Source organism: Amborella trichopoda, chromosome 6 (assembly GCF_054954075.1).
Source record: "Amborella trichopoda isolate Santa Cruz 75 chromosome 6, AtrichopodaSantaCruz75HAP2 v2.0, whole genome shotgun sequence".
Classification (NCBI taxonomy): Eukaryota; Viridiplantae; Streptophyta; class Magnoliopsida; order Amborellales; family Amborellaceae; genus Amborella; species Amborella trichopoda.
Window position 1 is genome coordinate 25,815,258 of NC_142341.1, and position 144,179 is coordinate 25,959,436.

General features: G+C 40.7%; 2 protein-coding genes and 1 long non-coding RNA gene across 55 annotated transcripts; 2 read left to right on the forward strand and 1 right to left on the reverse strand.

Annotated features, from left to right (window-relative positions):
• Nucleotides 1-4,582: 4,582 nt before the first annotated feature.
• LOC18440105 (FAD/NAD(P)-binding oxidoreductase family protein) lies at nucleotides 4,583-100,044 on the forward strand. 50 transcript variants are annotated; one of them, XR_016058147.1, is made up of 18 exons: nucleotides 4,583-4,880; nucleotides 31,611-31,736; nucleotides 41,073-41,132; nucleotides 42,206-42,319; nucleotides 42,420-42,507; nucleotides 66,551-66,696; nucleotides 66,803-66,904; nucleotides 83,641-83,800; nucleotides 85,985-86,056; nucleotides 86,132-86,231; nucleotides 91,133-91,215; nucleotides 97,499-97,576; nucleotides 97,676-97,794; nucleotides 97,961-98,011; nucleotides 98,089-98,145; nucleotides 98,250-98,291; nucleotides 99,289-99,410; nucleotides 99,524-100,044. XR_016058147.1 is itself a non-coding variant. In XM_088870340.1 (18 exons), the coding sequence occupies exons 8-17, from the start codon at nucleotides 66,848-66,850 to the stop codon at nucleotides 99,370-99,372; spliced, it is 684 nt and encodes a 227-aa protein (XP_088726466.1). In that variant the 5' UTR covers nucleotides 4,583-4,649; nucleotides 4,759-4,880; nucleotides 31,611-31,736; nucleotides 41,073-41,132; nucleotides 42,206-42,319; nucleotides 42,420-42,539; nucleotides 66,551-66,696; nucleotides 66,803-66,847; the 3' UTR covers nucleotides 99,373-99,410; nucleotides 99,524-100,044. The 50 variants fall into 50 exon arrangements, 19 of the variants coding, with proteins under 19 accessions (XP_088726466.1, XP_088726455.1, XP_088726463.1 ...); XR_016058148.1 differs by having other exon boundaries at nucleotides 97,696-97,794; XR_016058153.1 differs by having other exon boundaries at nucleotides 97,499-97,571.
• Nucleotides 18,030-19,663, forward strand: LOC148781677 (uncharacterized). The gene has a single exon (XM_088868906.1). The coding sequence runs from the start codon at nucleotides 18,340-18,342 to the stop codon at nucleotides 19,450-19,452; it is 1,113 nt and encodes a 370-aa protein (XP_088725032.1). The 5' UTR covers nucleotides 18,030-18,339; the 3' UTR covers nucleotides 19,453-19,663.
• Nucleotides 100,045-125,371: 25,327 nt separating the features above from the next.
• On the reverse strand, nucleotides 125,372-127,174 carry LOC110007772 (uncharacterized). 4 transcript variants are annotated; one of them, XR_016058163.1, is made up of 3 exons: nucleotides 127,114-127,174; nucleotides 126,627-126,711; nucleotides 125,372-125,729 (listed from the first exon to the last, which is right to left on the reverse strand). It is a non-coding gene; the product is annotated as an uncharacterized LOC110007772 (long non-coding RNA). The 4 variants fall into 4 exon arrangements; XR_016058161.1 differs by lacking the exon at nucleotides 127,114-127,174 and adding an exon at nucleotides 126,903-127,061; XR_016058162.1 differs by lacking the exon at nucleotides 127,114-127,174 and adding an exon at nucleotides 126,878-127,006.
• Nucleotides 127,175-144,179: the final 17,005 nt, after the last annotated feature.

The window sequence follows — 144,179 nt, forward strand, 5'->3', positions numbered from 1 at the left end:
CTCTCTCTCTCTTTCCTGGACATGACCCTCAATCTCAAAGCTCAACTCCCAATTTTATTAATCAAAATGAAAGTCCATTACATTGGGGTATAACGTGATATTTATAGACTTGGGCCCAAAACATGGGTGGATGCCCCAAATCTAACATAATTGATGATAATTATAGTTTATTTGAATTAAAATAAAATCTAAAAATGGAGAAAAAATTATTGTTTTGCCCCTGCCCAACAATATATAAAATTCCAAAATAGTCCCTACAGTACCCATGGAACGTGTGCAATTTTTCTAAGCCGATTAGGGGTCTCTCCTACATCTGTTTGACCAAAAGATGATTACTTTCTCATTGGGTTTGACATGACAATCAATTTGGTACCAACTTCGAGCCACAGATCGTGTTTTTACGCCACGATCATGCAACTTGATTAGAAACTTATAATCGATAATGTACTCGTTTCTTGATATATTTCTTTGATTTCTTTACTGAATTGCACTGAGCATGCCGTCATGATCACGTTGCAACAAACGTGGCTCGATTTCATGCTCGAACGAAGATTTTACCATCTTGGGTTTTTGGCCGGAACGTGGATCCGGCAGCCAGAATTTTGTAGAAAATTCAATAACTTCATACACTAAATCTAACTGTTCATCACAAGCAGGATTCGAACCAGACATAGCCTTGGACATTACGCACATAATGCAGTTAGTTTCGTGTCGATCGAGTACGCGAGTGTCGTGATATGATCACTTGAGTGGGTTGTGCTACTACTGATTTTCCTACAACCTTGATCACGAATTGTCATCTTTTCTCTAGATTTTCTCTCTGATCGGATATCGTCACGGGACGTGTCACATATCAAAACTTTTGTCTTAACGAGGCGAACACGCTCGCAAATTTTAAGTGCGACCCGACTTGTAACGAAGGAGATATGAGTCCCCAAAGTTGTTGTTCGTGACTGTGAAAACCAGCCTCCTTCAATGGAGATTGGTGCAGGGAGGGTACACGGGCGAATCCAATAGCGGTGGTCTTACAGACATTTTACGCACCAAAAATAGTGTTCCAGTTATAGGGTCCGTTTCAAGGTGCTAGAGATCGATTTTTCCAAAACTATTTTCTTTGTTTGCACTGCTTTAGACATGTCAGATTGCGATGCAATTTGGTAGGTAGCATTTTGAAGTGCTTAGGAATATTTTCGCCTGTTTTGGGAAAATTATGAGACTGTCAGGATTCTACTGTAAATCAGGGCTTTATTGACCAGCTTCTCTTTTATTTCGCATCGGGGACCCAAGGTATTGAAAAATGTCTTCAAATAATAGTAACACTATATGTTGGGTTTGGTGATAGTTAAATCACCATACCCGTATTTTCTTCTAAATATTAAGGCATTATGGGAAATAGAAAATTGACTTTCTTGGGAAGCAAGAAAGTGATATCTTTACAAGAGAATGAAGGAGGACATAATACCAATCTTTTGAGGGTCACCCTTTTGGGGGTTATGGGAATGGATCTCCAATATGGAGATGGGTCTCCAAGAGAGAGAGACATGACCTATGAGAGAGGGGCGGTATTCTCATAAGTTTTGGGTTGGTTAACTTCCAATACTAGATAGAGAAAATTTTTATGTTGCTCTCGAGGTTATCTTTTCAGTAACGTTATTGCGTGGGAAAGATGATGTTGATTGACAATGTTGCTCGGTCGGGAGAGCGAGTTTAGAAAGGAAGATCGGTGATGGTCTTTTACCGATGTTTAGAGATATGTATTATCTCTTGTAACACAAAACTATAATCTTCATTGTGATAGTGGATTTCTAGTTGATGAGGCTGTGGATGTAGCCCTATGGGGTGAACCACGTAAATCTTGTATTGTTGTGGTGTGCCTTTTTTGTGTTTGCTTTATTTCTCACACTCGATTTATAGTTGTATTCATCTACTTTGCATTTAGCTAATCATATACACGATCTTGGGTGAGATTCTGGTGTTTGGGATTCCCGATTCCGCAAACTAGGGGTTCCCGAGAACCCTACACTATAAACGTAACAAATTGTACTACTCTAAGTAGTAATTTACTTAAGATTAATATAAAAAGTATATTTTATTGAAAATCTTCTGATTTCTCTTTAGAGTTTTTAAATCATGTGCAAAGTATGCAATAAAATTAAACTAAATTAAGCAGGTAGCACATCATAGTGTCAATAAGACTAATTAAAAATAAACCTACAATATAGTCTAGCAAGACTACACAATAAAGAACTTCTATTTTTCAACTTCCAGACAATCCAGCACATGTGCTCCATATAAACTTTATAATGAAACAATGTATTTATTTTAAATAAATTCTACAGTCATGTTAACTTCTTTAAAATAAATTTCATACAAGTTGAGTTGGTAGCTCAATATAGTACAGCCACAAAAATAACACATTACATTGCTCTAAGCAGTAGTTCACTTAGTATTAATATTTTTTTAAAATTAATTTGACACAAGTTAATTGTGTAGCACAAGATAATGGCACCACAAAAATTACATAATGCATTTTTTTAAACAATAGTTACTTGAAATTAATAAAATAAAACCACATTTTAATAAAAATATATAGCAAGTAGATAACCTCTACACTGTTGGGTAACTACATTGACGCAAGATGGTCAAAAGTTACTTTAAAATACCTTCATGCAAAGAAACGTATTTTTAATAACACGTCCAACCCATAAAAATTTATTAATTTATTATGAAGAAGAGCACATAGAGATAGAAAAGATGTGTTTAGAGCAAGGTTTGAAAATTCGACGATTCGGATCGAGAATCGTCAATGAGATCCAATTCTCTTCATATATCGTGAAACAGGGGAGCCCCCAAATCCGGTTCTGACTCGAACAGAAAATTCTACCACATACCGGCCAATCTGTCGGGCTAGATCCGGTTCCGAACCGAAGTGAGTCTAGATGAGGAGGCCACTTTTAGGTGGCACTTTCGAAATTTATTGTAAATCAAAGGGCAGCTGCCGAATTTTTTAATTTCAAAATGGCCAATTTTAGGTGGCCTCCAACACGCATATTAATGAGGGACACCTCTATGCGTGCCCCACAATGCAGCCACACGTACGGGTAGGGATTTAGTATGTCCTTCTATGAAGGCTTTGCCTTCTCAAATATTTGAAGTGAGCCTAAATGAGGCGTCTACAGCGTGACTAAATGGGGCACGGACGACTAAATACAGGGATTAAATGGGGATCTTATAAATAAGGTGATTAAATGGGGGATTTATGGGTGATTAAGTAGGGTAGATGGAATAATAAATTTTGAGGTAAATATATGGGTCATTACATAGTGTGGGTGGGAGAATAAATTTTGCAGTAAATATTGAAATATAGATCGTTTGTCCCAAAAATGTTTTGAGTTTTGAGGTAAAACAACTCATGCAAGCATGAATTTATTTATTTACTTTTTATTTTTATTAAAACATGATTACAAATTCATATTTTGAGCCATAAGTATATTACATTTTATTTATATTTAAATTACATAATGTATTATCTTTTTATAGTTGTACATAAGATTATTTTTGATTTAGATAATATTATAAGACAATTTAAATTTATTCTTATTTGTACAATAGAATAACTATAAAATATAAAATAATGATTCTAATTTTAGTATATAATTCTATAGTTGGTTAGGTTGTGATAATTTAGGATGAGTAAAGAGAATTAACAAATGTTTAATGTGATACTAATTTCACTTTATAAGGGGTATTATTATTTTTTAATCTTATAATATGGAAGTGTTTTTTAGTATTTTTTAAATCATATATAATATCATAATATTATATTATAAATGATTATGATACAAACTTTCAGATAGGGAAACATCATCTTAATATTCTTGTGTTTTTGTAAAATAATAAAGGTAAATAATATAACCACCCAAAACTTTATTTGAAACTCAAAAAACAATATTTTTAGGAATTTTTTTTGTGATTTTTATAAATTTTTAAAGCTAAAACCATCAATCCGGGTCACTGATCCACCGATTCGACACGGTTTTTGAAGTGGTCGATCCGGTTCACCAATCCATTTTCTTAAACCTTGATTTAGAGAGAGAAAAAGAGATAAAATGATATTGTAAAGAGAGGTGAGTTAGAAAGAGAAAGGCATGGTTAGATATAAAGGAATCATCAAGATATCAATACATGATTAGAGAAATTACCTAACAAAGATTGGATTCAAATCACATGTAATGGTCTAACAACCAATAATTTGAATATCAATTTACGCTTTATAAAACGTATTTCCCTGATGGATTGGAGCAAATGTGGATTCTAGCTTTCTTATTAATCTAATGAAATTTTTTTACTACATGTGACTGAGGCTTTCACTTAGTTAAACTTTTGACATTAGACAATAATCCGAATATTCATTCGAGCTAATAATTGTCTGGGTACTTTAGTCGGAGTATATGACCTTTTAGCCTTTGTTAGGCCGGGCCGTAATCGATACGGTCCTAGCCTTTGGATTCGACACCGGAGCCTTTTAGCCTTTGTTAATCCCCTAAATAAAGGCAGGGTACATACGCACATTTCGAACGCCAGGGACGAGGGGACCGGGGGAACGGGAAAACAGTGAGGCGTAAGAAGCGAACTCTGAAAAAATGGCGGTCAGAACCTTGCCATTTTTGGCGTTTCCTAAATTTACAAGAAACTCATCTTTTCCAGACACTGTTAAACTCCGCGGACGTCCACTTTCCTCTAAATCTGGATTTTCAGGTCTCGTCTCTCAAAATAAATTTGGGGACGCCGATAAAATTGGTGGAGATTCAGGGTTTCTCAGATGGATAAAGAGAAGAAGACGGTTCAGTGATGCCTCATTCATTTGCTGCGCTCAAGAGGTTTTATTCTCTCCATTCTCTGCCATTTATACTTCATATTTCTTGGACAGAGAGCTTCTTTCTTCCCCCTTTCCTTTCTCTGTTTTATTTAACTTGGCAATGGCTACCTCCAATTACAACTACACTTTGAAAGAAAAGATTTTCCCATTGATTCCGAGTGTCTTGTCATTGGTTTAAGTGTGTATACAGTTTGCAGGGTTTTGCAACCAAACTATAGCCGTTGCCATTCCGTCCCTCTCCTAGGACAATGTCCCTCTCCTAGGACAATGGCTATAGTTTGTATACACTTTGCTTTTTCTTTCCGAAAGCGTTAAATTGGCGATGGCTACCTCCAATTACAACTACAATTTGCAGGGTTTTGCCTTTGCGTTTTTGGAATAGATTTAGTCCTTTCTTCTTCAGGTGAATTATCAAGTTTTATCTGTAAAAATACATGACCATGAATTTTTCCATGTATGTATGGTCAATGATCTCTGCCTATGTGCATTTGCCCACACAGGCCACTAAAAATTGTGATTTCTACGAGGCTATTTGTTGTAAATGGTTTGAATCTATTCTCAAGCTTATAGTCGATTTTGAGGGTCATATCGTAATGTGTCTATCTCTCCTCCTGAAAACTGGTATCATGGTTGCTCGACGCCTTGAGCTATAGTTTTGTGGCAACTATATTTACAGGCTCTTAGTGTGGTTTGCTTTTTACATGAAAATGGCCATATTAGATGATCGGGTTTCATGTTGGTAAAATGTGATTGGATGGGTTTGGATGTGTTAACACGTATGGCTATGAGGCCTCATGTGATTTAGCCTACAATTATGGGCGTGGAGGAATCTCATTATCCATAATTATCTCCAACGTTTATATGGCCCAACGTTCATATGGATGCATTGGATGAATATCCCTGAGATCAAGGAAGACTTTTCCCAGAGATCCGTTGGAGAAATATAACTGTTAGCCCTTCTTCTTCCTATAAAAATGGGAAGCCAGAGAGAGGAAGATACAACAAGAAAAAGGTGTACACTTCTCTCTCTCTCTAAAAGTAAAGAGATCTAAAATCCGGGCTATGTGATCACCAGCCTCACGGCATCCCTCCTCTCTGATCTCGGGTTTGGTCTCATCCACGCTCCATCAATTTTTTACTAACACTGGTATCAGAGCAGTCTAGGTTCCATCTTCCCTTTATCGTTTATTCTTTTATTTAATGATGGAGCTTATATGATTTGTTGTTCTACATGTACATCTTACAATCTATGCCCAATTTTTTTTTTTGTATAAATCATGCTCCAGTATATCACCCGCTGCTATCTTATCTTGGTTCACAGTGTTAATGAAAGGATAAGTATCGTGCCCTCCCTTTGTGTTAATCAATTCCAAATCACTTCTATCGCAATTGTGCATACTCATCATATAGCTTGTTATAGGAACATGTCTGTTACCTTCACCTTTAATCTGTTTTCGCTGATCCCTCCGACCCGTTTTGTGCGAGCACTCATCCCTCTCACACAACTCACCGCAGAGTTGCCTTTTCCCAATACGTGTGCAGCCGTCTAATGTTCGGTGAAATCTCATCTGAATTCAATATTGCGTCCAATTCAATTCTGCAATTCAAAAAACCCATATTTTAGAATTGCTGAAAGGAAAAAGTTTATATAAGGATGCTACCTTATAATGTAGAAATGCGGATGCCCCTCAAAAATCCATTGAAAAAGTTAGTTTTAATGTTGAAAAACCCTTTGACTAATCATCTCGACCTCGAGAGATATGACTATGAAAAATAAAAAGATTTTAAGTCTCAGAAATAGTGCATTTTACAACATTTTATCTACACCGTCCATTTTCAAGATTTTCATATGTTTATAGGTGTATTTGATTTTAACCATTTTTGAAATTTAAAATTTTATAATTAGATATAAAAATAGATTTTGAGACAATCCTAAGAACATTTTTACCTAAAAAATATATACCATGATAAAATTTGAAGGTGCACCTTACCTCTACACCTACGGATGCATCCGTATGCCAACTGCACCTTGCTGAAAACCATATTTCCACTTGTAATTTTGCTCCATCAATTTTTTGCTGAAAATCGTTGCTTTTGTTTTTGGTTTTACTGATCAGCTCATGTTTATCTCAAAGAGTAGAGCTTTGGGTTGTTGGGTTACTCTTGTTTTTTTTTATTTCGAAAGGTTGAGTCTTGTTTACTCTTCCAATTTTTTTTTGGCGGCATTTTTTTATTTTATTCTTTTACAGAGATTTTTTGAGAGAGAAGAAAAGAGGTGCACTTTTGTCCATAGAGAGAGAGGAGAGAGAAAAAAAATGAAAAAAAGTGCACTGTGTCCAATACGTGAAAACTGGACTTGAAATGCAAGCCTTGGCCCATTCCACGTCTTCAAATAATTCCTCAGCATCTCTCCCTCCGTTTGCTTTCTCTCTAAGGACGGCTGCTGATTGCCCCAATTACGGAGGAGACATTTGTTCCTCCATTCACTCTCTCTCTCTCTAAGAATGGTTGCGGATTTCCTTAAAGGCAACCGAGACATTTGCAATTCTCTCCTTCGTTTTTTTTTTCTAAACACCTCCGAATCGCTTTCTCTCTCTAATATTTTTTTTTTCACAAAAAAATAAATAAATATTTGGTTATTTTTTTTTGGTGGGCAATTTGGTGGGTATTAATTTTATTGTACCATCTATTTACTTCTCTATTTTTATATTCCTCACACGTACTTGATGTTGCTCATGCACCCCAAATAAATAAAAATACAAGGGAATTTAAATTATGTTTGATAATTGTAGTGCTTACTCATTGATTTGAAGCTTGTCTATTTCATCAAATTTTTTTTAAGGCATCACTTAATAACTGATAGTATTTATGAAATAATTGCATCTCTCTCTGTACATGCATTGACCACATAACAAATATTTTGGTGGCTTATTTAGCTTCTTTAGAACTTAGAAAGTATTAGGTTGCTCACACATAACTTTGCAAATGACCAGTAGAATTGTAATGGCTGAACTTTCTATAGTTGAAAAATTGAATGGAAACAATTTTGGCATGTGGAAGAGAAAGATGGAATATCTCCTCATCCAAGATAGAATAATATATGTACTAAGAGAAGATCCATGAGTGGTTGGTGATAAACCAGTTGAAGAAGAAAAGAAAAAGTTAGAAATATTTTTAGAAGATGACCTCATAGCAAAAACTTCTATGTTAACTTCTATGTAAGATGACCTTATTAAGATTTTCGAACATTATGAAACATCTAAGAAAATGTTGGAGGCAATAAAAACTAAATATGACTTAACCTCTGAAACGAACCTCCAATGCTATTAGAGCAATATAACTCATTTAAAATGAAGGAGGGAACATGTAAACAAGATGCTTGTTATGGCTAAGGACTTAGCCATTGCTGGGAATGAAGTCCCCGAGCGCATGCAAGTTTCCACTATCTTAAATAGCCTTCCAACTTCATTAAGTAAGGTAACAATTACACTTGGGTAGAATTTAAAATCTCTTACATTAGGAGACCTACCTATGCAACTAGCCTTAGAGCAGGAATACATGAACAAAGATAAAAAGAGTGAGCTCATGTTTGCTCAAGGATCTCCCAAATTTAGCCAATCTAAGCATAACAATCAGAAATTTCAAGGGAAGCTTAATAAGAGTAACAATAGGTTAAAAAAACAGAGGAATTAAGCCTTACAACCAAGAAACTAAACAAGGACCGCCACAATGCTTCTTATGTGGTCAGCTTGGTCACTTCAAGAACCTCTGCCTACAGAATAGAAACCCGCAAAATTCAAAGAGTAGTAGAAATGGAAGCAAGAGGGGTGAAGTTGTCTGTGTGGTTTCTGAGTGCCTGATGGCAGACCACGACATCAAAGGATGGTGGGTAGATTCAGGCTCTAATCGGCATATTGCAACTACAAAAGGCCTCTTTGAGGACTTCAAAAAATAAAAGTTGGGGAGAAATGCATCTACATGGGAAACAACGCCTATTCTGACGTATTAGGTGTAAGAACTTGTAGGTTTTATGTAGGGACAATCGACCTTGTATTAACTGATGTATATTTTGTTCTTTGTATGAGACGAAATATTGTATCAGTCCCCTTGTTCATTAGAAAGGGCTTTGAAGTCCACTTCTGATCATTGACAGTATCAATCGGAAAGCGTGGACAAATTTATGTTTGGGGATACTTGGTTGATGACCACAACTTAATCTTTCTTCATGTAAATGAGAAAGCTGATAATAAAATTTCAACTTATTCTGGTCATGTTGATTGTGTAATGGTTATTGATGCATATACTTGGCATCTTAGGCTTGGCCACAAAGGAAAAGACAAAATAAATAGGTTAATAAAGAAAAGTCTTATTCCAAATCTAAATAATGTAGAATTTCCAACCTGTCATCACTGTTTTTCAGGAAAAATGACTAGGAAATCATTCAATAAAGGGGAGAGAGCTAATGAGTTATTCAATGTGGCCCACTCAGACATTTGTGGACCCCTCAACGTTAAAACAGAGGGATGTCATACTTCATCACTTTTATTGATGATTTTTCTAGATTTGGATATGTTTATCTAATCTACCATAAATCAGAAGCTTTAGAAAAATTTAAAATATATCAAAAGGAAGTAGAAAACCAATTGGGTAGGAACATCAAAGTTCTTAGAACTGATAGGGGACACCCAAAACTTTAAATACTTATTGTCAAGAATATGGTATTAAAAGACATACCACTATGCCTTATACGCGTCAACAAAATGGAAGAGCTGGAAGGCGTAATAGAACTCTCTTAGAAATGACTAGATCCATGATGGCTCATGCGAATCTACCCAAGACCTTTTGGGGAGAAGCAATAAGCACATGCATGTATTCTTAATAGGGTTCCAACTAAGGCAATAGACTCTACCCCTTATGAACTATGGACAGGTAAAAAACCTGATCTATCCAACTTAAAGAAGTGGGGTCGACTGCCTATTTTCTAATTCCATATCAACATAGAAATAAGTTAGAAAACAAAACTTTAATTTGTAATTTTGTAGGATACCCTGAAGGATCAAAGAGATATCAATTTTATCATAAAGATAAGAGACTCATTGAAAGCAGAGATGCTGAGTTCTTAGAAGATTTTATTGAAGAAAACATACCTGTAGTGGATAATGATAATCCGCTTAATATCATAAATGACTTAGAACCTCTACTTATAGTGGATATGGATAGCCCTGATCAACATGATGATATTGAAGTACCCACACACCCAATGTTAAGCGGTCAAAAGAGGTTTAGAGCTCCTCCATCATACCTTGATGATTTCTATGTCTATATGAATGAGGAGATAAATAATTTTATTGACCTAGATGAAACCCTTTTGACTTCAAGAATCTCTAGAATGGTTTAATGCCATGAGAGAAGAATTAGATTCTATTGAAAAAATAAGGTTTGGGATCTATGTGATTTGCCATCAGATAGGAAACTTATAGGTTCTAAATGGGTACCCAAAGACAGGGAGTCGACTATGTTAGTAGCAATTTAAAGCTAGGTTAGTAGCAAAGTGTTTTACCCAAAGAAAGGGAGTCGACTATGTCGACAATTATTCTCAGTTGCAACGTTTATTTCCATTAGAATAATTTTGGCAATCGTTGCATACTATGTCGACAATTATTCCCAATTACCAAATGGATGTAAAGACTGCATTCTTGAATGGTGAATTGAAGGAAACCATCTACATGAAACAATCTGAGAGCTTCATAATTAAAGGCCAAAAAAATAAAGTATACAAATTAAATAAGTCTTTTTATGGTTTAAAACAATCTTCAAGACAATGGTACTTAACATTTTATGATGCCATCCTACAGATGGGATATGAAGTAAATAGGTTGGACCATTGTGTGTATATCTTGAAGAGTGGGAGTGAATTCACTATACTCTCATTATATGTAGATGACATCCTAATAGCTGGAAATGACTTAGAAATGATTGATAAGACTAAGTCATGGCTTTCTTCTCGGTTTTCGATGAAAGATATGGGAGAAGCTTCTTATATCCTAGGCATAAAAATAACTAGAGACAAAATAAAAAATATTGTGCTTGAGGTAAGAGAAATATCTTGACTCTGTTCTCCAAAGATTTCAAATGGAAAATTGTAAACCATTGTCTACTCTTGATGAAAAGGGAATAAAGTTGTCTAGGAAGGATAGCCCATTAGAAGGACAAGAAAAGCCTAACGTTCCTACGCACAAGCTATTGGTAGCTTGGTATATGCAGTAAGATGTACAAGACCAGATTTGAGTTATGCTGTAGGACTTGTTAGTAGATATCAAAGTAAGACATAACTCATTGGAAAGCAGTAAAAAGAATTCTAAGGCACATAAAGGGAACAAAGCATCTAAAATTGTGTTTTCAAGCAGATAAACTTGAATTTATAGGATATTCAGGTGTAGATTTTGCTGGGGATAAGGACGATAGTAAGTCCACCTCAAGGCATGTTTTCCTCTTTGGTGAGGCAGCTATTTCTTGGTCTAGCAAGAAACAAGGGTTTATAGCTAGATACACACAGGAAGCAAAATACATTGCATGTAGCACTGCTTGTACTTTTGCCGTCTGGATAGAGCGCTTCATAGATGACTTGAAGCTGCAAATAATTGACGAACCGATTCAAATATTTTGTGATAATCAAGCTGCAAGTAAATTAATTCAAAATGAGCAAATAGCTCCAAAGAAGACATATAAATGTCCAGTACCACTATATTCAGGATGTAGTTGAGAAAGGTGAAGTAACTGTTAGTTACTTGCCGCCATCAAATATGATCGCTGATCCATTAACAAAAGGTCTAAGTGTTGAACTACTGTCTAAACACACTAGCTTAATGGGACTTAAAAATGTTTAAGTCAGTCAGTTGTCATGAGTGACAAATTCGCATTAGCGTGTAAATCCTCATGATGGACATTTGTCATGTGAGGCATATCTGCAAAAGCATGAAAAAAACCTCATGACAAGATATTTCCTTAAAGGTCATACTCAAAAGTGGGAGTATGCATGTGACTTATTATGTTCGGCCGTCATAGCCAAGTAGGAGATGCTAACACATATGGCTATGAGGCCTCACATTCTACAATTGTGGATTTGGAAGAATCTCATTATCCATAATTATCTCCAACGTTCGTATGACCCAACGTTCATATAGATGCGTTGGATGAATATCCTTAAGATCAGGGAAGACCTTTTCTCAGAGACCCGTTGGAGAAATATAACTGTTAGTCTTTTTTCTCCCTATAAAAATGGGAAGCTAGAGAGAGAAAGACAACAAGAAAAAGGTGTACAGTTCTCCTCTCTCTCTCTAAAAGTGAAGGGATCTAAAATCCGGGCTCTGCGATCACCAGCCTCACGGTATCCCTCCTCTATGATCTCGGGTTTGGTCTCATCCACGCTTCATCAATTTTTTACTAACAGGATGTTCCTTGGATGTTTCTTATTTAGAGCTCCATTCCTCTCAGTTATGTGACCCGCCTAGAGTTATGGCCTGAGGAACACATTAACATGCCCATTTAAGTCTGGCAGCCATATCTTTAGTTTACTTTAGGATTTCCATGATGCCTTCTTTAGAGATCTATCTATAGAAAATGAGACTTCGACTTGTTATCAACAAGTTTTGAACAATCTCAAATTCAAAGATAATGTGGGTACATGATGTACTTTACCAATTAGATAATGAACAGTCTTTTGTTTCGTGTAACTTTAGAGCACAAGTATGTTACCTTGAGGGATGAACAATGTTTCAAAAAGTGGACCGCCTAGGGCCTAGGCGGCCGCCTAGGCGGTCCAAAAGGCCTGGGTGCATCGCCCAGCCCTAAGCACCCAAATTAGGCGGGTATCCTCGGGTGCCCTCTTGAACCCGCCTAGGGCCTGCGCTACTCCTAGGGGCAGAAATGTCGCTCGTTGAGGCCATTTTTGGTCATTTTGGATCATTGTTTTTAATATTAAAGGTGCAAAATTGTGGGTTTTAGGGTTTCAAATGAACTTAAAACCCATTAGAGGCTATTTTAGAGAGAGAAAAATCCAAAAACAAAAAATATTTTTTATTGGGCCGCTCAGGTTCTAGGCGACCTTTTGGGCTCCCGCCTAGGCGTTGGGCGGCCTGGACCCCCCTGATCACCTAGGTACCGCCTAACGCTTTTTGAAACACTGGGGATGAAATAAGAAATAATACATGTGTGAGGTCGAACTATTGTAGACTTGTTACACTCCTTTCACATAATTCAATCTTATCGAATATATATATCCAAAATAGGGTAAGGTGAGAAATGTTACTTGAGAACCCACTATAGTTGTTGGAAATGTTTGTGATTCCGAATCCTTTTTGGAATCGCGTGTATCAGAAGTTTCAGAATCTAGGAATCACTGTTCGTATAATTCAGATTTGAGAAAAATGATTCTCACTATTTTGGAATCGCAATTAAAAAAATTAAGAATTGTGTTTCCTATTTGCAAGAATCGATGTCCCTTCATGTTGGAATCGCGTTTCATACCTATATGGAATCACACATGACCCCACTTGTTTTGGTGGTTGCTGTAATCGTGATTCGATTAGATTGGAATCGTAATTCCTAAAAATTTGGAATCATGAATCCTAAAATTTTCGAATCGTTGTTCCCATCAACTTGGAATCAACATTTTTACAATTCCGGAATCATGATTCTCTCCATATTGGAATCAAGATTCTCCCCTTACTAAAATTGCGAACCAATTCCCTCCAGTATATGAGAGAAGTATTCAGAAAATATATAAATTTACCCATTACAACAAGATTGAATTTTGGTCTGTATATACTTAGTCCAAGAATTCAAGTACTAATGTCAACCTTTATGATATCTTTGTGGACACTCCCATACAATGGACTCGGTCTACTGATAACCTTATTATGCCTACAAGGTCTGAAGCTAGTCTACGACATACAAGGAGTGGGAACAAGGGCGAGCTCCCTTTATCTCCGTTCCTTGAATTATAAAATAAGTACATGACATAGTAATTCTTCTTTGTTAAATGTAGTTTTGAGTCTTTTGACTTTTGAAAATTGAGTTATTCAATTTTTAGTCAATTTTTCTGATATTTAATGATTTATTTAACCTAAAACACTACAAAGGCACTTCGCTCATATCCTTATTATCTTCTTATTCTACTTAAAGAAAAACACTATTCTTGAAGAAATGACTGTGCCGATCATATGTTAAACATTATTACATTTGTAGTTTAATACTACCTACACCATTTACCAAACATTATTAAATTTGAAGTAACATTTTTTTTAGTATTATTATTCTTGGTAAGACTTCTTAAAAAGTAACATGGAATGAAGCATGAAATTAGTAAATAAGAAAATACAAAATTTAAATATTAACCATATTTTAAATTTTGATTTTATTGCCGTGCAACAACTTCAAATTCTCTCATGCTCTTATACATGTCGTGCTCACTCATGATTGAGCACTCATCGGAGGGTTTCTGCTCTCCTTATGCTCACATTACTTTCATGTTACACATTATTTAGTTGAACACTTGAAATTTCTATTCTCACATTACTTTCATGTTATATTATTTAGTTGAAGACTTGAAGTTCCTATTATCGTATTAGTTTCATGTTATATTGTTTAGTTCAAGAATTGAAACTCATATTCTCACATTACTTTCATGTTATATTATTTAGTTGAACACTTGAAGTTCTTATTTTCACCTTACTTTCATGTTATATTATTTAGTTGAAGACTTGAAGTTCCTATTCTCACATTACTTTTATGTTATATTATTTAGTTGAAGACTTGTAGTTCCTATTCTCGCATTACTTTCATGTTATATTAATTAGTTCAAGAATTGAAGTTCCTATTCTCACGTTACTTTCATGTTATATTATTTAGTTCAAGACTTGAAATAAAGATTGAACGCATTTAACATGGGAAACAAGATGCAACTTTTAGAAATATTAAAACTATTGAAGTTTAGTTTGAACACATTTAATGAGGGAGACGAAATGTAACCCATTACAATTAAAAAAACTTGTTAGTGTTAAGTAAAATTTGAGAAAATTTAATTTTTAGAAAACATATTATTATTTTTATTTCAAAAAACACTATTAAAATTCGTCAATCTCCTCGACTGTGTTCGCATGGTCATATCGAATAGTCATGTGCATGGGATAAGAGTGAATTTATGTTAGAGGATTGTTGTGCAGCAAGGAATCGCATTGTTTTGTAGCAAGGAATAACAATGTCTACGATATAGAAACTTGATTCCAAACAACATGGATTCGCAATTCCAAAAAAATTGGAATCAACGTTTCTCACAAGCAGAATCACATTCTTGTGTAGCTAAGAATCATAAAGTCCTCGATATAGAATCTTGATTCTGGCAATCCAGGAATCGAGATTCCTAAACCAGGTGGAATCGCGTTCCGCAAAAAATGGAAACGTGATTCCTTTCTTTTAGAATTGACTTTCGTCAGGAGAAACGCTCAATCGAGATTCTGAAACGGAATTGCTACCCTCATAGACGATTCGGGTAACTATAGAACCCACTTATAGGTTATAGCCAATGCATGAGCTAATTATGAAAGTGTGTCAGGAATAGCAAACAGGAAGCTTGTTGTTGTAGTTGTGGAAATAGAGGAACTCTCTTTTGATCTAGAATCATTAGTGGTTGGTGAATGAGGAATTGGTTCTATCGCTACAGCTCATTGAGCTCCACCACACAGGACCAGCCGCATGCCTGTGGACAATATCAATAGATATGGGTATTGTGGCCAGGTGTTTCTGTGATAAAAAAACAGCACATGTTCTGACACTACACTGTGGTGTGACCTATCTTCTTGCATTTTTGACACTACATCTTTGTTGCAATCATACCTTTGATGGTACTGCCTATATTGAAACATAAAACAAGCTTACAGCTTGCCTAAGCTGAGCTGAAATGCGTAGCTCCTAACCTAGGAGAGGGACAGAGTGTCATCAAGCTTTGGTAACGGTTTCGGGAAGAAAAAGCAAATAAATCTGCATGTAGCCTCATAAAGAGAAATGGAAGAGTTCATGGTCATGCATGTAAGGGTGCTATCTTGACTGCATCATTGGGGTAACCATGTACCATAGTATTATTCGCACTTCACACTCCAAATATATAAAACAAAGCAACAGCCACGTGACAGTGATAGGTCTTCATCATGTCTTGTTCCAATTGATAAAGGTAGGCTGCTTTCATATCCTTTCTATGATGAACCCACTGTTCTTTTTCTCTTGGTTTATGCCTACCTTAGGTTCGACATTTTTTAGCAGCCAAGTAATGATGCAATTGTCTATTCTAAGCCATCTTCATGATCCCAAAGTTCCATTCCCCATGATGTAAGTAAATGGACAATAGAGAATGATTTCTGGGATACAATTTAACTAAAATTAGTGGATTTACGTGCGTTGCATGTAGATATGAAAAATAACTAAATTTTTGAAGACCAAAATGATTTTAGGTGGAAGATGATGTTGTTTACATGATGCACTCATGAAATAATCGGAAACTCTTAAACATATAAAGGGTGAGGGGAATTAAAACTTAAACAACAAAACCAGGAAAAATTAGGTTTTTATTATAAAGAATTCAAAAATTGATCATACGATAATTTTAAAGCATGAAAATTTGATGGTAAAGTTCAGTTAAAAAATCTCTTTTGGTAACAGCCAAGTGAGTTATGAATGAAACTTGAAGGCATTAAAATTTCAAGAAAACCAGTTATCTATTCTATTATTGTAATTAGAAGGGAGATCCTAAAATATTGGTAAAAGAAAATAGAATTAACATAATTTTTACCAATTTTTCAATGTACGTAATTAAGAACTAAAAAGTAAGACATAAAACACTTTTAAAGCATAAAATTTTGAATTAAAATTATAAATTTTTAAAAGTTTTAAAAATAAATAAAGTCGGTTTACTTTTTGTAGTCAGAACAACACATTTATTTTAAAATGTTTGGAAATTTGTAATTAAAAATTAAATCCTAGTCATGTATGTTTTAGAGCAAAAAATTACTCTCTGAATAGGCCAAATCGACAATCCAGTCAAAAAATTAAAAAATAAAAAATAAAAAAGGGGGTAGTTATCCATATGAAATATGCTTATTTGATGATTTATTGTTCAAATAATCCAAAAGATATGTCAAACATGGGTAATTAGGTATTATTTTAGAGAGAATACGACTGATTCTTGATTATGGGAGGGAATCAGCTTAGTGACTTAATCTGATCTGGATTGGCAATTTCTAAAACCATATTTTTTAGTCGCATATGTGACTATTAAACATTTGCGTATACATTGTTAGAATTAAACATTATTTTAGTATGATAAAATATGCATGACAATCTTATAAAATATTATCGATTGTTATGTATATGTACACATGACTATTGTATTGCATATATAATATTTCTACTACATATATAATAAATCTACTACATATATAATGAAGGTTGTGGTTTGTATAAGGTTGCAACTTTAACCAATTAAATTAAGGCCTACCTCCAAATTTTATCATAAATATATTTTTGGTGTAAAAAGTTTTTGGGATGGCTTCGAATTTAGATAAAATCTTAAACTCCAAAAATGGTTTTGGATCGAGTAGATCTATAAACACTTGAAAATCTTGAAAATGGACATTCTAGATAATTTGTCGCAAAATACGATATCAAAATCTTTTTTAACTTTCATAGTAAGATGATCAGTTAGAGGGTTTTCCAACATCAGAACAATATTGTATGATGGATTATTGAGGTTCACCTTAATTATACATTTTAAGGTTTCAATCTTATATAAGCCTTTTCTTATAATAAAATATTACTGGTATGATATATTATATGGCACTATATTACTAGAATATAATAGTGTAACATCATTACTATAGCATTGTAATTTAGTACATGGTATGTCTCCTCCGCGCTCTCTACCCCCCTTCTCTCGCCCTCCTCCCCCTCCTCTCCCAGATGTTGGAATGATATCTACAACCTCTACCCCAAACCCTTTTTGCCCTCTCCACCTCTCCTTCCTCCTTCCCGATCCTTGCTCTACCTCTCATCTCCCCTCCCGTATCTCTTTTAACCCCAGCCGATTTCTGCCCCCCTCAACTCCTCCCTGCCACTGCAACGACAATGGAAACCTCCACCTGCACTTGCCGCAAGGTTTCCCTTCCTCCCCTTCTGCATGTCCATCCCTCCCGATGAGACTAAGAAGTCTAAACCCAAGTTCCTTACGGCCCTTATCGATTCGTTCCAGCTTGAGCGCCATAACATTAGAGGGATTGAAAGAGCTGCTCAAAAACATTGGGGGGAACCAAACATTACTTGCAGTCGCCTTGCAAAAGGCCAAATACTATTCTCCTTTCCCTTTTCGGATTTTGCCCAAATCGCTCTGAAGAACTCTAATACCTTCACTTTCCATGGAGCCCACTGTCTCCTTAGGGCCTGGTCATCCACAGAGGGGTCAATTAGGAATCAAAGGGTGTGGATGTCTTTCAGCCACATCCCTTCTTAACCTCAAAAACTTGCAGATTGAAGTTGACGACCTTTATTTTCCTATCCCAACTTCTTGGTCTCAGGCCTCTTCTCCTTCCCCTCACTTCCTCCACCAAGTTGCCCCAACAAAAGTTCAGGATGCTGAGTCTGCTTCTTGGACCTTGGTATCCATGAAGGCACAGCTGAGAAGAAGACGTCGAAGGCCTCCAGACCTGTTTACCACCGGTGCCCGCCACAATGACCTCCAGCCCCTTCCGCCTTCGGCTCAGTCGTTTCAGTTGTCGCCTCTTTCTCACCCGCCGAGTGGTGACCCGAACCCTGCTGGCCCGTCCACTGTTGCCTCTCCTCTTTCTCGCCAACCCGGAAAGGAGGCCCGGAGCAAACTTCTTCCTCTTTCCCTTCCTCCTGGCCCACTTTCGGACCCATGCCCTTCTTTCTCGAAACCTCTCTCCCCCTCTCTTGTCCCGTCAACTCCTGTCCACCTGCCGTCTCCCTCTCCTTCCCAAGTCCACGTGTCGCCAGCGGCCTCTACCTACCCACCGACGCTGCCTGTCCTCACTTGCACAGAGCCGACTTCTTCTGACCACTTGTCCCCCACGCTTCTTTCTGTTCCTCCTCGGTTGTCTCTCGCCCACCTGTTGCCGACCTCGCCTCCCTCGATCATCGCTCCTTGCCACCTGTCACCAGAGCTGTCTTCGCCACCCGCCCCCTCTGGCGAAATGTCTCCTCCCTCCGCTTTCCCTCCCCTCGATCCTCTACTCAACCCTCATCTGTCTCTTGGCATGTTCAACAAGGAACCCGAAGACTCCTGCCTCCTATCCTTTTTCTTGAGTCAGGAAATAAGGGCTCATCATCTCCCCTGCCTTCTTGTTCTCCTACTTCCCTGGTCTTGCCCCACCTTTTCCCTCTGCTCTCCATCTCCTACCTTCCTTTTGGCCTCTCTGACATCCTTGCCGACTCTCTCAGCCTTGAGCAGCCCGCTGGCATTCCTCACCTTCTCTCTATTGACAAAAACCGCCTCCCCCAAGGCATCGTGACCACCCAGACTTGGGACTTTGCCCCCTGGATACTGACTACATTTCGTCAATGTTACCCTGTACCTTTCCTACACCTCTCATCTGGTTCGCTTTACCAGGGTTAATTCCCTCCATTTCACTTGGCCCTCTTCCCACCCCGCACTTCTCGCTACCCTCTCCTCTGTTTAGACCTTCCACTATCTCACCTATCTACCCTCTTCCCTTTCGTTCCTCCCCCCCCCCCCCCCTCCCCCTCTTTCAGCTCTCAGCAAACCCCCTAGCCTACAGCTGGCCCTCTGCATCCCCTTCCCTATACCAGGAGCCCCCCCTGGACCTGGATCTGTCGTCTGTTGCCCAACCACCTCCCTACTCTTCGTCCAGTCCGGGACCTCTTTCTTCTACCCTAACCCCTGTGTCTGAGCCTCTCCCTACACCCCCCTCTCTCGCCGAGCCTATGCCTCCACCTGAGCCCCTCCCTCCCTTACCCCCTGATCTTTACCCCCCCTTCAACCATGAAGGTTCTCCAGATGTTGATCTTCCGGAAGACCTTTGACAACCTTCAAATCCCCCCCCCCCCCGCACCTGCCCTTTGCCCAGGGGAGGGGGAGGTAGAAGGAGCAAAGGATTGTACGATCGACGATAAGATGAAGGAAATGTATAGAATCATGGGCTTCCAACACGACGGACCAGAAGGACCGATGCACAAGTTTCTTATCGCTGATGCGCATAGCAGGATCAAGGCGAGTCCCAAAGCACAAAGAGAACTCCTCAGCCTTTTTTCTACTCCCTCTTTTCAGGACAAGCCTCTTTGGGATCTCCATTCTATTACATTCACTTCTTGCCCCAGGAGGTCTTCCAGGTTGGCCTCCTTCCCCCTTTCCTTCTCTATTCCATGAAGCTTATCAATGGAATATTAGGGGATTGGGTCAATAGTCCAAAAAGAGTGTTGTCAAAGACCTTTCTCTCAAACACTCTCCCACCGTCCTAGCCCTTGTTCAAACCAAACTGCCAGAGCCCTCCGTGCAGCTCATTCGCCAAATTTGGGGCAAGAAGCCTACTTAGTGGGTAGCCCTACCGGCGAATGGAGCTTCTGGGGGTATCTGGGTTGTCTGGAATTTGTTGGAACACACCCTCGTCTCCTCTCATTTGGGTGACTACTCTGTGACCATTCTCCTTTCGTGCATCTCTGATGCTTCCCCGTGGAAATTCACGGCTGTCTATGGGCCCAACTCTTCCTCGCTTAGACACAGATTTGGTTTGAACTGGACCATATCGCATCTCTCCCACAACCTTCGTGGGTTTTGGGGGGAGACTTCAATATTACAAGACGGTCCTATGAGCGGAACTCTTCTACCTCCATAACCTAGGGCATGAGGGATTTCACAGATTTCATCTCCTGAAATGAACTCATCGATCCCCCTCTTAAAGGCAGTCGTTTTACTTGGTCCAACCATTCTCCAACTCCCTCCCTCTCAAAACTGGACCGTTTTCTCTTTTCTACTAATTGGGAGGAATCTTTTTCGGGTTCTCTCGCCTTGGCTTTACGAAAACCTACCTCTAACCATTGCCCCATTCACCAATGCAGTTCACAGAGGGCCTAAACCCTTCAGGTTCGAACTAGCTTGGCTTGAAGAGGCATCCCTTCTAACTTTGTACCCACGTGGTGGGCCTCTTTCTCACCTCAGGTTAGGGGTAGAGCAGGTTACAAACTTCAAACTAAAATTCAGTCTCTCAAAGCCTCCTTCAAAACCTGGCGTAAATCCTTGCCTAGCAACTTTTCCCAAACCAGATCTCTACTTCTTGACACTATCCAACACTTGGACAAAATAGAAGAAACCAGGGCTTTGGACACCTCGGAACTTAACCTCAGAACCCAAACCAAACTTGACTACCTGTCCACCCTGAAAAAAGAAGAGATCTACTGGTTTCAGAGCTCTAGGATAAAGTGGTTAAAAGTGGGAGACCTAAACACCAGTTTCTTCCACCGAATAGCCAATTGTCCCAGAAGGGAAAACACCATCTCGTTGTTCAAAGTTAACAACTATTTGACTCAACTAGCAGAAATTGAGTAGGCCATTCTTGAGTTCTTTCAAACCCTTTTCATTGCCCCTACTGGTCCTAGGCCGAGAATGGCTGACCTAGACTTCTTGCTCCTCTTAGAAGATTTAGCTGCCTCGATAGAGCAACCCTTCTCTGAGACTGAAATCTTACAAGCCATCAAAGCCCTTGCTATAGATAAAGCCCCTGGCCCAGATGGCTTCCTGATTGCACCCTTCAAAACTTTCTGGAGCACTTTTCGTTCTGACTTCTTGGATTTCTTCGAGGAGTTTTTCCATAGGGGAATCATCCATAAAGCCATTAATGCCGCCTTCATCGCCTTGGTTTCTAAGGTCGAAGGGGCTGAGGAAATCAAGGACTTTAGACCTATTAACCTCCTGAACTCAACCTACAAAATTTTGGCTAAGGTCCTTGCCTCTAGACTTTAACTTGTCCTCCACACATTGATCTCGTCATCCCAATCTGCTTTCATTCCAGATAGACTAATTCTGGATGGGGTCCTAGTGGCCAATGAGTGTTTCCATTCAAGACATATAGCCAAGAAACCAGGCTTAATCTTTAAAATATAGATTGGGAGAAAGCCTATGACCACGTTGACTGGTCCATCTTGGAACAAGCCATGGTGAGAATGGGGTTTAGGGAACGTTGGAGCAGTTGGATGAGAGGTTGTTACTCTTACCCACATCTTTCCATTCTCATCAATGGGTCACCTAAAGGTTACTTCCCAGCACATAGGGGACTCCGTCAGGGGGATCCTCTCTCCCCCTTCCTCTTTGCCATTGCTGTGGAAGTTTTCTCCAGATCCCTTTCCCGCCTTTACCTATCTGGCTTTCTCTCTGGCTTCAAAACTAATAATCAGGGCCCAACGGTGTCACATCTGCAATACGCAGATGACACCCTGGTCTTCCTTGATGCCTCCAGGACGGAAATCGACACGCTCAAACTCTTTCTTCTGTGCTTTTAGAAAGCCACAGGGTTCAAAGTGAATATGAAGAAATCCAAAATGATGGGGGTTGCCATGTCATGCTGAGGTCGATACCCTCATCCCAGATTGGGAATGTAAAGTGGAAGACCTCCCTTCCACTAACCTGAGCCTTCCCCTGGGTTTGGGGAAACCTATAAAGAGACTTTGGTCTCTGACTCTGGACAAAGTAGAGAGACGCTTTGCCACTTGGAAAGGCAGATACCTTTCTCCAGCAGGAAGAGCAACTTTGATCAAAGCTACTTTGCCAAACTCCCCTGTATTTATATCACTTTTCCAGATGCCGGCACAAGTGGCAGCACATAGAGCAACTTATGTGGAACCTCCTTTGGTCGGGCCAGGCTGAGAAGACCAAATTCCACCTTGTAGCTTGGGATACTGTCTGTCTACCTTGAAAGCAAGGGGGCTTAGGTATCCGGTCACTTAGAAACAAAATATTGCCTTCCTTAGCAAATGGTGGTGGCGCTTAGCCTCTCAACCGGATTCTCTTTGGGCACAGGTGTTATGCTCCAAGTACAAAATACTGGACGGAACGTGGGTACCAGAAAGGATACAAAAACATAAGGCGTTAGGGGTGTGGTTGTCTCTAGCCTCTTCACTGCCACAGTTTAGAAGGCACATAAGATTTCGTGCCAGAGAAGGACTTAGGGTCAAGTTTTGGACCGATCTTTGGCTTGGCACATCTCCTTTGTGCAAGGCCTTCTCAACCCTCTTCTCTCTCACCTTCTCTCTCACCTCCAACATTAACTCTACTATTGCTGAGGAGATGCCTCTCTCGGGTGGACGGAGATTATGGTGCCCCTCTTTTCGTAGAAATCTCTCAGATGGCGAAAGTGCTCTGTTCCAACAACTTTTGTGTGCGCTCTCCTCGCACTTCCTCCCTCTTTCAGGGAGTGATACTATTGTCTAGAGCCTCTCCCCCCCCCCTTAGGCACCTTTACTGTAACTTCTTCTACAAAAGTCTAACCCAACCCCCAACCTTTCCTCTCAACCCTACCTCCATCTTGTCTAAAGTCTGGTCCACCATTGCCCCCCCAAAGATTCAGTTCTTTAATTGGTTTGCCTGCTCTCAAAGAGCCCTCACTGTTGATCAACTACAAAAAAGTGGCCTTTCCATCCCCAACAGATGTTCCCTATGCATGTGCGAGGAGGAACCCAGCCCCCACCTTTTCATTCATTGTGAATTTCCCCTCAACTCTGGTCTCAACTGCTCCTACTTTTTGGTTTCCAATGGGTTACTCCACCCACGGTTAAGGCTCTGATTTCTTTCAACTTCGAACAGTGGCCCTTGGCTGGAAAATCCTTATGGAAGGCAACAATGGCTGCTACCATTTGGACTTTATGGCTAGAAAGGAACAACAGAATTTTCAATGGGGTTCAACTACAACCACCAGCTCTCTTCCAGTAGGTTATCTCACTGGCCACTTTCTGGGCGTTAAATCACAAGACTTTCATGGGTATTTCTAGAAATACCTTCCTCTCTCATTGGGATAAATGTCCTCACCACAGACCCTCTAAACCCATAAGAGCTAGCAATTGGCAACCATCATCAGAGGGTAGCATCAAGCTCAATTTTGATGGCTGCTCTCTCTGTAATCCCATCCCTTCAGGCGCAGGGGGTGTTTTCAGAGATTGCCAACGAAATGTCCTCTTCACTTTCTCTGCATTCTTTGGGAACTATGACTCCCAATATGCAGAAGCTATGACTTTACTTTTGGGCATGAGACACCTCAATCCTTCCTAGGGCACTTTTCTGATTGTGGAAGGAGACTCCCTGAACACCATTTCTTGGGCAAGAGGCCTTTTCCGATCCACCTTGGCAATTGTCACCTATTTTTTATGAAATTACCCATATCTGCAGGGGTACGAGTGTCTTATGGAGGCACATCTGGAGGACGTCCAACGTTCTCGCAGATCTTTTGGCGAAGGAGGGAGCAAGCGGCGAAATCGACAACCAGGCCAGGTCCAACTCCTTTTTTGTTGAGGACCTTAGCTGCACTACTTAGCTCTCATCTTACGAGCAAGTGACAGCTCCGTTCCTATTTTTGTAAATCTAACTGTATCTGTTGTAATTTTGGGCGTTCTTATAAGCCTATCTGACCATGGATGACTAAATGTATTTTTTACTGAATGTCACCCTACGAGGGTGCTTTCAGATGCACACCTCTTGTAAAATTTTTCTATCTTAGTAATACAACGTTAACAGTTCTAAAAAAAAAAAAAAACAAAACTATAATATTATATTATGAAATCTTACAATTTATTTTATATAAATAATAATCTAATAGTAATATTACATTATTACACATGTTAGACAGTTAAATATTTTTACCTTTGTGACTGTTGTTAGATATTATTGTTATAGATTTTAAATACAATTTAATATTTTAATAAGAATATATTGATATTTCTAGTATTTATAATAGTGAGATACCTAGATATAAATATTTGATAACTAGAAATAGTACATTTTGTGGCTTGGGAACTTGTGTGTACCTCAAAGCATCAAGGTGGACTGAGTATCCGCAGCCTTAAGACTCATAAACTTGGTTCTGCTAGGGCAGTGGTGTTGGCATGATACCCCCAATGCGGCGGCTCTTTGGAGCATTGTTCTTAGGGATAAATATGCTACAAAATCCTTTTCTTGGTTCCCCCATAGAAGAGTCACCTCTAGGTCCTCGGGCTTCTATTGAGGCATCTCGCCTCTTTCTTTCCAATAATAGGTGTAAGGTCAACGATGGTAATAGGGTTTCTTTTTGGCCTGACCGTTGGGTTGGGGATTGTCCCCTTAAGGGCTGATGGCATCTAACTTTTTCCAACCCAAACTTGCCAGCATCTTGTGTGACCTAAGCTTTTGACCAACCTGTATTGGGGAACACAACCGTTTGTAGACCCCTAAAGGATACTAAAACTAGGGACGCTTTTGATCTTCATGACCTTCTTTTGAATTTCTACACAAACACCACTACAGTGGACTTCCCATTCATGAACCTTCACTGTTGCCCTCTATAAGGCCTTTACAACCTCTTTTGCTAATGGCCCCATTGTAAACCCTCTTTGGATTGCTCCCTTGCCTCCTAGAGTTCAGGCATTTGGATGGTTGGATGATTTACCATTCGAAACTGAAATCTAACCGTAGATCAACTCCAAAAGAGAGGATTTCCATTGGCAAACACTGTCATCGGCTTGGTTCAAACCTCCCTATCCCGAAGTGGGACCTTTTCCTCTAGAGAGTTACCATTTTGGCCACTTTATGGCATATTTGGAAGGAGAGAAATTCTAAGACATTCAAAAGTATACATAGGCAGATGTCCTTTGTCGTGGATCAGAACTATCTTCTAGGCTTTCAACTGTAAGCTTCTCAGGCACTTTGGGAGGTCGACTTCATAACCAACTGGGAGGACATTCTCAACTATAGGCTCATCAAGTAGTCCCAGTCCTCCTTATGGTTGTCCCCCACATGTGACTACATTGAACTCAACTTCGATGGCTTCTCCCTGGGTAACCCCGGACCTGTGGCTTTGGGGGGGGTATCTTCAGAGAGGTGGATGTTAATATTCTTTTCACTTTTGGTGGCCCCCTTGGTTATGGTGATTCTTCTTGGGCCAAGGCTTAGGCACTTCTGTAAGGACTCTCCAGTTTTGACACGTCTTACGGCCAAAACCATGTTGTGAAGGGAGACTAAAAAAATGTTATCTTGTGGGCTCAAATGACAATATTCATCCACGACAACTTTTGCATATTTTTAACAGGATATTCTACATTTTTGGGTATCTTTGAGTTGGCTTTCGTCATATCTAGATGGAGGGCAATATGGCAGGAGATGGTCTAGCTAGGGAGGCCGCTGTTATTAGTGTTATCCCACCACTCAGTGAGAATTTTTTGGCATTTCTTTCTTTCTCGCTCCCTCTCCTTTACCTTGCTATCTCTTCTTCTTTCTCTCTTTCTCTCTTTCTCTCTCTTCCTCCCTCCACCCTCCTATGAAAGCTTTTCAATGTTTTTCAGTATAATCTCTCTATCTCTCCTCCACTCTTCCTCCTTGCCTCACATTTGTTGTCTCCTCTTCCTATAATCTCTTTCTCTCTCCTCTTGCTTTCGCTTTCTACTTCTGACTATGCTTCTCCACTTCTCCCCTTCTTTCTCACTTCTTCATCTCTCCCTATCTTTTATTGGTTATGGACCCATTTTTTGTTGTTTTTGGGAGAGCTGCACCTGGTATGTGGGATGCCACCCAGGGTTTGCTGAGCACCTGGCCCGTGGGTGGCTACACACCTGATTTTTTTATCTCCTCAGGTGCCAAGCGCTCGACATGTGGGTGGCCGAACCGTTTTTTTTGGGTTCTTTTTCTTGCCTTTTCATTGTTTTGTGCAGGTCACCCATTGCGTGGGCTGCCTCAAACTCATGCCTCGTGAGAATTTTGGACACTTCACACACACACACACACACACACACACACATAGATATATATATGTATGTATATATATAGTAATATATTATATGATATAAATTCTAAATTTATAACTTGAAATATTTGAAACATTTAGCATAGCCATGTACTGACCAAGTTTTATACGTATAATCTCCAAGGTTGGAAAATACTTGATGTTTAGTGGTGTCTAAATCTCCATAAATTTTTAGTTGTTTTATTGAAAGCCTCCTAAAATGTCTCAATCTCCATAAAATTTCTCTATCCATATCTCTTCCCCTTTTATTTTTTAGTAAAGTTAACTTATTGTATTGCTAAGAGAAATTAGATTACAGATGTGTGGTACTCTGAGAGAGCCCTCTATGCGATGCTCTCGGTAAATAATAGGTCATCAGACCTTATACAAAAAATGGGCTTATATAGCTGCACGATTACAAAGGATTAACAGTAGGGTCACAAAAAATTGGGCTTATATAGCTGCGTGGTTACAAAGGATTTACAGTAGGTTCACCAAAAATTGGGCTTATAAAATTACCCAATTACAATGAGATGTTCTACGTTGTGTACCCTCTGTGGTCCACAGTAAAAAAGGAGATGGGCCGCGCATGGTCTTCTTCTTGGGTCCTAGCCCTGTCTTTCGCCAGAAGATCGGCAAACTCGTTGGACATCCTCCAGATATGCTTCCATTGGACGACCATATCCCTGCAAATGTAAGAAATTTCATCAAAAATCGAAGCTAGGTACCATGGAGGTGGTGTCGTTCTGGTTGCCCAGGAGATAATATTGTGTGCATCTCCGTCCACTAACAAGTGTGGCCCTCAAGAATGGTTGAAGCTTTTCAGACCTAACAACAGAGCCATGGCTTCTGCGTATTGAGAATCTTTATGGCCTAAATGCTCATAATAGGTGAAGAGAATATTGCGATGATGGTCTCTAAAGACACCTTCGACTCCTGCAGGGCCGGGGTTCCTCAGAGAGCAACCATCGAAATTGAGCTTGATGGTGCCCTCTGGAGGTGGAAGCCAGTTGTTTGGTCTTTGCACCTTTCGTGGTTGGTGGTAGAGTATATTTTCCCATTGGCTGAGAAAGGTGTTCGCTCCCCTTGGGAATCTATTTACTTCTTTTTTATTCAAAAACCTCCAAAATCTCTGAATCTCAATAAAAATCTATATCCATATCTCTTCCCCATGGGAGTCCATTTACCTTATATAGTTCCCTAAACACTATCTATTAGAAGGTCAGCTGCCATACGTTCTCTTCTAGCAATATGTTCCCTTTTTATTCTTGCGACACATGTCCGCTCCTTAACTGTGGCTTAATAATGTAGTATAGATACTGAATTGGTCTCACTCCTAAATTAGGTTCCCTTTTGACACGTCCAAAAAAAGGCATGGATCTTGAGAGAAAACTGGTATTCACATGAGCACCATATGGGCATAAAAGATACATAAAGATTGGCGATTATCTCCTTTTTTCTTTCAGAAACCTCATATGAACTCTATCCGAGCCCAAGTTTTCACAAATGGCTTTCCTCGTAAGGGCAGCATGCCAATTCTCCAAAGTGCATCTTGAAGGAAGGCACTAAAAGGTTTTTACATGTTTACTTGTTCCCTGATGGAAATTTGAAATCTAATAATCCCAAATTTTTAGTCAAACCTTGTTGTATTTATGCCAATAAATGGTTTCACCTCTCTTTGAGATGTTTTACACATGAATCTTGCATGAGTTTGAATTTTCCTGCCTAAAATTATAATTGAGTATTTGACTATTCAGATTGGACCGTTATTAACGTCAGTGGGCTTGTCTCTTCCTTTGATTAGAAGCCCTAAGGTTTTAGGATTTGATGGCTTCATCACGTCAACCATGTAAATTGGTGGCTGCACATGCAGTACTCCACATTTTTAAATACGTAGATGCATGGAACTACGTTGATATTTTAGTTATCCATTCTCTCAAATTGCATAGAATTAACCATATTGGGTTTCATTGGGTAGGTTGCAAAAATCTAGCTTGGCTTTGATAACTTGTCAAATTTACAAAACTAAGCATCATCATAATCATCATTATCATCATAGCCTTTTCCCAATTAATTGGGGTCGGCTACACGAATTCTGGTCTGTCATTTTGCTCCATTATGGTCCATACCCTCAATGAGGTCATGAGTCCTTGTATCTTTTCTTACTACTTCCAATCATGTCCTTTTGTTCCTATCTCTTGCCCTTTTTGAGCCTTCTACTTGAACTAACTCGTACCTTCTAATAGATTCTGTATTGGGTCTGTGCCACAAATGGCCAGCCCACCTAAGTCTACTCTCTCTCATCATATCGCCTATTGGTGCGACACCTAAATTTTTGCGAATGGATTCATTTTGAATTCTATTCCTTCTTGTCTTGCCACTCATCCATCTCAATATCCTCATCTTTGTTACACTCATTTTATGGGTCTATTGTTTTTTGAGTGCCCAATATTCCGCCCCATTGAGGCTTGTTTCCACCTTTGAGCATAATTTTTTCCTCTACAACACTCCTCCACAAGTTCGCTTCAAACTCATATTTCGGGTGGCCAACTCAATGGCTGACTGTCTGGCAAAAGTAGGAGCTTCACGGGGCACAGGTACAGTGATTTCCCCTTGAATCTATTATGTTCTTCTCTCCCTTCTTTTTGCTCTCTATCTTCCTCTTCTACCTTCGCCATTTTCCCTGCTCTAGTCTCGATTCCTACCTTTCTTGTCCATTTTTCAAACTTTTTCTCTTGTTTAGCTGTCTTTTCGCATTCCCCCTCTCCCCCCTTCTTCTTCTCACTTTTTCTCTTTTCTTGATTTTGTTGCTGTGGAGCCTCTCTATTACTTCTCACCCCTTCTCTTCTCTTGCTTTCTCTATCTCTTTCTACTTTCTTTCCCCTCATCTCAGTCTCTCTGTATTCTCAACTTCATAAACTCCTATCTCTCTTCTTTTTCTCCTTCATCTGTCTGTGTACTGCATGCTCTTTCCTCATCCATCTGTCACTCTGATGAAACGCTAAATTGATGTTGCTGATGACTGCTGCCCTCAAATCTATACGACCCCCCTCTTCCCTTCGCATCTTTCTTGGCGTTCATCTCTGCTGTGCTGATCTGATGTTGCTAAGGATCGATGTCTCTCAAGATCAGGTGACAACGCACATAAAACTCACAGCTTATAGACCCAATTGCCAACAACTATTCGCTCAACAATATACGGACTCTCCTTCCACTTTACCCACCATCAGCCCACAGCTCTCTGGTCTAGTTCCAAGCAAGTCAACAAACACCCCCCCCCCCCCCCGCCAGCTCACCTTTGGGTCTACTTTTGGTTTTTACGTTTTCTACATACCTTGTAGAAGACTTTATCTTAAGTTTACTACTCCCTTTCCCTTCTTTTGCCCTCCCCTCCCTAGTCTGAATCTTCTTTGTCAACCATTTTGGCATCATTTGTTTTTCCTATATTTTTTTGTAGTCTGAGCACCCAACTTGTGGGATGTCGTCCGTAGATTAATCCTTTTGTAATTCCTTTACCATTTATACAAACTTAACAATTCTAAAAACTACCATTCTTCCCCATGGAGCAAAGCTGGTCTCACAACTTATAGAACTTACCCTTCAGCTTCATTGGTATGCGCTTCATTGTTATGCGGCGATCACATAAAATTCTGGTTGCACATCTTCATTTTGCCCACCCAGCTCTAATTCTGTGTGCGACATCTTCCTCAATCTCTCCATTTTTCTAGATTATCGACCCAAGATATTGAAATGCGGTCTTTTTGGTATTTCCTAGCTGTCAATTTTTACTTCCTTGTCTCTACGTCTATTATTACTAAACTTGCATTCCATAGCTGTTTTAGTTCGACGAAGTTTAAAACCTTTAGATTCTACAGCATCCTTCCAAAGTTCTAACTTTGTGTTGCAGGTCTCATCAATCAAAACTATGTCATTTGTGAACAACATGCACCTGAAATACCTATATTTTTAGTTTTATGTGACAGATTAAATCCCCTAGTGTCATGGGTAAAAATGACTGGAGTACTCCATGTGTGTAGTGTAGTGAACATGCCAAAACTATTCCTGATAGAACGCGTTCGTACAAGTGTACAATAACCGCAAAAAAAAAAGGAAAATCTTTCAGTTAGTAGGTGGTGGTTTTTTATCGACATTCGTGTGTAACTATTTATTTAAGTACTAACTCATAACTTGCCTTATTGTGAGAGAGAATTTTCCATACATGCTGTCAACTTGGCAAATGGGATGTCCACATGTTGCTTAGAGAGGATCCATGCATGTCACCATATGCTAATGACTTTCTAGGACTACTTTTGCCCTATTCTGCTTAAGGCTTTGGAGTAATTTGGACATTTCAATACTTTGAATGAGTATAGGTCTATCATGATGTAAACAGATCTTGTTGCGTACTCAGATAATGCCATTTTTGCTTCATTAAAATTCAGGTATATTTTTTCGTCAATTTGGTCCTATGGTTGTGACTGCAGAGTATTTATAGTATGATGAATATGATGCTTCTCTACCAACTTCTGTGGAATGTCTGTCCTAAGTTTTCCTAAGTTTGGAGATAAGTGCAGCTTCAAGTTGCTTCTCTTGATAATGACGTATATTTAGGACAAAATTATGTATTTCTAATGTTTTACTTATATCCTGTGTATCTTTTGGTTTGGCATTTTCATTCCACAGTTTGCTTGTTGTAGGTGTCCGAGCAATTATTGGTGGTTGTTGGAGGTGGTGCAGCTGGAATTTTTGCCGCAATTAGAGCAAAGGGTGTAGCCCCTTATTTGCGTGTACTGGTTTTTGAGAAAGGAAAGTTTCTATCAAAGGTCGGTCTATAAATATTGCACTCCTGGACATGAATTTGATATGATCATCTATGTGTCTTGGGAACTTGAGCACATAGAGTTGTAGAGTACTATCTGAATGTTGTTTCCATGCTTTATGACTATTTTACTTGAGTCTGCTTATCGTGAAAGAAAGGATTCTAGTACATGCATCTACTTACTGTGAAGATAACTTGAGTTTGATACGATCTTCTATGGGTCCTGGGAACTTCAGCAGACAGAGTTGTAGGATGTTCTGTGAATATTGTTGCCATTGTTTATTACTATTGTACTTCAGCCTAATTATTGTTAGAGTAAGTATTCTAGTACATGAATCCCCTTATTGTGAAGGAAATGAATTTGGTACCTTGTCCGGCATATATTAATGCATTTGTCAGAAGTATCAGAGAACGGATGCTTACACTATCATTGATTCGTTAAGGGTTCAAGCTCACTTCTGAGAGAGAGAGAGAGAGAGAGAGAGAGAGAGAGAGAGAGAGAGAGAGAGAGATCATTGATCCCTTAGTGGTTCAACATCAGATATATATGTTGCATGTATGTATATTTATATACATTTCTTTATGGGTTATACTAAGGTGCTCACACTATAGAGCATTTTAGAATTGTTCTCAACAAATTTTGTACTCTTATATAGTCTTCTTTTGTACATGGAGCATCTGTTTAGTAAGGGTATTTTTTATCATTAGGGTGTGACATCACCTACATGGAGCACAATGTCATACACCATGTGGATGATGTCATACCCGTCCTAATGACCACAAATATCCTTATTAAAAAAATGTTGTATTATAAAAGAAGGGTATATAAGTGTCCAAAATTTGTTGAGTACAATTATAAAATGCTCTATAGTGTGAGTACCCTACATAACCTTCTATTTATTATATAATATATGTATTTATGTATATTTATAGGAGATCGATGGTGTCTGCTGGCTCGCATACAAGGGCCTTGTACTTCAGACGGTTGACATTACAAATGGGGGTATCGATGCTGGAGATAAGTTCTAAAAGTTTCTTTCCCTCTCCCATACCTCTCTCTCTCACTGCTTCCCTATCTTCGCTCCTTTTCCTCCACCATTCTTCCCTGCCCCATCTACCCCCTCCCTTCTCTCTCTCTCTCTCTCATTTTTCTCTGACTCGCACAGTAAACTCGCCACCCTCTTTCATTCTCACTTCACCCATAGCAAAACCCTGCCCCAGCCCCTCTCTCCCATTCTCTCTCTCCTCTCTCTCTCTCTCTACCACAAAACCAGAGCATCACCTGAGAAGTCTGTACCAGCTCCCTTTATTTCCGATTCTCTCCTCTCTCTCTAACGCAACCAAAACATAGCAACATCAGCTGAGAAGTGTGCCCCTGCCCCCTTTTCTCCAACTCTCTCTCTCTTTAACACAAAACCAGAGCCACATCAGTTGAGATGTGCATACTAGCTTCCTTTGCCCATAACACAAAATCATATCAACATCAGTTTGAGAAGTGCGCCCCAGCCCCCCCTCTCTCTCTAATACAACTAAAACCATAGCAACATCAACCTCTGAAGCACTGAAATTGTGTATTTCTAGAGAGAGAAAATGGAGAAGGTTTTGAGAGATTTGGAGGAAGCTCTTCCATCCTGGCTTGCAACTTTCATGGCTGTCTTCTCAGAGGTTTCACAGGCCTTCATTGATATAACTAGAGAATTTAGGAGCGGTGTCTTGATTTGATTTGTAAGGTTCCTTGTGTAGAGGAGGGAGTGAGGCGGGCTTCTATTTAGAGGATCCTCGTTTGAGAGAGAGAGAGAGAGAGTTGGGCTTCTGCTTAGCAGACCTCTTCTCAGAGAGAGAGAGAGAGAGTTGAGCTTTCGCTTAGCAGACCTCTTTATAGAAAGAGAGGGGGGGAGAGAGAGAGAGTTGTGCTTGGGTCCTCTGTCTAGAGAGAGAAGAAAATACCCCCAAAATTTTTCGAGGGTATTTTGATCAATTTATTTCATGTAAAATATTTTTTGATATTTTTCCAAAATTCACCTATTTTTGATGTACACACGCTTCAAATTTCAAGTGATTTGGATTTGTATAAAAAAAATTAAAATTAAAACACTACCAGACATCCGTGATCGTTAGATCGGCCTAGATTCAATCTGGGCCGTTGGGCTCATTTTTTCCCGTGAGCTAGTGGGTTTACCCTTGCATTTTCCTATATATATATATAGGAAAACTTTAAAAAACGGCTATAGGCGAAATTGAATAGTGCTTTGCTTTGCTACATGGCGGTTTTGCCTTAAAAACCGTCATGAATCTACGCAAGCTGTGGCGGTTGCCCGGTTTACCACAACAGACATAGTAGGTATGTTGCGGTCCATGTTGTTCGAAAAAAAATCTGACGGCACCCAGCCTAAGGGCAAAAACACCGTTCATTTTCGCCCATAGGTGTTGCGTAGTGGCTTCCATATATATATATAGAAAAACCTAAAGAACGCTGATAGGCGAAATGCTACAGTGTTACGCCACTACCACGGACTTGCTATGTTTGTGGTGGTTTTTCGAACGGACCCACAACGGACGGCGTTCTGCTTGAATTTTTTACCACCATCACCATGGACATGCTAGGTCCGTGTCGGTCAAAAATGCACGCCGTTCGATATTTTCAGATGGTAATGAGCCTATGAGCGAAAATATTTTTCATTTTCACCCATAGGCGTTGCGTAGTCTCTAATATATATATATATATATATATATATATGAGTAATGATTCTATAGGACCCTCCCCCACCCATGTGTGTAGGACCCCAAAGGATCACAATTAAAGTTGGCATGAATCTCTAGAAAAGTTATCACATGGGTGTGGGATTTGAATTTTCTATAGATCCGTGCCAAATTTAATAGTGATCCTTTGGGGTCCTACACATATGGGTGGGGGAGGGTCCTATAGGATCATTGCTCTCTCTGTCTGTCTCTCTCTCTCTCTCTCTCTCTATATATATATATATATATATATATATAGGGATGAGCTTAGCCCACTAGTTCATACGAGAGATATGCACCCAACAACTGGGATTGACCGTCATGTAATGGACGTGCAAGATTTGCTAACTTTTGAAATTGTTTTAAGCCTCCCTCCCCATACATTAAATGCTTCCCATGCATTTAATGCCATGACATTCTTTCTCCTCATGTTACCCTCCTCTCTCTCTCGCCCCTCACGATTACCCGTAACCTCTCTCTCTCTCTCTTGCCAAAAAAGTTCAAAACCTCTCTCTCTCTACATTTTCGTAAATACAAGCTCTCCTTTTCTCTCGCTAACTCAACCTCTTTCTCTCTCTCCATTACAGTAAACGCAAGCTCACCCTTTGTCTATCTCTCTATCTTAGAACACCTCTCTCTATCCATCACAATACCCAAAACCATTCACGTCTCTCTAACTCAGAACCTCTCTTCTCTCCATTACCGAAAACCATTAATGTCCACCAAAACCAGAGCACCACAACACACAAACACTCCCTTTCTCTCTCTCTAATTCAAAATTTCTCTCTCCATTACCGTAAATGCAAGCTCTCCCTTTCTTTCTCTATCTCAGAACCTCTTTCTCTCTCTCCATTATAGTAAACACAAGCTCTCCCGTTCTCTCTCTCTCTAACTCTGAACCCCTCTCTCTCTCCATTACAGTAAATACTCAAAACTATTCATGTCTCTCTCTCTCCATTAGTAGAGAAACCCCCCCTTCTTTCCATTGTTTCTCTCTCTCCATTATCGCAACACCACCCTCAAACCAGAACACCCCTTTCTTGCTCCATTGCAAAATGAGAAGATATTAGGGTTTGCAGCTTGCAGAGCAAGAGAAAAGCACGCTAATTGCCAGAGTTGAGCTGTATCTCTCCCTCTCGATCGCTATTTTCGTTGTGCCCTTTTTCTCTCTCCATTTTTCCCCAAACCAGGTACTCTCACTCTCTCCATTTCCAAGTTTTATTTTTGTAATTTGTTTTTGTGAAAAATTCCAAAATGCTCTGTAATTATTATTTTTACAGTAAAGATTAAGGAAAAATATTGATCATACTGTATTAGTTCCTGTGGTAGGTGTTTCTTTCTACTTGTTGTGTTTAATCTTTATCGGGTGAGTTGGGTATTTCGGGGCATTTATAGTGGGTGTTTTGGGGACTTTATTTGGTATGAAATCCAGTTTTTTGGGGCATCATTTGGTGTATTTTTAAGGCTTCTTGTTGCAATATTCTCTGTTATTTGGGTGATTTTGTTGGTTAGTGTTTTCGGCTTTATTTTGCACGAATTTTCTCTCTCTCTCTCTCTCTCTCTCTGTCTCCCTTTGTTCTTGTGCTTCAAGTACATTGAAGGGGACAAACTGAAGGTTAGGTTTAAAATTTTGTGCAATTTGGTTCCTTGTGTGATCAAGTGATTAATTTTTCATTTATTAGCAAAATTGAATTTAAATAATTCAAAATAATATACAGGGTTATGGGTTTTATATTACTTTCGGTGGTGTGTTAGTTGCTTGATTTATTTTATCCCGGTGATTGAAGAAACTAAAATGTGTTCATTTATAATGGCTTTGTGAGTTGAGAGCTGATTCTTACAATGGTTTATTAATGTATTCATCTACGTTTTCTTCTTGTTATTTTCTTCGGTTATTGAAAAAAAATTGAAACAAATAAAAGAGGATATCAATAAATTTTCGGTATTTACTAATGTCACTGAAATGATTGTTAGTGTTTTTTACTCAAAAAAGATTTGCGTACTAGAAATAGGTAGCATTTACAATATAGCAAAAATAATCCAATGTTGAACATCCAACCCCAACCTATTCCCTCCATTGATTTGTTGAAATGGTTGTGATGAAGTTCTTCATATTTCCGTTGTGACTTCTTTATAGAATGGATCTCGACAACCAATTCCCTCTATTGATTTGTAAATGCAAACCAGGATGTGGTCGGATGTACGTGTTTATATCAAAGATACCAGATAGCTACAATAGGCATTTCTATAAATGCTTTGACTGGAAGGTATGTGACATTCATTCATTGACATAATGTAGAAGTATATTGGTGTTCAATTGTAAGCATATACTTAACATACTTTTATGTTATCGTGTTAACCACTAGAATGATACTGGATGCGGCTACCTAGCATGGTGTGATGAGATCCTATGTCAAGATAGGAGGCCTGTTGTTTGAAAGTCCGTGTCTCAGAGGTCAGATGCTTGTTTTGCTGATGGAGTAGCTGCAACTGTATCTGAAAAAGAGAAGTACAAAGCTGTTGCTATGGTCCTTGAGAAAGCAGTCGTTGTAAAAGTTACTCTCATAAGTATAGTTGTTTTATTTATGATGTTGATGTCTGTCTATTACAGTAAATACAAGCTCTCCCTTTCTCATATGTACCCATTCCTTTTATAAGAAAAAGGAAGGCAAACATCAACATCATAAAAGTAGATGTTGATCGACTCTCCTTTTATGATGTTTACTGTACTGGACATATATCAACATCATAAATAAACAACTACATATATGATAGTAACTTTTACAACGACTGCTTTCTCAGGGGCCATAGCAACAACTTTGCGCTTCTCTTTTTTAGACAGAGCTGCGTCTACTAAATCAGCAAATCAAGCATCTGGCCTTTGAGACACGAACTTTCTTACCACAGGCTTCCTATCTTGAGCTAGGATCTCATCACACCATGCTAGGTAGCCCATTTAGTGTCATTCTAGTGGTTAACACGATAAGATAATAGTGTGCTAGGTATATGCTTACAAATGAACACCAATATGCTTTTAGATTTTGTTAATGAGTGAATATCACATACCTTCCGGTCAAAACATTTATAGAAAGGCCTATTGTAGTTATCTGGTGTCTTAGATATAAACACACGCATCCGACTACTTCCTGGTTTGCGTTTACAAATCAATGGAGGGAATTGGTTGTCAAGATCTATTCTATAAAGAGGTCACAATGGAAATATGAAGAACTTCATCGCAACTGTTTCAACAAATCAATCGAGGGAATAGGATGGGTTGGATGTTCAACATTGGATTATTTTTTCCTTTGCAATAGATGCTACATATTTCTAGTATGAAAATCTTTTTTGAGTAAGAAACCCTAACAATCATTTCTGTGACATCAGTAAATACTGAAAATTTATTGATATCCTCTTATATTTGTTTCAAATGTTTTTCAAAAGCCAAAGGAAATAACAAGTAAAAAAGGTAGATGAATACATTAATAAACCATTGTAAGAATCAACTCTCAATTCACAAAGCCATTATAAATGAACACATTGTACTTTCTTCAATCACCGGGATAAAAATAAATAAATCAACTAACACGCCACTAAAAGTCATATAAAACCCATAACTTGTATATTGTTTTGAATTCTTTAAATTCAATTTTGCTAATAACTGAAAAATTAATCACTTGATCACACGAGGAACCAAACTGCACAAAATTTTCAACCTAACCTTAAGTTCTCCCCTTCCATGTACTTGCAAAACAAGCACACGGGGAGACTGAGAGAGAGAGAGAGAGAGAGAGAGAGAGAGAGAGAGAGAGAGAGAGAGAGAGGATATTCGTATAAAATAAAGCCAAAAACTCTGGCCAACAAAATCCCCCAAATACCAGAGAATATCGCAACAAAAACCCCTAAAAAATACACCAAATGATGCCCCAAAAAATCGGACTTCATACCAAATAAAGTTTATCAACTATAAATGCCCCGAAATACCCAACTCACCGGATAATAGATTAAACACAAGAAGTAGAAAGAAACACTTACCACATGAACTAATACAGTATGATCAATATATTTCCCTAATCTTTATTGTAACAATAATAATTACAGAGCATTTCAGAATTTTTCACAAAAAAAACTTGGAAATGGAGAGAGAAAGTACTTGGGAAAAATGGAGAGAGAAAGGGGGCACAATGAAAATAGTGACGTACAGGTAAAGATACAGCTCAACGCTGGCGATCAGCGTGCTTTTCCCTTGCTTTGCAAGCTGCAAACCCTAATATCTTCTCATTTTGGAATGGAGAGAGAGAGGGGTGTTCTGGATTGGGGGTGGTATTATGGTAATAGAGAGAGAGAAATAATGGAGAGAAGGGGTGGTTCTTTGCTAATGGAGAGAGCGAGAGACGTGAATGGTTTTGAGTATTTACTATAATGGAGAGAGAGGGGTTCAAAGTTAGAGAGAGAGAGAGGGAGAGCTTGTGTTTAATGTAATGGAGAGAGAGAGGTTTTGAGTTAGAAAGAGAAAGGGAGAGCTTGCATTTACGGTAATGGAGAGAGAGAGATTCTGAGTTAGAGAGAGAAAGGGAGAGCTTGTGTGTTGTGGTGCTCTGGTTTTGGTGGACGTGAATGGTTTTTGGTAATGGAGAGAGAGAAGTTTTGACTTAGCGAGACGTGAATGGTTTTGGGTATTGTGATGGATAGAGAGAGGTATTCTGAGTCAGAGAGAGAGACAAAGGGTGAGCTTGCATTTATTGTAATAGAGAGAGAAGTTCTGAGTTAGAGAAAGGGAGAGCTTGTATTTACGGTAATGTGGAGAGAGAGAGGTTCTGAGCTTTTGTTTGGCAAGTAAGAGAGACAGAGAAAGGTTAGGGGTAATCGTGAGGGGAAAGAGAGAGAGGAGGGTAACGTGGGGAGAAGGAATGTCCGGGCATTAAATGTATGGGAAGCATTTAATGCATAGGGAGGGAGGTTTAAAACGATTTCAAATGTGGGCAAATCTTGGGCGTCCATTACATCACAGTCAATCTCAGCTGTTGGGCGCATATCTTTCATATGAGCTATTGGGCTATGCTCATCCTTTCCCATATATATATATATATATATATATATATATATATATATATATATATATATATATATATATATATATATATATATATATATATATATATATATATATATATATATGAAAGACACTATGCAACACCTATAGGCAAAATGCTACAGTGATTTCGCTTATAGGCTCTCGTCGTCTGTTTTTCGGGGCAGCATGGATTTTTCGAATGCCACGAACCTAGCATATCCGTGGCGGTAACATGTCTTTCGCGGTAAAAAAACACGTGGAAACCACCACGGACCACACGCCGCCCCTTGTAGTTCCATTTGAAATACCACCATTGAGATAGCAATTCTGTAGGCATTTTTTAGGTTTTTCATATATATATATGAAAAAAGTTTATATAGAGCCGAGGCTTTAAACAATCAAATTAGAGCCCACCTCAAAAATTTCACTAGAAGAAGTTGTTTTGATGCCCAAATATCCTCAAATTGATCATCTCGATATCAAGATGCATGGACATGAGGAAAAAATGGATTTCAAGTTTTGGAAATAGTGCATCTTGTGATGCATTTTTGGACCGTTAATTTTCAAGATTTTCAGGTTTTCATAAATCTGCTCTATTTACACTATTTTTGAAGCTTTAAATTTTATAATTAAAGATGAAAATATATTTTAAGGCTATCACAAATATTTTCAGTATTGAAACCACATTTCTCGACACTATTTGAGGGTGCGCTTTACTTTGTTTGTTTAGAGCCTTGGCTCTATACAAACCACACCCTCTATCTATATATATATATATATATATATATGTAAGAGTGTCATTGGCTAGACACAAACTTCCAAAGAAAATTTTTTTGGACTTTGTGACTTACCCCAAGGCATACAATTTGACATCTAACGAGTGAGAATGATTGTGTCCTCCATGTACAAAAGATAAATGGTATATATATATATATATATCGAGAGAGAGAGATGTAGCAAAAATAGGAATTGTTGGGAGAGTTTACAATGCAATTTACAATTTGCTTAGGCATTTCAATGGTAAGGATCAACTTATATTAAGGCAAACTTTATCCATATCAGTTGGAGTTTAATATGTTTTTCTAATTGGAAGTGATTGATTGATAATCAAATGAGAATGTGATTGCTGCAGATTTCTTGTGCATTATGGGGACTTAATGGGATAGTGGATTGAACTCCGAAATGACTATTTGGGACTGTCATGTGCTCTACTGTAGCTTCTTTTTTTCTAAATTTAGCTTATTGGTCATTTAACTTTAGGCTTACCATGAGGTGAGGACTTTAAACTTTTCCTTAACCCATCCCAAGCTTGGAGAAAGGAGGTGGGGTGCGTTAGGTAGCAGCCAGCATAAAACTTTGCTACATCTTATCTTGAATCCTGAACCTAATTTAATGGAGGAACTAGATTCATATAGCCGACCCCAAGTAATTGGGATAAGGCTTGGATGAAAATGATGATGAACTTTAGGCTTACTATGAACTTATGCTTATTGTAAATTCAAGTTCATCTAATTGTATGTATTATTGCAGGTAAAAATATCTGGGGGAGGGAGATGCAATGTGACGCATGGGCATTGTGTTGACACTATGGTGAGAAATAATTGATGTCGAGACCATCAAACCTTAAAGTGTCCTATAAGTTATGTATTCAACTCTCTATATGTAGTTGATAGTTGAAACATATTGATGTCTGCCAATGGTTGATATTGATGTCTTTATGCATGTAGGTTGCTTCTGCATCTACTTTGAGAATCATATCATTCTCTTCTTGATTTTTTCTCGAGTTTGTTCTTGGTGGTTACCATAAAAAATAATCATGGAACATGCTTTTGGTGCATATTAGCTAGAAAATCATTATTTGTAGTAAATTGATTGCATGCCAAAGTATAGCTTTTCGTAGTGTCATTCTTGATTCAATTGCAAAGATGCACTGTCATTCTTGATTCAATGCATAGCTAACTTACTCCAATTTACTTCTGCTAGGTCCTCATACTGTATTTTTCAAACCTAATTGCCAAATGATTATGAAGGCTAGAATTTGTTTAGGTGATTTTGCCTTGTGTAATATTCTTTTCTTGCTTAACACACGTACTCTTCCTATGACAATGTTGCTGGTTGGTGCTAGCCAATCAAACATCCCTGGTTGAGGTGGCTAAACATAGGTAAATGTGATTTATGAGATACATTGTTTTGCATCCTGAATCAAATGTATGCATCTACAGTATCTGATTCATGAAATCGTGTATCCGTAGCATTAGGAAATTACTCAAAACTAAGTTTAGTAATCTCTAGTGGATTTCTGTTAGAGATGCTCCTTCCCCTGGAAATTTAGTGGGTCCTACAAGACATTGTATCATTTCTTAATCTAGGACATCGATATTGTTAAGGTGGAATGAAGCTCCTATTTTTTCTAATATTAACATTCACATTGTTGTTGATATGGATAAAGTGCAATCTGTGTTGACATGTTTACATTTTATAATTTGTATATGGAGTTCTGTGAGTAGTTACTGCTTGAATCTCACTGTCTTACCCTTTTCTTTGGTATATATTAAAGCCTTTCAATGGTATGCTTTGCGTTGAGTTTGTTTGAGCATTTCATGGTTACTGGAATCACATTTCTTATTTTGCTTCCCCAATTTGAAATTATTTAAGTAATGCAGGTTTTGGCTGAAAATTATCCACGAGGGAATAAGGAATTACAGGGGTCCTTCTTTAAGATGCATGGCCCGCTAGATACTATTTCTTGGTTTTCTGATCGTGGCATAGAGCTCAAGGTTACTTGAAGATGTCCTATGGTTGCATTTTTTGTTTCAGTTTCATTATCTGTGCTTTGATGGGTTGTTTGACTGTGGTATGTGACATTTCTTCATTTAGACAGAGGATGATGGCCGTGTTTTTCCTGTAACCAATAGCTCATCTACAATAGTTGACTGCCTTCTTCTGGAAGCAAGAAAAAAAGGAGGTATTATTTTGCTTCAGTAAAGTTAGCTGCAGGTAATTTTTGTAAAACTATTTGAAATTTTTCATTTTAAGAATCATCCTGAAGTCCAATTTATTCCCTGTTCTAGAAGAAATGACTCCCCTACTATTATAGGCGTGGCTGGAAAAATTGTATCTTATGATAAAGAACTTGCCCTTGAAACATGTAGATTTCTCATCTCTTGTAAATTTGTTAGCCACAAACAATTCGTAATTTATTGTTGCATTATGATGTTACTTTTGAAACATAGAAGTAAAATCATTCAGCATCCTTAGGCACTTTGAATGTTTTTGGTAAGTTCTTAGGCAGTTTTATTAATTTGCTTCTTTTTGATAAATGTTTTCTTTAAAATCTTTCTTTAAGTATAATATTTTTGTGAAATAAAGAAAAAACGTATAAAACTTGAGGTAGTTAAAAATGAGATAAAACTAGTGCCAAAGATGGTCCAGCTTGCACTCTCTTTCCTACATCCATCTAATCCATTCCTATCTAAGGTGTGTTGATTTGGTGAGCCTTCTATTTTTTTCATGATCATGGATGTACTCCCCATTATTCATGTCTTTTCATTCCTAGATTCTTGTTCTCTCTCTCTCTCTCTCTCTCTCTCTCTCTTATAGGCTGGCAGCTCAGCCATAGTATTGGAGTGATGCTATGAAAAAAGGGTTGTAAACTCTTCATTAATGGGATGTAGTTTTTCTTCCTTGCAATAACTATAATCACTTAATATTTTTCTTTTTACCATGTCATTATATTCAATTGCATGATTGTACAATGCAAATATATATAATTAATAGAGTGGCATACACTCCCCAAGTTAGATAAAGGGAAGGTTTCATGCACTTGTTTCTCTTATTTTCTTTCTTTTCTCTCGTTAAGCTTTTCTATCACAAAAGCAAATCAGATTGCCTATGGTCAACCTATAGAACTTTGTTCTTCCCATCCAATCTCTTTGGATCGATGGCACACCTTCTATACAACAAATTCCTTTCTTCTACTAGGTTCTAAAAAGTTCGCATATAATGTGATGACCCTAAATTTTTGGGACTGAAATAATAATAATAAAAAATAATAATAAAACAATAAAAAAATAAAAAATAAAACACCTATTTAAAAGAATAAGTTTGAGTGATGGTTCATTGTAATATGAATGCGCCATGGGACCACCCTAAATTTTCTTTTTTACGTTTATTTTGAATAAGTTAAAATAATTAAATACACAATGATGTGTCATTATGAGGTGATATTATGAGGTGATAATATGTAATGAGGTGACATGATAGGGTTGTGAGGTGTCATGAAGTGGCATTAGGGTGGTGATGTGTCATGAGGACGCACATATACAAGTGATAAATAAACAAAAGGTAAGACATATTTGAACATGTGTCACAAGGAGAAGTGTTCTCCCTCAGTTTAAAAGGGCCCTCTCTCATGAGCGAATCATTAAGCTCATCAAAATTTTTCCATCTATCTCTCTCTACGTAAGAACTCTTTCTCTCTCTTATAATATACCTTTTTTTATTATTAACTCTCTCATAATGTTAGAATTATTGACAATTATTATTTTTCTCTCTCATCATGTTAGTATTATTAACAATTAATTTCTCTTTCATAATGTTCCAATTATTAACATTTATTTTCTCTTTTTCTCATAATGTTAAGTATTATTAACAATTAATTACTCTCTCATAATGTTAGAATTATTGACAATTATTTTTCTCTCTCATCATGTTAGTAGTAATTAACAATTAATTACTCTCTCATAATGTTAGAATTATTGACAATTATTTTTTTCTCTCTCATGTTAGTATTATTAACAATTAATTTCTCTCTCATAATGTTGGAATTATTGACAATTATTTTTTTCTCTCATCATGTTAGTATTATTAAAAATTAATTTCTCTCTCATAATGTTAGAATTATTAACAATTATTTTCTCTTTATCTCATAATATTAAGTATGATTAATAATTAATTACTCTCTCATAATGTTAGAGTTATTGACAATTATTTTCTCTCTCATCATGTTAGTATTATTAACAATTAATCTCTCTCACAGTTAACTTTTATCAAAAAAAAAAAAAAGAAAAAAAAAATCTCTCATAATGATATTAACAATTAAATTCTCTCTCTTGATGTTAGAATTATTAACAATTATTTCCTCTCTCATAATATTAGTATGATAGTAAGATAATATGTTCATAATAATAGCCTCATTATTTTCATAAAAATAATACTCATAAAATTAATATTCTTCTCTCGCTTCAAACTTTACGCAGTAGAAAAAAATTTAGGAGTTAATTGTTAATATACTAACATGATGAGAGAGAAAAAATTTACAAATTCTTGTCGCCTTTGTAAATTTTTGTTCTAGTAAAATTGTATATATGTAGACCTTCATGTTAATATAAGTTGTGAATAGACCTTGTACAAATTTTAATATTTCTGAATGGAAAAAAAGTCTAATTTAACATGACTTCAAACTTCTTCTAGGCTACTCCTGCTGTACCTTCGAACAGTAAGGTTGCAATTACTCTGGGAAGAGTTCATAATAGTTTGATGAGTTTAGCTACTCAGTAAGTGATCATCATAGTCCTTAAAATCATAGTTGGAAAATGTAATATTTTCTAAAAGAAGTGTTGAAACAATATGAGGAAGAGTATACATGGAGAACTATTCTAAACATAATCCAAAACATTTCATATGTATATTGAAATAATATGAGGAAGTGCATATTTAAATCTTTTAACAGACAATTGCAAATTCCAAAATATTTCACAAAGTACCATATTGGCGTCCCAAGTAGGTCACCTATATACCCCACCAGCGTCTTGGATGTGTCCACTTAATCCTTGCAAGTCCACTTATATCTCACTGACATACCGGATGAGTCCACTTAATCCCTACTGGTATACTAGATAGATCCACTGGTATACTTAAAAGTATCTTTGAAACTCTTTAAACATCAGGTATGGTATATTCAAAATATTCTTGAAATCATTAATATGAATTCACATGAAGCATTTTATAGCAATCGTTTTCACTGATATTTCTATAAATAACCTGCAAACATTTTTGGCAATAATTTCATAAAGGTAGTAGTTCTAAGAGGCATTCTTGAAATTTAACATGATCGACAGTCTATTAATAACATAAGAGCTCTTTATGAAAATCTAGTGTCAAATATTAAATTTTCAACTATCTATAATTCTTAATAATAGATAGAAACATTACAATTTTATTGACTGCAGAGATACAAATTTTCAAATAATCATGTTACAAGAACACGTAAAACTCATAGCGTCTAAAATTCATAGACAGGAATACAAATTTTCAAATAATTGTTTTATAGGAAAATAAGGTTACTCATAAAATTTACAGTATCTAAAATTCATAATGATAGATGGAAATATTACAATTAAATGCAGAAGTTACCAGTTTATATAACTATTTTACAAGAAAATGAGATCACTTACTTTTATATGTCACGAGATGGGTATGGCTATTGTCGTCAGAGCAAGATTGGGATTAATGACGTTCAACTAAAGGTATGGAAAAAAGAGACCAAATGAGTTTATATAGGGAGAAGGAGAAAACAAAATATGTTCATTTATAAGAAAGAGAAATATTATAAGAATAATTTTATTTTATTATAATAGTAATATTATAAGAGTGAATGAAATTTGTTGAAGAGAGAAAAATATTAATTTTATGAGAGTATTATTTTTATGAAAATAATGAAGCTATTATTATGAACATATTATCTTACTATCGTACTAATATTATGAGAGAGAAAATAATTGTTAATAATTCTAACATTATGAGAGAGAATTTAATTGTTAATATTACTAACATTATGAGAGAGATTAATTGTTAATAATACTAACATGATGAGAGAGAGAAAAAATAATTGTCAATAATTCTAACATTATGAGAGAGTTAATAAAAAAATGATGCAGAACACTTCTCCTTATGACACATGTTCAAATATGTGTCATACCTTTTGTTTATTTAGCACTTGTATATGTTCCAACTCATGACACATCACCACCTTAATGCCACTTCATGACACCTCACCACCCTATAATGTCACCTCATTATATATTATCACCTCATAATGACACATCATTTTGTATTTAATTATTTCCACCTATTCAAAATAAACGTAAAAAGGAAAATTTGGGGTGGTCCCATGGTGCATTCATATTACAATGAACTATCACTCAAAACTATTCTTTTAAATAGGTGTTATATATATGGGTGTGGTTTCCATATAGTTGCAACCTTAAACAATCCATTTAAGGTGCACCTTCAAATTTTATCATAACATATAATTTTGATGTAAAATATTCTTAAGATTATCTCAAAATCTATTTTCAAATCTAATTATAAAATTTTAAACTCCAAAAATGATTAAAATCAAGTAGATCTATAAACATATGAACATCTTGAAAATGGATGGTCTAGATTATGTGTTGTAAGATACACTATGTTTGGGACTCAATCCTTTTTTTCTTCATTGTCATGCATCTTGATGTCGAGATGATCAATTAGGGGGTTTTCCAACATTAAAAGAACATTTACCGAAGGATTTTTGAGGTGCATCCGTAGTTCTACATTTTAAGGTTGCAACCTTATATACACTTTTCCCTATATATATATATATTATTGTTTTTTATTATTAAATTATTATTATTATTATTATTATTATTATTATTATTATTATTATTATTATTATTATTATTATTATTATTATTTCAGTCTCAAAAATTTAAGGTCATCATATAAGGCATTCTTGGTTGCAGGCACTTTTTCCCATCTGGATTTCTCATCCAAAGCTGATTTGAAGTACTCTCAATGCCTCACACAACTGCAATTTGCATGCCTCACCTTCCTTTCCTTTCTCTCACCAAAATCCACTAGGAAGAATGCATACCTCTTTGTATTCGGTGAAGAAAACAATCAGGGAGCTGCAGGTTGAAGGCCCTCGTCCTCTCTCTACTTGGGTCTCTCTAACAAGGAAGTGGAACAAAACCCAATACATTGTCTCTCAAGTCTCAACCATACCCCTCTCTTTTCTCTCTTTCTTCTTCACCAGATAAAACACCAACACCCTCCTAGAAGTCTTGTATCCCTCTCTTTTTCTCTTTGGAAACCTCGTGAAAACAAAGCCTTTGGGCTTGCACATGATGTCCTAAGAGAACCTAATAGAAAACCATATCTCTCATTCAGGATTGGTATACCATAGAGAAGTCTGGGTGTAAGGTAGATATAAATGGAACTTGCATTCTAATTCTAATGGGAGATTCATAATATCAAGACTAATCTTATCCATCCATCCCTTTACCTGCCATTAAGACCAATGGTGGATAATGCACCATTATTCCCTAAGAGGAATGCTGGTTTGAACACTCTTTTAGCTCTTGTGGGAGTTCAGATGGGTCTTCCATCAGGTTTCTAGCTTTAGTTGGATTCCTGATAACTGATTCCCACTAGAAAAAAATTAATTCGCCTTAGTATTTATGGTGAAAATTTGATAGATCTTCCGATGAAGATCTCTCGAATTTTAACACCTTAAACTAATTAAAAATATGTAAATAAAGTGGTAGAGAAAGTGGGACAGATCAAATTCAGATTGGAGGCTAGAAATGCTCGAAAACGAGCAGATCTACTCTCAGATCTGTGGCAGAGCTAGCATGATCCAGAGCATTAAAATACGATTTTTAAGACAAGTTAACAGATAAAAAATAAATAAAAGAAGCAAAACAGTAAAAAGAAGAGAGGAAGAAATAATACCAAAAAGGGCCGGATGGCCCAGGATTCCCGAGCCTTCGAGGGCTCGCCTGTATCAGAACCTGTCCTCTTTGTCTCTCTGATTCGGATGTTGACCAGCAGATCTCTGGTGTAAAGGATTAGATCTAGAGTTGTGCCCTAATTCTAGTTTTGATCTAGGGTTTTTGTGTCTTAGGTCAAGGTTTTCGTAGTCTTGGGGGTTAGGACTTCAGGAGGATAGGGTTTCTATCTTCTCTAGGGTTTTCAATCTAGAGATTTTTCTAAAGCTGTTGGTTTTTTTTCAGGGTCTGGAGGAGAATTTCGTTGGTTTTCTGAAGGTTTTGTGATCTCTAGAGGTTGAATATGAATGCTGAGATTTTCTCTAATTTTTGGGATTTTCCTAAATTTTTAGGAATTTTCTATGGGTTTTTCCTATTTTTTAAATTTTTTCATAATTTCGGGAATTTCTAATTTATTTTTGTCTCTTTTTCTCTGTCTTTTTGGGTTAGAGAGAGGGGGAATTTATAAGATTCAATTGGTGATTTTTCTTAAATTTTTTGGAGTTTTTTCGGATTTTTTTAGATTTATCTTAAAGTTTTAGCCTTTTCTAATTAAAGAAAATGCGTTGACTACATCATCAGATGCGTTGACTGTATCATCAGCCCGCGTCTGGGCCTGTCGAGCCCGTTACAGCCCGGCTGGTGGCCAGGTTGTTGGGTCTCACAGGGGCTTAATTGTCATTTGTTATATCTTTTTGTCCGTTAGGCCGATTCAGACGATTCTTGGACCGTTGGAAAGCTTTTGGGCTCTACATCAAATTCGGATAGGATTTGGGTAGGTTTGGGGTAATTAAATTGGGTCTACTTGAATAATGTGGTCCTAAGGGTTCAGAAAACCATAGAATTTGCCAGATTTAAAATGGGATGTCTACAGTTGCCCCTCTTTGATACTCCCTGTCCTTCGAGGGACAGGTGAGTGGCAAAAAAATAGACACTTTGGCGTTCCCTGTCCTTTGAGGTGCAAGTGAACGTTAAAGATAAAGCAGACATTTTAAATTTCTTCCTGAGGTCACGTGGTCAGAGGGCACACTATCCTTCCAAGTCATTGCGCTCACCCACCTAGAGCAGTTTTCCTCTTAGGGTTTTTGGCGTGAGATGTCGGTGAGTTACACAAGTTTAAAACTCGAGTTGAATTTTCTAGCCATGCCACTTAACTTCAGGGTTTTTATAGTTTGAATTTTTAACCCTGACATTTTTTTTGATCTCCTCAGGGTTTCCTAAGGATGTCTATAGGAAAAGGCTTTCTATAGGAAGAGACTTGTCTTGCCGAATCCAAAGTGAGAGACGAGGCAGCAACGCGGCAATCGCGGTAACGCGGTAATCATCATATACAGGTGTTCAAGGGGAAGATTTGAAATAGAACCCAGAGCAAGGACAGGTTACGATTTTAACAAAGAAATTAAAGTTTTTTTGGAAAACACAACACGTGAAATTTTGAAAAGAGAAAAATATTTCAAAAAACAAGGTTGGTTAGCAGTTTTAACTCTTGCAACTATATAGCCCTCTAAGAAGTTTAGCGTCATGCAGTGATGGACCATACACCCGACCCTTTTACGTCAATTTCGGGATAGACAAAATCCATCGAGCAGGGTGGCTGTGATACACCCGACTTTTTTACGTCATACGAGGTTAGACGGTACCTGTCTCAGCTTTTTTATGTCGCACAAGTTTGACGCTTTTCCATCGAACAGGGTGGTTGTGACCTGGATACACCCGACCTTTCACATCATACGGGGATAGACAGTACCGGCCTTGGCTCGTTTACATTGCAGGAGTTTAGTGTTTTTCCATTGAAACAGGGTGGTTGTGCCCTGGATACACTCGACCTTTCACATCATATGGGGATAGACGGTATCTGCCTTAGTTCTTTTACATCACACGAGTTTGACGTTTTTCCATTGAAACAGGGTGGTTGTGCCCTAGATATACTCGACCTTTCACGTCATACAGGAATAGACGGTACCTGTCTTGGCTCTTTTACGTGGCACGAATTTGATGTATTTCCATTAAAGAGGGTGGTTGTGCCTTGAATACACCCGACCTGTCATACAGGAATAGACGGTACCTGTCTCGGCTTTTTTACGTCGCACGAGTTCGACGTCTTTCTATTAAACAGGGTGGTTGTGCCTTGAATACCGACCTTTCACGTCATACGGGGATAGACGGTACCTGCTTCGGCTCTTTTACGTCGCATGAGTTCGACGTCTTTCCATTGAAACAGAGTGGTTGTGCCCTGAATACACCCGACCTTTCACATCATAGGGGGGGAGATGATATCTGCCTCAGCACTTTTACGTCGCACGAGTTTGACGTCATTCCTGTCTCACACAAGTTTCACGTTTTTCCTGTCTCAGCTCTTTAATGTCGTACAAGTTTGACGTTTTTCCTGTCTCAACTCTTTAACGTCGCATGAGTTTGACGTTTTTTTCCTGTCTCGGCTCTATTAATGTCGTACGAGTTTGACGTTTTTTTTCTGTCTCGACTCTTTAACGTCGCACGAGTTTGACGCTTATCCTGTCTCGGTTCTTTTATATCGCTCGAGTTTGATGTTTATCCTGTCTAGGCTCTTTTACGTCGCACGAGTTTGACGTTTTTCTGAATTGGACTTTAGAACATGATACGCACGCACGGGGATGAGCTTGCGTCATTTTGCCTCCAGAGATTCAGTCGAGAGAAAAACGCTCCCAGACTAGCCAATATCATCATTGGTGAGGTTCGCTCATCTCCGATATGTGGTAGTTGGTAGTTATACTCATACAACCATTGAGTGCCTGACTATTTTCAAACCTTCATAACAGGCGTAGGAAGTTGGCTTCGAGAATGTGGCTAGATCGACTAACAGTTTAACCTCTTGTAATGATGGAGGAAGTCCTTTCTAAAAAGGTTTTGGAAATGGAGGGTTTTAACAATCACATTGGAAAAGCGCTTTTAAAAGGGACGGGCCTTATAGTTTTGCCACTTGTGGCCCTTTTGGTGGTCATTTTCTTTATTATATTTTACCCAAAGATGATGAAAGGATTTCCTTGTGGGATCGTGAGAACTAAAAGTCTTGAAGCTCTCCTTTTACTTTTGGAGCTTTCATCTTGTGCTTCGCGGGTCCATGAAGAGTTATCTGGATTCTTGCTGAGCTTCCATCTTGGAGAGGTCTCGATGTTCTTATAGGATTCGTCGAAGTCACTTCGGTTTTCCATTCATATCACCTGTAGGGTTTAGGAGGAGTCTTCATCCTCAGGTTCTGCATATGCCGTATTGTCGAAACTTGCAAGTACTTGTTTGTATTAAAGTGTTTTTGAATCGAAAGCTCCTCCTTGGAGATTTTTTATTTATTTATTTTTTTATTTACTTTCTCTTTTATTTTTTATTTTTTTATTTTTTGTGATGCCTTTTCAAGTTTTCACCATTCTTTTGGACCCATTACGGGTAGTAGTTTCTGAGATACATCGCATTGATGGGGTCGTTGAGCTCGCACTCCTCCTGAATCTTGATCTTGTAAGAGTTGCCTGCGTGCACTCGGGTGACCACGAATGACCCCTCCCAATTAGGTTTGAACTTGCCTAACGGGTGTGGGTTTGCAGGAGTGTGGAAGATTTTTTTGAGTACCATGTCCCCTTCACTTAATTGTCGAGGAACAACTTTACTTTGGTATGCCCTCTCGATTCTATGTTGGTAAGCAATAATATTTTGTGTTGCTCGTAGTTGTCTTCAATCCAAATTAACGAGGGCATCGATTCGTGTTTCGATCTTTTGTTTCTCATTTAAATCTTTATGAATAAGCAGTCGGAGAGACGGTATCTCAACTTCAATGGGTAACACTGCTTCCATACCATACACCAATGAGTATGGGGTTATGCCAGTAGGAGTCTTCTCAGTTGTCAGGTAGGCCCATAGCCCGTCATTTAGCTTTTCGTGCCAATTTTTGCCACCTTCTATTATTCTGTCTATAATTTTGAGAAGTCCTCTATTTGTAGCTTTTGCTTGTCCATTTCCTTCAGGGTAGTAAGGTATGGAGAGTTTTTGTGTTATCCCAAGCTTTTTGCACGCCTTAGAGACCTTTTCATTTTTGAGATTGGATCCACTGTTAGTAATAATTGACTCAGGAACACCAAACCTGAATACAATAGTGTTCTTTATGAAACGGGCAACATGTTGTCCCTCAATTTTAACGAATGATGCGGCATCTACCCGTTTGGTGAAGTACTCTGCAGCCGTTAATATAAAAAGGTGGTCGTTTGAGACTTTCGGTGAGATCGTTCCGATGATATCAAGACCCGACATTGCCAAAGGCCATGCAGGCAGTGTTGAGTTGAGTGGTACAGACGGTGCATAGATGAGGTCTTCATAAAGCTGACATTTGGGACACCACTTTATGAACTTCCAACAATCTTCAGCCATAGTGGTTCAGTAATAGCCTTGGCGCCTGATTTTTTGAGGTAAGGCAGCTGTGCCAGAATGACCTCCTTCGGCAGCTGTGCCAGAATGACCTCCTTCATTGTGTAACTTTGTCAGTACTTGGTCGATTTCTGGCTGATCAAGGCATCGTAGAATGATGCCATTGAAGGACTTTTTGAACAAGAGATCACCTTTTATTAAGAATCCCTTAGAAAACCTTCGAAGGGCTTCTTTATCCTTTTTGGTGGCTCTTTCATAGTATAACCCATCTTTCAGCAAGGACAGAACATCGTGTAACCATGGTTTTGCCTTAACTAGCGCATCTGAAGCCATGAGAGACACTTCCTCAGCATTCTCATTTTCTTGCTCTATTCTTCTTCGATCCTTGGTGGGGACGGATCATGTTTGTTCCTGATATAGAATGATAGCGTGGTGATTTCTGGAGGAATATCAACCATTGAAGCAAGGGTCGCAAGGGCGTCGGTGAACCGATTATTTTCCTTAGTTACATGCTGAAAGGTGATTTTCTTGAAATATGGGATCATCTTTCACCTTTTTTTGATAGGGCTTGAGCTTTTCTTCTTTCACCTTCCAAATCCCTTGAACTTGGTTTATGACGAGTAAGGAGTCACTAATCACTTGTATTTATTGGATTTTCATTCCCATGGCATTCTCGAGCCTGGTTATCAAGGCTCATATTCAGCAATGTTATTGGTACATGGGAAATTTAATTTGATGGCTATTGGCATTAAAATCTTCTCAGGTGAGCATAGTATGACTCCAATACCTGACCCGTATTCATTCTTTGCACCATTGAAGTATAACTCTCAAATTGATTCTTCGATTGTGAAGAGGTTCTCTTTAGGGAGATCCATGTTGACGGGAGTGTTATCTGGCAGTGCGTGTTCAGCTAAGTGGTCAGCAATGGCTTGTCATTTGATCGAGTTTTGACTAACATATTCGATCTCGAACTCGTTCAATAGCATTCTCCATTTTGCCAAACGTCCATTAAGGACTGGTCTCTACAACAGGTACTTGAGTGGGTCTATTTGTGAGATGAGCTTGACTGAATGAGATAAGACAGTGTCTTAACTTTTGCATGGCATACACAAGTGTCAAGCAATGCTTCTCCACATTTGTGTATCTTGTCTCATAGTCCACCGTAATCTTGCTGACGTAGTATATCGCAATGTTTTAAAATGCGGTCGCATCACGCGGGATTCTCTTGCATCCGCATCGCAAATTGGCGCATATGCGTTTTTGACAGATGCGGCCGCATATGCATCGCATCAGGCCGCATCCGCATCCTAGCCGCATCGCCTGCATTGCGCCGCATCTGTTTTCCGCGGAAAAAATTATCGATTTTACTCCTCGGGGAGGGGCAAAATGGTCTTCGTGAACTTCCAAAGTTTAGGGAAACTGTTTGGAGGGTTATTATACCCCCTAAACGAAGATTTCCAGCCACTTTTGTAGTTTTTTTTGTATCAAATTGAGGGAAAAAAAAAATTTGTCCAAATATTTTTTTTCATCCAAATCTTTGATTTGGCGGTTGTTTGATACTTGGATATTCATTTGATGCCTTTGATTGTTGATTTGGGGATCTTAAAGTGAATTTGTGATAAGAAATTGGGGATTTTAGAGGCCGTGAAGAAGTCCAGCGCTACTTCACAGAGTCGGTAACTTTTTATTCCTTCTTGTACAATAGTACTGTTATACTTATTTTTGAGCAATGTCTTCTTCCCAATCTCCTAGTAACAATGATCCGGCTTGAAAATTTGCTAAACTAAAAAATCCGAAAGACAGAAATAGTGTGATATGCTTGCTCGGTGGAAATACTTACATGGGTGGTATTTTTCGACAAAAAAGGCATTTAGCTAGAATTTCTGGGAATGTAAGAGCATGCCCACAAGCTACAGATGATCTAAAAAAGGAGATTAAAGAATATTTGGATAGATTGAAAAAAGATAAAGAGAAAAAGAAAAGAAAAGAAAGGAATTGCTTGATGATATGCAATTATTTGATGATGATGATGATATGTCTGAAGTTGCTATGAGGCAAAAGGATACTCATACTCCAACCTCAAGAGAGGGATATAAATATTGGTGGTAGTGTTGAGAGAAGAACACCTCTCTAAGGGGCCAATGAATTCTTTTTTCACCCCTAGCCCCGAAATTGTGGTTCAGGAGAGAAAGAAAAAAACAAAAACCACAATTGAAAATAAATATAAGATAAAACAAAGGAAGTCGGTATGTAAGTGGATTGCAAAGTGGATTTACATGGCCGACATTCCTTTTAATACTACAACTCTGGATAGGTTTGCATGTATGGTCCAGGCAATTGGGCAATATGTCTCGGGACTAATTCCTCCTTCACTACATGAGGTTAGGAAGCCTTTGTTGAAGGATGTTGTATTTGATGTGAATAAAATTTTGATTTCTCAGAGAGAAGGGTGGGAGAAATATGGGGCCACTATTATGTGTGATGGTTGGTCTGATGGGAAATCAAGGGTATTCATTAATTTTTTGGTTAACATCCCAATAGGTTCTTTTTTTTTTAAGTCTATTGATGCATTTGACAAGTCACATGATGATACATACTTATGTAGCTTGATGGATGAGATTGTCGATTTTGGTTGGGAGCAAAATGTGGTACAAATTATCACTGAAAATGGTGCCAACTATGCTGCAGCTGGGCATTTCTTGACTTTGAAAAGGAAGCATATGTTTTGGACTCGTTGCGCAGCTCACTGTGTTAATCTTATGCTTAAGGAAATGGCTACAACATCTTTATTTAGTGGGGTGATTTCAAGAGCTATGTTTGTTGTTGGATTTATTTACAATCACACCATAGTCCTAAGCATGATGACGTCTTTTACAAAGAAGAGAGAATTAGTGAGACCGGGTAACACTAGATTTGCCACGTCATTTCTCACTCTTCGAAGCCTAGTCAAGCAAAAAAGTGCCTTAGACCATTTTGCTTCAAAGCAATGGAGTCAAAGCAAATGGTCAAAGCATAAGGATGGGAGAAAGGCTGAAAAAATTATTCTAAATGCATCTTTTTTGAGTCAAATAATTCTTGCATTAGAGGTGGCTCACCCTTTAGTGAGAGTGCTTCGACTGGTCGATGGTGAGGTGAAGCTTGTCATGGGCTAGATACATGAGGCAATGACTAGGGTAAGAATTAAAATAAGTGATGTTTTAAAGGATGATGAAGATATACGCATGGCTATGCTTGAAATTATGGATAGGAGATGGGATACCCGGTTTCACTGGCACCTCCATTCAGCTGGTTATTTTCTAAACCTATCCCTTCACTGCAAGCACCCATCCATTGAGTCAGATCGTGTAATAAATGGTGGGTTCTTAAATGTGCTGGAGACGTTGGTGCCAGATAAAGATATCCAGGATGAGATCCAGAGCCATGAATTGATTAAGTTCAAGTTAGCCTCGAAAAACCTGGGGAGAGATATTGCCACTCGAAATAGGGACACTACAGATCCAGGAAAAGGCCAAAAGCCCAAAAATAATCTTACTTGTCTCTTACTTTATGTATAATTCCATTGTTTATTTTATACCCTTAATTTTTAACTATATTCTAAATTATAAAATATTATACAGCTGCATGGTGGGCATTATATGGAAGTGAGACACCAAATCTACGTCTCGCTATTCAAGTGTTGAATCTCACATGTAGCTCATCTGGTTGTGAGCATGTAAGTCCTTTACTCCTTATTTCTTGAATTTCAATTTTCTAATCTAAAATCTAATTTATCTGATTTCAAATTTTTACCACAGCTTTATACAAAAAAAAGAAATAGGTTGGAGCAGAAAAAATTGAATGATTTGGTTTATGTGCGATATAACGAGGGGTTTAGGGAGAGATATGAAAATCACACGAAGCTCAACCCTATTCAATTATATGAAGCTGATGGTGATTCCATAAGTGAATGGACCATGGATCCAAGACAAGAGCGTGTGTTTGAGGGTGAGAATCTTATATGGCTTGATGTCGGGTTAGCAACAAGGGCTAATGAAGAAGATCGAACTAACACTAGAGCACAAAGGAGTAGAGGAGCTGCTGGGTCTTGTTGCACTCGCACATTAGCTTCAGAGGTCGAGGAGGAAGCTGACTCAGAGGAGACCGATGAAGAAGAATACATGGAGGCCATCGAGGATGATATTGATGATGCGCATGACTACTCTCAAGATGACTTGTCAAATTGATATTTGAAAAAATGAAGTTCAAATTTCAAAATTGACTCTTAAAATGGATAATTGTATTAAATTATTAACTATTAAGTTATTAACTCTTCTTGAGCTTGACTTTTGATTTGTATTTTGTAATATCATTATGTTGTGCTTATGGTTGTACTTATGGTTTGATGGTTGTGCTTATGGTGCAAATTTGTGCTTATGGTTGTTAATTGTTGAATGCTTTATGAAGTTGGTTTCAAGTTTCTAGTTTCTATGAGGGGATAGTGGATAGTGGATAACTGGATACAGAATCTCCGACAACTAATAGTTTTGAAGTTAATCATTAAATTAAAATGCTTACTATCACATATATCATCTTCATATTTTTTTTCTATGCACTAACTTGTTTTTTAGATTTTTTAGAGTTTTTTTACATTTATTGACCTCATCATCGCGATGCACCCCCATCCGAGCCGCATCGCCGCATCGGCCCCCCATCGCATCTGGGCCGCATCCTGCATTTTAAAACAGTGGTGTATCGTTTGTTCTATTCCATTGTCATCGTATTGTCCTAACATTGCCCCCATGGTCTTGTCTCTCGCTGACATGTATAGGAACAGGGGTTTGTCTAGACTAGGAGGACTAAGGATGGGAGGTTTGGTGAGGTAGTCCTTGATTTGATCAAACGTTTCTTGACACTCATTATCCCATATGAATGGGGTATCTTTCTTGAGTAGTCTATTAAACGCCACGCACTTGTCTGCTAGTTGTGAGATGAAATGCCTTATGGCTTGTATGCGACCTTGCAGCCCACAAATTTCTCTGATTTTCTGGGGAGAGGGCATTTCAGTGATGGCTCGTATTTTGGACGAGTCCACCTCAATGCCTCTTTGGCTTACTACAGAGCCTAGTAATTTGTCGGATTCAACCCCAAAGGCACATTTTTGCGAATTGAGTTTGAGTTGATGTTTCCAGAGTCTTTCGAAAATGGTTCTCAGGTTGGTGAGATGATCAGGCTTGGTCTTCGACTTGACCAGAATGTCCTCGACATAGTCTTTCATGATGGTGTACATTAAGTCGTGGAAGATGCTAGTCATTGCCCGCTGATAAGTTGCCCCTGCATTTTTGAGGCCGAAGGGCATGACTTTGTAATAGTAAGTACCCTATTGCGTTATGAACGAAGCCTTGGTCAGGTCTTCTTTTGCCATAAAGATTTGGTTGTAACCTGTGAAGCCGTCCATGAATGACAACATCTCGTGCCCCGCAGTATTGTCGACTAGGGCATCTATGTTTGGTAATGGAAAATTGTCCTTTGAGCATGCCTTGTTGAGGTCTCTATAGTCAACACACACTCGGATCCTCCCGTCTTTCTTGGGTACGACCACTATGATGGCCAACCATTCTGAGTAATCGACGGGGGTAATGATGAGCTTCGCTTTGAGCAGGTTGTCGATTTCTTCTTTAATTTTGAGCTTAAGGTAGGTCTTCTGACATTGGAGTTTCTGCCTTACAGGCTTGACCCCTTCATTGATGTTGCACCAATGTGGGCTCTAGCCCTTGTATATTATCGTATGACCAGGCGAAGACATCGCGATATTCCTTGAGAAAGGAAATCATATTTTCCTGCTCCTCAGGAGATAGGGAGGTTCCAATCTTGATTAACGTTGGGTCCTTTTCAGTTCCTAGGTTTATGTCGATTGTCTCTTCGATGATAGCCATTGGGCAACCATCAAACCTCTTTTTGAATTGCTCAACATGGGAAGTGAGTTCATCAGGTTGAGGGATTTCTTTTGACTCTTGGCTCTCTTGATCTTCATCTTGGTCATCCAATTCGTCATCTTGAGTATTGTGCACCGTTATCGGGCTATTTTGAGTGTTCGCCGTTTTTGAAAGTTCCTTTTCATTATTATCAGTTTTATTATGTTTTGATTTTTCAATGGTTTTTGAAATAACACAAGTGGTATCCCTTATGGAACTTGCGGGAGAAATGTTAGGGACTGGACGCGCAGGGTGGTTAGATGGCCACCCTGCGCTTATCTATTTTTTGGCACCGGGACATGAAGGTGCCGCTGGTATGCTTTCAGCGATTCTCGAGATAGGAGAGTGATCGACCAATTCCATTCCTAGGTTTGAATCGGTGGATGAGCACGCTTGGCTGTGTTAGAGCTGATTGTGCATACCTTAAAATCCAAGTCAGCAAAAAGGTCTTCAATTCCCAGTTTTTGTGTGTGCTGAGATGTGGAAGAAGAGTTATTTGTCGCTGGGGATTCAAGGATCACCTTAGGCAGTTTTGAAATACGAGCATCGAGAGGATCGAGGCTTTGAATACCTCCAGATACAAAGCCCGGATAGCTTGAAGGCTTCATCTAGCTTTGCAATAAGGTGAGCGAACACCCGAGACCTCTTTGATCTCTGTTTTCAGTTTTGGCTTCCAATGATTAAAAAATTGCCTCCGTTATGCCTTGCCCTTGACTACTCAAGCCTTGGACTGGTTGGAAGCCTTGGGAGAAGAGCATGTGCCAAGCTTTGAGGGGCTCGAAACCGTATCTATGTTGACATTGGATAATGTCATCCATCGATGTAGAAGTTTGCAAAATTTGAGGAACAGGGTTGCCGTCCTCTAGGTGTAAGGTGGTACAATCGGCTTGCTCGAAGGAAGCGAGCGGGATTTCTCCGAGCTTGACTCTTACAGCTAGCTTCTCGTTATGTATACTAGGATTGAGAAAAGTAGGGGGTTTAACACATCTTTGTAGCGCTGTTTTTAGTTAGACATCCCGAGTTTTGGTGGAGTGTTGAGGCGACCACTAGGTTTTCATGCAGCCACGGTCTTCCTAACAGCATGTTGAAATAAGGTTTTATCTTCGAGACAAAACTTTATCACTTGGACGGTAGGGCCGATCTTGAGTGTGAGAGGCAGTATGCCTTCAACTTATCTTTTGGTTCCGTCGTATGCAGCGATAGTTCACATGGCTTGAAGTCATCCGGGCCTTTACCTATCTGCTTCACTGTTTTCATAAGGCATATGTTTAAGGATGCCCCATTATCAACATGCACTCTTCGTATCTCATATCCTTGCATGAAGTCAGTGATGTGCAGAGGTTGGACGTGAAATCGATTGAAGCTGGCTGGAATATCATCGTTTGTGAACACGATTGGTGTTGGTGCCATCAGCTGGTTGATCATTCCGCACAACTCATCTGGCTGTGTGTTTCTTGGAATGTGTCTTGGCAAGGACCTTCTCGATCTGAGCACTTTGTGTTGGTGAATTGGCGAGTAGCTCCAAGATGGAGATTTCAGCCTGAATTTTCTCGAGATGAGCTGGTAGATCGTAGGTGGTTGCAGATCCTTGAATTTTTGTGTTTGGCTCGTAATCTACGACCCTCGTTGGTTGTTTGGTTTTTTAGGTATTTCCCATTCTTTCATCGAGAGTATCGGTCATCAATTGAATGGATTTGAACACTCGGCCTCTTCAGGTTAAGGAGTCGACCTCGCCAGTCTGAAGCTCGATAGGGTTAGCCCTAGCAAGAGTAATGGGAGACTTTGGGGTGTTGGCCCCTTGTTTGGAAGATGACCCCTTTTCATTGGTCCTGACCATCTCAATCTCTAGTGTGTCATCTTTGTCATATCGGTCCCATTTGGGAAGGTTATCGAGGTTTGGACATGAAGGGCTTCCTCTTAATCTTCTTCGGGTTCTTGAAAGTGATGATCACAAGCTAATATGAACTAACTGGGATACTCTTCTTCGTCTCCACACTCAATCATGTGAATGACAACATTCTCTTTCGAGTTGTCTTGCGCTTCTTGTTTTTCGGCCGTTGTGAGCATATTTTTAGAGAGAGGATTTGTGAAGATACCCATCTTTTGATTAGGCTCTTCGACAGGTTGATTTCTAGGTACGACAATGATCTCCCCCCTATTGATTAACCCTTGAATCACCTATTTCAAATATATGCAGTTTTGAGTATCATGAGCATGGTTTTGATGCCATTTGCACCACCTACCCTTATCCGTGACTTGAAATGGTGGTTCTGATGGTGGTGGGAGATAAACCATATTCTTAGCTAAGAGTAATTCCAACACTTTTTCTGATGGGTCTTTGAGAAGGGTGAAATTATCCTCTCACCTTTAGTTATTATTTTGAGCGTTGGCTCTAGGCCGACCACTTCGGTTTTGATTCTGATTGTTGCTGTGAGCAACTGGACCTTGGGCCAATCCGTTAACGACGATCTCATTAACCTGATCGGAAGCAGTCCCCTTGTTTTTGTTCTTATTTTGGGGAGCTGTTATCGACTTGTTGTCGGGCTTGGTGCTGAGGAGTGTCCCTCTGGCTCTTTCATGTCACGCCACCCGCTCGATCATGGAGTCGAAAGAGCGGGGGATAAGACCTTGACTGAAGGTCCTGTACTCGAGAGCAGCATTCTCTAAGGCTATGGAGATCTTGGCTGGGTCTGTAAGTGGACATTCTATGACCCGCATTGTCGCCTCACGGAATCGACTGATGAAATCCTCAAAGGAATCTCTTGGGTTTTGTTTTGTTGCATTGAGTTCGCCCAGGGAGAGAGGTCTTGGTGTCGACCCGCGGTAGTGAGGGATGAATAGGTTGCGCATTTCGTCTGGAGTGATGTGTGATCGAGTGGACAATGTTCTCCGATGCCAATTCAGGGCCTCAGCAGTCAATGTTTGTGAAAAGATGGCCTTCATTTGGTTGGGCCTATCCCGCAAAGCTCGAGCGGAGAGGAGGAACGCGTTGACGTGAGTATCTGGATCGTTTCCCATTGAACCTGTTTTTAAATTCTGGGACGACAAATCCCTGGGGAAGGTCTTCCATGCCTCTAAGGGTCTCATGAGCATAGGCCTTTGCGGGTAGAATTTCATGCATGCCCATTCTTACAAGCATATCCTGCATTGCTTTTAAGGAGTCTTCTTGTTGAGTATTTGGCATGGCAGTGGGCCCACTGGTTGGTGGGTTCCCAAGCGTAGACTGATAAGTTGAAATTTGGGGTATATGTTGGCCTGCATGGGCTTGAGATTGATGAGCCGCAGTCACCAGGGCGGTTTGATACATTGGTGCCTGAGGGGTGTACTGACCTATAGGTGTCGCCACCTGTTGCGAAAATTGCACGGTTTGTTGGGTCGGATGAACCAGAGGGACCGATTGAAGAATCGGCTGACTCGGCTGTTCTAAGGGTTGACCTATACCGCTAACTTGGTTTGGGATCGACCCGTAAGCTGAGGCATGAACAGTGTAACCTAGGTCAACTAGACTTTTGAGGGCAGCTTGGACGCCTATCTCTCTTAAGGGTCGGTTTGAGTGGACACCTCTGCTTCGTACGCTGTTCAGGACATCATGAGCTATACTATGGTGGCTCGAGGTTGGGTTAGATCCCCTAGACCTAGGTGGGTCTTGGTTTTGAGATCGCTGCACCATAGAGTTATCTTGGTTCGACTTCTACTTTGGTTGCCTAAAATCCCCTGTAGGACGATGCCTAGCCGGACTCCCTGACTATTCAAGGTTGTTCGGGCGGAGCCGGCTCTCTGGGCCACACAGATCTCAGGATTAGGAGTGGATGCTTGGGACTCTGCCTCTAATTGAAGACTTGGGCGTTGGATAATGGATTGTCTTGAGGTCCGTCGATAACTCGAAGGGATTGCAGCATATTGGTCTCTAGGCTTGGGCAGATTAGGCTTAGAGTAGGCCGTGGAGCAGTCATCTTGGTCGCCTTGAGTGACTGACATGGTGATTGCTTTTGGCTGGGTTCTAAAATCTAGACTTAGGTAAGATTTGAACTCGACGACTTAGGGCAAACCTAGCCCGAGACTAAGGGTAAAAACCTTAGCTACGACCTAAGCTAAGACTAGATGGAATCTAGACTTACTAGACTCAATGGATTTTGGTTAAGACCCTGAACTAGGGTAAGCCTAGTCTAGCTCTAGAGGCAACTCTTAAGCGTAGACCTATGTTAGAGCTTAGACTAAGATCTAGACTAGATGGTGTACGAGTCTCGGCTCAGACTAAGAGTGGGTGTAGGTTTGGAGGGGTAAGCAACCCTAATGTATTTTTTTTTAATTTTAAATTTTTTGATCTTTTTAATTTTGATGAAACACAGTTAACCTAAGCATGGTGAAAGCACGGAAAATATGATTTCAGTCAAAATTAACAAACTAAAATAAAATAAAAAGGGCAGAAACATAACAGATCTATGTGAAGCAAAATCTTTTTTTTTTATATTTTTAAAAATTTTATTTTAGGTAAAAAATTCGTCAATATGGAGCCAAAAGTCCTTGGAATGGTTCTGTGGGCTCCCAAAATTTTGTGGTACACTTGCAGTTGGGTGACACCACCCGTGTCGCCTAGGCGGCATTACTGGTGTGCTGGTTGGGCGACACAGCTGGTGTCGTCCAAAAGAAATTATTATTATTTTTTATTTTTTTTATATTTTTATCTTGTTAATCTTGATGAAATAAGACTACTCTAAACTTGGAAGAAGCAGGAAATAAAAATATTTATAATGAAATAAATTAAAAAAAAGTAAAACTGAAAAGCCCAGATTGAACGAAAAAATATTTTTTTTGTATTTTTTTAAAATTTTATTTTGATTTGAATTTTTTTGTGCAGTCACAAAAGTGGCCCTAGAGCAGATCCACAAAGTCCCAGAGGTTTCTTAGACCTTTGAATTTGGGCGACACTGCGAGTGTAACTCCGAAAAAGCAGGTTTTCGGAGCACCAAAACCCTGAATTCTGGTCATAGCCGACCTTTGGGATCTTTTGTGACTGAAAGCAGTGAAAAATAGTGAATAAAAATCGTATTTTGAAGCTTGAATCAAGCTTGAAATAGCCCCACGGTGGGCGCTAAACTGTTTACGATGAAAATCTGACAGATCTTCCGATGAAAATCTCTCGACTTTTAACACCTTATACTAATTAAAAAGATGTAAATAAAGTGGTAGAGAAAGTGGGACAAATCGAATTCAGATCTGAGGCCAGATTTGCCTGGAAACGAGCTGATCTGCTCTCAGATCTGTGGTAGAGCCAGCATGATCCAGAGCATTAAAATACGATTTTTAAGAGGAGTTAACATATCAAAATAAATTAAAGAAGCACAACAGTAAAATGAAGAGAGGAATATATAATACCAAATCGGGTCGGATGGCTCGGGATTCTCGAGCTTTCGAGGGCTCGCCTGTATCAGAACCGGTCCTCTTTGCCTCTCTGATTCGGTTTTTGACCAGCAGATCTCTGGTGTAAATGGTTAGCTCTAGGGTTGTTGTGCCCTAATTCTAGTTTTGATTTAGGGTTTTTGAGCCCTAGGTATAGGTTTTCTCAGTCTTGGGGGGTTAGGACTTTAGGAGGCTTGGGTTTCTATCTTCTCTAGGGTTTTCAATTTAGAGATTTTTCTAAAGCTGTCGGTCTTTTCTCTTGGTCTGGAAGAGAATTTCCTTAGTTTTCTAAGGGTTTTGTGATCTCCAGAGGTTGAATATGAATCTTGAGATTTTCTCTAATTTTTTGGGATTTTTCCTAAATTTTTAGGAAATTTCTAAGGGTTTTTCTTATTTTTGGTATTTTTTGGTAATTTTCCTAATTTTGGGAATTTCTAGGGTTATTTTTGGTATCTTTTTCTCTCTCCTTTTGAGTTAGGGGGAGGGGGCAATTGGTGATTTTTCCTAAATGTTTTGGAGTTTTTTCAAAAGTTTTTGGATTATCTAATTAAAGAAAACGTGTTTACTGCATCATCAGATGCGTTGACTGCATCATCGGCCCACGTCTGGGCCTGTTGGGCCTGTTACAGCCCGGCCCGCAGCCCGCCAGTTGGGTCTCACACGGACTAAATTATCATTTGTTATATCTTTTTATCCGTATGTCAGATTCAGACGATTCTTAGACCGTTGGAAAGCTCTTGGACTCTACTTCAAATTGAGATAAGATTTGGGTAGTTTTGGGGTAATTAAATTGGGTTTACTAGGATAATGTGGTTTTAAGGGTTCAGAAACCATAGAATTTGCCAGATTTAAAATGGGGTGTCTATACTTAGATCTAACTTCTAAGTGACAACCTATGTTTGATTATTCAAATTTCGTAATCAACCAGATATCTTCTAACGAAATCTGTTAACTACCTAGGAAATCTTGGAGAGATTATTTCCTGGACACCAAATTGGAGAGATTCATGTGACAACAAAAGCAAGGCCCATCAGGCACAGTTCTTTGACTTTGACTCCCATGTAGCCCCATGGCTAGTGGGGTCCACGTGGTCGAAAAGTGAAAACATGTGGTAACTTGTCTATAAAAGTTGGCCCCAAACATTCAACTATCCAATTTAGGACTAGTGGCACAAATATTTTATTCCAAAATTGCCCCTGTTTTAGAGTACATTCTTTTATTCCAAAAGTTCCTTCTTTCAAAAACAAAATCATAACATAACATGTGGGTAGTTCAATAGAGATTAAAACTTTTTTTAGAAGCCCTTTGAAAAGCCTCTTTAAAAACCATAGAAGAGTGTGCTAGCATTGAAACTAGATCCTACTACCAGGTTCTCCATGACTACCCTCTGACCATATCTAGACCTTGAACCAACCCAACGAATCCATGACTATGCAAACAGCACATGATTGACCTATCAGAGCTGGCCAAGGCATTGAAGTGCCACAATCAACAAAAAGCTGTAAATTCCAAGTGCTTTCTCCAAGGACAAGTTTAGAGTCTGGTCCACCTGCCAACTACTGCACAAAAGTTCCAGATTTCCCCCTTGCACAAGGAGTCTTTCTCAGGCATGTGCATGCTAATGATCCATCACCAGACCAAAAAAAGGTGACCAGCAGCATACATGCAGTGTAGGATGCCTTTTTGAGGCTTTCAGGCACTTGTTCTCATCAGCTACCATCCTAGCACAGAGTAACCTATTTCATCTGCTGGCCAAATAACATCAACCACCAGGTGCTGCCGAACTCGACAAGATACCCCATAAACACTCTCCAGCAATGCTTATTAGAGAGTCTAAGCCTTTCTGGCCCAGGGTGTGGGCCCATTTATCTAGCTAAGGCCTAATCACACACCAATGCGAGAGTGAGGGAGCCCACTATGTTCTAGATCGAGGCATTTCCAACTAGCTCTAATGGCTTGTCTCATTCAAGTAGTGCCTACTCGTTCCTGGTGCATGTCACATCCAAGTGCAGGTTGTCTATGCTAATGGTCTTTTGCTTTCAAGTACAGTTGGTTCACGTGTCCTGTTTCATCCATGTGAGTTCAAAGCTCCCACTAGAACTTAGAACATTTTAAAGCATAAAAGCTTGAGTAAAATGCACTCTCATGGCCTCTTTCATTCATGGAGGGAGTACTCATCACTCTAATGGTCTCGTTTGCCCAAGTAGAGCCACATTCCCAGTGAGTACAAATCACACGAGTACCTGGACATAGGGGAATATATGAGAGCTTTGATCCAAAAACCAAGTGGCAAGGCCATTAAAGGCCACAGATCCCAACATGTTACATGTGGCTACAGTTTATGATAGGTTCATCATTTCTCTTCCTAACTATCTGCTTGCCTTTGTCGCTAATATAATCAATATTTATCCGTGGCTCCTTAATTTCAGATATTGATGATGGAATTTTACTTTGTCAGTTTTGTTACAAACAGGCAAAGTTGTGACTAGTGCATCCCGTGCTGTCAATGGGAAATTTGTTCTCAAGATTGAGAAATTTAGTGTTGATTTGGTTGAAGCAGTTGAAGCAGATTACTTGTTGATAGCCACTGGCAGTAGTCGTCAGGTTCGTCTAATTGTAGCTTTAGTTATCATACTTGTGCTTATATTGAGTTTTTTGTAAGGGAATTGTTCATCAGTCTCTCTCTGTTTTGGCTGTAATTGCTCGACAGGGTCACAGTCTTGCAGTTCAACTTGGACATTCGATTGTAGAACCAATGCCGAGCTTATTCACGTTCAAAATCAATGATACGCATTTGCTAGAATTATCTGGGGTATGTATTATCCATGATTTTTTCTTTGTTCTTTATGTTCAATTCTAGCACATATTATGTAAATATTTGTCAAATAGTCTTAACAATGTCCAAGTTTTGTGTGATGCTGCATCCTTTGTAAGGATAAGTGTAGCCGTTCCATAAGTGTAAGGTTAACTGTTGGATTGAAATTTCAACTATAATTTAAAATCTACTCAGAGATCCAGGCAGTTAGGACTTGCTTTTCCTTTGGTTTGGTGGATTCTAGCTACTTGTTTTGTGCATGTTTTTAACATCTTAAGATCAAATAGAAGTATTTAAGACGTTCTGAATATTTTTTCAGACATAAGAATGTGGGTCATGTGAAACTAAGTGGTGAAGATCTTTACTGGTTATATATTCACAGTAGTAGTATTCTTCTATTCACATGAAACTACTGGAAAGTTGAGTAAGCAACTGATAAGAAAATAAGATTGTGATTGGTTAGTACAAAGTAGCCAACATCAATTTCAGTGGTTTAACGTTGGATTGACCTCCTGACATTGTTTTTGTTTCAGTAGCTTTGGAAAAGGTGAAGTACCAATATTTTTACAACATATTGACAAACTTATTGATGGATTTAAATTATACCCCCAATTCTCAACACAGTAATCTTATACCTGTCATCAATGCAGATGCATTCACCCTCTAGTAGGATCCCAAAGTTGTAATAACCAATATCATGTGTTGTTTCATGATATTGCTCTGTTTTCCTGTGTAAAGATCTGCTGCATGTCTCTCTCTCTCTCTCTCTCTCTCTCTCTTCCCCTCCCCCCTCTCACTCGCTCGCATTAGCAAGTTTTGCTTTTATCACCTTCTATTCCTGGAAACCAATTCAACTCTGTTGTTTACTCATGACTATCCAGTGTTCTTTAATAATTATGATGTTCTAGATGTATACAACACAAAATCAAATATGAATTTCCAAATACAAATCAGTTAGTATATTGTTCATAAAAGAAACTCAAATGTACATCGACTCATGCAGCATCATATATGTGTGTTGGGTTTTGTAGCCTTTAAAGGCTTCGCCTTTTGTATTATTTTGTGTAATAAAAGAGAGACACCACAGTTTTTGGGGGCTTGAGTTTGTCTATGTGGGATGATGCTCTAAGGAAGAAAGATGCTTTAGAGTAGGGACTATGGATGAAAGAGCCCAAAAGAGCAGGAGGGCATGAGCACCATTGGACTCATGCTGGATTTGGCCTTCTACGTCTGGGCTTGTGTCAGTCAAAAGACATAAGGCCTGCGCTCCAGGTGGATAAGAGGCCCCGTACACCTCGACTGTTAGGGTTAGTGGGTTGTCCCTTGTCCAGTCGGAGTTAGCCCACTAGTTAAGAGTTTAGCCAAGGTTAAAGGATATTTGTGGAGGGTTGAAGGCTTGTGAGGATAACAACCAAATTCTTGACATTACCGCTGATGCAAGACAAAATTATTCTAATTTTTAATTTGTTTAATTTCAATAGATGTATTTTTTTTAATTTTAGCGTTAAGATCCATTTTTAAGGTTTTTTTTTCTAGGGATTCTAGGGTTTCTTATGTTTTTCATTTTTATTTATTGTTCACAGGTCCTGTTCATGTACAGTACATGGGTACTGTTCATACTGGTAGATTTATTTACACCCTTGTCCTGAAATTTCGGCAGAGCCTCCCCTTATCCGGGGTCAGTTTCAGTACAAATATTTCCCAAACACTCCTAGTCCCAATTAAATTACTGTAGGAATTATATTTGGTTTTAAAGGTTATACAGGATGACATAAACACTCCTAGTCCCAATTAAATTTCTGTAGGAATTAGATTTGATTTTAGCGGTTATACAAAGTGATAAAGGATGTCCAAGATCTAGAGGCATGAGAGGAGCTCGCTTTCTTCGAAGTGTTGATCACCCCCTCCCGGTACAGTTATGAGATGCAATAGAGTCCTGGTGAACACACCCCCAGAATACAGCTAGATTAAAATCTTCGTGAGTCTTTGAGTTGCATTCTCAGAGAACTCACATAAAAAAAACCAGCAAAAGGGTCTTCCAATCGGTATTATAAGCACAAAATTTTGATTGGGAATAACATTGTAGATTAAAATATCAAATATCTATCGATATGTTAGGAAACACAGAGACATGGGCCATTGTATTTCCTTTACCATAAGAAGGTACTTAATTCTTGTGTCCAACAAAGCTTGAATCACAAGAGAAGATGGTATCACTCCATTAATATAGGACTGATAAAAGTTCACTGATAATTGTGCGAGAGAGCATAAAGTTGATTTGAGAGAGAGAGAGATAGAGAGAGGGAAAGAGAGAACTATGGGAAAGACGTCGAGTTCAAAAAAGTCTTTTCAAAATGTGTGTATGGTTTTATATATCCTGAGATGAAAGAAACACACATAATATATGTGTTATGATAGGAATGAGTAAAGTGTCTTATGATTCCATCTCACGAGGTAGACAAATGTGTAAGACTCTTAAGAAGCATGTCATGCTTCATGAGAGAGAAATGCATGTCATGCTTCATGAGACACCTCATGCTTCATGAGAGAGAAAAGCATGTCATGCTTCATGAGACACCTCATGCTTCATGAGAGAGAAAAGCATGTCATGCTTCATGAGACACCTCATGCTTCATGAGAGAGAAAAGCATGTCATGCTTCATGAGACACCTCATGCTTCATGAGAGAGAAAAGAAAGGTGATAAAAAAGAAAAAAATCCAAAAACATGGTGGTCCTCCATGACCACAAATAATGAAGTGGTCCCTCAATAAAAAATAATAAAAAGATATTTATTTTGAAACAGCAAAATAATTAAAACAACAAACCCCCACTTGTTTCAAAACAAATAGGACATACTCAAAACATAACAGAAAGGAAAAATGGGGTGTTTTATAGACTTGAACTTTTCACATAGTGTTATGTAGAATGCTTGTCAGGACAGTGAGTGGAGGAACCTGATGAGCCTCCTACATACCACACATTTTCTTTCAAAAAGCTGTAATTTTTTAAAAGGCTTCCGCATTTAAGGCTTTGCACCCTTACTGTTTGTCATGAGCGCTTTAGGGAATGCCCAGTTGCTATAGGGAGTGGTCTCCACGTATACACCCATAGAGGTGAGTCCATGGAGGATGTTATGGAGTGAAACATTCGAGCCTAGGCGTTAAATCATCTAGGAAAATCGAATCATTAAGAGCAATGCTCAACCTCTCCACTCAATGCAGTAATTGTAACATATACCAGGGATGAAGCAGAAATTTATAAATTTCTATTAAATAAAATTCTTGGTACAAACATACGTCAGATATCATATGAATGACTTGTTTCTCCCTTTAAACTTTAGACTTGTGACCTCCTTGTCCTTAGGTAGGGTTCCTATCACTTTGTGGCATAATACAAATAGGCTTCAATCCGATACCTCTAGCTGTCTTCCAGACTTGGTCCCTTGCAAGGCCTTTGGTTAGTGGATTCGCCAGTTTATGGTTAAAGTAAACATGAAGTACTGATATTACTCCATCTTCCAGTAAAAGTCTCGACTGATTGTGCCTTAAACGAATATATTTGGATTTTCCAGGATAAATCTTCCTTTTACCCTGGTATACTGCTGCTTCCTAGTCACATCATATTGACAATGCAAGCATGGGCCCTGAAGTAAGTGGTACATCTACCAATAAGTTCCTTAGCTACTCAACCTCTTTGCTGGCGACTTCCAAGGCTATTAGCTCCGATTCGATGCAAGTTTGCTTCTTGGAACCCCAAGCAATCACCATAGGCGAAGATCCATCTGCTAGTAAACATGGATTCATCAGAATCTGTAATCCAGTTTGCATAGCCATATCCTTCTAATACAATGGGCTCACCTACATAATGTAGGCCATAGTCTATGGTACCTTTGAGATATATCAAGACCCTATAGACCTCATACGATTGCTCTTGGTCTGGGTTACTAGTATATTTGCGCAGCTAACCCACGACAAAGGCGATATTAAGCTATTACATGGCATTGCATAATTTAGACATCCATTGACTATTGCATAGTCCAATTGGGAAATAGGGGCATCACGGTTCTTTCTGAGTTTAATATGAGCATCAAATGGGGTTGAAATTGGTTTACAATCGAAGTGATTAAACCTTTCTGGGTCAAAACATACTCAGTCAGTGTCCTCACTATTTTAACTCCAAGTATCACATCAGGTTGCCCCATGTCCTTCATATTAAATTCAGAAGACAACGGTTTCTTAGTCTCCTCAAGGCATGCAGTATTGCTGCCTAGTATGAGCATATATCATCTTCATATAGGCAAATAATAACTATCGCACCATCACAAACCTTGGCGTATACACACGTATCAACATCATTGATCTGAAATTTGTGTGATAAAAACAATTCTATTAAATTTTTCATTCCATTGTTTGGGTGCTTGCTTCAAACCATACAGGGATTTCACGAGTTTATAGACCTTGTGCTCTTGTCCCTTAAGGACAAATCCCTCTGGTTGTTCAATATAAATTTCTTCATGTAGTTCACCATGTAGAAAAGTTGTTTTGAAATCCATCTGGTGAATCTCTAGATGGTATATCAAAGCCAAGGTATTGAGTACTCGAATGGTAGCTATAAATGCAATAGGTTTATAGTTGTCAAAGAAATTGATACCTTCTTTTTGTTTAAATCCTTTTGCAACCAATCTTGCTTTATATTTCTCAATAAGACCATCCACCTTAGTTTTCTTTTTGAAAATCCATTTACTGCCTAAAGGCTTAGCACCAGGAGGTAAATCCATATTGAAGTGTCATTTTCTAATCTAGATTCCATCTCATCATTGGATGCCTCCCTCCAAAAGGGAGTGTCACATGGGGACATGACATCTTGGTAACTTTAAATCTTCTAAAAGATACATCTGCAAATCAGGGCTGAAATCTGAGGGTTTCCTGATTTTATTACTTCTCTTGGGATCTAAATCCTCAAGGTTCTCATGCTTAACAATTTTACGTTTATCATGTTGCTCCTCATATTCATTAACCCGCTCACCAACAAATGTGTGGTCAAAAAATTACGTATCCCTAAACTCTATAATTACATTAAATTCTAGGTCAAAAAATATGAATGCTTTGCCATTTTCAACATATCCAACAAAACCACATTTTATAGATCTAGGTGCACGTTTGGGCCTCGTATGGTCGGGGAGACTAACCAAGGCTGTACAGCTCCAAACCTCAAGGAATCCTGATGGTGTAGCATTAGATTTTGAATATGGTATTCGGTTTAAAATGTAACAAGCTTACATTAAAGCTTCTCCTCATAAATCAGCAGGTAGGTTTGAACTGATGAGCATGGCATTGACCTTATCCTTAAGGGTGCATTTTTTCATCTAAGCTAAACCGTTTTGTTGTGGTATGTATGGGGCAGTAACCTGGTGAATTATTCCATTTTCTTCTCAATATTTAGTGAAGTTGGTGGAACAGTATTCACCACCTCTTTAGGAAAGGGTTTTCTTGTGATCTTTGACCATACACATACATCACACATAATATATTTTAAATTCGCGCACTTAGGAATTTGGTCTAACATATTTATTTTTCTTAATGCATGATAATTAACATGACCTAATCTAATATTCCATAAAGAAAAGCAATCGAGCATATACACAAAAGATGATGTACCTATTTCATTATAAATATTGAGTTTCAACATGCCTTTAGAGGAGTACACCATTCCTATAAAGACATCATTATTTGACTAGAGAAACTTGTCGGACTCAAAGACAAGTTTGAAATGCCTCTTATTTAGAAGGTTTGCAGACACCAGGTTTCTCCGGAGTTCAGGGGCATGATACACATTCAAAAGGGTGAGGACTCTACTAGACGTGAATTGTATTTCAACCGTCCTTTTACCAAGTACCTTAGAGGGGGAAGAATTTCTCATATAGGATATTGTCCTCCCCCACCAGTTCATAAGTCCTTAACACAATTCTGTCATTACAGACTTGTCTGAATCATTCTACAGTCCACCCACCATTCTGTAGTGCCCCCTACTGCATTGACTTTGGAGATATGGCAACAAATTTTTCTTCGACCAAATTGGCTTTTGTAGAGTCCACCCACCATTTTGTAGTGCCACCCACCATTCTCGTTCGAATTTTGTAGAATTTCTGCATATGGCTGGCTTTGCCGCTAACATAGTATACCATGGGTTTCTTACTCTTATCCGGAGCTGTCTTTGCTTTTAGAGCTTTGGTTTCTTTCTTTTTTTCTTTCCTTTCTTCAATCTTGATTCCTTTTTCAGTCCTCAGCTTTTGCCTTTCTGGACCTTCAACTGTGTGAGCTCTAGCGACCATATGAGATTTGTACTCTTTTGACATCTCGGTGTCTTGGCTCCTCTTCGATTCTCAAATGGGTCACAATATGTTTGAGGCTCAAGTCTTCTGACTTATGCATCAGTGTTTTTTTGTAATCTTTCCCGAAGGGCAGCAACTTACCGATTATTGCCCCGACATAGGATGACTGCTTTTTCAGACCTCGGCTTTTTCTTTTTCGGATCTTCAACTGTGTAGGCTCTAGCGCCTGTATGCTCTAGCGACCATCTGAGATTTGTACTCTTTGACAGGTTGGAGTCCTGTTTCCTCTTCAATTCTTAAGTAGGTCATCAATTGTTCGAGACTGAAGTCTTCTAACGTATGCATTGGCGTGTTTTTGTAGTCCTTCTAGGAGGGGGGCAACTTATCGATTATTGCCCCGACATAGAATCACTCATCAAGTTCAATACCATTTGATGCTTATTCATTGGCTATAGTCTGAAAATCATGGATTTGAGCCAATACCAATTTCTCTTCTGTAATTTTAAAATTTAAGTATCTACTAATTAGATACTTATTTCTATGAACGTCTTCCTGTCTATATTTGGTATAAAAAAGCTATGCTCCGTGGCTTTCTAGAAGCATAACTATTTTTTTACCATTCACACTGCTGATCAGGCTACTTGAGTCTGGAAGTACTAAACTATTATGAACTTGCAAGGGATTAGCTGCTGACTAAAAATATTAATGTGGAATTGTTAGCTTAATACTTTAGAATAAATATCCCAACACTCCTAGTCCCAATTAAATACTACGAAACATTTTAAAGTGTTAGTATAGACTTTTGAAGTGTTAAAGGGAAACGTCTGGTTACCCTCAGAATTATTTTGAAAGTCCAATCTAAAGTAGGACTAGGAGGCAACAATCGTTACTATTTTAGAAGTAAAATAGCCACGATTAAGCACAAAATCTTAATACTTCAAAATACTAGCCATGTGTGCAGGAGATGACCATCTGGATACTCATATTCTGTGATTGACTATTAATCGTGACTATATACCAAAACCGGAGTTTGATTTTCCAAATCTTTGAGAAGTTTAAAAAAAAGAGGTCAGTTTTTTGTGCGAATCGCATGCGTTGAGTTGAGCGCGTGCGGTGCGCATGTGCACAAAACTTCGTACGGAGCGCAATTGGGGGCACTTCTTGCTCACGTGTTTGGGGGAACGTGGGGAAAATAATGGGGTGCACAATTTTTCACAAGCCGCCACAATTGTACGCAAAAAATTCGGCACGGTTTTCATGCGTATCGCTCGTGTTGAGTTGAGTGTGCGCCGTGCGTATGTAGACTAAACTTTGTACGGAGGGCCATTTGGTGGCACTTCTTGGGCATTTGTTTGGGGATAACTGGGAAAAAAAGTAGGGTGCGCAAATGTGCACAAGACGACACAATTGCATGCAATAAAAGGGCATGGCTTTCACCTGAATCGCACACGTTGAGTTGAGCGCGCACAATTGTTCACAAGCCGACACAATTGCACGCAAGAAAAGGGTACGGTTAACGTACGAATCGCACGCGTTGCGTTGAGCGCGTGAGGTATGAATGTCAACTAAACTTCGTACGGAGGGCAATTTGGTGGCACTTCTTGTGCACGTGTTTGTGGGAACATGGGGCAAATAATAGGGTGCACAATTCTGCATAAGCCGCCACAATTGCGAGAAAAGAAACGACACAGTTTTCGCGCGAGTCGCACGCGTTGAGTTGAGTCTGTGCAGTGCGCATGTGCATTAAACTTCGTATGGAAAGCAATTGGGTGGCACTTCTTGTACAAGTGTTAGGGGGAATGTGGGGCAAATAGTCGGGTGCACAATTTTTCACAAGCCGCCAAAATTGCATGCAAAAAAACAACACGGTTTTCGCTCGAATCACATGTGTTAAGTTAAGCGCGCGCGGTGCGCATGTGCACTAAACTTCGTACGTAGGGTAATTTGGTGGAACTTCTTGCACACGTGTTTGGGGGAACATGAGGGAAATAGCAAGGTGCAAAATTGTGCACAAGTCGACACAATTGCGTGCAAAAAAACAGCACGGTTTTCGCAAGAATCGCATGCGTTGAGTTGAGCACGAGCGGTGCACATGTGCGCTAAATTTCGTACGGAGGCAAATTTGGTGGTACTTCTTGTGCATGTGTTTTGAAGAATGTGAGGCAAATAGTGTACAATTGTGCACAAGCCGCCACAATTGCACGTAAAAAAACGGCACAGTTTTCCTGCAAATTGCACGCGTTGAGTTGAGCACGCACGGTGCGCATGTGCACTAAACTTCGTACGGAGGGAAATTGGGTGGCACTTCTTTCGCACGTGTTTCGGGGAACATGGGGCAAATATTAGGGTGTACAATTCTGCACAAGCAGCAACAATTGCGTGCAAAAAAACGACAGGATTTTCACGTGAATTTCACGCATTGAGTGGAGCGCGCACAGTGCGCATGTGCACTAAACTTCGTATGGAGGACAATTTGGTGGCACTTGTTGCGCACATGTTTGGGTGAATGTAGGGCAAATCGTAGGGTGCACAATTGTGCACAAGCCGCCACAATTGCACGCAAAAAACGGCACGATTCACGCGAATCGCACTCGTTGAGTTGAGTACGCGCGGTGCGCATGTGCACCAAACTTCCTATGGAGGCCAATTTGGTGGCACTTGTTAGGGGGAACATGGGGCAAATAGTACGGTGCACAATTGCGCATGAGCCGCCACAATTGCACAAAAACAAACGGCACGGTTTTTGCACAAATCACAAGCGTTGAGTTGAGCGCGCGCGGTGCGCATGTGCACTAAACTTGGTATGAAGGGAAATTGGGTGGCACTTCTTGCGCACGTGTTTTGGGGAACGTGGGGCAAATAGTAGGGTGCGCAATTCTCTACAAGCCTTCACAAATTCGTGCAAAAAAATGACATGATTTTCGTACGAATCGCATGTGTTGAGTTGAGCGCGCATGTGCACTAAACTTCGCATGGAGGGCAATTTGGTGGCACTTTTTGCGCGGATACTTGGGAAAAAATGTAGGGTGCACAATTGTGCACAAGCCGACATAATTGGACGAAAAACAAAAGCACGGTTTTCGTAAGAATCGCATGGGTTGAGTTGAGAGGGTGAGGTACGAATGTCAACTAAACTTCGTACGGAGGGCAATTTGGTGGCACTTATTGCTCACGTGTTTGGGGGAACATGAAGCAAATAGTAGGGTGCATAATTCTGCACAAGCCGCCACAATTGTGCGCAAAAAAACGGCGTGGTTTTCTCTCGAATCGCACGCGTTCAGTTGGGCACGTGCAGTGCGCATGTGCATTATACTTCGTATGGAGGGCAATTGGGTCGCACTTCTTGTGCACGTGTTCTGGGGAACGTGGGACAAATAGTTGGGTGCACAATTTTTCACAAGCCGCCAAAGTTGCACGCAAAAAAACAGCACGGTTTTCGCTTGAATCGCACATGTTAAACTGAGCTCGCGCGGTGTGCATGTGCACTAAACTTCGTACAAAGGGTAATTTGGTGGAATTTCTTGCGCACGTGTTGGGGGAACATGAGGGAAATAGTAAGGTTCAAAATTGTGCACAAGCTGACACAATTGCGCGCAAAAAATTGCACGGTTTTCGCACGAATCGCATGCGTTGAGTTGAGCGTGCGCATGTGCGTTAAACTTCATACGGAGGGAAATTTGGTAGCACTTCTTGGGCACATGTTTTGGGGAATGTGTGGCAAATAGTCGGGTGCACAATTGTGCACAAGTTTCCACAATTGCACGCAAAAAAAAGGCACGATTTTCGTACAAATCGCATGCGTTGAGTTGAGCACGTGCGGTGCGTATGTGCACTAAACTTCGTATGGAGGGAAATTGGGTGGCATTTTTTTCGCACGTGTTTGGGGGAATGTGGGACAAATAGTAGGGTGTACAATTCTGCATTAGCCGCAACAATTGCACGCAAACAAACGTCACGGTTTTCATGTGAATCGCACACGTTGAGTTGAGCGCGCAGTGTGCATGTGCACTAAACTACGTTCAGAGGAAAAATTTGTTGCACTTCTTGCGCACATGTTTGGGGGAATGTGGGGCAAATAGTGGGATGCACAATTATATACAAGCCCCCGTAATTGCGCACAAAAAAACGGCACGGTTTACGGACGAATCGCATGCGTTGAGTTGAGCACACGCGGTTTGCAAGTGCACTAAACTTCGTACGGAGGGCAATTTTGTTGCACTACTTACGCATGTGTTTGGGGGAACGTGGGGCAAATAGTAGGGTGCACAATTGTGCACTAGCCGCCACAATTGCGCATAAAAAAACAGCAAGGTTTTGGTGCAAATCGCACGCTTTGAGTTGAGCACGAGCGCTGTGCAAGTACACTAAACTTCGTACAGAAGGCAATGTTTTTGCAATTCTTGTGCACATGTTTGGGGGAACATGGGGTAATTACCAGGGTGCACAATTGTGCACAAGCCGCCACAATTGCACGCAAAAAAATGGCATGATTTTAGATCGAATCGCACGCATTGAGTTGAGCGCGTGCGGTGCGCATGTGCACTAAACTTCGTACAGAGGGCAATTTCGTGGCAGTTCTTGCGCATGTGTTGGAGGGAATATGGGTCAAATAGTAGGGTGCACAATTATGCACAAGCTGCCACAATTGCTCACAAAAAAACGGTTCACACGAATCGCACGTGTTGAGTTGAGCGCGTGCGGCGAGCATGTGCACTAAACTTTGGACGAAGGGCAATTTCGTTGCATTTCTTGCTCACGTGTTTGGAGAAACATGGGGCAAATAGTAGAGTGCACAATTGCGCTGCAAATGCATGCAAAAAAATGGCACAGTATTCGCGCGAATAGCACGCGTTGAGTTGAGACCGCGCGGTGCGCATGTCCACTAAACTTCTTACGGAGGGCAATTTGTTGGCACTTCTTGCACCCGGGTTTGAGGTAACATGGGGCAAATAGTAGGGTGTACACTTGTGCACTAGCTGTCGCAATAACGCGTAAAAAAACGGCACGGTTTTCAGGCGAATCGCCCGCGTTGATTTGAGCGCGCATGGTGCGCATGTGCACTAAATACAGAGGGCAATTTGGTGGCACTTCCTGGGCACGTGTTTGGGGGAAAGGGGGTCAAATCGTAGGGTGCACAATTCTGCACAATCCACCACAATCGCCCGCATTGAGTTGTGTGCACGTGATGCACAGGTGCTCTAAATTTCATACCGAAAGTAATTTGGTGACTCTTCTTGCACCCCTGTTTGGGGAACGTTGGGCAAATAGTAGGGTGCAAAATTATGCACGAGCCAGCACAATTGCGCGAAAAAAAGCAAGTTTTTCACGTGAATCGCATGAGTTGAGTTGAGCGCACACGATTCGCATGTGCACTAAACTTTGTACGGAGGGCAATTTGTTAACACTACTTGCACACGTGTTTGGGGAAATGTAGGGCAAATAGTAGGGTGCACAATTGTGCATTAGCCGCAACAATTGCGTGTAAAAAAACGGCACGGTTTGGGCGCGAATCACACGCGTTGAGTTGAGCGCGGGAGCAGCGTAAGTACACTAAACTTCGTACGGAGGGCAATGTTTTGGAAATTCTTGCGCAAGTGTTTGGGGGAACATGGGGCAAATAATAGGGTGCACAATTGTGCGCAAAAAAAAGGCGTTTTCACGAGAATCGCATGCGTTGAGTTGAGCACGCGTTGAGTTGAGCGTGCAGTGCGCATTTGCACTAAACTTCGTACGGAGGGCAATTTGGTGGCACTTCTTACGAACGTGCTTGGGGGAACATGGGGCAAATAGTAGGGTGCACAATTGTGCACATGCTGCAACAATTGCGCGTAAAAAAAAAACAACTATTTTTGCGAGAATCACACGAGTTGAGTTCAGAGCGCACGGTGCGCATGTACAATAAACTTTATACGGAGGGGAATTTGGTGGCACTTCTTGCTCACGTGTATGGGGGAATGATGAGCACATCGTAGGGTTCACAATTTGGTAGCACTTTTTGCGCACTTGTTTGGGGGAACATGGGGCAAATAGTAGGGTATGCAATTGTGCGCATGCCGCCCCAGTTGCGCACAAAAAAACGGCACTGCTTTCGCACGAATCGCAAGTTTTGAGTTGAGCTCACGAGGTGTGCATGTGCAATGAACTTTGTACGGAGGGCAATTTGGTGGCACTTCTTTCGCACATATTTGCAGGAACATGGGGCAAATAGTAGAGTGCTCAATTGTGCACAAGACGCCACAATTGCGTGTAAAAAAATGGCACGGTTTTCGCTCAAATCGCACGCATTGAGTTGAGCGTGTGCGGTGGGCATGTGCACTAAACTTCGTACGGAGGGCAATTTGGTGTCACTTCTTGCGCACGTGTTACGGAAAACATGGGGCAAATAGTAGGTTGCACAATTCAGCACAAGCCGCTGCAATTGCGTGCAAAAAAATAGCATGATTTTGGCACGAATCACACGTGTTGAGTTGAACGCGCACGGTGCGCTTGTGCATTAAACTTTGTACAGAGGGTAATTTGGTGGTACTTCATACACATGTTTTTGGGGGAACCTGGGACAAATAATAGAGTGCACAAACCGCCACAATTGCACGCAAAAAAACGTCAGGTTTTCACGCGAATCACACGCGTTGAGTTGAGCGCGTGAGGTTCGGTTGTGCACTAAACTTTGTACGGAGAGCAATTTGGTGGCACTTCTTACACACGTGTTAAGGGGAACGTGGGCAAGTAGTAGGGTGCACAATTCTGCCCAAGCCGCCACAATTGTGCACAAAAAAACGGTACGATTTTCGTGCGAATCGCAAGCATTGAGATTTGCGTGCACGGTGGGCATGTGCACTAAACTTCGTACGGGGGGAAATTTGGTGAAACTTCTTGCGCACGTGTTTGTGGGACATAGGGCAAATAGTAGAGTGCACAATTGAGCACAAGTCGCCACAATTGCATGTAAAATAATGGCACGGTTTTCGATCGATCGCACGCATTGAGTTGAGCGCGTTCGGTGCAATAAACTTCGTACGGAGGGCAATTTGGTGGCACTTCGTGGACACGTGTTTGGGGTGAACATGGGGCAAATAGTAGGATGCACAATTGTTTATAGGCCACCACAAATTGCATGTAAAAGAACGACACGGTTTTCGTGTGAATGGCACGTGTTGAGTTGAGCGGGTGCGGTGCACATGTGCACTAAACTTCATACGGAGGGAAATTTGGTGGCACTTATTTCTCACGTGTTTCGGGGAATGATGGGAAAATAGTAAGGTGCACAATTGTGCACAAGTCGCCGCAATTGCACGCAAGAAAACGACACGGTTTTCGTGCGAATCGCACACGTTCAATTGTACGCACGCGGTGCGCATGTGCACTAAATGTCGTACGGAGGGAAATTAGGTGGCACTTCTTTCGCTTTTTTTGGGGGGAACGTGGGGCAAATAGTAGGGTGCACATTGTGCAATAGCCGCAACAATTGAGAGCAACAAAACAGTATGGTTTTCCCAAAAATCGCACACGTTGAGTGTTGCACGTGCGGTGCGCAAGTGCATTAAACTTAGTATGGAGGGAAATTTGGTGGAACTTCTTGCGCACGTGTTCGGGCGAACGTGGGACAAATAGTAGGGTGTACAATTGGGCACGAACCGCCGCAATTGCGTGCAAATAAAAGGCACGGTTTCGTGCGAATCGCACGTGTTGAGTTGAGCACGCGCGGTTCGCATGTGCAGTAAACTTCGTATGGAGGTCAATTTGGTGGCACTTCTTGCATACATGTTTGGGGGTACCTGGGGCAAATTGAAGGGTGCACAATTGTGCACAAGCCACCACAATTGTGCACAAATAAACGACATGGTTTTCACGCGCATCGCACGCGTTTAGTTGAGCACGTGCAGTGCGCATGTTCACTAAACTTCGAACGGAGGGCAATTTAGTGGCATTTCTTGTGCACGTGTTTGCAGGAACGCGGGGAAAATAGTGCAGTGCACAATTGTGTACAAGCCGCAATAATTGCGCGCAAAAAAATGGCACGTTTTTCGCTCGAATCGCACGTGTTGAGTTGAGCCCACGCGATGCGCATGTGCCCTAAACTTTGTACGGAGGGCAATTTTGGTGGCACTTCTTGTGCTCGTGTTTGGGGGAACATGGGGCAGACAGTAGGGAACACGTTGAGTTGAGCACGCGCGGTTCGTATGTGCACTAAACTTTGTATGGATGGCAATTTGGTGGCACTTCTTGTGCGCGTGTTTGGGGGAACGTTTGGCAAATTTTAAGGTGCACAATTGTGCATAAGCCGCCACAATTGCGTGTAAAAAAAAGGACGATTTTCGTGAGAATCGCACAAATTGAATTGAGCGCGCGCGGAGCGCATGTGCTCTAAACTTTGTACGGAGGGCAATTTGGTGGCACTTTTTGCGCACGTGTTTGGGGGAACATGGGGCAAATAGTAGGGTGTACAATTGTGCACAAGCCGCCACAATTGCGGGCAAACAAATGGCAAAATTTTCGCACGAATCGCACGCATTGAGTTGAGCACGCACGGTGTGCATGTGCGCTAAACTTTGTACAGAGGGAAATTTGGTGGCACTTCTTATGCAAATGTTTGGGGGAATGTGGGGTAAATAGTAGGGTGCACAATTATGCACAAGCCTTCACAATTGTGCGCAAAAAAACGTCATGGTTTTCGCTCGAATCGCACTAGTTTAGTTATGCGCGTGCGGTGCGCATGTGCACCAAACTTCGTATGGAGAGCAATTTGGTGGAACTTCTTACGCACGTGTTAGGGGGAACGTGGGGCCAATAGTACGGTGCACAATTCTGCACAAGCCGCCGCAATTGCGCGGGAAAAAACGACATGGTTCTGCCTCAAATCACACGCGTTGTGTTCAGTGCGCGCGGTGCGCATGTGCACTAAACTTCGTACAGAGGGCAGTTTGGTGGCACTTCTTGCGAATGTGTTTGGGAGAACCTGGGACAAACAGTTGGGTGCACAACTTTGCACAAGCCGCCACAATTGCGTGCAAAAAAACGGCACAGTTTTCGAGCGAATCGCACCCGTTGAGTTTAGCGCGTGTAGTGCATGTGCACTAATTTTCGTACCGAGGGCAATTTGGTGGCACTTCTTTTGCACGTGTTTAGGGGAATGTTGGGCAAATAGTACGGTGCACAATTGTGCACAAGCAGCCGCAATTGCGTGCAAAAAAATGGCATGATTTTCGCGTGAATCGCACGCATTGAGTTGTGCGCGTGCGATATGGATGTGCACTAAACATCGTGTGGAGGGAAATTTGGTGGCACTTCTCATGCACATGTTTGGGGAACATGGCTCAAATAGGTGGGTGGACAAATGTGCACTAGCCGCCACAATTGCGCGTAAAAAAATGACACGATTTTTGTGCGAATCGCAGGCGTTGAGTTAAGCACGAGCGGTGCGCATGTGCACTAAACTTCATACGAAAGGGCAATTTGGTGGCACTTCTAGCGCACGTGTTTAGGGGAATGTGGGGCAAATAGTAGGGTGCACAATTGTGGACAAGCCGACACAATTGTGCGCAAAAAAAACGGCACGGTTTTCGCGTGAATTGCACGCGTTGAGTTGAGCTCGCGCAGTATGCATGCACTAAACTTCGTACGGAGGGCAAATTGGTGGCACTTCTTGTGCATGTGTTTGGGGGAACCTAGTACAAGCATTAGGGTGCACAATTGTGCAAAAGCCGCCACAATTGCGCGCAAAAAAACGGCACGGTTTTCGCGTGAATCGTGTGTCATGCTTGTTTTCTTTTGTGTTTTTTGTTGTGTGATTTTGATGTATGTTTTCATGCTACAGCACTAGTAAACTCAATGTGTCTGTGTCTGCAATAAAACTGGTGAGAATAACTTTCAAAATTACATACCAGGCATGTATCACTTTGCTTCTCACAATGTGGACATACACCCATGGACACCAAATGTACATGAACTCTTCTACTTATTCGTTCACATGCATCAACCTTTGCATGTCAATGTCCACATAGATTGATTTATTTGCTGGTGTGCACATGTTCATGTTTGTTATTCAACTTTGAACTTAGTTAATCTTCTTCTGCATGTATTCTTTGTTTATCTGAGTATTTGTTGTCATGCAATAATTGATGTGCTCATCTTCTGACTTATGGGTATTGGGCATATACTATAGAGGGTATTTGTTTTACTTAGAGAGCCATTTAGGTCATCTCGACTATCTTTACATGTCCCAGTAACTCTTCGTTAAATATCTGAGTTCTTTGTTTTTTTTTTTTTTTTTTTTTTTTTTTTTTTTTTTTTTTTTTCAGGATTTGGGTTGGGGGAGGTTGCACATGATTTTAGGCATGATTGCTAAATGAGCTTTTTTATGTTTGATATTTTATTTGGAGAAAACTTGGAATATTTTTGCAGCTTTGCGGATTTGTCAAGTTATTCCTTGTGATTGATTTGGGTTTATTGGATATACCAAGGAAGCATCTATAGATGCAGGAGCAGGAGTAGGGAAGTTAGGGATATTTCAAGTTCTGGTGGGAGATTCATCGTTTTACACTGTAGAATGTTTACATGCAATGTAAGTCTTATGATTCTTTCTAACTCCAAAGTATTGATGCAGTTGTTGATATGACCCAAGGTGTACAGGCAATCATAATGTTTTGGATTTTTCTGTATGATTGATTATGCATTGTATGTTATATAGAATTCAGCATTTCCTCCCCCATCTTTGTGCTGTGTTTTTCCTCCCTCTTTGCTCCTCTTACACTAGATTTATGGTGTTCTTGATCCAATATGGTCAATGCTAATGGAGCGATATTGATATGGTGAATTGTATGGAGCTAAGTTGTTGGTTTTGGACAAAGTAGGGGACATCTATTGAGTAATTTCTTGGTTTGATTGTTTCTGTTCTTTTTTTTTTCATTCGAGGGCATAGTTTGCCCTATATAAAGCTATTTATGGATTGTGACAGTTTTGGGATTCTTTACCCCACTGTCTGACTTCTACTTAGCTTTTCTTCAGTATCTCTTTTCCCCAAATATTTTGGCCATTAGAGAGGCCTTCTTTGATGGATTTCTTCTCAACCAGTCCATCTCATCCTTATTAGAATCCATTTTCAATTGGACATGGTTTCTATGCGGGCATGCCAACCTGCCTGCATGAAACAATTAACCTTTTCAATTTTGTGGAGAATTATGGTGCTTTTTTGTTGGAGTGTAGAGAGGTGCAAAGTTGGGAATTGTTTGATCACAAAGAAATGGTTGTGAGAAGGTAGAAGATCATTATTGGAGACTAGCATTGCTCGGATGGATTCTTCATTAGAATCAATCGGAGATGACATACATGATCTTATGTGCATAGTGCAACTACTGTAGAAAACGAATATATAATACATGTGCAATAGACAAGACTATCCTTGCTCCTCCTTGAAATGATGCAGCTGAATCTAAGGGCATGAGTCTGTTGACAATAAACAAATGGCTATACTACGTTTACAGGTTCAATCAGTGGCAAGAAACTGATGGCAATACTTACCTTAAAAGTGACAATAAGGGACAAGGCTAATGCACTAATCTGATTGTAGCTTTTCATAAATATATCAACTAGCAGATTCTTGGAGGGGAGAGGTACGGGATATATTATGGGCTTCATTTGAAGTGACGATTGACTTTAATGTGTTTTGTGCAGTCATGAAGCATTGGATTGCAAGTGATCAAATGCCACTGATGATATTAACAGGCGAATATTTGAGGGGCAGAAAATGAAACTGTGTCACAAAACACGTATTCGTAATGATACCAAAACTACATCCCACACCCACTAACACATTGAAATAAACAAGGTACCCTTCAAATGGTTATTAATGAAGAAGCATTACTCTTGCTTGCACAAAACTGTTGAATTTATGATGGTGACCAACACTTTTGTTGATCTAAAGTTTGTGGTTTTTTTTTGTTTTCTGTGGAAACGTTATCATCATCATTGTCGAAGCCTTTTTCCAACTAATTGGGGTTGGCTATACAAATCCTTGTCCGCCATTCTGCTCTATTAAGGGCCATACCCTCAATGAGGCCATAAGTCCCTATATCTTTTCTCACTACTTTCAACCATGTACTTTTAGGCCAATCCCTTGTCCTTTTTGAGCCTTGCACGTGAACTAACTCGCACCTACTAATAGGGCTGTATTGGGTATGTGCCACACATGGCCAGCCCACCTAAGTCTATTATCTCTCATCTTTTTGCCTATTGGTACCAACGTAAATTTTTCCGAATGTATTCATTTCAATATCTATCCCTTCTTGTCTTGCCACTTATCCATCTGAGCGTCCTCATCTCCGCCACACTCATTCTATAGGTGTATTCTTATTTGACCGCCCAACATTTCGCCCCATCGAGCAAAGCTGGTCTCACATCTATCCTATTTGTCTTCAACTTCATTGGTATGCGGCGATCATATAGAATTCCAATTGCACATCTCTACTTCGCCGATCTAGCTCTAATTCTATGTGCGACATCTTCCCCAATCTCTCCATTTTCATGGATTATCGATCCAAGATAGTGAAAGTGCGCTCCTTTTAGTTTCTTAGAAAAATTATATATATTTGAAAAGTTGAGTTTTATTGAATGCCTTCAATTAAAATGTGAGGTTTTCAATTTGTCACCTTTTCAAAGTAATGTGTCCATGTACTTAAATATTTTGGGCAGATGTTTTTGGTTCCTTCGGCACAGATTGTGATATTTCTTTACAACTTTTCTCATTTAGGTAAGCTTCCCAAATGTTAAAGCAAAGCTAGTAATGCCTAATACCAGCAAGATTATACCTCAATTGACACAGGTATGCTACTCTTGGTCTGCATTGCTTCGTAGCTTAAGATATAGGTTTTAAAGTACTGTACTTGGATCTTGGTAGGTTGGTCCCATGCTTGTGACTCATTGGGGGCTTAGTGGTCCAGTGATCCTTCAATTATCTGCTTGGGGTGCTCGCGAGCTGTTCAGATCAAATTATACAGGCATGCAGTGCTCTTCAACTATATGTAGTGTACCTAAATAACTTGCAATGTGTATGATTCAATGGTTGAAACAAAACTATTCCTTTTCACTTAACTATGAAATCGTTGCCTGACCAGTTTAAAACATGTATTTTTTGTCTTGGTAGGTAATATTCTTTGTTTCCTTACATTGAGGATTTGGAAACCTGAATTTGTTTTTCTGTTTTATCTCATAAAAGTTGAATAAAATGATTAAAGAAAGAAACCTAAATTTTTTTCATTAGTTTCATTTGATGAACATAAAACTAATGAATAAAGAAAAGGAATTTGACACACGTGTTTTCCTCCATGTGTACGTGTTCTTTCATGAAGCCAGGAACTATGCATTAGGATTTGAAATATAGTAGTTTGTATGCTGAAATTTTGAAATTCTTTCGCATACATGCATGCCACATTTTTTTAATGGTATATGTTTAATGGTATATGTTTAGAGAAAAGATTTGTAGTGAAATAACAAATATGGATAAAACATGCAAGGTTTCAAAAAATGCTAGGTGGCCGCTAGGTGCTTAGCCTGGCGCCCAACGCCTAGTACCCAGGGGGTCGGCCTAGCGCCTAGCGCCCAGCACCCAGACGGGCGCTCAGAACCTTAGGCGCCCTGTAGTATAAATTCTTAAAAAAATATACATATATGTGTTGTCCAAACGCACATCTATGCTAAGTGTGTCAATTTTGTAATTTACTGCATTTAAAAATATTGTAACATACTTTTTATATACAAACATATGACATTTACATTTAAAAATATTGTAACATACTTTTTATGTACAAACATATGACATTTAACTTTAGGGGTTTGCAAATAACCCCCATAACCTATTTAACCTTTTTTTTGCGGTCAAAACTCCCCCCTTTTCCCATTTGGGCATATTTAAAAATAAAAAAAAGGCCCACATCCCTGGGCACCCGCCCAGTTACATGTGCCCAGAATGTGGCGCCCGCCCAGGTACATGTGCCCAGAATGTGGCGCCCAGGTCTAGGCGTGCGGTTAGAGGTGTCTTGGGTACCTAGGTAGGCACCGGGCGGACCAATTTTTGAAATCTTGATAACTTAAGAAAAGCACGGAACTACAACTGACTAGCGACCATAAAAACGTATACCAGGTCGAGGCGTGCTGTCAGAGGTGTCTTGGGCACTTAGGCGGGCGTCTAGGTGCCAGGCGGACCCTTTTTTGAAACCTTGATAACTTGAGAAAAGCACGGAACTACAACTGACTAGCGACCACAAAAACATGCACCGTGGATAAAATTTAAACAAGGGAGATACGGAGGGAATATATAGTTAACCTTGACCAATGCAAATTTGAAGGCTACATGACACACTCCTTATTAGCCCACTTCAAAAGCACTAGTGTACCTTTGATATCTACCTAACACCTTTATAATAAAGCTTTCCCCTTCTCTAAATCATGGGGCTGATTTCGTCTCTCACCTCCTTTACAATATACACACACCCTTGACATGGTACATCCAAAATACAACTGTAGCATGTAAACTTTTGAATCAAAGACTCAACCTTCGTCTTGTCAAGCATATCCAAGTCATTCTCATGTTGTAATCAACATATATAATGAAGCATTTAATGGATTATAAGATAAAGTAGGAGAGTTCAAGGCATAATCCTCTGCTGTGAAGTGCTTCAGGCAAGGCTTTATATTACACACAAATGGGAATTGATAAAGCAACGCTAGTAATGCCAAATACCAACAAGATTATACCTCAATTGACACAGGTATGCTACTCTTGGTCTGCATTGCTTCGTAGCTTAATTTATACGTTTTAAAGTACTGTACTTGGATCTTGGAAGATTGGTCCCATGCTTGTGACTAATTGGGGGATTAGTGGATCCTGCGATTATCTGCTTGGGGTGCTCGTGAGCTGTTCAGATCAATTATACATGCTTGCAGTGCTCTTCAACTATATGTAGTGTACCTAAATAACTTGCAATGTGCATGTGTGACTCAATGGTTGAAAAAAACTATTCCTTTTCACTTATGTTGCCTGACCAGTTTAAAACATGTATTTTTTGTCTTGGTCGGTAATATTCTTTGTTTCCTTACATTGAGGATTTGGAAACCTGAATTTGTTTTTCTATTTTATCTCATAAAAGTTGAATAAAATGATTAAAGAAAGAAACCTAAATTTGTTTCATTAGTGTCTTTTGATGAACATAAAACTAATGAATAAAGAAAAAGAATTTGACACATGGGTTTCCTCCATGAAACCCTAATTTCTCGTGGGTATAAGTTTCAAATATATGTGTATATGTTCCTTCATGAAGCCAGGAATTATGTGTTAGGATTTGATATATAGTCGTTTGTATGCTGAAATTTTGAAAGTCTTTCGCATACATGCATGCCCCTTTTTAATGGTATATGTTTAGAGGAAATATTTGCAGTAAAATGGCAAATATGGATATAACCTACAAGGTTTCAAAAAACGTTAGGTGGCCCCTAGGCTGTCGGCCTAGCGCCCAGCCCCCAGAACCTTAGGCTTCTTGTAGTATAAATTCTTAAAAAATATACATATATGTGTTGTCCAAATGCACATATATGCTAATTGTGTCAATTTTGTAATTTATTGCATTTAAAAAATATTGTAACATACTTTTTTTTTTTTTTGATGAACGTTAACATTTGTATTGCTATATAAAAAGAGAATACAAGTTTGGGTTAGTCCGAGAGTACCCACTAGACAGGACTCTTGGTAAAAACGAATAGGTCAACAGACCCTATACAAAATAGCGTTATAAGCTTGTCCCCTTACAATGTATACAATGAGTTTACAAGAAAAGACTTAAAAAATTGCTTGTTCCCAGTAAGATGTTCTTCTTGTAGTATCCTCTGTGGCCCAAAGCAAAAAAGGTACGGGCCTAGTCTGTGTATTGGGCCTTGGCTCCATCCTTTGCCAGCAGGTCCGCGAGCTCGTTTGATGTCCTCGAGGTATGCGTTCAAAAGACGGGCATATCCCTGCAAATGTGTACAAACTCGTCATAAAGTGGTGCAAGATACCAGGGAGGAGTAGCTTTCCTGGAGGCCCAAGTAATGATGTTTCGGGCATCACACTCCACTATTAAGTTTTGTCCCCAAGATCGATCGAAACTTTGCAGGCCTTTGAGTAGAGCGAATGACTCGGTATACTGGGAATCTTGGAAGCCAAGGTATTCGGAGTAAATGAAAAGGATATTGCGTTGGTGATCTCTAAAATCCCCACCCGCACTTGCATGGCCGGGGTTTCCCAAAGAGCACCCGTCGAAATTTAGTTTGATTGCTTCTTGAGGGGAAGGCTTCCAGGAGCTTGATCTTTTCTTCTTCCTTGGTCTGTGAAGAAGAATATTCTCCCACTGACTTAGGAAGGCATTCGATGGGATACCCTTGAAAAGATGGTGATTGGATGCCCAAAAGGTTACTAAGGATGTAACCTTGTAGAAGAGGGATGGGACAAGGCAGACCTGTCGTTCAAATATTCTGGCATTTCTTTCTTTCCAGAGCACCCAAATGGTTGCTGCCACTGTCGCCGTCCATAGGATTTTACCCGCTTTCGGCCAAGGCAAGGCGTAATTTGAGGCTAACAGATCTTTGACCGTTGATGGTGTTACCCAAAGGACACCGAACAATTTCAGCAGGAGGCTCCAGAGGTCGTGTGCAAGTTTACAATGAATGAAAAGGTGGCTATTGGATTCCTCCTCGCACAAACACTTGATGTACCTGTTGGGGATTGGGATCCCTTTCTTTTGTAGGTGATCGACTGTGAGTGCCTTATGTGAGCCTGCTATCCAATTGAATGTTTGCACCTTGGGAGGAGCTATAGTATGCCAAACCTGAGAGAGGACCAATGTGGGATTAAGTGGGAAGGTGGGGGGTTGGGTGAGTTTCTTGTAGAAAGAGGCCAAGAAAGCACCATTTGAAGTAAATTTTGTCTGTTTTGGTTCAATCTCCTAGATTGAAGCAAACATAGACAGCCCCCCTTGAATTTTTCTCGAAGCTCAATTTCATCACACCCCCAATGAGAGAAATCTCCTTATCAATTTTGTCTACTTTGGTTCAATGCTTCTTCAAGTAATTTCATGCTCCAAAACTCTTCTTATTTTTAACGACCATGGGATCGCTAAGGCTCTGATATTTCCCCGAAGGAGGTAAGGCTCTGATATTTCCCCGAAGGAGGTAAAATCTTTATAGAAGGGATATAAAGTTCTCGTATCAAGTCAGAGAGGAAGTTGCAAGGACAAATGAATGCCAGAAAATCAGGCTGTTGGTAGGTGTACCAGTTGTGAACCATAGCTGAATAAGTGACTCAACTGATGGAGGTTCGATCCATGACCAACCAAACCATATCTTTCATGAAAGAAATCCAGACTTCGGTAGGGACTTCACAGTGCAAAAACAGACAATTTCACTGAATATTTTGCAGAAGATCAATCTATTGAGGATGGTAATACCTCTGCTTTGTAAATTAGCAAATGCACGAGGCTTGTACAAAAACCAAGAAAAAGCTTGCATTTAGATGTTCTGGCACTTGTCATACTTTCCGGGTCATTGCTTCTTTTGTCGAGATCTTAGTGAGGGCGTTGTAGAATAATCTCAGTAGTAGTGTCGGTATCTGATTGTTTTAGGACAATGAGGCATTTCTCAATTTTTTGGTTTGTACTCTTAGTGATTAATATTTTTTGAATATTTGAACACTACATGTGAGTAGTGCTACTCTATTGACATAAATTATTACTAGGATGTTTATTAGAGAGTTGAAAAATATCTTATCAATTATATGGATTGCATATTTTGTGCTTAATTAATTGCACTTTTCATGTTGTTTCTGTGTTTTCCCATTTTTTATATCTTTTTTAACTTTCATTGTAATGCGCAGGGACAATTTTTGTGGACTTCGTTCCCAACCTTCACTTTGATAATGTAAAGTGCATCTTCACCGAGCACAAGAAACACTTTGGGGTAGAATGTTGTTCTGTAAACCTTCACTGTATCATTTCCGTACTAGTTTACTCAGAAGGTCCAGTCATTTAATTATGAATTTTATGAGTACTATTTACTATCATTTGAAAAACAATGGTAACTTTTATCATGCATGTCTAGTTAAGTCTTCTCAAAAAAAACTTTATCATGCATGTCTCATTATTCCATTTGTTTTAAATACTGTTAGATTGGATTGTCTAATGAGGTTACATTGCACCTGCTGCTATGTGGAGACATTTATTTCTAAGCCTTGAGTAAATTGTTAGATAGTTCATTCAAGAATAAGTATGAAGCTCACTGAAGGGGCCTGTCCCCGATTGGAGAAGTAGCTGTTAGTTAAGTGACAATAGTTGCTAACCTATTAAGCGTCGAGGGTCATGAAATTCATGAATTAAGGTAACCCAATCCGGAACTTTGAGATTAAGGTTTTAATTGACAATGATGCAGAGAATTGCTGTCTTTCCAAATCAATGTACAAAACAATGCACCATGTGACCTCATTTGCATGAATCTCATTATTGCAACATTTTGGTTGTTCCGCTCAAGTGGCTACCTTGTGATTGAAGTTGGTAATCCCTCATAATTTGGGTGATTCATGTTCCTTCAAAAATTAACCCTTAAATGTATTATGGAGTTTTATCAATTAAACACTAAGGCTCTTGAAGATGTTTATGCAAGATGAAGAAAGAGATGAAGAGAGGGAAGAATCCTTCAGTTTGAGGAGGAAACCATAAGAAATGGTAACCTGCGAAGGTATCGATTTTTATATTTTTATCCACTATGGGTTATTGGTCATTATGTTACTGGGGTTCTTGCTTTTGACTCTCCTGGTGGTCTTGGTTGATGGTCTGAATGCAAGTATATGGTATGAACAAAGGGATTGACTACTATATACAAGAACTAGCATGGCAGAACATTTGCCGAAGATGATAGCGATATTGGTTTCTATTCCTCATTTCACTTGTGATGTAGCCCTTATTGTGAGCCAAATTGATACTTGTCAATTCCATTAAAATGATATGAGGAATAAAAAAAAAAAAACACCCAAAAGGAAGGAATTGTTCGAAAATTCGGCCGCCCGGATGCCTAGGCGACTAGGATGCCAAAAACGCCTAGGCAGCCTCATTGGGCGTCTTGCTCCTAGGCGGCCACACCCCCAAAACGCCTAGGCAGGCGCCTACGCCTTTTTGAACATTGGGAGGGATGTTTGTAGTTTGGATAGTAAGTATTGTGGCTTTGCTGTTTTTATGCATGTCCAGGTCGTTCCCATAGACTAAATAGGAAGCATGCCCTATGAATCTAAGAGTTGTCCTCTTTGGACTTTACCTGCACATTACGAAAGCTAATGGTACCCCCTTCCCTTCTGCGCACTCCCTCGCCCCCCCCGATTATTTGTACTTTTTGCATGACATACAAATATTGAGCTAAATTTTGGTAGATGCAGTTGCTTTATCTGATTTACATGACAGTGTTGTCCTTTAGGAAATTGATATTGAACAAGTGCATCATATTTTGTTTTCTCGTTTCAAACATAAGTTGATTATGTGTGCAATCTCAATGTCCATAACTAATAAGGATGAGCCTGGCTGCTCAATTAGCATTGAAACAAAAGCAATGCTAAAAAAATGTGAAGAATCAAAGTGTGCATTTTTGTCATCTATCTTCAGTGGAACCTGTTTTAATTTTCCTGAGGATGAATAAGGTGCTACTCTAAGAGAAGTTTCAGTTTTTTCTGTAGGATCAGTCCTTAGGTCCAAAGCATAAATAAAAAAATGAGAATCGAAAAGAGCTCTTAGGTCTATCATGTATATATGAGCTTTTTTTTGGTAAATATATTTATATGAGTTGCTCTGATTTGTATAGTGTCTCCAAAAGGGTAATCTGCCACAAAATATTACTCATTTAATGCAATTCTCTCATGTCATATGTATCTTATCTGAGTTGTCTTTTATTAGTAAGTAGGAGTTATGGTTTTTTGAGTAAGTTGATTATTGTATTAACATGTATAAAGAGATACAAACAAGGAGTGGATAGAAAATTTAGGTATGAATGGGTGCCCTGTGCATAAACCCCTTGGACCCATAAAATGCTCTACACCAGTATCAATAGAATATGTGGGAAGCAAGCTTAAAAGTTTCTTGTGGTTCCCTGGAAGGTGTTGAGAATCGCTCCTGCCCTTACTAAAGCATCGGCAGCATCGTTAGCTTCTCTGTGGATGTGTCTCCAAGAGACCCGAGTATTGCTGCAAATGTGAGCTATCTCTGCAAAAATGTGGTCTAGTTTCCACGTGCATGGGGCAACTCTAGAGGCCCAAGTGATGGTGTTTTTTAAATCAGCCTCGACCATCGAGTGAGTACTCCAATCCAGATCAAATATACATAGCCCTTCAAGAAGGGCGACGGCCTCCACAGTAGTGGGGTTAGTAAAACCAATGGGCAAGGAAAAGGAGAGAATAGTGAGGCCTTCGGAATTTCTAAATATGCCTCCAACACCAGAGGGGCCTGGGTTGCCAAGCAAGCAACTGTCGAAATTTAGCTTGGTTACCCCAAAGTCATGTGGCCTCCATAAAGAGGCTCAGGGGATCCTTTGGGCCACGAGATTCAGCAAGGTCTCCCAGTGATGATGAAGATCTGTGAAGGAGTAGTTAGTGAAATGTTTATGATTTGAGGCCCCATAATGTAACGAGAGATCGTCTCTTTTCTATGAGGACAGGGATGGTGGCTTTCTCCCCTCTGAAAGTCCTACCATTTCTCTCTAGCCAGATGATCCACAGAGTGGCTGAGATGGAAGCCTTCCAAAGGTGTTTTCCGGATTTGCCCCAAGGGGTGCGAAGGCAAATAGGGAAAAGGTGAGGAACAGACTGGGGAGTAACCCACTACTAATTGAAGAGGAGGAGCAGGTCGGTCCACCGGGCCGTTACAACTTCACATTGTAGGAAGAGATGCTGATTTGTCTCCTCAGCCTACAAGCACATGATGCATCCATTCGGCAAGGGTAAGCCTTTACGCTGCAATTGATCCAAAGTAAGAGCCCCTTGTGGAGAGTTTTCCAATTAAAGAATTGGATCTTGGGGGGCAAAAAGGAGCACGATGCCTTAGTTGCCATGGATGGAGGTGTGGGTAGGAGTCAAGGAGAAGCAGCTGTACACGGGAGCCACCGAGAATGTACCCGAGGGAGAGGGGGACCATATTATCTTGTCATCCCCTGAGGGTGGATGGAAAACCTAGTGGAGGAGGGCCCAGAGTTCCAAAAATGATCAAGCTTATGGTTTGCGAGGGGTTTTTGGAAGTCTGGGTTCCAAGATATAGGGGACTGTGAGCTAACGAAACAATCAGCCACAATTGAGAGGGGGTTACAGGCTAGGAGGAAAAGAAATGGTAACTGATCCTTGAGGGGGGTGGAACCAACCCAGGTGTCATACCAGAATCTGACCCTATGGCCATTTTTGGGTGAGTAGTGCATCTGGTTGAGGAAGGGTTCGCGGCATTGAAGAAGAGACCTCCAAAAGCTAGAGATGTTGCCCCCCATTCCGCAATAGGGAAGCCATGCATGGTCTTCAAGACAATACTTGCGTCTAATTACCTCTCGCTAGAGATGGTTGGGTTGGGTGGTGTAGCCCCACCACCATTTCCCCATCAAGGCAATGTTGTTGGATCTACGGTCCCGGATTCCAAGACCCCTGGAGCTGTGGGTCGGCATTCCTTGGCCCAGGAGATAAGATGGAACTTGTGAACTCCTTTGCCCGACGAAAGGAAATCTCTCATGAGCTTTTCCAACCTAGCAATAACAACTGCTGGCATATAGAAGAGGGACATAAAAAGGAGGGGAATGTTAGAGAGAGTGGCCTTGATGAGCTTCACTCTACTAGCTGGAGATAAGAATCTCCCCTTTCAAGTAGCCAATCTCCTTTCAACTTTATCTATAACAGGGCTCAAATGCTGGATTCTATGTATGCCAAGGCAGAGTGGGAGACTGAGGTAAATGGAGGGCAATGCATTGACAACACACCCTCATCAGCCGGCGAAGGTATTGACAAAGGCTTGGACTAGGCAAATGCCCATCATCTTGGTTTTTTCCGGGTTAATTCTAAAGACCGTTGCCAGCTTATAGCATTTGAGGTAAGTAGTATGCTTATTGTTGAGTGGCGTTGCAAAATATAAGGGTGTTGTCGGCATATTGGAGGTGGGAAATCGGGGGACCGACCTTCCAATTTGAGAACCTGAGAGAAGACCCGCCCTATACATATGGGAGATGGAGGCATTGAAAACCTTCGCCACTATCGCAAAGAGGAAAGGTGATAGGGGGTCCCCTTGGCGAAGCCCACGCGAATCTTGGAAGTAACCCTTGGGGATTCCATTTATGAGAACCGAGAACTGGGGTGTGGAAATGTACCCTTGAATCCATTTGTGCCATATGGCCCTAAATCCCATTTTAGCGAGGGTTTCGTCTAGGATCCTCAACATGGTCATAAGCTTTCTCCCATTCTAGTTTGATGACCAGGAGTTTAGAACTTGACCAAGTGTGGATGCATCCATGGGCAATTAAGGCCCCATCAAGAATCTGACAATCTTTCACGAGAGCCCTTTGGGAAGGGGAGATGACCCCAACCGAGAACCGACTTGAACCGGGAGGCAAGAACCTTAGAAAGGATCTTGTAGGAGTTATTGATCAGGCTAATAGGCCTGAAGTCTTTATGTTCTTTGGCACCCTCAATTTTAGGAATCAAAGCTATGAAGGTAGCATTCATAACCTTGTGTATAGTGGCCCGATAGTGGAATTCATTGAGAACAGCCATGATATTAGGTTTCAGAGTGTCCCAAAAGGACTTGAGGAGGGCAATGGGAAGGAGCCTGATCACTGCTGAGATCCATAATAACCTGGAGGACCTCGTCCTCAGAAAAGGAACGTTCTAGGGAGGCTGCAATTTCTGGGGTTGATGGTTGAGAAGGACAGGTCTGCCATTTCAGGTCTGGGCCGGGAGGGAATGGAGAAAAGCTGGGAGAGGTAATAGACAGCAGCCTGCTTGATGAGATGTGGCTGGTCTAGGATTTGTTCCCCCACCTTCAAATGGGTAATGGAGCTTTCCCTCGTTTGGCAGTTTTGCGATGTTGTGGAAATATGCAGTATTGTGATCACCGAACTTTCGCCATTTAATTTAGTCCTGCTTAGACCAGTAAATCTGTTCTTTCTTTAGGAGAATATGTAAATCATATTTGTCCTTTGAGCAAGCCTCCATTCAAAGGGGGAAAGGGGCTTTTGTTCTTCAATGGAGTCCCATTGCTCTATAGACTGCAGCAGGGAAGCGTTCTAGAAGCAAACGTTTCGTGGCAGTTGGGAGCTCCACGATTGGAGAAAAGCCTTGAGCAATTGGAGTATCTTTCGTAATCTGAAACCAGGCCACCCTTGAATGAGTGGAGTGAAGGAATCCCATTGGGAACGAACCAGGGAGGGGAAGTTAGCCTCTTGGAACCAAGCCATCTTGAAGCGAAAAGGTTTGGGCCCCCCGGGATAGCTTGGGTGTCAAGGAGAATGGGCCGATGATCTGAGGTGGGTTTGGGGAGTACCGTGGAGTGGGTTCCAGGGAAGAGGTGATCCCAATCGAAAGAGTTAAGAATCTGTCTAGTTTGGAAAGGCTAGGACAAACAGAGTGACTGGACCTGGTGAGGTAATCGTCGGAAATAAAGTCTGAAAATTGGACCATGGCTGGAGTAATTCTGTTGTGGGAATTTCGTTCATGGGACCATCTGGTTACGTTAAATTCTCCCCCTAGGCACCAAATAGAGGAGGGCAAGGCCGCAACAGTTTGAAGCTCTCTCCAGAAGTTAGCTCTCTTGCAATCTTCATTAGGTCCATAGACCACAGTGCACTTCCAGTGCAGGGAGTCTGAGTTCAAGTGGGATCTATGTCGTCACGTGAGGTGTAGGATTTGTGCAACATTAACTCCCTTGTGGGATTCCTTTCTCAAGGAGTTCTTTTGCCGCATTGGTAATGTAGATATCTTAAATTGATGTCCTATCTCAGTTGTATATTGCTTTCTGCTGTTTCCTTGGTTCCAATTTCCCAAAGATTTCAACTAATGTAATTTTTCATCTATATTTTTTTTTTAATGCGATAATTTCTCATCTATATTAAGCTTGTGTGTTCAGTAAGTAATTTTTTTCTTTTTTAGTAACGTGGCACCACATGGATCTGGCTTCTGCATTGGTGGCCCCAGATTATTCTGATTAATTTAGTAACTAACTCTTGTCTAAGTTTTGTGCAGAAGCAAAAGGTGCATAATTCATCTCCCCCACAGCTTGGCTTGGTGAAGAGATTTTGGAATTATCTCCTGGACCGTGAGGTTCTAACACCAGCTTGTCTTGTACTCCATAATTTTGAACTCATACAATAGGTGAAATAAGAATTATGTTCTACTGCTTCTTTTGTGTTCATCTCACAGACTAAAGGCCTATATATCAGGGCATAGATGGTGATGTTATGTGGGCATGCATTTCGAATCATACATTAATCTCTATTGCTTCTCTGCTGAAGCATTGCAACTTTAAAGTGAACGGCAAGGTAAATTGTCTTCTTAATCTATGGTCTGGTTGAAAAATTTAAGCATCCTTCCATTCCTAACTTGTCCAAATATAGGAACTAATATGATTTCAGCATAGGACCTCCACTTATTAGTTTCTGCATGTGATACACTCTTTACTAATTCTTTTAGAATCTTCTAATGCAGGGAAAATTCAAGGATGAATTTGTCACATCTGGAGGAGTCCCACTCTCAGAGGTCCTCAATTATTTGAATCTTTGTTTCTCAAACACATGAATTTTAAGCACTCCTCATGGTTTCCCTCCTTTATGTAGATCAATTTGAAGACCATGGAAAGCAAAATACAACCACATCTGTTTTTTGCTGGAGAGGTAGTATTTTTTTTTTTGGTCGTGATTGAGCAGTGGACTTTGATTTTGATTTTTCTTTTTGGTCATGTTATGCCTAGCTTCTGATTTGCTTAAGCCTACTACAGGTGGTAAATGTTGATGGAGTAACTGGGGGTTTTAATTTCCAGGTAATACTGTTTCTTGTTTTATCTGGTTGCCCTTCTGTAGATATTTAAAGCAATGCATATGAAGTTCTATGATGGAAATAACATTTCTCTAAAATGAGAGGATATTGCACTTTTTAAGTTTGAAAGGAAACTTCTCAAGAAATGAATAAAGCTTTTTGGATTGAATTTCTTAGAAATTACTGCAGTGTGTCATGTGCATCCTACATCCATTTAACTTATACTCTATGTAGCAGATAGTTTCTATGTTTGATACTACTATCTAATCACCATGAAGTGAGATTTGGTATGTAGGTGATTTACAAGTTCGTGATCCTCGATTTCATGATATGATATCTGTGAAATTTGTTTTTGAGTCCTTTGGCAAGTAAAAGCACCTTTTCTAAAGTTTTTGAATGTTGTCATATTTCTAATCATCCTAAATAACAACAGATTTGGATAATAGAGGATAATGCACTTTTGAAAGGTTTGAGTAGCCCACCGCTGCTATGTGAAATAGAGTTGCAACTCTAGTGAAATTTCCAATATTCTTTGAGTTGAATGGTTATAGTCTGACGCATTTGTATCAGCATATTATGACTGTGTACTGTACTGCAAAGTTGACAAAGGGCCCACATTTGCAGAGTACATGACAGTCATTATTAGGTTTCTCTAGTGGAAGTGATCTTATATTTTTATGGACTGAGACATTGTCGTGTTAATAGGTATTGCGGTCATTTCTAAGAAAAAGGGAGCAGTTCCCCATAGCCTGCTGCTTGTCATACTAAACTAGGGATTGGGTCTTGAAGGCAAGGGAACCTCTTTTTTGTGAATGTAAAGAAAGCTATTAGCTTACCAAAATATAATGCAAAGTTCATAAGTTAATCTTGTCGACAATTGTAAAGTACCATAGTTAGCCCTTATGTCAAGATACCTGAGTATCATATATGTTCCTCTGGAGGTTTTGATAATTTGCATCAGTGTAGTGCAAAATTACTAACCCATTTTGTTTCTTTCGCAGAATGCATGGTCTGGAGGCTACATAGCCGGAACAAGCATAGGGAAACTGACTTTAGGAGACTCCATTGCCAAGGAAATCTCTTGATTAAACCTGCCCAGGAGTAGTAGCCTCTGAAATTAATGGTATGCATGAATCATGAACAGTTCAATCCACTTATTAGGAAATCTTGATTTTATTGAAGGATTGGTTGAAGAGAAAAGACATCTAATTTGCATCCAACTGGATTTTAAAGCAGATGTCCTTCTGAATGGGCACTTCAAATTTACCAAGAGGCAGCAGGCCTGCCCTCTATAGGTAGCTTCCCGTAGTGATCCTCACCACTTTAGTCTTAAAATAGTTCCTAGGTAGCCTCATGGATCCTTGTTTTGGGGCCATGAAGCAACAATGACATTGATATTCTCCGTGCTCTGTCCCTGGCTATTGTGCAATGGAGAAAGGGTCAATGATTGTTTTGGGGCCATGAAGCAACAATGAAATTGATATTCTTCGTGCTCTGTCCCTGGCTATTGTGCAATGGGGATTGTTTTGGGGCCATGAAGCAACAATGACATTGATATTCTCCGTGCTCTGTCCCTGGCTATTGTGCAATGGAGAAAGGGTCAATGATGAGTTATCAGTGAAAAAGGTAGAAGTTTACTCATGAGCATTTTCAACTGTGTATCCCTTTAGGGTTTTGTTAGGGTCATACTATATAGTATTTTATATTTGTACTCAACAAATTTTGAACATTTATATATATTTGTTTTGTGATATAAATTTTTTTTTAGTACAAGTATTTTTTTATCATTAGGAAGGGTAGAATATATATTTTTGTAAGAAACTAGTGACATTTAATGTTCCATGTAGGTGATATCAAATCTCATGTGGGTGATGCCATTCCCCATTATAATTAATAAATACTCTTCTTTCTGTTATAAATTTGTACTTTACCCTTAAATAATTGTTTAAAATACTCCTAGACAAAAAAGTTACTACATGATGAGTAAAGGTATCGAGTGTCCAAAATGTTGAGCACAATAAATGAATATATTTTGCTGAGAAAATTGCATCGATAGTTGGCACAAGTGTGCGTTCTAAGGTTTGGGTGATAGAAGGTATAGTTTCAAAAGTTTTAGTTGTTTATAACAAAAAATCGAGAGCACCTTGCAACAAAACTTATTACCCAAAATATGCACGAGCCATAGCCTTGAGTACAGCTCATTTCTATGGAAAACAGAAATTTCGTTTCTTGCCTATGGTCACTCCCTTGGGAAAGGGGTTGGGGTACACATCCACACCTTAGCCACTTCATTCCCACTAACAACTCATTAACACCTTCAAAAAATTAACTTCTAAACTATTTGAAAAAAAAGATAGGAGCATGTCTTCCTCACTTAGTCAAAAAAAGCCAAAAAAAAATGGTTACTCTCTAAGACTTTTTACACCTTTTATTGTTTCCCCGTACCATCATTGAAGCAAATATCTCCTCAAGGCATCTTGGAGATGGGAGTTGCAGAGCGTTGAAGGAGGAAAGAATCAAAGTTCAAATCACATCTCTGCCTCATAGAGACCTTGACGTTTCTCAAACACTGCTCTCTCTCTTTACTCAATTTTCCTTTCTCCACCTATCTTTCTCTCCAAACCTTTATAGGGAACAGAGAAAAGTGGGGTACTTGTGGGAGAAAAGTCATGGCGTTATATGGGTATAGTTTAGTACTATTTTGAAATTAAAATCCGTTGCCTTCTACTGGAAGTGGGAAACATATGGGATGTGCACACTTTTGTCACTTAATTTAATTTGATTAAGTTTCCATTTTCCTAGAAACCTATGTAGTGCACATTTGGGTCGTACGAAAAATATTTTATGAGAATTATTTTTACGCTAAAAAGTTCCCTCAATGGTTTCCAAAGTGAATATTTTTCAGAAAATATTTTTGTGTGAACCAATCTTGCTTTCTATATGCATGATAAAAATCCACACTATCCACAAAGGCCAATAATTACATAAAGAGCCATTGCAATTGATTGTACATGATAAAAATCCACAGTATCCACAAAGGCCAATAATTACATAAAGAGCCATTGCAATAGATTGTACGTACAAGATTTATTCTAAATGGGACCTGCCTGCCTCCATCTTCAAATAGAGCCCTTACCCGCCTTAAGAATCCTCCTCACAAACGCCATGGAGGTGGTGGCAAAGGAGAGATTCGTGGTGGTTCCGACCAAGCCAGTTGAGAAGTGCTGCCTCTTCCTCTCTAACATTGAACCGACTCTCATGGCTTACCATGAGATTGTGGTCTTCTTGAAGCTGCCAAAATAGTGGCAGTTATCCTTATGTGAGATTTTCGAGAGGCTCCAAGTCGGGCTAGGGGAGTTTCTTGTGGCTTATGATTCTGTAGCGGGGAGGCTTCCTTCTAAGGAGGGTGATTGGGTTGAGATCCATTGCCATGATGCGGGTGTCATTTTGGTGGGGGGACAACTGCATGTGGTCCTATGAATGGCACCCAAGGCTGAGTTTCATGATGTGGTCTCCTTGTTGTGGGAGCACGAGTTGGAGTGAAAGTTGGACAAGGTGATTTAGCACGGTGTGTATTTTTTTTCTTTTCTTACCGACTAAAACACTTACAAAGGTCTAAGTACAAGAAAAACTCACCTGAAATAAGTAAATAAATAAATAAATAAATAAAAGTTGTTCTCACTTGCTGCCACTGTTGTAGGTATTTTTGGCACACTTGTTTCTCCATGCGAATAAAAGAAGAGGCGGTTACAACCCAGGCACATAGGTACCAAAAATGCTTATGGACTACAGAAGCTTGCACATAAATAAAACTAATTTTGAAAATCTTTTGAAATAGTGTCATCTCGACACTAGAAGGTGCATAAGAGAAGCATATGATGTCCTACCCCCAAGTATCATCCCATTCAGACAAAGATTTGAGGAAACAAGTGGAAGATTCATCCTGAAGTACGGCTCTCTTATGTGCACGAGCTATTCCATAACTAGAGCCCTATTGTAGTAATCTTTAATGATCACCAAACCACTGCTGACAGATTCAAAAGGCTGAGAAAAGTTTAACCACCAAATTTCAGCTCATATGAACATTTTTAGGCCCTACTTTTCTAAAATAGGTAGGTCGTTTACTATTGAGGCATTGATGACCCAAACCAAATATTAAAAATAGTAAAGTACTATTGCATTTTCCAAAAAGGGACATTCTTGCGAGGCTTGTATCTTAATCGGGCTCAAATTTTAACAGCTCGTTCCCCTCGTCAAGAGGAAGATTTTGACATATGGCACGCCTTGAGCCAGTCACCGAACTGGGAGAAATCTTAGAGAGAAAGTTGCTTGGAAGACACATTTTGCAAAATTTTGTGTGTGACCTCCCCTCGTTCAAACAGACTTTTCTCGAAGCCTCGAAGTCAGATGAACCTAAGAATGAAACCATTGCGACTGTGACTCGAAGGGCTTCGATTTGAGATAAAATATGCATAAGATGAAGTCTGGGAAGGCACCAGATTGAAGGTTTCACTAAAGGCATAATTTTCACGTCGCCAAAAAATCATTTTCCTGCGACTTCCAAAAATCATAAAATGAACAATCGAAGTCTAAATCATATGGCTTTTGTTGCAAAACGACACAACGACTTCCTCTTCGAATGACCATAAGAGTTGATCTCTAAATCAATTTGCATAGAAACACGATAACCATCTACAAGTTCAGCGAACAACCGGGGCAATGGTGGCTCTCGGAATAACACGGGGCGGCTGTTATCATCACTGATTCAAAGAAGGCTCCTTCCCAAGCTTTGGACCTCTCTAAATAGGTAAGAACCGTGAAGGTAACACCCCAAACTGGCAAGCAGCAACAGTCATACAATCAGGTACCTCCACCAGCCAACTTTGAGTGATTATTTCACTAGGCATAGGAATAAGGTCTATCCCTTCGAGAAGGAAGGGGTCCCTGTGTTGTTCCAGTTATTAATGGAGCAGAATATGATCCAGCTTCCAGAAACCAGGTTCCTTGAGCAATCTAGCCTCCACCCTAAGGAAAATTATTGTGCCTACCATCAGAGCATCAATCATCCCACAGATGACTGCTACACGCTGAAGGATATCATTGAGGCCCTGATTCTGAAAGGTCAAATAAAGCTTGAAGATTTAAAGAAGGCCTTCGGGGTAGCTGAGGCCTCCCACGCCGTAACCATTCAAGAGGAGGATGAAATGTCAAGTATCCTCTACACCATCTTCATTAGAATGCTTCAAGAAGTCATAATCACACTAAAACAGGCAAGGCAACCCTGCTGCCTTGTTAAGGGGACTGAAGATCGTTGGTGCCCATTTTATCAGATACGAGGTCATTATTTGTCAGAATGCACAACTTTCCTTGATATATTCGTAGAGAAGATACGGGGGTGTCAAGAATTTTACAATCTCCCCGTAACTGATCCCCAAATCACTTCTTTATCAGAGCAAGAAGATCTCACAAACCAGGACCTTCCTATCAATGACTCAGACTCTATAGAACCCTCGACTTCCCAGCCATGGATGATCTAGCATGGTCGAAGCACACTCAAGTCTTTGAGGCTAGAAGCGGTTTGCCAAACCAGTGCTGATCGCGAACCCAGTAAGACAAATCAAATAGCGCCTTAGAAAACCAGAAAAAGACGGGCACCAAGGGCTGCTCACCAAAGAAACAGGACCGCTAAACTCGGTCGAGCAGGAGTTTCTCAGGCACCTTCCTCCGTAGCCAACTTTGCTAGACTTCATCCTTGGCATGATCCTTTTTCCTTCTTCATCCTGTCAAGAAGATGTTCCGGTGCCATCTTCCACTCAGCAAACGTCCGATGAGGGTGACGACGCTGAAAGCACTCCCCAGCGGTCTAAGTAAGGGAAAGACCTAAAAGACTCCCTGCAGTTGTCCAATCCTAGTGATGATGTAAAACGCTTCCCAGATCGGTCTGATGAGGGGAACGACCTTAAAAGTCCCCCACTTTCTAACCCTTCTACACCTTCTTCTCCTTCTTCTCATTCTCTTTCTTCTATGTCTTCTTCAGGTACGACCTTGATGTGCCCAAACTTCGAGGCTCTTCACTAGAAATTCGAAGGATTCAATATAAGCAGGACACAGCGGAAATGATTGAGAAAGACCCTGGCACAGGCAGCAGGATTCCCAACAGTTGCTGATGCCCTGACATCTAAAGCTAAGGCAGAGCCACCTACCACAAAAGAGTGCAAGAAGTCGAAGCCAAAGAAGCTCCAATGGCCCCCTGAGCCTTCGAGCAGGGATTAAGACAGTCGAGGGGGAAAGCTTCTACTCTCAGGGAGCTTGCCACATGGTGTAAATTTCAGAAGCAATACTCACCACAGGGTTGATAAATCTCAGATCGGGGAGGACACTGCAGCCTCCATCGCAGAAGTTGGGCACCTTGAACTTCCCCAGTCCGCCACTGCCCCTTAATCCAAAGACTAGTATGCCTATCCTACAGCTCCCCAGACTTCTTCCTAAGCCCAATACCTTAAACAACCCCCCTACCCTCCAATTTCTTGGGACCCCTTTTATCTCATACACTCAGTCTCTTCTAGAACCTCAAACTTCCATCACTAAAACCAAGCCCGTTGTGCAATCAAGTCAGCCAGCCAACCAAAATAAACCTTCTTTACCCAAACCTGCTCCTCAACCCAATATACCTATCAAATCAGTGACAGGACCAGGAGCACAAGGCCTTGATCAGGAGAAGGTGCAATATGACGTGATAGGGCATCTACAAAAGCTTCCTGCCCTTCTCAGTGTCTACGACGCCCTCATGCTTTCAAAGGCAGTCAACCTCATTCCAAGAAGGATCCTTAGTCGATTAGAGTTGAGGTCCGAAGATCTTACCCTGACCCACATCACAGTTCAGGGGTTTAACCAGTCAGGAGAGAAGCTAGCTGGCATGGTACACCTTCATTTTAAGATCAGTGAGCTAAACGATTACACCCAGTTTCATGTAATCAACACTAACACTTCTTACAATATTCTCCTCAGTCTGTCATGGCTCCATGATTAGGGGGTGGTTCCATCAAGTTGCATCAATGTTTCAAGAATAGCCGAGACAAGAGACAACATACAGTCTTCGTTGACAAAAGACCATTCTCTGTGGCCGAAACTCACTATGCAGACGCAAAATATTATTTCATAGATCTGGTGTCGCCTCAGAAGCTGAGTGATGAAGGTCACGAGGCTAGAAGCAAGACTACATCTTCATCTCATGAAGATGTTGAGGATGTTGGAAGGACGTTAGTCTATATGTTCAAGGAAGAAGAAAGGCAAAGCAGAATTTTACCCCTAACTACTCTTCATTCCAACATCCCAACCAGCATCCCTCAAGAAACTCCTCCTTCCTTTGAAAACGAGTCCCCACCCTCTGTCCCCAGTTCTGAGCCACCTTGGCCAAAAAATGAACCAGAAGTCATTTCTAAGATAGAGCAAGCCATGGGTAGAATTCTCGGCTCCAAGATCACTTATACGCCAGAACATCAAAAAGTCCTGCATATCCCCATAGTGCTCTTAAAAGCCGAAGCAGCGCGACAACCGCCGCGAAAGGCTTTTCAAAATCCGGTTGCTGCAAGTATAGAGGATGTTCCTCAGACCAATGTCCAGCAAAAAGTTTTACTTTTCCCTGACCTCTCAGGAGAGAAGTTCGATGAAGGGCAACCTCGTTCCCCTCAAGGGCAGAATCCTCTAGCAAACTTGAGAACGGAATTTTGCAATCTCCAACGTCAGCTAGAGGTCATGCGTATCGCTTTAAAGCATCTCAAAGAGTTTGTGCCATAGACTGAAAGCTATGATGAGCTTGAAGTAAATGCACCACTAATAAAGATAGAAGCCCCTCCCAACTGGCTTATCTATAGCAACCAGGCTCACCAAATCATGAGGTAAATGAACTATGAGCCCTTGGGGTATTAGTCTCTTGGGACAATGAAAGTGTCGAGAGGCATTCAAAAGAATCACCTGAAGCGCAACAAAAGTAAATAGAGTTCAGATAAATCTGCACCACTATTTGAGTCGTCTCTGTCATCACCACAGTTTCCAACTCAATGGTGCCATCGAGTTCAGACAAATCTACAACCAAAGAGGCCTCCATGGCCTTCCTTTGAGCCATCTCGAGGCCTGTGAATTCTTCTTTCAATATTCGCATAGCCTCTCTGACTTCGATCATTCTCTTGAAGCTCCCTTGTGCCTCTTTATTGAGGTCCTGCTGGCAGCCAGCAATCGAGGCTTTCTTTTCAATACAATCATCTATCTTCTAGCGATTGCGCAAGATCGACTCTTCTAAGAAGGCTACCCTTCTGGTTTCTTCCTCATGATGTAGCACTCACAATCGCCATCTCTCCAACTCGTTTAAAGTTGCACCAAAATGGGAAAGCACCTCTGGCACCGTCCCGACTGTAGTAGTCCGAGCAAACTACCTCATCCTGGCCAAACCTTCTCCCAGCTCGTTGAAAGGCAACTCCCTCAAGCCCTGAAGGTCTGCTCTAAGTATGCCTTCAATCATGCTAGAAACACCATCGAAAATAGGCCTGGACGGTGCTGCTAAGACCACCACTGCGGAAGACACCCAGACCTCATGAATCGGGTTTGTTGAAGAGATAGCCATCAAAGCCACTGGCTCCTCTGAAACAAGGGCAATGCCTAGACCTTCTTCCCCTTCAGACTCATGGGCAGCCCCAGCTTCAATCTGCATGGGCTCTTTGATGTCAGCCTCGCTATCTACGTCTGTCCCAACAAGCTGTAGAGGAACCTATTCCCCTTACTCCTCACACTCCTGGGCTGTCACCTCAGCATCATCAAGTTCAGGAATTGCTCCTTCTCTTTGGCCTTCGCTAGCAGACTCATCCTTGACAGTGGCTTCCTTCACTTGGCCCTCGCCTTCAACAGCTAAAACCTCGGCCACAAAGAGCTCAATACCCTCATCTTCATGACTCGGGACCACGGGAGCAGCAACCTCTTGTTGCTTGAGCACGTCATCAACTTCAGGCTCTTCTCCTCGAGCCATAGCCCCTGCCTCGGTCGAGGCACTAAACTCCTTGTGCATGGAGGCCGCATCGACATTTGAGCCCATATCTGAGCCAATTGCCTCAGGGATTTTATCCTCCTCAGTCTCCACCCGAGCCACCTCAGACTCAGGAACTACCCCTGGACTCAAGGGTGTCTCCCTATCCGGAATCCCCTCCCGATCAGAAGCAATGCCACTAGGCTCAACGATGTCAGAGTCGTTTGCCTCAGTTTCTGAAGAAAAGAAAACACATTTTAGTAGAAGCAGAAGATGGTTCAGAAAACACAAAGGGTGATATTAGAAGAATTCTTAAAAGTTCAAAAGAGGAAGGGCTACCTCCTGATTTTGACACCACAGGAAGCTTGTCACTCTTCCACCTCCGAATATGGCCACTATATGAAGACACTGCATAGGTGTCCACAGCAGTCGGGCACTTTCTTTCTTTCCCCTTGCTGAAGTAAGAGCTATCGACTCAGATACATTTCCTTGAAAAGACCTTTCAGCCAATTTGCTGTGGGGACCACTCCTGATTAGGGCATTTAAGTCATGTGGTGGACGCTTCTCATAACCAAGGACTTGTAGCCCCTCATCCCATTCGAAGATTGAGCTAAGATTGTCGAAGACACTCCTAGTCATCGTCTTCATTGCAAGGAACTCTGACGAGGCCTCATCAACAGCTATCTCACGTGGAAGTCCCAAAGCCTGCTAGTTAGAGGGATATTCCAAGGCACACACCGTGTCGAGAGCAGGAGCATCCGTCAGCCTCCTTTGCCGGACATCCTGATGCCAGTTACCATTCACCCCTTTCTAAGGGTGATCCTTATCCCAATAGCCCTTACTGGTGACCCTCCACCAGTTCACATACGCCCTGGTTGTTCGAACTTTCCTACCAAAGTGAGGTAGCACATATTTGTTGGTCTCTGTCATTTCAATACACATGGACCAAGCATTCCGTATATGCTCCGGCAGCCAACACTCTCGAAAAGTTACAAAATCTTCTGCCCTCTCCTTATACACCTTACTCCAGCGCTTCTCAAAGAATACTGAAAAGGGGCAGCCTTGGTCAAGCCCGTGCTGATAGGCGAATCGGTGGCGGAAATACATCTCCCATCGGGCACTGTGTGGGGTCTGATACGGTAAGACTCCCCCACTGATGCTCAACATAAACATGAGTTCCTTAATTGTTGTTGGGGCACCATCCAGTTCCTTCCTCAATTCATCAACGAAAGCACGATCGGTGAAGCTCCTGACCAGAAAAGGGACTCTCCTCATGTTCAAAGAATCATTCCCGAACAGCCCCGAGCCTCCCCTGGGGTATCGAAGATAGCCCTCTAGTTCGCAATCTTCACCAGGAAGGGCCACAATTTATTTCTCGAGAACTGATGCTTGACGTAGGTGTCAGGGAAATAAGCCCCTAGCCACCCGTACACATAATGCACAGGAAACGGAGTTTTAAAATCTCCAAGAAAGGCTTCTCCTCCTACGATGTCGTTCCCTCCCTCTTTACCCTTATGGGATTTTCCACGAGAGATAGCCCCTAAGCCATGGTATATGTTGCACAGGACTGGCTGAGCAAGGGCATACTCACGCCCTTTGACCATGTCGCATGCCACGTACAGTACCCCTAGACAAATGTCGTCCCCCCAGCTAGGGAACATGAATTTGCACAATAATAAGGCTAGGTAGGCGGCCAAGAAGATACGGTCATCACCGGTCTTGAGTTGATATATGGGAGGTGTCTCTTTTGCAATTACCTTCCCTTTCCCCTTCGGAGTACCCTGACCACCCTTAGAATAATTCCCGCAAAAGAATTTCACCCATTCTGTAAAGGTGACCTTGCCATTGGTAGAGCAGCCAACAATAGATTGGTAGGCCTCAAAAATCTTTGGAAGACTGGCCGGTGGCTTTTCCCCCCCCATGTTAACACTACCGATGATGACTGAATTTGAGGGCACAAACTCATCATACATATCCCCTAGCATCGGGAGACCTCCAATAAAATGAAGATCCAGTAAAGAGATTCCTGCTTCGCCATCACCATGAAGCCAAGTATTGCTCACATGGCTCCATGTCTTCAGCAATACCTTTATTGTATTAGAGCAACAGTCGTAGTAGCTGCCCGAACATTGGATCACTGCTAATAGCGAAGCACACTTAAGAACGCTTGCATACGAAGCTAATACCTTGACAATCCAGGAAGCGTATCCCTTCCGGTATCGGTGCTCTCCCTGAATCTGGAGGCCTCTTGCCATCCACCTTAATAATCCCTTCGCCTGGACTATTCGCTTACCCAAGGTGGGCAAGTTCTCCTCGGAAGCTATGTTCTGATTCATACAGTGAAGAAGTGCCATCCCTTCTTCAATACAAACATTGTCATCATTGCCCTCCCGTACTTCAAAGCATATGGGGTCAGTAATGAAAGTGATGCTAAGAGGTCACTCTGGCTCGTACACTGGCTGGGTCAGCCAAATGGGTTCGCCCCTTAATAAAACTTTACTCGTAAAATTACAGGCACCGATTTCCCCTTCCCTTGGGAGCCTCTTCACATCGGGGATTTGGTAAGAAGAACCAGCCATTACAAAGGACTTAATGGTTCACTCCTAAAAAGTTACTAAGGCACTAGAACAGTGCTGGTTGAGTCTATCCAACACTCAGCGCCGGTTGAACCTCTCAAACACTTAGCATTGAGGGAGCTCCTCAAATGCCTAACCCTGGATGCGTGTTAACGATTAGCGCCGGGTAAGTTTGTCGAACACTCAGCGTCTGTCGAGCTTCTCAATGACCAGCGCCGGTTGAGCACCAACAGTTAGCGCCGATTAAGTCTTTCAGCACTCAACGCCGGTTCATATTACCAACACCCCAACGCCAATTGAGTTTTTCAAAGGCCAGCACCAGTTGAGAAAAAATCGCTCACATGTGCCATGAATCCTAGTTGTGACACCTCGAATTCAGTTGCGTCGATTGACAACCGTCGCCACATCCTTTGGGGCCGCCTCACACATGAGCGACTAATAACCGTACACTTTCCAAAGATGACGATTCACCTTCAACAACCGTATGCCTTCCTCGTGACGATTCACCTCCTGCAGCTGCACGGCCCACCTCTTGTGACCGTTCAACTTCTGTCGGAATTGCTCCCACACAGCCAGAAACTCACAGGAAAACTTTCCCTCCTACGTCTTTTGGCTTGGAATTCACCAGAACCTCACTGAGAAACCTCTGTGACACCACTAATAGTGTCAAAAAGTGGAGATAACCCCTGTAAACCTTTTGAAAGTGCTCGAAAACTTCTACAACACCATGAGCAGTGCCAGAAAACTTCCACAACCGCCAGAAAACCCCTAAAAATCCCTACCAAAAAGTTAAAGGGCTGCCAAAATTCCTTCCCTTTCGCGGAAAACTTCCCGAAGGACTCTCTTTTCCCTGCTACTCTTTCTGTAACTTCGCCAAATTCTGGGAAAAATCCGGACACTGAAGGTCCCCTCTGCAAAACCCTTGTCAGAATCCTGTTGTTTGCCAAAGAATCTTCCCTGCTAAAGTCTTACTGCTTGCCAGAACTTCAGCCGGGCACACCCTCTCCTCATTGTTAAAGAAAATTGTTGCTTAAGTTTTTACCCTTGGTGAAGATAAGGGAAAACGAGGTTTTACCCCCTTATATAGACTACGCTGCGCTCAAATGCCCCTCACAAACTCAAAATTCCAGCTGCATCCAGGGGAAGCCAAGCAACGACGAGCCTGGTCGGGCCTCGACCCGAGGCCCGAGGTAACTTTCATCCCCAATGCTGATTGACATAGCGCCAAGTGTAAATTTCAAAACGATCCTAGCGCCGGTTGACTTAGCACCAGTTGACTTAACGCCGGGTGAGTTTCCAAATACAACCCTAGCGCCGATTGACTTAACGCTAGGTGAGTTTCCAAGTACAACCCTAGCACTGGTTGACTTAGTGCCGGGTAAGTTTCCAAATACAACCTTAGTGCTGGATGTGTCTCTAAAATGACCCTTGCGCTGGTTAACTCAGTGCCGGTTGTCTTTAGATAATACCATGGGTCATTCACAACGTTAGTTGAACAGCGCTAGTTGTGTTGTGAGAACTCAGCGCCGGTTGAATATTCGCAATAAACAATCAACGCTACAAATGGCGCCAGCCGTATTTCAAGCAGCGTATGCCCTACCTCTATACCGAGGATTTGAAGAATGAACTTCGACATTAAATTTTGTTCCGACTGCTACACTTCTCGCTTCTCTCGAAGAGAAGCATTCGACAGGGCAAGTTGTTATATGTCATTTTTGACATACTTGTATTCCCGAGTCGCATAAGGAGAGAGCGAGTAACAACCTGGTTCTGTCGGTACCCAAGACATTGCCAGACCATGGGAGCACTACAAAATAAGCCTAAAAGTGGGCAACCTTGAAAAAAGCACTAGAACGGCTTCAAAAGGCATGAAAAGCGTAGTTTGGGATGCTTGAAGGATGCTCACAAATTTTTTGCTACATTCCGATAAGTTTTGATATTATCAAGACGAAACTCGATTATCAAAATCAGCTCCTTTTAGGCTGAAAATGAACCTTATAACTACAGCCCCATTTTTGGGGCTTCAAAATAGCACTAGACCACCTTTATTAGATCCAGAACGTTGAAAAGCCCCCAGGAACCAAATTTGGACTCAATCGGACATTTCAAGATCATTTTAATCCCAAATTACCATAAAAGGGTGGGTTTTACACTATTGCGGTACGACCTCGGTGAACCAGTTTCCATTCATGGAAACTATGTTTTCACCTCTAAGGATGATTTTCAAATATTTATAACTCATCCGTTTTGAGTTGAAACATGCTCAAATTTGGACACGAGCTAGGTCTCGATGACCCGATTGTTTTGACGTACAACACGTATCATGATGTAGCCCGAGGCGAGATAATCTCTGAAGAGAAGATGAGCTAAAGCATGAAAATCATAATTTTGATAGAAGACATCTCGTACTTCATGAAGTCATATCTTGATATCCAGCTATCAATTGTTACAAATACGGGTTCGTTACGATAGCATCGCGAAGAGGTACAATTTGGTATAATTTTTGCGCTTAATTGAGGGTTGGATAAAGCAAATTTCAAGGTTGGAAATGGCAAGATTTTTAGGTCGTCGGAATCCCATTTTCTGGCGAATTCCTAAATTTTGAATGTGCGGAGATCAAATTGCATAAAGTTTGGTGCAGAATGATCATGACAATGTCCTCTTTCACTCATGATCAAAATAAGAACTTGGAACATCATGGATCGCACTGCATTGGTGGTCGGAGTTTAAGGACTTGGCTGAATTTTTCAAAAAACATCAAAATGTTCGTGATAGATCAAGCATCGACAAGATCACTCGAGTCACTATCGTAAGGGTTCGAAAAAACTCCCGAAGTCTAGCAATGGTGAGAGGCCCCACAAGGAGGGATAGTTTTACCATTTGCTCAAAAGATCAAAGGGGTATTTTGGTCATTATGCCCAAAAAGGGGATTTTATATTAATTCATTTAATATGTAATTTTTCGCAATTTGGCTTAATCTTGAGCATTCCACCCATGTTTGGGGGTTACTCTATATAAACAAGCTTAGGTCAATTGTAAAAAGGTTGGATCATTCATGAATGAAATTGTGGCATTAGCTTGTGTCCACTTGGCTTTGCTTCTAACTCTTGGACCTAGTGGTGAGGAGAGAGAAACTACCCCTAGCCTATTCCATGGTCCCTGCATCCCAGACTAGACCCTAGACCACCTTAATCCATACACCTTGGCCTACCCTGTAGTCCATACGCACCAACCTTGATCCGTGGTTAACCTTGATTAAGGCGGTGCACCTAGGCTAGGTCACGTCTCAAGCTTACTCTGTCTTCCCTCTTTCCCCTCTTTCCTCTTTCTTTCTCTCCCAGCTGCATTATTCCCGTGCAGTAACTCAGAACCGTAGCAAACATGTGGCTTTGTCTCTCCTCCCTTTTCTCTCGTCTCTCTCTGTGCTTTTTCCCTTTTACTACGTATAGAGCCGTAGAACCTACGGTTCCGTCTCTCTGCAACCCCGTATGTCTCTGCGCTCTTCTATTCCTCACAGCAATGTGGAGCCGCAGCAAACCTGCGACCCTATTTTTCTCTTCTCCTTCTCTTCTCTCCTTTGTTTTGAGCGCGACCACAACAAATCTGCGACCCCGTTCTTTCTCTCTCGTACTACACTCCATTTCATACGAAACCACAGTAACACGAACCCCCAACTTCTTATAACCCCATTCTTCCTTGCATTTTTCCTTGTTCCTTCTAATATATTGATAGTATCCCTCTATTTGTCATACGCTCGACTCGACAGCTCTTGGGGCCGCCTCAAGAGTTTTTACATTCTGATCACCACTCTAGCTTCCTCTCCATACAATTGAGTCGAGTTTCGAGAGATATACACACTCTCGCTCTCACTCACTCAAGTGGAGTCATCTTGAGTTGATAGCTGAGAGAGTTTTTTATTCTTTAGTCGCTCTGATTGTCAAGTTTCATAGCATTTGTGTGGATAAAAGGATTTTTGTCATCACTTCTCCCTTATCCTTGCTTTGTCAGCCAATCCCTACTCGAGTGAACCATTATGGACGAGTGCCTTCGAATTCACATTGCAAGCTTTGGAAGAAAAGAACGAGACGATGTGTTGAAGTTTGAGGAGAGTTCGTGTCCCAACCATACTGGTTGACAACTGGAGGCCTTCGTAATTGTTCTAAGAGGGTGACTACTCGGGCGTATCTTCGAACCCACAAACGACAAGGTAGGCACTTAAACGTATCCTTGTTGAAAAATCTATCTCGTTGTTGTTTCCTATTCGCATCAAGAAGAATACACACGCACGCTTAAAACACAACGCAAGTACTCCACGATGGTTTGAGAAAGGGTTTTCTCTCACCAAGAAAACCAGTGCCCGACCATATGGGTGTAAGGATTAGGAAATATGGACTAAAGAGTATGAATGTAGGGATTAGGGAGTATGGACTAGGGAATATGGGAGTAGGGATTAATGAGTATGGACTAAAGAGTACGAGTGTAGAGATTAGGGAGTATGAACTAGGGAGTCTGAGTGTAGGGGTATTCCTCTCAAAGGTAAAAGTTCTCTCTCTCACTTTATTAGGTGAAGCACAATTTTAATTCATTTCGTCAAATTAGCCAACCTTTCCAACGTTTTACAAATTACAAATCATGCGCTTATATAGAGGTGTACACTCAAAAGCTAAGTAAATTGCTTAAAAAAAGAAATAAAGTGAATAAAAAAAATCCCGAAATTGGTAAACAAATGACCAATTATGACCCTAATAAAATGTGAAAATGACAAAAATAGTCCCAAAAAACGGCCCCCTTCCCTTCCACATGGTTTGGGGCCTTGTTTCGAGCTATCTGGCTATGTTTCGGGCAATCTATCATCATGAAAATGTAGATCTTCCTGAGATAAACATTTTGATATATATTTTGCATGATGTTGTGAAGTATTGGTCATGTTCTTCAAAGTTTTAAAATTCCGACCATACATGTAAACTTGACTTCTTGAACGTTAGATCTATTTTGAATCTTCTTTGATCTCGCATGTTCCTCATGTTTGGACTGCTTCCTTCTCAGGATAGGATTAGAATGGAGGGAAGCCAAGTTTCTCCATCTTGATATGAATTGATCTACGGGCTCATCAAGGTCTTGAGTCAAGGTGAGAAGCTCGATGGTTTGAACTTCTCTCTCGACCTCATAGAAGCGTTGATAGAAAATTTCTCCATCTCCTCCCATGTATGCATCGAGTTTGGAGAAAGTCGAGTATACCATTTTAATGCCGGGCCATCAAGGGTCTCACTGAACTGGCAGAGAAGGAGTCTCCCATCAGTTGCTGTTTCCCGACATGCTGCCTAGAAGTGGACGATATGCTGGTTTGGGGAGGTGGTTCCATTGAATAGAGGAAACTTTCCTTTCTTATAGTCTGAGGGGAATGGGAGCTGATCAATATAGGAAGGATATGGTCTTTGATAAGGCGTCGTACCCTGTATGCCCGAAATTTGTCTGTTCTTTAGGCTATGGGTGACCCTCACGTCAAATCTGACTGAGAAACCGAAGGAGGGACAAAATTGTCCTGTGAGGTAGATGGAGGAGGCTGCCATGGAGGTACACCATCAGAGTGATGGGAATTGGCCTCATGGTTAGACGATTGGCTATCTTTTCCGTCATTGCATGCACCATATCCTCGAACTTGTTCATGCGATCCTCCTGCACATCGTTACGCTCGCTTACGACCATTACGCTGATTGTTTCCTTACAGGGGTTAACGTTAGTTGCAACAGAGGGTTTGACAGCTTGATGGGTCGTACATGGTAGGTCAATCAGTAAGGGGTCAGCATGTCCTGACTGAACTCGACTTTTGTACGCAGATCATGTTTAGACCTGTTCTCGACGATCTTGGGACCGTGGCTGAGGAGCGGGTTCACGACGGTCTTGGGACCATGGCTGTTGAGTGGTTGGGTCTTCTTTTGTGCCAGTAACCACAGCAGAGGGCTCATTGAGCTCTTCTTCAAGCTTCATTATCTGAACGAGGTAGAAGGGATTCAGGTGAAGAGGGTCATCAAAATTGGCTGTTTTGACTGCCTTGGTCACCTCCCTAGTCAAAATTCACAGACCTCTGTCACGTTTAGCCTTGAGATTTGGATGGATCTCGTTCCAAAACTCCGATCTAGGTTGCGGTTGGTCAACTCTTCTTGCACAGGAGAGAGTTGTCTCCATCAGGTGCGGCAATGGATGAGGGCCAGGAACTGGAGTCATCTTGGGTTGGGGATGATGAAGGACTCGATCTTCCGTGATGTCCATGCCTCGAGCTCTCTTATGGGCTCCAGAGACATGACCACAGTGTTGGGGTTGGTTTAGGATGGTACTCTTGGGGAAAACCTTCAAGTACCAAGGCTGAAGGTGCTTGATCAATGAAGGAGAAGCAGGGTCAACTCATGAGGAGGCCTGAGTCGAGGACGAGGAGAGGCCTGAGATGGCGACGTGTGTGCGCCCCTTGAAGAAGGATGATGGGGGACCTAGGGGTGCACCCGAGCTTTGCTGGTGATTTTCCCTTAAGAGGCTGAGAACTACGAGCAAGTGTTTGTAAGAGAACAGGTGCAGGTCTACCCCTTACAAGGTGCGCTTGTGTGTGCATAGGAGGAGAACGAGAAGGTCGTCTCCTGTGTACTCGAGTTGGTGCAATAATGGTGTTGCCCTGAGCAGTGAAATGCATATGAGTAGTGTGTGCAGGACCTGGCCTCGGAAGGTTCGATATTGGACACGGCCCCGAGGTGACAAAAGGGTTGCCTTGAGGTGTGACTCGAGTTGGTAACCCACGAGTCTTGTGGTGTGTGTGAGGGGTGAAGACCATGGGTTTCTGCCTCGACGTGTTGAGCCTCTAGGGATAGAGACCAATGGTGCAGAAGTGCTGGGGATAGCCTTATGGCGACCCACAGAAGCAACGACAGCTTGTTTGCCTTTTGCAAAAAGGGATTGGGCAGCCTTCCGGCATACCTTAGTAACACGATCGGCAAGTGATTTGCCAGTGGCTGGGGGCATGTTGTGTCTGGCAACAGGAGTGCTGCCGTTGCAGGGTGCTTTGATGGAGTTTTCACCTGAAAGGTCGAGGGTTCTGAAGGGTCCAGTGCATGCTCATGAAAGTCTTGTAGTGTGGCCTCCTCTTGAACAGGGTTGACGGCCTGAAAACGTTCTGGGAGGATAGCACAGAAATGTGGCCTTCCTGGACTTTCTCCGCGCCTACAGCTTCAAACCCAACGCATTCTTTCAGCTCGTGGCCCCATACCTGGTGATATGGGCACCAGAAGTTTTCTGCGCCTTGAGCCAGACGCCTCAGCTGCCTAGCAGGCTAGGGAGTGGCGAGGCCTTGTCGGAGCATTGCCTTGAAGAGGGCCTGCAGAGGGTCCGGTTTAGTATTTCCTTGAGCTTGTGTAGGGAGGTCTTCTCGTACAGGCGGAAGAGGGACTTGAGGGCGTCCTCCTGGGTTCTTGAACTTCCTGACACTGCTGCATCTTCTTTGCCAAGAGTTCATGGAATCCAATGCATTCGCTGATGTCATGGCCTCGTATTTGGTGATGTGCGCACCAGAGGTTCTTGGTCCCTGGAGGTAGGACTTTAGGCTGCCTTGTCGGCTTGGGAGTGATGAGTCCTTCTTCGAGCATTATGGAGAAAAATGCACTGAGGATAGCGGGTGCCTCGTCACCCTCTTGGATCGTGACTATGTGAGAAGCCTCAGTTGCTTCGAATGCTTTCTTCAACTTTTTGAGCTTTATCTGACCCTTGTTAATAAGGGTTTCGATAGTGTTGTTGAGCTTATAGCAGTCATAAGTGGGGTGGCCTACTCTCTTGTGATAGGCACAATACCTCTCATTTGTCTCCTGCCCAGTCGACTCTTCAGTATTGGCCTCCGGCAGCTGGATCATGTTTTGTTTTAGCAATAGTCGAAGCAATGCAAGAGTCCACTCCTTGTTGAAGGGATAAACCTTATTCTGATGCTGGGCCCAGAAAGCGTTTCGCTTAGTATTTTTAGGGGGCGAGACACTGTCGTAGAACTGTTGCTTTCCCCTGGCCAGAGGTGTCTGTGCCTTGGAGAGGTCCAGAGTCTGAGGGGTCGCACTCTTTTTGTTAGTCACGGTGACGGCCACGTTGATCACTGCTTTTTGGCTTCTCCGACTGTTGGAACGAGATGTCATGACCCCGCCCCTAACCACCGTACCTTACATGGCAACGGATGATCGAGCACGGGTTTGTGATCCAATATAATGTTTGTCACTCAGGTAGGAATGGACTCAACGCCTTTATTTTCAATAATCGAACAAACCATGGAAAAGAACTAGAAAAAAAACCCAACTAGCAGAAGAGTAAGGAAAAACTCCACACACTAAAATTCATATCAACATAGAACAAAAACCAGGGCCAAGCAGCCTAGCCATAGACAAGCTCCAACTACCTTCTTCAAGAACACTAGCTTCGTACTTCGGCCGCAAAACACGCACTCCCAACCTTGCACCCGTCGCTATCAATCTACAAGGAGAGGGAAAAATAATGGAATGAGCTATACAGCCCAGTAAGCAGGTCTAGTGTTATGCATCTACAATGCTTCTATCCATGTGTGATAACAGTTCAGTTCAGTAATCTAAAGAGTCATAGTTTAGAATATATTTATGTCAAGTCAAGGCAGCGAATACGAACATTTCATTGAAACGACAGTTACCTTTGAATCAATGTGATCATAAGCATTCGGTCAGTGAAATCATTAATCATCCAATCATTGTAATACTAAACATTCCTTATACAGAAAATCAATTCTTATCAACTCACTCCATAAATCACCTACTCCCGCAGTAGAGGCCCGCCCTATCTATCAGGCTAAGCCAATCCCATTGCTTAAGACCTCTACCATCGTACAAGAGGGAGGGTAATGACAAGTGGGTTAATCCACTTCGTAATACCCTCAACACACACCACAGTCCCCAACGCGCATTGGGGGTTCGATAAGACCTTACCTTGCAAGTCATCAATCATTTCATTTCATAAATCTAAGGCGCGCCTCTATCCTCTCCCTTAACCTGTTCCTATCATTATGCATGTTATGGGATATACAGGTATCTTTTTCCTTACTATCAATGAGTATCCCATCCCGTAGCAGGCAATATCATAGCAGTATTCACTACCGGTGAGTGTCCCACTGCGTAGTGGTCAATATCAACATAAGTATTGGTCATTAATCACAGCATTGCAATAATATCCACAACCGGTGAGTGTCCCACCGCATAGTGGCCAATTCATCACAGTATCATATCAATATCCACTACAGGTGAGTGTCCCACTGGGTAGTGGCCAATACAATGGCTCATAATGGATGAATCACATTTTTATAAATCAACGTCTCATACAAATAAATCATATTTCATCATAACATCATAGCATTAAGTAAAAGACATGCATTTCATAAGCTGTCTTAGGGTATTTACAGATAAGCCCTCTTAGTAGCATTTAGTATTTATTATGAATTCATTCCATCACTATTGCACTCGTGGCCCCTCTTTCTCATAAAATGCAGTTTACACGGCATCATTCACATATCTTTATGTCATTCTCATGGAATTTATCATATGGCATTCACATTTATCATATATCATGAAAACTTAGTGCTGCATGGTCGTCAAATGATGCAGTGACATGCCCCTCGTAGCGACGGTGTAACTTCTGATTTAGGGGGAGTTTCAGGATACCTCAAATATAAAACTTTGAGCTAATACAAAGTTATTTACAAAACAATGATTTAAAGGAATTTGGGTGCCATTTGATGGGTCAATAGCCCAGTACAAAGTGAGCATTATTTGCTAGAAATCTTCCCTGCAACAGTGCGCAGCGACATACTTGCGCATTTCGGGTCATAATTCAAAATCTATGGGAAATTTCAAAAACTTCAAAACATGCAACTTTGAGTACATTCATAGGAATTTCTAGTGGAATTAATTTCAAGGTTTTTGGACACCATTAGCTAGGCCAAAAGCATGGCCCAACGAGGGTCACAGTCACTGGAATTTACAACGACTGTGTGAACATGTCTCAACATCTTAAGCTATATCTTCTAATACGTACGAGATCTCATCACGCCATAAAAAGAAAACTTGAAGTAGACATACATGCCTTTTGACATACATGCCTTTCATTTGAGACTGATTGGGTCCCATTTGGATGCCATTTGGTCATCAAACATATAGATGCAATACACCCACAGGAGTTATGCTCGTGGCAATACTCCAAATGCCTTTCGTGCACGGCGATAATCCTTACGCCTTCTCGCTCGACATTACATCTCTCTTCTCTCGTGGTGATACTGATTCGGAGAAAATTGTGGCCCTTACATGAGAGTTTCAATCGGAGGGTTGCTGACGAGGGCTACCATGGTGCTTGAACAACCCCTCAATACGAACTGCCTTAGAGATGAGCTCTGACATGAAGGGTGGATTGGATTCCTCGACATGCAAGGCGATTTCAGGAATCATGTTCCATATGCAGGTCTGGACCGATTCCTTCTCAGTCATGGGAGTGGCGTGGAAGGTTGCCAACTCTCTCCATCGGGTGATGAACTTGTCAACTGGCACACCAGGGTTATGCATCAGGGTGAGGAGTTCGATGGTCTTCATGTTCCTTTGGACTTCATAAAAGCATTGGTCAAACAACTGCTCCATCTCTTGCCATGTGTGTATCGCGTTTGGATTCAGCCGAGCATACCACTAGAAGGCTGGCCCTTCAAGAGTCTCGACGAACTGGTGGAGGAAGAGTTGTCTGTTAGTTGCCGTCTCTTGACAGGCCACCTGAGAGTGAGCAGTATGCTGGTGCGGAGACATAGTACCGTTGAACAGGGGGAACTTCCCCTTTTGATAATTCAGAGTGAAAGGTACTTGGTCAATGTACGAAGGGTATGGATTCTGGTAGAGTGACGCCTCTTGCATGCATGGCACCTTGTTCTTGAGGCAATGGGCTACCATAGCATCTATGTCGGTTTGGGAGACCCCACGAGAGGTAGAGCTGTCTTGAGAGACAGGTGGGGGAGTTTTCCTAGCAACTGTGTCCTCACTTATCGAGGAATCGATCTCATGGTGAGAGGAAGTGGGCCTGGAGGCTTCTAGGCGTTCCATCTTTTCAAGGATGGATTCCATCATCACCTCGAACATGGTCATTTTGTCCACTTGGGCTTCGTCCAAGTCATTAATCACCATGACACTGACCGTCTCTACTGGGAGGTAAGAGCCAAGGGGAGGAGCAGACTGCCGAGGTCGGCGAGTCATGGGTGGCAAGTCAGTCTGTAGGGGCTCAGCTTGCCTCGACTGGACTCGAGCCTTGTATGTCAATCTTGTGAGGACCGGTTGTCAATGATCTTGAGACCGTGGCTGCTGAGCAGTGACAACCTAGCAATACTATTGGACTCACTCAAGTTCTGGAGTTTGAAGAGGGAACAAGGGGTTACGAGGTAGGAGGTCATCAAGGGTAGCTACCTCGACTGCCTTGGAGGCTTCTTTAGTTAGGATCTGAAGACCTCTCGTCTGCTTAACCCTGAGACGGCTGTGGACTTCATTCCAGAACCGAGCCTGGGACCTGGACTGCCCTGCCTTCTTTGAACATGCAAGGGTCGTGTTTATGAGTTAGAGCAGAGAGTGGGGTCCAAGGACAGAAGGCAACATGGGTTTCTGCCTTGGAGGCTGGAGGCCTCTATCTGACATCAAGTCATTGCCCCGAGTTCCTTTGTGGGGCCCATGTGCAACACTGACCTGAGGCTGGCCCAAGATGGTACTCTTAGGGAAGACCTTTGAGTACCAGAGCTCGAGGTGCTTACCTAGTGTCAGAAGAGCGGCAAGGGAAGGAGCTGGTTCATGACTCTGTCTGAGTTGGGGTCAAGAAGGAACCTGCAAGGGTGTTGCATGCGCACCTTTAGGGTTAGCCGTCCGGGTGACCTGGGGGTCAGCCCGGGCTCGGTTAATGAGTCCGACCTGGAGAAGCCGAGACTCACGAGCTTGTGTCTGTGAGGGACGAAGCGGAAGCTTATCTCTCACAGGATGAAGCTATATGTGCTGAGAGGGGGGTTAAGGCGGTCTCCCTCATGTGCTCGAGGTGGCATAGTGTTAGCGCTGCCCCGAGCTGTGGAAAGCAAATGCATGGCACTTGCAAGGTTCGACCCTAGAAGGCGTAGCCTTGGATGTAGTCTCAAGGCAATATGAAGGTTGATCCGAGGTGTGGCTCGAGTGGATGGATCACGAGCCCTTGGGTGTGTGCGAGGGGTGGAGGCCGTAGGGTCTCTGCCTTGGTGTGTCGAGCCTCTAAATGTAGAGGTCCGAAGTGATGAAGGAGCATGGGGGGTTGCTTTACGGTGAACCTCAGGAGCGACAACAACTTGCTTACCTCCCATGAAAGCGGTTAGGGCAGCCTTCCGGCGTGCCTCAGTAATATGACGACAAGAGACTTGCCAGTAGCAGAGTGCCTACTGTGTACAGTGGCAGGCGTACCACCGATGCAGGGGGCCTTGGTGGAGGGTCCACCAAGGTGAGGAAGCGAGGAGTCAAGGACTTTTAAATCCCCTCTCGTGCTAACCTAGGCAAGAACCTGAGAGCTGGACCTCGAGTCCTGACTCAGAAGGAGAGTAGGGAGGAAAGCTTGAGCAGTTTACTTGCTTGGGATAGTCACGAGTGCGGGGATGAGAAAATCCATGACTCAGATGAACGGGATGAACAATCCAGGTGCCATAAAAAGTAATGCAGAAAGTAAAAGAGGATACTAGTCAAACAAGAGCGAACCGACTAAGGGGTAGTAAGTCCCCAGTGTAGTCGCCAAGCTGGCTAGGTGCCTCGATCTTACCTTTCGGATCTAGATGATCGGGTAGCACATATCTCGGGTTTTTAGCGAACCCGAGATTTGAGATCGCTCTCCCAAAACCTTGTTTAAGAACAAGGACAGGTGTACCAACCGATAAGAGATGAATTTAAGGTGGGTTGGGGACTTACTCGGGCTAGCTCACGTGGGCGCCCTCTTAGATCACGAAGAAAGCCCCCTAGCTGCTTTAGCTGGTTCGAAATCGCCTCCCTTGTCCTGCAATCCTCTTGTTTTCTGCACAACACTTCTATGGTTAATTGGCAAGACAAGTGGGTCAAAGCGACCCACCCTTGTCTTAGGGAATTGTACGCTCAAATGAGGGAGTGATGAAATGGAAGGTTCCAATAAAGAGAGAAAGGAGAAAAAAACTTGACAAAGGGGCATGACTATCATGATGGCCAGAAAGCTATCGACTTAGAGTGGTAGCAAGATGAGCATGGTTCTCGAGATCAACACTGTGGTAATACTACTTTAAACCGAGACCGATATGGCGGTGCTAGGATAAGTCTACCCTCAGTCAAGTGAGGAGAGAAAAGAGTGAAGGAAGAAAAACCGAGGCGGCAATGGGCATCGTAAATGGCATCATAAGAAGGGAACACGCCCTTACGAGGGCAGCGATAACTTCTCATGGAGCACATGATGATAGTTCTCATGAGGCACACGACAACAGTCATGGGACGCAGGAGGAGCGACGACGAGCACCGAACTCACGGAGGAGGCTCGTGGATGGCGATGGGCACCAGCACACGAAGGAAGCTCACAGACGGCGATAAGTGTTGTCAAGACCTCTAGAGGGCAGCGATAGGTATTGTCGTTGACGTTACACGCGTAACAGAGGAAGTCCCCTGCAGGCGGTAACGAGTTTCGCCATCTGTGTTCTTCACTGAGACACCGAGGGTATGTCTGCGGATGACGATGAGCAGCGCCGTCTACACGCCTTGCTGGGAGAGAGAACATAAGAAGAGAGAAGCTTACGCATGGTGCTGCCATCGCCATGCGCGACCTATGAGACCACCAGAGAGGCATGCACGACATTGCCATTACCGTGCATGGCCTCTGAGAGAAACTCAGACGAGGAAGAGGAAGAAGAAAGAGAAGAAGAAAAAGAAGAAGAAGAGAGAGAAGAAAAGAAAAGGAAGAGAGAGAAGATCTACCTCAAGCCTAAGGGTACTGATCAAAAGTTTCTTTCACCTTGCTCTCTCTCTCCAAACGTGACCCAACAATGGTAAGAAGATAAACTGTATTAAGTAAAAACTCTCTCTTTTATGAGGGATTGAGTGTATGTTCTCTCTTTTTGTGTACAACGATGATACATATATATAGAATTTGTCCCAAACATGGGTAGATGATCAAAAGTAACCCTAATTATTGGAAATTAAGATTAAATTGAATTAAAAGAAATTAGAAAATACGGTGCAAAATGACAGATTTGCCCCTTTCTAACAATTTGTGGAATTCCAGAACAGTCCCTTTGTTGCCCTAGTACTTGCGTGATCATGCATGGATGATCTGGGATCATTCTGATGCCCAGCTAATCGAAAGATGATTGTTTTCTTGTAAGGCTCGACATGGCAATCGATTTGATACCAACTTTGAGTCATAAATCGTGTTTTTAGGGCACGACCATGTGACTTGAATTTTGGTTGAATCTTGAAACTTTGGATAGATGGTGTGCTCGTTCCTTGATGTCTTTCTATGATTTCTTCGCTAGAGTACATTGAGCATGTCATCACGATCGCGGGGCAACAAACGTAGCTCTATTCCTTGCCCGAACGAAAATTTTACAACTTTGAAATTTTGGCCAGAAAATGGAATTTCGATAACAGAATTTGCAGTGTCTTCGTCGGCTTCGTTTGCGAAATCCGACCATTCATCATGTATGGGGTTCAGGTCAGAGATGGCCCGAGACCTTACACTTGCGATAGAATAGATCACGTGTCGATCGGGCTCATAAGCGACATGATTCGATCGCTCGAGCGACGCACGATGCTGCTGAATTTTCTGCACTTTCTTCATAGATCAACGACTTCTCTCTAGCTTTTCGTAGTGCTCGGGTGTCGTCACGGGACATACCATATATTGAATCGCTCGTCTTGAGAACATGCTCACTGAATTTGAGTGCGATCCGACTTGAGACGGGTGACATATGAACGTTGCAATCACTGTTCGTGATTGTCCCTTCAATGGTGTGGAGTTGCAAGGTGGCCGTACAGGAATAGCGTGCGGCTCCTTCTGTTCCACTCTTTTCCCTATAACTTTTTCTTGGAGTGTACGTTCGAGCTGAAATTTACCCCCTGGGTGTTTTTAATCGTGTCGGATCCAATGATGATGGTCTCACAGCAATTTGAGACACCAAAAATGTAGCTCTAATTAAAGGGGTCGTTTCAAAGTGCTAGAGGTCGATTTTGCCGGAATTGTTTCTTAGTTTGCACTGCCTTAGACATGTCGAAATATGACGAAACTTGGCATGATACTTTTGAGAGACTTCATGAAGATCTTGGCCAGTTCTGGAGCTATTCTGAGACTGTCGAGATTTCCACTGTTTGCTAGGCTTTTATTGAGCCAGGGGCCCATGATGAAGAAACATATCTTCCAACAATGGCATATAAAAAGAGAGAGAGAGAGAGAGGGTCAAAACACAACTTCATATTGAATAAGAAAAACTTTATTCATGTAGGTACAAGATAAAATGCATCAATTGTTTTAAAATTTAAGAGAGAGAGAGAGAGTGAGATCTCCATTAGCATTGCTTGCATAAACTTCAAATTTGAATTATATGATTACAACATTGTTCCATCTCTCTGTCTCTATCAAGAATATTTTTTGGCCTTGAAAATACATGAGTGAGAAGCTCTCATGCCTTCTACTTTATGGCTTTGAAACCAAATATCTTCATCACCACAACTTCAAACAAAAGGTTGTACTCTCACCATCCCATACAGTTCCCCATTCAAAATACGTAGAGTAAGTTTTGAATCTCCCAAATCATGATCCTAATTCTTCAAGTCTAGCAAGGCAGGGAATAGTTCAAACAAATAAAACCATTACTCAATAGAATTTAATCCTTTAGCTATGAAAAGAACAAGAAATCATCAAATAAACAAAACCATTACTCCGGCCTTTCCTGTCATCTGATAATTATTATACTGAAAATAACAATAAATCATTCACTTGATCCAAAATTTAATCCTTTAAGTATGAAAAGAAGTGCATAATCAAAGAAAAAATGGAATCAAAACATGAAAAATGGCTGGGGCATATTTTCAAACATTTGGACTCTGCAATAAAATGAAAATAATCATTTCTTGAATTTATAAGGCCAAGCTCTTCTAGGAAGATATCACTATTTAAGTAGCAAGTAAATATGGATTCAAAAGAAACCAAGCCATGAAAGAACTTTGTGACAGAAACTTATTCAAGATGAGATATAACTGAAAAAAGAAAATGAAATTCGTTGGAGCAATAAGTTACCTACGTAGCCTTTGCTGGCAACAAAAGAATCAGGTTTTTATAAAGGGAACATCACAGATTTGTAAGTGACCAAGGTATCATAAATTGAATGCCTATACTTGGAGACGATTACTTCTATTTTGGGAGAAGGTCATCTCTTATTTGTTACTTCTTTTTTATGTATAATAAACTGCACTCGATGGGTGGAAATTTCAGAATTCCTGAACAAATCCAAATACAATGAAAATCAAAATGAAGAAAGAACCATACACCAACAAATCAGTCAACATATAAATCAACCAACCCAAATACAGTGAGAAATCAAAATGAAGATAGAACCCTACACCAACAAATCAATCAACACATAGATCAACAAAGTAAATTCTAGAAAAAAAATCCCAAAACTAAAACAAAAAAAAAAGAAAAGAAATGGCATTGAGTGTGGCATTCGTACTTGGTATGATTAGAGATCTTCATAGTTGGGATCACATGAAGGTGGAAAATTAGGGCTTTCTCTACGTAAAAGGGAAGGTGTCTATCTGTAAAAAAAATGCCAAAAAGAAATGGTGGCCTCAGCAAGGAGAGAGAGAGGCGACTATCTCAAGTCAAAATAAAACCTACCAAAATCTCACCCAAAAAACAAAAATACGGAAAGTTACCAAAATCTCATATCTTTCACCATAAAAAAAAGCTCCAAAATCTTACCCAAATAAAGCTACCAAAATCTCACCAGAAAAAGAAAAAATTCCTTATGCATGAACAGTACTTCCATTTGTGCCGGCAATTTGGCAATTTTTTTATCAAGAAAGAGAGGGCTGGGGAGGGCAAGGCAAGAGATGAAGAGAGAGAAGATGGGGGACAACAAGGAGAGAGATAAATAAAAAGGCATGCGAGAGAGAAGAGATTGAGATGAGCTTTAAATTTTGAAATTCAAATTTTACCTCATTGAACTCGTTTTTTCAATTTCGAAGTAAAAGTCACAAATGCACTACAATAGGTTTTGGTGTTCAAATAGTATAGGGGCAATAAAAGTAGAAATGCGGTTCCAACTTATTTTAACTTGAACTTGTTGTTTTTGGAGGTTAAAACTAGAAAATCAATATATATATATATATATATATAACTCTTTTCAAGGTATATAGGCGACAATGAGAAGTGATTTCACCTACCCTCATCACCATCCAAACTTTATCACATAGTTACAGTTGTCTGGTAGTATTTCAATTTTCAGTTTTTTTTTCTACAAATCATAATTATTTGAATTTTGGAGCATGTATACATCTTAGTGAGATGCACCTAATAAAAATATGAAAAAAATAATTTGTAAAATAAAAATTGACCAAAATACCCCTAAAATTTATGGGAGTATTTTTGTCTATTTATATTTTACGAATTATTTTTTTTATTTTTATTAGGTGTATGAATTTTACTTTATTTTCTGTAAATTCAAATCACTTGAAATTTTAGATGTGTGTCGATTAAAAATAGTGAATATTTGAAAAATATTTTGCATGAAAAAATGACCAAAATACCCCTATAAATTTCAGAGTTATTTTGGTCATTTTTAATTTTGTGGATTATGTTTTTTATATTTTAATTAGGTGCGGCTTGATGAGAAGATTATTCACCTAGAATTTCAAGTAATTTGAATTTGTAGAAAAAAAATTAAAATTTAAATACTTTTTACCGTCAAATCGGCTCAGATTCAATCTGGACTTACTATTCTGTGAGCTAGTAGGCTCACCACATATATATATATATATATATATATATATTCTTCATACCTCGAAGACACGTTAACTCACTACCATGTCATAAAGATGAGATTTTAATGCTTACATGTGCTTCAGCAATTGATTCATTAGTTGTGTGATAATTTTATAAAAAAAACTCACGGATGATATTTGGAGTTATATAGTTGTACGTGCTAGGAAGTACTCTCTATCGTATGTGCATTTATGTGTTTGTCAATTAAAGTTTCTCTCTGGATTGAAGAATATTTATGAAATTTTCTTTCTAATTACAATTTTCAAAGTAGAAAATTGGTTTTAAACTGATTCAATTTTAATATTTCCAATCTTTAAAATTTCATCCGTAACCATAAGCCTATTTTATTAAGGATTTTAAAAATACAAATGAAAATTCGTTTAAAAAAAATATCTATGTTTTCGAAATTGTCATATATGTGCATGTGTGAATGCAATGCTTATGTATGCATGCCCATAAACCATATTTGGATGCCACCATATTTTGATGATACTCATTATATTTCTATGTACTCTCCATTGCATCGTTACACAGTTATTTATTTGATCGCTTGTTTACTCATTATATTTCTATGTACTCTCCATTGCATGGTTACCCAGTTATTTATGTGATCACTTGTTTAATATTTATGTGCAATAAACGTCATCCAACTAATATATATATATATATATAGAGAGTGAGTTCAATGAGTTCAACTAGAGAATTCTTCGAATGCAACCTCAAGAGATATATGAAGAGTGAGAGAGCCAAGAGATATATGAAGAGTGAGAGAGCCTTAGAATGCAACCCTTGTAAGCCCTCATAAAGTCCTTCGTTTTCATTTATGCAAGTCACGGGTTTCTTTCAACTTTGAAGATTGAAGAAAGCAAAGTCCGCAAAAATTCCAAGTTATATCGTGAAGTCCCCGGCCCAGATTAAAGGGCGAGCTTTCCATATTTACCCTACTGTATAAAATTTATATACTTTTTCCTATCTAACCTTTATTTTGAATGGATGGCTGAGATGATTCAAATTATAATATTACGTTTCTATGCTATTTTATATTTAATATTTTTCTATAAAATATTTTATCACCAAATTTTAGGCGTTCATTTCTCTCTAAAACTCGCAACTATAAAAAAGTATAAAAATAATATTTTCAAAAAAAATAAAATAACTAAAATGTCTATAAAAGTTTTATGGGTATTTTCATCATTGAATTTTATTGAAAATATTTTTTTAATACTTTTTTTGAGTGTGCCCATTGAGATGATGGCACTAACCAAATTTTATATTCATATAATTTCTAAAAACAAATGAAAAATAAAATAATTTGAAGTGTCGAATCTATATCAAATGGTCAATATCTCACTTGATCTAATGAGAAACAATAATTATATTAAAAAAATACTTGAACCGTTAGTTACACTTGTTTTCAGATAAAACACCTATTTGCATTCATAAGATGGATGCATTATACCCCTTGTCCAACCGGCATGAAACAATTTTCCTTACAAAATATGGGCTATAGAGTCAAATAATATGTACGCTATTTAAGCTTTGTGTTTATCGCCAGCAGATGCTATACATCAGTGGTATGTAGTGGACAACCCAGTGATTACCGTACACTATAATCAGTGGTATATAGTGGACACCCCAGTGATGTACCGTACACTATACATCACTGTTTAGTGCATAATATGCTTTCTACCCTGAAATTCTATTAAACTGAACGTGGCAGTTTAGTGAGGCTTTTCGCTTTAATTTAATGTATTTAAAATATAGAGTATGCTGACTATTTCTCAGTGCGTTGTTCAAATAACCAATGTCTTCATCTCTCCCTTTCTTATGATTGTTTTATTTTTTGGTTCCTTGTATATGGAAGTAAGAGTGAAGCAATCAATAACTGTTATTGGAGGAGGAATCAGAGTGGAAAGGTTTCATATGTTTTGTAGCATAGTCATTATTAATAAAATACTTGCAATCATCAAATGCAAACGAAAAAATTAAACATATACTTGTTTCAATAAGATAAATAAAATGTCAAATAAATTTTTTTTGTTTTTTTATTCTTTCAAATGTTAACAGCGTGCACGGCATGTGGTGATAATCGAGATGGTGGGTACATGATGACCACTTGGATCATATTTTATTTTTGGAGAAGGCGTGGTCCGCCCAAAGGCAGACTTCTATAATGTCAAACTCCCTTCCATTTTAGGTGCTTTACGGGCATTTATTTCGACCCAAATTTCGTCCCATACGCTCTTATGCACCTAGAACAGTGTAGGAAAGCATGACTAGGCCCTGAACCCGGGCCTCAGCCGTGCTGAGTTTGGGTAACTTGGTCCGAGTTCAGCAAGTCTTGGTCAGGCAAAAAAATGATAAATAAAACAGGAAAATAAATGTCAAAAATATGAAAAATTTATTTTAAAAAAAATTGAACAAAACAAATCTAAATAAGGTAAAAATAAATGAGGTAAAAAAAGTAGTGAAAAATAGATTTTTAAAATATCAATTTGTGACCAAAGTTATTATAGAAATAATTCAAAAAAGAAGAGAGAGATGTAAAAATAAATATTCATGACCAAAGCACTTCCCCATTTTCGCCGAAAGTATAGAAAACATAGAAAAGCATGTTATAAAAACATTTTTTATTTTGGATTTTTAATAATTTTTTTGAAATATATATATATATTTTTAAGATCTCGAGCTTGATCACCAAAACTCTAGATACTCAGGCTCGCAAAGGTGGCAAGCCCGAGTTACTTGGGTGAGTCTGTGTCGGCTCGCCCGAGTAGTTTAACACTAAACTAGAAAATAAGATTGTGAAAAAATTTGGAAAAAAACTTGCAAACAAATTATTTTATGAGAGCGAAAATGCAGTGATACGGACCGATCCAGTTTACAAAAGAAAAAAGGTATTGGATGGATTTAAAAATTACTTAGGAGATTTATTTGATTTCAAATTCTGTACAATTTAAAAAATTGTGTGCCAGATCTAACATCTCCTGACAAATATAACTTGCAATCATCAAATCCAGAAAGACCATTTTCAAATGGCTATTTACAATCTACTTTATGGCTAATTCGTCGTAACGCTGACAACGGGCTTGGCCCCGGCTCAGCCTTGTTCCCTATAGGGCTGGCCCAAGGCCGGCGCTGCCGGAACAAGGCTAAGGAGGCCCTAGTCCATGCCAGGCCAAGCTAGATATAAATTTGGTGACTCCTACTCCTGCACGTGACAAATGCTTCACATGGATGCTTATTGGGTAGGTAGATTATGATAGATATGATTGCATGAACTATATAATCATAGGACTCATCACCTGTCAATTTAATGTGTCGGACGGTGATGAAAATAGAGCGGAAAGAGAATACATTGTAGAACGCATAATTAATTAACTTAAAGTCATACGCTGGGATGGATGAGGAACCTAACTTATAAGTGAGAATTATGACCCGTATGACAATATAATTTATGCTTTTATGAAGCTTATCTCATCCTTTTGCGAGTATAATAGCATGTATATAATATAAGAAAGTGAAACAAAGACTAATATGATCTTGTCGGGGTATATATATTTTTATTTTTCGTCTCTTATATTTTGACAAAGATCACTTACAAGTAGTCTTATTACAATAACTCATGCTTCAAAAAAAAATAAAACCAAGATCTTAAAACTTTGATGCCACTAAACTAATTTTATTTAAACAAAGAAAATAACTACTACTTCATATGCTTGGGAATATAAAGGCAATATATATAAATATGGGAAAATATCTCCTTATCCCCTATTTTTAACTTCCATATCTGATGAGACACAAGAATTGAAAATAATGCTTGTAAGCAAAAGGTCTCCATCTTTTCTATCTTACAACCCCCCATACAAATACTAAAATGACACCCTATTCAAACTCCATTTCTCTCTCTCTAAAACATCATCTCTCTCTCACTTCTTGATGAGTTTACCAACTAAGGGGTAAACAGCTTGAGCTCGAACACGAGCACACCTTCTTATATGTGAGAGAGAGATTGAGATTTAGAAAGAGAGAGATGGAGTTTGGGTTTCAGACAGGGATGGAGTTTTAGAGAGAGAAAGATGGAGTTTGGGTTTTAAAGAGAGATAGAGTTTAAGAGAGAGATGGAGTTTGGGATTTAGAGAGAGATGGAGTTTGAGTTTTAAGGAGAGAGATGGCGTTTAGGTTTTAGAGAGAGATGGAGTTTGAGTTTTAAGGAGAGAGATGGAGTTTTGAAAGAGAGAGATGATGATGTGAGAGAAAGCGATGGAGTTTGGATTTTAGAGAGAGATGGAGTTTTGAGAGAGTGACGATGATGTGAGAGAGAGAGAGATAGAGTCATTTCATAAGTTGTTGAGGTTAATAATAATGGTCAAAAGGGTTTAGGGCGTTGGAAGATAAAAAAGATGGAGTCATTTTGCTTACAAGTAATATTTTAAATTCTTCAGTTTGATGAAATGTAGAAGTTAAAATTAGGTGATAATAGGATATTTTCCCTATAAATATGCAAGAAACAAAAGATATGCCGGAGATTACCTCAACATAGTTTATTATACCCCATGCCGAGTTACCACCATCTGATGACACAGAATCAATAATCAACATTCAATCTCAACTGGGAAAGCAAGTTTAGGCCAAGCCTTTCAATGGAACTATGAACTCCTCTTGATCACAAATCCTTAAACCTAGATTCAAACCCTCAAGACCTAGTTTAATATATCATCAACCTTTAAGTTCAAAGCAAGATGAGAGAGAGAGAGATATAACTCCATCTTGTGAGGTGTGCCCCTTAAGTCATCCTAGAGAGAGAGAAACCAAGAGGTGAGGTGTGCCCCTTAGAATAGGCTAGAGAAAGAGAGAGAGCTCTAGGGTTTGGGCTGTACCCCCTATTGCTACTTAGAGAGAGAAATATTTTAGAGAGAGAGAGGAGAGAAATTTTGGTGCAAAGATTTCATGGTGAGAGATCCTCTATTTATAGAACAAGAATATAATTAGAGTGTCTTAGGCCTCTTTTGTGAGATTGAACATGAACCATTGATATTGGGTAACTTATAGGGTGAGAGATTTGAGCCCTCTATTTCATAGATGGGCCATCAACATTATAAAAGGTGCTAAAACGTTTATCCATCTTTCCTAAACTATTTTTCCAATAATAAAAATTAAAAAAAATCATTCCGAAGATAATAGGGTGCATGTCATAATAATGCACGTGCTTTCTCATGCTTTCCAAAAAAATCCATTCAAAGCTTCCTCAAGCCAAATCCTTTCCAAAACACAACACTTTGACCACAAGTCAAATTCTCCATTTTAACAAAATAGAAATCTTCCTAAATGGGTGGGACGTGCCACCCATGAGAGGGTCTCATGGGCTCCACCATCTAAGCCATGGTGAGCCTATGTGCACAATGTTCCCCATGTAATTTTAACTATTTTAAAATTCAATAAAATAATTTTTATAGTTTATTTGAATATTTAAATCAATATAAAATCAATATCTCTAATTTTATAAATCCATAATTGATAAATAAAATATCTTGAGATTTATAAAAATTCAAATAATAATTCTAAAATAATGTATACCATAGAATAATTATAATTAAATTCATATCCTTATGGTCCAGGAATTAGATCAATAAATACTAGGGCACTCCACCTTCAGCTGTGGACTACAGACTACACTTGCTTTATCAAACCGACCCAGTGTTTACCATGACCCACAATCCATGCAAGGGCTTATTAGTGGGTCATCAAAGTCTGGTCGATGAGCCAAGGGGTTGTAATTCCAGTTCGTGGATTACAAGTTCTCCCTTGGAGACATTCTAAGGTCACTTAGACCTGATGTATAGGGGCATCTCTCATATATGCATAAGCTTCACCTTGAAAGGTGGTTCACTTTCTCGAAATGGCTATCATTATGCATATCGTGTGATGGTACATGTATGAGGCTTTGACCCCCATCTCAGAAGGCCACAATCACACAAGGGTCACACAGTCCCTCGGCTCATGCATCTGGGCATACTCCGACCTCATCAAGGGATGACCTATTAGAACCCTTATCGGATAGTTTTTTATGCCTAGGTAACATAGGTTTTTCCCAACTGTATGGCCTAGCTTGTCAAGCTCAGTCCAATATCAACAAACATTATTTGCGTAGTATAGTCTACGAGGGACTACACTCCCACTGAGTTCATATTCCATTATATCAAAATGTTTTATTGCAAGCACTTATAAGGCCTTTAATGACCACACTCACCTAATATCTCTAACTTGACCTTTAAAAGCCTTTACATTCTCTCTTCCTCACTTTCTCTCTTCCCCATCTCTATCACATGACTTATAAAAAAATTAGGGGCAACCTCCTTAGTCAGAGGATCTGCAATCATCAGATGTGTAGATATAGAGCATATCTCAATCTCTCTCAATCTCACCTCATTCCTCAGGTGCTTGAAGTATGGTTTTATGTGCTTGGATTTCTTATGAAAACATGGCTCATTTGACACGCAAATTGTTGGGTGTTATCGTAGAAAATCCTTACTGCCTCACAACGCACAGGGTAATTGTTGAGTTGATGAAGAAATTTCTTAATCCATACGGCCTCCTTAGCTGCCAAACAACATGCCATGTATTCTGCCTCTATGGTGGACTTAACTACTTGGTTAGGTGCCTCAATTTCTCCTTCCGGATCCTTTTAGGGATTAGGCGTCTCGGGTTTCGAGGGAAGACTCGGGACGTTTGTTTGAGATCACATTATCGAGAACCTCATTCAAGAATGGCGGCAGGTGTTACCAATCGGTGAGAGAGGAATTCAAGGTGGGTTCGAGACTTACTCAGGCTGGCTCACATGGGCATCCTCTTCGATCACGAAGAAAGCCCCTCAGTAATAAAACTGGTTCAAAATCACCTCCCTTAGCTTGTATTCTTCTTGTTTCTGCAATCACACACATATGGCAAATGTTATAAGACAGGTAGGTCAGACCTCACCCTTTTCCACTCTGATGAACGTACACAAGTATGCGCATTCAAAATGAAAAATAAGAGAAGTAAGACTGGGGAGAGAAGAATTCGACTGAGCGGGAGGATCATAACGGTGACTAAGCTGGTGAATAATTGGACTGATGTGGTAGCAAAATGAGCTCGGTAATGAAGACCGGCTCATAGGATTACTATTAGACGTCATTATCAATACCGACTAGCTAGGCACGATGGTTAGTCTGTCGTGGCAATAAAGCGGACCAAGTAATCCTGACACAACGATTATGGCTAGACGATAAGACTCCAATGAGAGGTTAACCTCAATTCCTCTTAGTCGAATGAAAGAATAACAAAATGATGGTTATGAGGAAAGAATAAGAAATTAAACAAGAGAAGAAGGGAACAGAAGGAAGGGGGGAGCAGAAGGGAAGAGAAGAGTATGAAAGACAAGAGAATAAAAGAGAGAGAGGGAAGGAAGATGCAGTCGGCACTAGTCATTACCAACTGTATTAGAAGGAAGAGATAAAATACAGTCAGTGTTATGCTTCACCAACTGTGTTATACAGAAGAGAAGAGAGAGAAGATACAGTCAGCGCTACGCTTCCCCAACTGTGCCAAAAGAAGAGTGAGAAAATACAGTCGAGGCTTGGCTTCACCAACTGTGTCAGAAGAAGAGAGAGAAAGCACAGTTGATGCTAAGCTTCACCGACTGTGTCAAAAGAAGAGAGAGAAAATGCAGTCAGTGTTAGGTTTCACCAACTGTGTTAGTAGAGAATAAAGGAAGAGACCCAGCCAGCTCTAGGCTTGCGTCGGTTGTGATGGAAGAGAAGCAAGAGAGAGAGAGAGAGATCCTGCACTAGGCTTCACCTACTGTTACAAAAGAGGAGAGAGAGAAATCCAGCTAGTGCTAGGCTTCACCGACTGCAATAGAAGAAAAGGAGAGAGAAATCTAGCTGGTGCTAGGCTTCACCAACTGCAACAAATGAAACAGAGAGAGAGAAATCCAGTCAACGTTAAGCTTCACCAACTGCATTAGGAAAGAAGGAGAGAGAAATCTAGCCAGCGCCAGGCTTCACGGACTACATTAAAAGAGAGAGATAGAGAGATAGAGATGAGAAGAAGAGAGAGAGATATAGAGATGAGAAAGAGGGGAGAGATAAAGATAGAGACAAGAAAGAGGGGAGAGAGATAGAGATGAGAAAGAGGGGAGAGAGAAGAGATGAGAAGAAGAGAGATAGGGATAGAGGCGAGAAAGAGGGGAAGAGAGAAATAAGGGGAGGAGAGAGAAAAATGGAAGGAGAGAGAAAGTTACCTGCCTGAAGGGTACTAGTCCTTTTCTTCTCTCTCCTCTCTCTCTCCAAGACGTACCCACAAGCTCGAGAAAAATTCAGAATTTTATTGATTAATTCACGAAGAATGAATCCATCCTTTATACAATGAGGCAGTGCCTATTTATATAGAATTGGGCTAAGACGTGGGTGTACGCCCAAAAACTACCTAAAATTGAAGATAATTAGAATTTAATTGAATTTAAAGAAATTCTAAAACTGGGTGTAAGAGGACTGTTTGCCTCTGCCTAAAATGTGTGAAATTCCAGAACAGTCCCTGCTACAGCCTGAGAACTTGCGTGATCTTTCGTGGCTGACCGGGGATCATTTTGATGCCCGTTTGATCGAAAAATTATTGTTTTCTTGTAGGGCTCGGCATGGCGATCATTTGATACCAACTTCGAGCCATGAATCATGTTTTTTAGCCATGATCATGAGACTTAAATTTTGGATGAATTTTGAAGAATTCGAATCGATTGTGTGCTCGTTCCTTGATGTTTCTTCATGACTTCTTCATTGAATCACACTGAGCATGCCGTCAGGATCGCGTTGCAACAAACACAGCTTGATTTCATGTTCGGATGAAGATTTTGTTGTCTTAAGTTTTTTGTCGGAACCTTGAAATCTGACGGTCGGAATTTACAGGAGCTTTGATACCTTCATGTGTGAAATCACACCGTTCATCGTACGTGAGGCTCAGACCAAAGATAACCTCGGACCTCACGCACATAATGCAATTAGTTTCATGTCGATCTGGTATTCAGCATTGCGATCTGGCTACTCGAACGAGGCGTGCTAGTATTGAATTTTCTGCAACTTCTTGTATGGATCAGTGACTTTCATTTAGTTTTTTTCTCTTCTCGGGCGTCGTCAATAGGCATACCACATTTCGAATTGCTCATCTTAATGAGACGAACAAGCTCACCAAATTTGGGAGCAATTTGACTTCGAATGAGTGAGTTAAAGGCCCCAAAAGTGATTACCCGTGACTGTAAAATTAACCACCTTTAATGGTGTTTTGATGCAGAGTGGCCACATGGGAATAGTGTGCAGCCTAACCCTTTTCGGTATTTTACCCATAACTTTGTCTTGGAGTACCCAATTAAGCCGAAACTTGACCCATAGGGGTTTTTGACCATACCGAATCTAATGGCGGTGGTCCCACTACTATTTTGATGCACAAAAAGTATGGCTATAGTTACCGGATCCATTTCAGGGCGCAAGAGACTGATTTCGCTGAAATTGTTTCTTTGTGTTCACTACCTTAGACATGTCTGATCGGTATGAAATTTGGCAGGTGGTCTTTTGAAGTGCTGATGAAGATCTTGACCAGTTCTGGGGCCATTCTGAGACTTTCAAGAATTTCCACTGTTTTGTTGGCTTTATTGACCTGCTTCGTATTAGGGACCAAGGTGCTGAAAAATACGTTTAAACAGCTTGCCCCACCAAATGTTGTGCTTCAACAGAAGCGAGAAGGAAAATCATTTGGAAAATTTCCTTTGGCTTTTACTTTTTTTCTTCCTAGCCACAGGACCACGTGAACGCCGAGGAGATTCACATAAAAAGTGTAACTAAGATGCTCAGACGTATAGATGCGTTGTTCACGGGTCCGTCCATGGAAACTTTAGGGGGAGAAGAGACTTTTTTTTAGGGATCTTATCGAAGTCCTCACCATGGTCGAAAAGCGTGGACATGGCCAAACGCTTTTCATCCCTTTCGGGTTTTCACCATGCCTGGCTTTTTATTCGCGGAACTCTTTTACTCATGGTTTCGTGAGCATTCTCATCTGTCATTTTTACTCATAGCGTTCCCTTATTAAGGTATACACCATGCCCGTTATTTCATCATTTTTTTTTTGTGAAGGCGTGTTTAACGTCATGCCTCCGGGACCTGTGCGAAACAGTTTAACGCCATGCGACCAGGACGTGCACTATGGTTTAAGGTCATACAACTGGACTGTGGTGGTGATGAATGATATTCTTTGGAGGCCATGGAGTGAGTATGGTAGTGGTTTGACTCACTTGGGCATATGGCATTAGGCTACCTATGAAAGATGGATGATGTATGAAATGTGAGTGGACGATGGTGACCCACTAACTTACAACGAGTATGGATGGCAGGATGGTTTGCCTTTTTGTAAGCACGGGTGAGACTCACTGGGGAATGAGGTATGATGATAAAGTGAATGGACACACTGGGGAGGTAATGAAGGTGGCGCGCATACACTAACAGGTAGGTTAAGGAAGGTGTGCGTGAAAGTGCACATAAAGGCGTGTGCACGTATATGGGGGCAAGTTTTAAAGGTCATACCTCCGGGACCTGTACAAAGCAGTTTATTGTCATGCAGCCAAGACGTACACTATGGTTTAAGGTCATACAACTGGACCGTGGTTATGCAGTTTAAAGTCATATAACTAGAACCGTGCAGTTTAAGGTTGTGCAACTAGACCTCTACTACAGTTTAAGGTCATGGTGCTGAGTCTTTTTAAAGTCATGCGGTTAGACCGTTCACTATGGTTTTAAGGTCATATAGCTGGACTGTGGTTATGCAATTTAAAGTCATACAATTAGGACCATGTAGTTTAAGGTCGTGCAACTAGACCTCCGCTACAGTTTAAGGTCTTATAGTTTGGACCGTGGTGTTGAATCCTTTTAACGTCATGCGGCTAGGACGTACACTATGGTTTTAAGGTCATGCAACTGAACCGTGGTTATGCAGTTTAAAGTCATACAACTAAGACCGTGCAATTTAAGGTCATGCAATTAGACCTTAGCTACAGTTTAAGGTCATATAGTTTGGACCGTGGTGATGCAATTTAGACTCATAGAACTAGGACCATACAGTTTAAGGTCGTATAACTAGACCTCCGCTACAATTTAAGGTCATATAGTTTGGACCATGCAGTTTTAGGGTTGTGCAACACAGACCGAAGCTGTGCAGTTTAGGGTCATGCAGCACGGACCGAGGCTGTACAGTTTAGGGTTGTGCAGTATGGACCGAGGCTGGTTCACCATGTAGGAGGAGCTCCATGGGGAATAGGTCTGTAGATGGCAATCCGACTCCATGGGGATAAAATGGTAAAGGCCATACACAAGCAGAGGGCTCAGATGGAGATGGTGGCCCGATGAAGGATGGCCAACAGAAGCAGACTTCACTAGGGTTTAGGGGGGTAAGCGTGGCTCCCTGAGTGAAAGATGAAACTCTATAGAGAATTGGCTTATGATAGGTAACCCGACTCCCTGGGGATAAGATAGCTTGGTGTGAAACAGACCTACCGAGAAGTGAAGACGTAAGAATGACTCTAACTCCACTGGGGATAATGGGCTGCAGCATGAGGATAAGGAATATTGACTTCCTCCCGACCCCATTGAGGATGATAGGTCATGGCTTGGGTGCAACGGCCTGGGTACAACTCTACTGAGGATGACAGGACATGGCTTGGGTGCAACGGCCTGGGTACAACTCCAATAGGGACAGTGGTAGAACACACAAGGCTTCAGCCTAGAGTAGGTGACAATAAGCTGCTTGAAATATAGCCTGTGCCAGGTGAAGCAATAATCATTTGTTGCGAGTGTTCAACCGGGGCTAAGCTCTCAAAAACACAACCGGTGCTAGGTTGTTAAAACTCTGCTGGTGCTGTGAACAGCTCATGATATCATTTGAACATGATCGATGCTAAGTAAACTGACAGTAAGGTTGTTTGGAATTCACCCGACGCTAGGGTTGCTAGGAATTCACCCGGCGTCAAGTCGACCGGCGTTAGGGTTTTTTCAAATTCACTCAGTGCCAAGTCAACCCAATCGAGTAGCCGACGCTGGGCATGGATTGATGAGAGTTATTTTGGGCCACAGGTCAAAGCCCGACTCGGCTCATCATCGCTTGGGTTCCCATAGATATAATTGGAATTCCTAGTTTGTGAGGGGTGTTCGAGGGTAATGTGGTCTATATAAGGGGGGTAAGACCCCGTTTTTCTTCACATTTCATCAAGGGTAAAAAAAACTTAAGCAAAAAATTCTCTTTAACAGTGAGGAGAGGGGGTCTGGCAGAAGTTTCGGCAAGCAGTGGAACTCCAGCAAAAGTTTTACAAGGAAGGTTTTCAGCAAACAATGGGATTCCTGATGGTTTTGCAGGGAAGGCCTTCGACAAGCAGACTTTGCCAAGAATTTGGTGAAGTTGCAGAGAGTTTTTAGCACATAGGACTTTCTGGTGGAGGGAAGAGCTCTAACCTTGGTATTTCTTAGGGTAGAAGAGGCGGGAAATGGGGCAGTGAGCATTTTCGGACATCTTGGAAGTTTTTCCAGAGGTTTTGGTGACTTCTCGAAGTTGTTAGTGGTGTTGCAGAGGTTTTCGAGAACGGTAGGGAAAGTTTGCAGAAGTTTTCGGTGAGGTTCTGGTGACGTCTTAGCAAAAAATGCAGGCGGGAAAGTTTTTCAGTGGGTTTCCGACTGCGTAGGAGAAGTTTCGATAGGAGACGAACAGTCATGGGAGGTGGTCCATAGTGGAAAGTGTACGATTGCAGGAGGTGAACCGGTGTGGGAGGTGAACCGTCGTAGGGAAAGTGTACAGTTACCTCTTTCATGTGTCAATCGGAGCAGCGAGATGTGGTGACGGTTTGCATTTGCTCGTGTGTCAGGCAGCGCCGAAGGACGTGGAGACGGTTGTCAGTTGGCACAACTGAGTTCAGGGTGTCACGACTAGATTTTATGGCACGTGTGAGAGATCTGATCACAGCCGATGCTGATCTTTAGAGGACACAACCGACGTTGGACATTGACATGCTCAACCGTCGCTGAGTGTTGATAGACTCAACCGGCGTTAGTCATTGGCATGCAATCGGTGTTGGGCATTTGACAAGTTCAACCGGCACTGAGCATTGGCAGACGCAGCCGGCACTAGCCGTTGGCACGCAACAGGCGCTGGGCAATTGACAAGCTCAGACACTGAGTGTTGACAGACGCAGCCGACACTAAGTATTAGCGAACACAATCGGTGCTAAGTATTAGGAAACATAAACGGCGTTAAGTGTTGGCAAACTCAGCCGGCACTAATCCAGTGTCTTAGCAACTTTTGGGAGTAAACCACTAAGTCCTTATAATGGCTAGTTCTTCTTACCAAATTCCTGACGTGAAGAGGCTTCCAAGGGAGGGAAAATCGGCGCCTGTGATTTTACAAACGAGGTTTTATCAAGGGGTGAGCCCATTTGGCTGACCCAACCAGTATGTGAACCAGAGTGGCCCCTTAGTGTCACTTTCATTACTGACCCTGTTTGTTTCGAAGTACGCAAAGCCAATGACGGCAACGTCAGTACTGACGAAGGGGTGGAACTTCTTCATTGCATGCATAGGAACATAGCTTCAGGAGGGAACTTGCCTACCTTAGGGAAACGAATGGTACATGCAAAGGGACTACTAATGTGGTTAGTCAAAGGCCTTTGAATTCAGGGGGAGCACTAGTACTTGAACGGATACTCTTCCTAGACTACCAAGGTATTGGGGTCGTACAGAAGCACTCTTGAACGTGCTTCACTATTAGCAGCGGTCCAGTGTTCGGGCATCTACTATGACCATTGCTCCAATACAGTAAAGGTATTACTGGAGACATGGATCCATGTTAGCAATACCTAGCTTCTTAGACATGGAGAAGCAGGAATCTCTTTACTAGATCTTCATTTTATTGGAGGTCTCCTGATGATCAAGGCTATGTATGACGAGTTCGTGCCCCTGAACTCGGTCATCTTTGGTGGTGTTAACTTGGGGAATGAAGAGCCGCCTGCCAGTCTTGCAAAGATATTCGAGACCTATCAGTCGATTGTTGGTCGTTCTAGTAATGACAAGATCATCTTCATGGAATGGGTGAAATTCTTTTGTGGGGATTATCTAGAAGGTGGTCAGGGCACTCCGAAGGGGAAAGGGAAGGCAGTTGCAAAGGAGACGCCTCCTGTATATCAACATGAGACCGGTCATGATCATGTCTTCTTGGCCGCATATTTGGCCTTATTTTTGTGCAATTTCTTGCTCCCTAGCTGGGGGGACAACATTCGTCTAGGCGTATTATATGTGGCATGCGACATGGCCAGAGGGTGTGAGTATGCCCTTGCTCAACCGGTTTTGTGCAACATATATCATGGCTAGGGGGCCATCTCCCGTGAAAAGGCCTACAAGGGCAAAGAAGGAGGGAATGACATTGTAGGAGGAGAGGCATTTCCTGGGGATTTTAAAACTCCATTCCTCATGCATTACGTGTATGGGTGGCTAGGGGCCTACTTCCCTGAAATCTATGTCAAGCATTAGGGCTTAAGAGATAAATTGTGGTCATTCTTGATGTGGATTGCTAACTAGAGGGTTATTTTCCATACCCCAGGGGAGACTCAGGGTCTATTTGGGAATGATTCTTTGAACATGAGGCGGTCCCCTTTCCGGTTCGAAGCTTCACCGACCGTGCTTTCATTGATGAGTTGGGGAAGGAGCTAGATGGTACTCCAACAACCATTAAGGAGCTCATGTTCATCTTGAGCATCAGAGGGGGAGTCTTACCTTACCAGACTCCGCACAGTGCCAGGTTAGAGGGGTATTTCCCTCACCACTTTGCCCGTCAGCACGGGCTTGATCAGGACTGCCCCTTCCCGGTGTTTTTCGAAAAGCATCGAAGTAAGGTGAACAAGGGAAAAATGGAAGAGTTGGAAACTTTCAGTGAGTGTTGGCTGCCAGAGCATATACGGACCGCTTGGTTTATGTGTCTAAAGATGACAAAAACCAGAAAATATGTATTACCTCACTTTAGCAGGAAATGACCAAGGCCTATGTGAACTGGTGGAGAATCACCAGCAAGGGATATTGCGATAAAGATCACCCTTGGAAAGGGGAAACAGTAATTGACACCAGGATATCAGGCAAAGGAGACTGGCGTAAGTTCCTGCTCCTGGCGTGGTATTTGTTTTAGATTATCCCTCTTACTGACGAGCTTTAGGGCTTCCGCACAAGATAGTAGCTGATGAGGCCTCGCCATAATTTCTTGCAATGAAGATGAGGATTAGGAGTGTTTCGATAGTCTTAGTTCCATCTTCGAGTGGGATGAGGGGCAGAAAGTCCTTGGTTATAAAAATATTTCCCCACAGGACTTGAACTCCTTAATCGGGAGTGGTCTCCACAGTAAATTGGCTGGAGGGCCTTCTCAGGGAGGTGGATCTGAAGCAGCCGCTCCTACTCCGACAAGGGGGAAGAAAAGAAAGCGCTCGACTGCTGCCAATACTCGTGCACCTTCTTCAGTTAGTAGGCATACTCAAAGATGCAATAGTGGCAAGCTTCCTATGATGTCAGAACCAGAAGGTAGCTCTTCCTCTTCTGATCTTTTAAGAACTACCCCAGTATCACCCTATGCACTTTCTGAACCACCTTCTGCTTCTACTGAATTGTTTTCTTTTCTTAAAAAACTGAGGCAAACGACTTCGATTGCTCTGAGCTGATTGTCATTGCTTCTGATCGGGAGGTGACTCTGGATCTTGGGGAGGCACTCTTGAGTCCAGGGGTAGTTCCTGAGTCAGAGGCGGCTCAGATGGTGACTGACGAGGATGAAGGCCCTGAAGCAGCTGCTCTAGATATGGCCTCCATGCATCAGGATCTTAGTGCCCCGACCGAGGCAGGGGCAATGACTCAAGAAGAAGAGCCTGAAGTTGATGACGTGCCTGAGCACCAAGAAGTTGCTGCCCTTGTGGGCATAGGTCATGAAGAGGAGGGAGTTGAGCTCTTCATGTCCGAGGTTCTGGCTGTTGAAGATGCAAGCCAAATGGAAGAAGTCATGGCTAGAGATGAATTGGCTGGCAAAGTCCAAGGAGAAGAGGCAGTTCCTGAACTTGCTAATGTAGACGTGACAGTTCAGGAGGATGAAGAGCAGGGGAGCAGGTTTCTTCAGAGCCTGCTGGGACAAAAGTAAAAGTTCCCATAAG

Bases quoted from the DNA above. Each gene is read 5' to 3' on its own strand.
- LOC148781677 (XM_088868906.1), top strand. From the start codon at position 18,340: ATGGAGCCCACTGTCTCCTTAGGGCCTGGTCATCCACAGAGGGGTCAA.
- LOC18440105 (XM_020670884.2), top strand. From the start codon at position 4,644: ATGGCGGTCAGAACCTTGCCATTTTTGGCGTTTCCTAAATTTACAAGA. The intron at 42,508-66,550 runs GTATTATTTTGC...TTACTTTGTCAG, and splicing joins GGAAGCAAGAAAAAAAGGAG to TTTTGTTACAAACAGGCAAA. The intron at 98,292-99,288 runs GTAATACTGTTT...TTTCTTTCGCAG, and splicing joins CTGGGGGTTTTAATTTCCAG to AATGCATGGTCTGGAGGCTA.